At 40.8% G+C, this 144,179-nt stretch overlaps 4 protein-coding genes and 2 pseudogenes across 11 annotated transcripts in view; 4 read left to right on the top strand and 2 right to left on the bottom strand.

Annotated features, from left to right (window-relative positions):
- The first annotated feature begins 43,063 nt into the window (after positions 1 to 43,063).
- Positions 43,064 to 44,079, top strand: LOC129494651 (T-cell-specific guanine nucleotide triphosphate-binding protein 2-like; annotated as a pseudogene).
- Positions 44,080 to 46,613: 2,534 nt separating this feature from the next.
- On the top strand, positions 46,614 to 70,596 carry LOC129495008 (T-cell-specific guanine nucleotide triphosphate-binding protein 2-like). 6 transcript variants are annotated; one of them, XM_055302279.1, is made up of 4 exons: positions 46,614 to 46,831; positions 60,003 to 60,126; positions 61,871 to 61,996; positions 64,069 to 70,596. In XM_055302279.1, exons 2-4 carry the CDS (start codon positions 60,060 to 60,062, stop codon positions 65,412 to 65,414), a joined length of 1,539 nt encoding a protein of 512 aa, XP_055158254.1. In that variant the 5' UTR covers positions 46,614 to 46,831; positions 60,003 to 60,059; the 3' UTR covers positions 65,415 to 70,596. The 6 variants fall into 6 exon arrangements, with proteins under 6 accessions (XP_055158254.1, XP_055158257.1, XP_055158256.1 ...); XM_055302282.1 differs by lacking the exon at positions 60,003 to 60,126 and having other exon boundaries at positions 61,871 to 62,001; XM_055302281.1 differs by lacking the exon at positions 60,003 to 60,126.
- An 18,073-nt stretch (positions 70,597 to 88,669) lies between these two features.
- On the bottom strand, positions 88,670 to 101,768 carry LOC129495009 (T-cell-specific guanine nucleotide triphosphate-binding protein 2-like). Of its 3 annotated transcripts, XM_055302287.1 has the most exons (3): positions 101,530 to 101,768; positions 92,508 to 92,612; positions 88,670 to 92,221 (listed from the first exon to the last, which is right to left on the bottom strand). In XM_055302287.1, the coding sequence occupies exons 2-3, from the start codon at positions 92,512 to 92,514 to the stop codon at positions 90,942 to 90,944; spliced, it is 1,287 nt and encodes a 428-aa protein (XP_055158262.1). In that variant the 5' UTR covers positions 92,515 to 92,612; positions 101,530 to 101,768; the 3' UTR covers positions 88,670 to 90,941. The 3 variants fall into 3 exon arrangements, with proteins under 3 accessions (XP_055158262.1, XP_055158261.1, XP_055158263.1); XM_055302286.1 differs by lacking the exons at positions 92,508 to 92,612; positions 101,530 to 101,768 and adding an exon at positions 101,396 to 101,501; XM_055302288.1 differs by lacking the exon at positions 92,508 to 92,612 and having other exon boundaries at positions 88,671 to 92,221.
- A 3,593-nt stretch (positions 101,769 to 105,361) lies between these two features.
- LOC129494652 (nuclear pore-associated protein 1-like) lies at positions 105,362 to 109,963 on the top strand. The gene is made up of 2 exons (XM_055301544.1): positions 105,362 to 108,044; positions 109,485 to 109,963. The coding sequence occupies exons 1-2, from the start codon at positions 105,362 to 105,364 to the stop codon at positions 109,961 to 109,963; spliced, it is 3,162 nt and encodes a 1,053-aa protein (XP_055157519.1).
- A 12,966-nt stretch (positions 109,964 to 122,929) lies between these two features.
- On the bottom strand, positions 122,930 to 124,222 carry LOC129494653 (creatine kinase B-type-like; annotated as a pseudogene).
- Positions 124,223 to 133,425: 9,203 nt separating this feature from the next.
- The window catches only part of LOC129495010 (T-cell-specific guanine nucleotide triphosphate-binding protein 2-like), a 16,644-nt gene continuing 5,890 nt past the window's right edge, over positions 133,426 to 144,179 (top strand). Inside the window, exon 1 of the mRNA XM_055302289.1 lies at positions 133,426 to 133,599. The gene's annotated coding sequence lies outside the window, so the exon portion shown is untranslated. The remainder of the gene's footprint in view (positions 133,600 to 144,179) is intronic.

Here is a 144,179-nt window from a genome sequence, read left to right on the forward strand (position 1 = left end):
GTCATAACATATGGATTCTTACACATTTCACAAAAGGAAGAGAATGTGTTACCAAACAGTATCAGATTTCCCATCATTTAGATATTATCTGTATTTCTATCACTACTGGATTTTGAGAAGGATCTCATACCCACAAAAGCCCCACAAAAGCAAGTGTTGACACTGTGCTTCTAGTATCATCAACTGGAGAATATTGTGCGCTCTGTGGCAACACCATCAGGGTCCCAAGGATAAGGGGGTGAGGAAAATAAAAGAAAAGTAAAGAGATGGGGACAGGAGGGACATGGTGGATGATGTCCAAGCAGTGCCAGCTTTATTCAAGGTTCTACAACATTTTATAGCATGAGCAAAACAAAGCTAAGAAGGTATCTATTTTTAGCATGTTTGTGAAACCCTCCAAAGTTTCCCTTTCTCAGCATGCAAGACAGACCCACTGGTGCCAGAAGACCTTGGTAAATAGATAAGCTTGTTGCTCCAGATGTGCATAATTGAAAGGAATATTAGATATGGTTAACAGACCAGCAAGGACAGCACAGACCCTTATTTACATTTATGACCAGGCCAGAATAAGTTGTATCTATTGTGTTATGTGGGCGATCACATACAAGTGAGCTCTGAGAACCATTGCTCAAGCCCTTTCTCAAGTGTCAACCAACTATCCATCCTTCAGGCTCCCGAGCCTTTCGAGTGAATGAGGGATGCAAGTCCGGGCCCGGTTGGGTTCAGTTACTCCAGCTAGTCCGTGGCTGTCCACAGGAGAATCTGAGATTTAGGCTGTCTGGTTGCAAAACGGGCATCCTTCTTTGTGGAGTCTGTTTCCTATCTTCACTAGGTCTGGGTAGACCTTCTTTTGAGACCACCACATTTGCCTTTATTTCATAAACCAGCATGTGACTGTGACCTTCAGAGCCTCCTTATTCTTTTTTGTATAATTTTTATTGGAGTTTGATTTGCCAACATATAGTATAACACTCAGTGCTCATCCTGTCAAGTGCCTCCCTGAGTGTCCATCACCCAGTCACCCCATCCTCCCAACCACCTCCCCTTCCACTACCTCTTGTTCGTTTCCCAGAGTTAGGAGTCTCTCATGTTCTTTCACCTTCTCTGATATTTCCTACTCATTTTGTCTCCTTTCCCCTTTAATCCCTTTCACTATTTTTTTATATTCCCTGAATGTATGAAATCATATAATGTTTGTCTTTCTCTGATTGACTTACTTCACTTAGCATAATACCCTCCAGTTCTATTCACATTAATCAAATGTGGGTATTATCATCTCAAATGGCTGGGTAATATTCCATTGCATATACAGACCACATCTTCTTTATCCATTCATCTTTCGATGGACACCGAGGCTCCTTCCACAGTTTGGCTATTGTGGACATTGCTGCTAGAAACATTGGGGTGCAGGTGTCTCTGTTATGCACAGCATCTGTATCTTTGGGGCAAATCCCCAGCAATGCAATTGCTGGATCATAGGGTAGCTCAATTTTTAACTCTTTAGGGATCACCACACAGTTTTTCAGAGTGGCTGTATCAGTTCACATTCCCACCAACAGTGCAAGAGGGTTCCCCTTTCTCCACATTCTCTTCAACATTTGTTGTTTCCTGTCTTGTTAATTTTCCCCATTTTCACTGGTGTGAGGTGGTATCTCATTGTGGTTTTGACTTGTATCTCCCTGATGGCAAGTGATGAGAAGCATTTTTTCATGTGCTTGTTGGCCATGTGTATGTCTTCTTGGATGAAATTTCTGTTCCTATCTTCTGTCCATTTCATAACTGGATTGTTTGTTTCTTAGCTGTTGAGTTTAATAAGTTCTTTATAGATCTTGGATACTAGCCCTTTATCTTATGCGTCATTTGCAAATATCTTCTCCCATTCTGTAGGTTGTCTTTTAGTTTTGTTGACTGTTTCTTTGGCTGTGCAGAAGCTTTTATCTTGATGAAGTCCCAAGAATTCATTTTTGCTTTTGTTTCCCTTGCCTTCCTAGATGTTTCTTGCAAGAAGTTGCTGTGCCCAAGTTCAAAAAGGGTGTTGTCTGTGTTCTTCTCTAGGATTTTGATGGATTCCTGTCTCACATTTAGATCTTTCATTCATTTTGAGTTGATCTTTGTGTAGCTGTAAGAGAATGGTCCAGTTTCATTCTTCTTCACGTGGCTGTCCAATTTTCCCAGCACCATCTATTGAAGAGACTGTCCTTTTTCCAATGATAGTCTTTCCTGCTTTTTCGAGTATTAGTTGACCATAGAGCTGAGGGCCCATTTCTGGGTTCTCTATTGTGTTCCATTGATCTATGTGTCTGCTTTTGTGCCAGTACCACACTGTCTTGATGACCACAGCTTTGTAGTACAACCTGAAATCCGGCCTTGTGATGCTCCCGGCTTTAGTTTTTTTATTTTTTCTTCAATATTCCCTAAGCTATTTAGGGTCTTTTCTGAGTCCAGACAAATCTTAAGATGATTTGTTCCAACTCTCTGAAGAAAGTCCATGGTATTTTGATAGGGATTGCATTGAATGTGTAAATTGCCCTGGGTAGCATAGATATTTTCATAATATTAATTTTTCCAATCCATGAGCATGGAATATTTTTCCATCTCTTTGTGTCTTCCTCAATTTCTTTCAGAACTGTTATGTAGTTTTTAGGGTATAGATCCTTTCCCTCTTTGGTTAGGTTCATTCCTAGGCATCTTATGCTTTTGGGTGCAATTGTAAATGGGATTGACTCCTTCATTTCTCTTTCTTCAGTCTCATTGTTAGTGTATGGAAATGCCACTGACTTCTGGGCATTGATTTTGTATCCTGCCACACTGCTGAATTGCTGTATGAGTTCTAGCAATCTTGGGGTGGAGGCTTTTGGGTTTTCTATGTACAGTATCATGCCATCTGCGAAGAGGGAGAGTTTGACTTCTTCTTTGCCAATTTGAATGCCATTTATTTATTTATTTGTGTTGTCTGATTGCTGAGACTAGGACTTCTAGTACTACGTTGAAGAGCAGTGGTAAGAGTGGACATCTCTGTCATGTTCCTTATCTTAGGGGAAAAGCTCCCAGTGTTTCCCCATTGAGAATGATATTTGCTGTGGGCTTTTCGTAGATGGCTTTTAAGATGCTGAGGAATGTTCCCTCTATCCCTACACTCTGAAGAGTTTTGATCAGGAATGGAGGCTGTACTATGTCAAATGCTTTCTCTGCATCTATTGAGAGGATCATATGATTCTTGTTTTTTCTCTCATTGATATGATCTATCACGTTGATTGCTTTACAAGTGTTGAACCAACCTTGCATCCTGGGGATAAATCCCACTTGGTCATGCTGAATAATCTTCTTAATGTACTTAATGTTGGATCCTATTGGCTAGTATCTTGTTGAGAATTTTTGCATCTGTGTTCATCAGGGATATTGGGCTATAATTCTCCTTTATGGTGGGGGTCTTTGGTTTTGGAATTAAGGTGATGCTGGTTTCATAAAATGGGTTTGGAAGTAGTCCATCCCTTTCTATCTTTCAGAACAGCTTTAATGGAATTGGTATTGTTTCTTTCTTAAACGTTTGAGAGAATTCCCCTGGGAAGCCATCTGACCCTGGACTCTTGTGTCTTGGGAGTTTTGGATGACTGCTTCAATTTCCTCCCTGGTTATTGGCCTGTTTAGGTTTTCTATTTCTTCCTGCTCCAGTTTTGGTAATTTGTGGTTTTCCAGAAATGTGTCCATTTCTTCTAGATTGCTTGATTTATTGGCATATAGCTGCTCATAATATGTTTTTAAAATAGTTTGTATTTCCTTAGTATTGGTTGTGATCTCTCCTTTTTCTTTTTTTATCTCTCCTTTTTCATTCGTGATTTTATTAATTTCAGTATTTTCTCTTTTGTTTTTCATAAGGCTGGCTAATTCGTTTATCTATCTTATTGATTCTTTCAAAGAACCAACTCTTGGTTTTGTTGATCTGTTCCCCAGTTCTTCTGGTCTTTATTACATTGAGTTCTGCTCAGACCTTTATTAACTCTCTTCTTATGCTTGGTGTAGGTTTTATTTGCTGTTCTTTCTCCCATTCCCTTAGGTATAAGGTTAGCTTGTGTATTTGAGTTTTTCCAGTTTTTTTGAGGGATGCTTGTATTGTGATGTATTTCCCTCTCAAGACTGCTTTTGCTGTATCCCAGAGATTTTGAATGGTTTTATCTTCATTTTCATTAGTTTCCAGTTATCTTTTAAATTTTTCTCTAATTTCCTGGTTGACTCTTTCATCTTTTAGCAGGATGCTCTTTAACCTCCATGTGTTTAAATTTCTTCCAAATTTCTTCTTGGGATTGAGTTCTAATTTCAAAGCTATATCTGAATATATGCAGGGGACAATCCCAATCTTTTGGTATCAGTTAAGGCCTGATTTGTGACCCAGTATGTGGTCTATTCTGGAGAATGTTCCATGTGCACTTGAGAAGAATGTGTATTTAGTTGAATTTGGATGTAAAGTTCTGTAAATATCTGTGAAATCCATCTGGTCCAGTGTATCATTTAAAGCCCTTGTTTCTTTGGAGATGTTGTGCTTAGAACATCTGTCATTTGCAGAAAGTGCCGTGTTGAAGTTTCCCAGTATTAGTGTATTATTATCTAAGTATGTCTTTACTTTAGTTATTAATTGATTGATATACTTGGCAGCTCCCACATTAGGGGCATAAATATTCATGATTGTTAAGTCCTCTTGTTGGATAGATCCTTTAAGTGTGATATAGTGTCCCTCTTCATCTCTTACTACAGTCTTTGGGGATAAATTTTAATTTATCTGATATGAGGATTGTGACTTGGTCCTCTTTTGAGGACCATTGGAATGGTAAATTGTTCTCCACCCTTTCATTTTCAGGCTGTAGGTATCCTTAAGTCTCAAATGGGTCTCTTGTAGACAGCAAATACATGGGTCTTGCATTTTTTCCAGTCTGAAACCCTGCATCTTCTGATGGGATCATTTAGCCCTTTCATGGTCAGAGTTACTATTGAAAGACATGAATTTAGTGTCATCATAATACCTATTCAGTCCCTGTTTTTGTGGATTGTTTCTTTGGGCTTCCTCTTTCTTTTACAGAGTCCCCCTTAATATCTCTTGCAGAACTGGTTTGGTGGTCATGTATTCTTTCAGTTTCTGCCTATCTTGGAAGGTCTTTATCTCTCCTTCTATTCTGCATGACAGCCTGCTAAATAAAGGATTCTTGGCTGCATGTTCTTCTCATTTAGGACCCTGAATATATCCTGCCAGCCCTTTCTGGCCTGCCAAGTCTCTGTGGAGAGGTCTGATGAACCCTAATACTCCTCCCCATAAAAAAGTCAGGGATTTCTTGTCTCTTGCTGCTTTAAGGATTTTCTCTTTATCTTTGGAATTTGCAAGTTTCACTATTAAATGTTGAGGTGTTGAATGTTTTTTATTGAGTTTGGGGGGGACCTCTCTATCTCCTGGATCCAAATGCCTGTTTCCCTCCCCAAATTAGGGAGCTCTCAGGTATGATTTGTTCAAATATGCTTTCTGGGCCTCTGGCCCTCTCAGAGCCCTCTGGAACCCCAATATATGTATATTTTTTCCTTCTGAGGCTATCATTGTTTCCCTTAACCTTTTCTCATGGTCTTTTAATTGTTTTTCTCTTTTTTCCTAATCTTCCTTCCTTGCCATCAACTTGTCTTCTATGTCACTCACTCTTTCTTCTACCTCATAACCCTCATAGTTATGACCTCCAGTTTGGATTGCATCTCATTTAATTGGTTTTTAATTTCAGCCTGATTAGATCTAAATTCTGTAGTCATGAATTCTCTTGATTCCTTTATTCTTTTTTCCAGAGCCACCAGTAGCTTTATAATTGTGCTTCTGAATTTGCTTTCTGAGATAGAATTGTAATCCAAATACTGTAACTCTGTGCCAGAGAGTACTGCTTCTGATTCTTTCTTTTGTGGTGAGTTCTTGTTTCTAGTCATTTTGCCCAGTGCAGAGTGGCTGTGTGAGTGAGCTGAGTGAAAAATTTTACCATGACCTAAGTAAATTTCACCCTAGGTGATTCTGCCGAGGTTAGAGCCCAAAAATTGAATACAAAGATCAGAATAAAATAAAACAAAAGGATCACTAAAGTGAAAAACAAATTTTCAAACAAAGTAGCAAAAAATAAAAGGCCAAAAATCCCAAAGAAAAGAGAAAAAGAAAAAAAGGAGAGAAGAAAAAAAAGTGGGGGACTAGGAGCTGGTGGTGGTGAAGAAGTTGTAGTGGAGGGAGAATGTAGTCTACCTAAGGGATTTTTAGAGGGTGATCCTCTTGGTTCTGAGTATATTAAGTTCTGTATGTTAGAAGATGCTCAGTCCCAAATTAATATAAACCAGAAATACTTGTAGAAGGGCCCAACATTGACCACCAAAGCATAAATAAGATAAAAGAGGGGGACAGAATGGGAATGAGGAATCTCAGAATCAACCAACACTGTATACCACTTGGTTCTGGGTGCATGCTGGTCATGTTTTAGAAGGTATTAACTTCTGCTATTGTAGAACAAAATGAGGCAGAGAAAAGAAGAAACACAATACAAGAAAAGCATATCTTATATATCTCCCAAAATTAAGTTGAGTATGTTGAGGGGAATCTAGAAGTGTAAAATATATCTAGGACCTGTAATTGTAGAAATATGAAAGTCAAAAAGGAAGACTCTTAAAAATGAAGAAGTGGCAAAATATTGTAGTTAAGGTTGGCAAAGAAAAAAATTGGAAATTTACAGTCTGATATAAAAATGTGTTGTACTTGAAAAAGGAAGGAAAAAAATCGGAGGAGTACTCTCTGTCTTTATATACTGTAAATCCCTCAAATTCCCCTGGAGCTTTTCAGAACTGCTGGTTCAAGAACTTGCTCTTCCTTTGTTCTTCCAGCTGGTCTTCTGGGGGAGGGGCCTGCTGTGCTGTCTCTCAAGTGTGTGTACCAGGGAGAGATTCCCTGTTTCCTCCTGGGTTCCAGGCTAAGTGGGATTTGTTTACCCCATGAGGCCTCTGTTCCCTGGTAGCCCCGCCTCTCCAAGGCACAAGGTGAAACAAGGAGGAACAACACCACTGGCAGCGACCAGGTCTTCAGCTCTGGAGTCAGCTGCCCGCAGTATCTAACGCAGTCTCCGAGTCTGCACTGGCCTAGATGCTCCCGGGGTAGCTCTCCTGCGCTGATCCGCACAGCTTGTAGGGTGCCCAGCAGCAGGAAAGTCCTTGCTGTCCTGTGGTCTCCTGACCTCTGCCTGTCCCAAGGAGAGTGTAGGATTGTGGGCTGTGTCCCCTGGGTGCCCTAGGATCCCGGGCCTTGTGCTGCTGGAATCACACTCCCGAGGCCGTGGCTCCCGAAGTCAGCAGGGCACAGACCCCTCCTTCTGGGACCACCCGCCTAACCGACTGGCTTCTCCAGGATGCCCACTGAGTGCACTCTCCAGCCCTTTACCAAGAAAGGCCCACAGTTTGTGGCACTCTTTTCCCCGGGGCACACTTCCTCTATTAGTGACTCTGGGAAACTGGAGGCTCCACTGCCCCTCCTGGGATTCTGCTGGATTTCCCTGCTAAACGCCTTTCTGTCCAGGAAGAGTCCCATGTGGATTTTTTAAACTTCTTGCTTCTCAGGGGCTGGGCTTTCCTGTCCTGGAGGCTTTCACTACCCGGCTTTAGCCTAGCTCCTCGTGGGGACCCTCCCCCGCTCGATCCTTTTTAATTTTTTTCCGCCGTCCTACCTTGTTAGAAGCGAAAACCTTTCTCTCTGTAGCGTTCCAAATGTTCTCTCTTTAAATCTCAGGTTGAATTTGTAGGTTTTCAGGATGGTTTGAAAGTTATCTAGGTAAGTTGGTGGGGCCCGGTGGGTTGAGGACCCCTACTCCTCTCCCATCTTGCCTGCTTGTTCAACACCTCCTTATTAAGGAAGATGATAGCAATGGAGATGTTTCCTCCTCTAGTATTCTCAGAGGCCAGTGGGACGAAGCAGACAATAGAGAATGGGCAAAACATATAGAATGACATTACCCAAAGCAAACTCTGCCGTACAGGGGAAGATGTGCTTTTCAGGGAAATGCTGTCCCCAGACTAATAGAAAGTGCAGTGTAGGTAATATGATCAATGGTATTGTAGTAGCATTGTATGGTAACAGAAGGTATTTATGCTGGTGAGCACAGCATATTATACATTTGCCAACTCATTATTCATTGCACATCTGAAGCTACTGTAAATTGTGCATCAACTATCTTTCAATAAAAAAAAAAGGTATCCTAGGACTTCTAATTAAGTTGCAATGAAGGGATGACTTCTCCCCGCACCTTTAGCAGCATGAAATTGGGTTTCCATGCACCCTCCTTTGTGCTCATCCACTCCTTCCTCCTTCCATGGAGGATGTTTAGAGGACAACAGCCACTGGTTCTCATTATCTTTTGGGAAGAACTTTGAATCAAGGACTTGAGTTCATGGGACTTTGTGTCTGTCTTCTTTCTCCTTCACCCAAACCAACAAGTCTTGATCTCAAGAAGACTTTTGCAATTATAGACTGGGAAGCAGTGGATAGTAAGTTCTTTTTGATTCTCACATGAATTTACCATCTACAGCCTACTCAGTATCTAAAATTTCTTCAATGACCTATTTCTGCATAACAAACTACTCCAGAATTTAGTGGTTTACAACAAGGAATAGGTCACTACATCTTATAATTTCATGGGTCCAGAACTCAAACAGGGCTAAGCTGCTTCATGCAGCATCAATGGCAGTCATCAGGCATTCAGTTGCAAATGTTTGTCACTTTGCCTGGCATGACTGGAAGGCTAAATGCAGCAAGTACTGCCAACTGAAGAATCTACAAGTGGCCTCTCTTAAATCTCCAGCATGGCAGAGCAGGGCTTCTAGCATGACTGTGCAAGAGATCCAGGTTGAGGCCTCAAGACTTTAATGCTTCAACCTCAGAAGTCCCAGAACATCATTGACAGCTCAAGCCACTAAGATGAGATCAGATTCAAGGTGGTAAAAGGAGTGGAAGTGAGATTCAAAGAGCTTGCTGCCATGTCAGTTGGACCTGTTTTGGATAGAGTAGTGTCTTTGCTTCTTCTCAGAGATCCCAATAGAGTAGATGGGATCTAATGCAGGTAATAAACTGTGCTTTTCTGGTGAATTAAAAAATATATTCCACAATCATACAATGCAGATGTCAAGATATATCTGATTACAGAAGAAAAGGATTTGCATTCAGTGTTTTAAAATGAATAAGGTATAACCACATCTCTTATTTTGAATTATATAGCTTGCAGTTGAAGCTAAGATTTAAGGAATTTCCTGATTACACAGTTAATAGTAACAGTGATTACAATAAGCTCAAGTGGTTACTCAATGATCTTACCACAAAATTTGGGAGAAGATGCAAATTTCTCTCACACTTCACTTATTACTTTAAATAAACTACTAAAATTTACCCAAAACTTGAATTAATGCAAAAAGATACTATCATGCTTTTTCAATATCTTGCTAGAGTCATCTGAATTCGGAAAATAATTTGCACACTTAATTAGTGCTCAGACATTTTATGATTCAGTAAAACTGATGAGAGACAATAAACATTGGTAAGGAATACATTTACTTTACATCCAATAAAATCTGTAGTAATCAAAAGAGTATTGTAACCAACTATAGAAATGATCCCTGAAAGTACAAAGAGAATTGTAGTGACAGAAAAATAGACACATAAATCAACAGAACAGAATAGAAAAATCAGAAGTAAGCCCACCATTATATGTACAATTAATCTGAGGGAATGCAGGAAAGGATATTAAATGGAGGAATAGCATTGGGAAAATTGGACAGCAACATTCAAAAGAAATAAATTGGACCATTTTCTCACACTACATACCAAAAAACTCAAAATGGAATAAAGATCTGTGAGACCTGAAACCATACTAATCTTAGGAAAGAACACAGACAGTAATGTTTCTGACATGGGCCATAATAATTTCTAGATAGGGAAGAATATTTTCCTATAGCGAAAATAAGCTATTGGGACTACATGAAAATAAAAAGCTGCAGAACAAAGAAAATGTGTGTCCAACAAATGTGTGTCCAACACACACATTAAAAGATGTTCAACATCACTCACCACTCACTGCAGGGAAAAGCAAATCAAAACTACAATGAGATATCACTGCACACCTCTCAGAATGGCTAAAATCAATAGCAAAGAAACAAAAAGATTTGGCAAGGATGTAGAGAAAAAAGAGCATTCTTACATTGTTGGTGAGAATCAAAGTGGTGCAGCCACCATAAAAAAATGGTATGGAGGTTCCTTAAAAAAGTTTTCAAAAGACCTACCCACCATCCAGCAACTGCACTACTACCTAAAGAATACAGAAACACTAATTCAATGGGATACATGTATCCCTGTGTTTATGGTAGCATTATTTACAGTAAGAAATTATGAAAGCAGTCCAAGTGTCCATTGATAGATGACTGAACAATGAAGATGTGGTACATATACAATGGAATATTCTCAGCCATCAAGAGAGTTAAACCTCCAACATGCCATTGGAAATGACATGAATTTGAAATGACATTAAGATTATAATGCTAACCAAAATAAGTCATTTGGAGAAAGACAAATACCATATGATTTCACTCATATGTGGAATTTAAGAAATAAAATAGATGAGTAAAGGGAAAAAAGAGACAGAAATGAACTAAGAAATAGACTGTTAACTATAGAGAAAAAAAACTGATAATTACTGAGGGGAGGTGAGTGGGGGGATGGGTGAAAGAGGTGATGGGATTAAGGAGGGCACTTGTGATGAGCACTGGGTGATGTATAGAGGTGTTGAATCACTATATTGTACACTTGAAACTAATATAACAGTGTAGGTTTACTATACAGTAGTAGTAGTAGTAACAATAATAGAAGACAAGATGGTCCTTGGCCCATATTTAATCAGAATTATACTTAGTTTAATAAAGATGGGGCATGGATACTATTCTGATACAAGAAGAACTTGGGCTGAGTGACATCTGTCCATTATACCCTGATAGACACTGCACTGAGTATACAAATTAGTTAACTCAAGGTCTCTTATTTCATTGAGCTATAACTTAGTAGAGCAATTTTAATTCTCAAAGGGATTGTGTCAGTTTATTCCTCCAATATTCTCTTAAAATGAATATTTTATGCTTGCAATCTTTATATTTAACTGATTAGATTGGAGTGTTTTAAAGATTATGGATTATTAATTTCATACAAAGTAACACTATTTCTTCTGTGTGCAGGAACCTTGATCTTATTCAAACTTTATTTTCCCATGAAATATCAGATAATTTAACATGGTGCCTCCCACCCAACCTAAAAAGTCTATTCAATCCTATTGCTACACATCCCTACTTTCAAGTGTGCAGGTCTTCCTGCCTCCTTCTCCTGAAATTCCATTTCTCCCCTCCACTATGGGGAGACACTGGTAGGGAGTCTCCCTATCCTCCACTCCTCTCCTGTCCTTAACACTAACAGGTTTCAGGGAGGGAGCACCTTCTGGTGGCATGTGGGGAGTGCAGTTGAAGAAACTTGTGTTGAGTGCTTATGATGTGCCTGCTGTTGCCAAAGGCTCTGGGATAGAGATAGAAACAAGATAGTTACAAATCTGAGTCCATCTTCTCAGATGTGTGAAGCAGGTTGAATCACTATTGTTTCATTATTGACTTTAATTTGTATTCTGAGTCCACATTCCATAGAGGAATTCTGGGTAATCTCAGCATATTCAGACTTTTCCCTTTCTTAACCTCAGGATTGGGTCTAAGTCTTGTTTAATGTCGTGATATTGGCCACTCTGATCCCAGGTGTTGTTACCTGTCCACACCTGCATCTGCCAACATGTGCATTGTTGTGTCAAACATAAACCCAGACCACACAGGAGATAGGCCACCACCCCTAATTTCAGAATGAAAGTCCCTACCTCAGCTACTAATGTACTTCCCTGGAGGGCACATTGGCAATTAGGCTGTCATCTCAAGACATTCTGGAATCTTGAGAAACAAGACAATCCTAGGCTACTTCCATGCTGCACTGTATCTTCCTTTCATGCCATGGCATACTCCCAAATTCCCAAAACTGTGTTGAAAATCATTATTTTCCCTTTCAAGCTGGACTTGGAAGGATTTTTCAGAGTAGGACACCAGCCTTTTTTCATGGAGTCACCCATGTCTCTGCTCTCAGAAGATTAGTCAGATGCTCAGAATTGCCCACTTGGTTAGTTTCACTATCATGTCATAGAAAGGGTTTTGATGCTGGGGAACAAGCCAGAGCTCCAGGGTCCTGTCTGGGTTACCATGAAAGGATTTCATGGAGGAAATGAGGTCTAAGTGAGGCTTGAAGGATGAGTTGGAATGAGCTGGGCAAATGGAAGAGGGAAGCCTCCTCCAAGTTAAAAGGAGATCATGAATAAAGCTACAAAGGAATGAAGCAGCTAAGTACACCTGGGAACTGCAAGTAGACCTGCTGCTGGAACTAAAAAGGCAAGCTCAGAAGTGGTAGGAAATAAGGGACAGGATTGGATGGGATCCACTGATTCTTGAATAATCCATTGAGCTAAAGGCACTTTGCCATTGGGGGCACTAAGGAAGGGAGTGGAGCTTATACGGAGACCACAAAATTTATCATCCAAAGGATGACACTGTGGAAAGAGAAACCTGGGACTGTCCTAGCCCTTCCAGAATGTTTGGTCACCCTCCCTAGATGAGGGTTAATTAAACCAGTCTGTGAGTGGTATGGGGATGAGTTGTATGGATGTGAGGAAACAGGCAACTGCAACAGTCCAGGTGAGAGACAATGAACAGGGGAGGGATATACATGTGATACAGCAACATGTTGATCTGAGAGGACTGGGATATTTTGGGGTGTTTTAAGAATGAGAAAGACGGATAAATCAATCTTTGTCCTGGTCCCTTGATCAATGGATTATCTATAATAGGGCTGGTGGGGAAGGAGGTTTAGGATCTGTGAGTATATGGTTCAGTGATGAGTAGTTTAGCCTTAAACCATAGGATAACCACCCCTAATTCAAGTATATGTCTGTAAAGTGTATGAAAGGAACAACCTGGATGATGAGCATTGTTTTGTGATTATGTAAGAACTGTCCAGAATTCATTAGGATCAGACCTTTGCCATTTCCTGTGCTGATGGCATTAGCATATACTGGCTTTGCTGTTATTTTCAATATGCTCTTATGCAGACTATCTCTTTCCTCTCCAGATCCACTCTCTGCCCTTCTCAACCCTGTTAGGCATTCTAAATACCTAACCTAATGGACTGTTTTCTGTGAGCCTCTCACCCTCTAGATGCTGTTGAAATTTGGCAGATGGACAGCACTGGCAGGGGGTTGAAGGAAAGAAGAATGAAGACAAGGTTTGACCTTCTCTGGGCTGCTAGGTTTTTTCCCTCTAGTGCAGCTACTGCTGTCAGACAGCCTGCTGTGTTTAGCTGCCATTGCCAAGGGCCAACAACCTGCCCCTCTACCTGCTCTTTCAGGCCTTATAGGAATCACTCTCCTACTGTCGCTTGCTGAGATGTCAATACTTTCTCTTGGTGTTCTCCCTGCACTCTACCCATACCTTTGAAAGCACTCTCCTTATTACATTCTCCTAATTTAACTCAGCTTGAGGTTCCAGGGTATCAATTAAAATTGCTTTCAAGGAACTAAGTAACACTCCTAGAAATAGAATAAAATGCTAGGTTAAAGCTCTTCATTTCTTTCTTTTTTTTAAATTCAATTAGCCAACGCATACTACATCAATAGTTTCAGATGTAATGTTCAATAATTTATCCGTTGTGTATGACACCCAGTGCTCATCACATCATGTGCCCTCCTTAATGCCCATCACCTCATCTCCCCACCAGCCTCCACTTCAACAACCCTCAGTTTGTTTCCTATAGTTAAGAGTTTCTCGGGATCCCTGGGTGGCGCAGCAGTTTGGCGCCTGCCTTTGGCCCAGGGCGCGATCCTGGAGACCCAGGATCGAGTCCCACGTCGGGCTCCCGGTGCATGGAGCCTGCTTATCCCTCTGCCTGTGTCCCTGCCTCTGTCTCTCTCTCTGTGACTATCATAAATAAATAAATTTAAAAAAATTAAAAAATAAAAAAAAATTTAAAAAAGAGTTTCTCATGGTTTTTCTCCCTCTCTGATGGATTCCCATTCAGTCTGAGAAAAAGATAACCTATTTGGAAGAAGACTCCAAGGTGATCTGACTTCCACTTGAGAACAAGCCTGGACTACTCCCAAGTCAGTTTTCACAGGAGGAAAGGATTTGGATGTTGTTTGTTTCCTTGGCATATAACTCAAGGAAACATCTTTGCTTCATCCACCTGAAGCAGAGAATGGCATGATCACCCATGAACTGGATATAGCTAGGGCAGCTGAGGAATGCATCATAACTGAACAAGTCATGAAAACCAATCTCCAGTTCACTATTTTTGGAGACTGTACAGATCCAGGGACTTCATCATGGCTTCTGTACTCCCCCACAGTTATCCCCAAACTCTGGACCACCTGCTAGAGAGGTTCATCACCCATACTAAAGAGACAACAGTAGGTGTTCAGATGGTACTCTAAACCATCTTTATCCTGGATGCCAATGGTGTCCTGAAAGCACTATAAAGCTATTCTTTCCTGCAGGGAGGCTGCCTTGTCATTCATGATCTTCTCACAGGTGTGGACAGGTTTCCCAGGAGACCATGGTATCAGATGTTGGATAGGTCCCTCTGCAAGTTTTTCCTATGTTCAGAGACATCATGCAATAAGGGATCAAACCAATCTAGAGACCCTTAGAATATGATAGGTTCACATGCCTACTGCTTCTGGGGTGAATTCCAGATTTTCTCCTGCTCATTCTGTAGGAGTGATTTCATTCTTTTGAGATGGCACTTGTGCCAATTGTCCAGCTTGGTCCAGATGATGGAGAACCTCTTTCCCTGGCCCCGGATGGTTTTGGCAAGCTTCACAAGTTTTGTGCTGAACTTGTGCAGTGGTGATGAAGATAGTCATACTGGCTAAATTGCATCTCCTCCATATTTTTCTTCAGGCTTTTGGTGGTAGCCCCTGTGCCTGGCAGGTCCTACAGCATCATGTTGGGACAGTAGGAAGAAGAATAGCAGGTTGAAATCTAGGTGTACTTACCATCCTGGTAGGAGCTGAGGCCTCTTTCTCATGTCCAGTTCCCTGAAGTGCATTGATGAAGGAGGGCATGCTGTTTACAGAGTCCCAGTCATTGCACTTCTCATAGGGGCACTGGACACTGTCTCTAGGGTCCTCCTAACCACAGAGACCACCTCCAGTAACTTCCTTCCCCCTTGGCCTTTTTAATGTTCATGGCACCCACCTCACATAAAATACTCTAGCTCATATTGTATTGCACAGAAGAGATGGAGGATGTAGGTATTTGGGGTTTGAAGAGATAGGGCTGGATACATCACACTGCTGACTAGTAGATTAACCTGAAGAAGAAGGAAGAGCAAAGGAGTTAGGAGGGTTGGGTGCACAGAGCAACAGAAGAATCATCAGACTTGGCATCAAGCCTGGGTCATCAGATCCAAATCCAAGCTGCTAATAAAGATGTTTTCTTTACAAAGTGAGCAAAACCCTCATTCAGGAATATGCACACTCTTGAGGGTTAGAGGACACCTTTGAGGACTACTCTGCAGCTGTGGTACAACTGGTCAGTACCAAAGCAAGTTATGGACATGAGTGGACTTGAGCTACAAAGCATCATGAGTTCACTCAGGAGCCAAAAACCTAAACATCCCTCCTCCATGAGGGATGCTTATAGGGCATGTCCACTCTCTATATCATTCATTCCTTAGGACTTACATGTCTTCTCTGCATTTGTCTTTAGAATCAAGAAAAATTTATTTTGGGGGGCAAATACCTAGTAGTGCAATTGCTGGATCTATTTTTATTTTTTTTATTTTTTTTAAATTAATTTTTATTGGTGTTCAATTTACCAACATACAGAATAACACCCAGTGCTCATCCCATCAAGTGTCCCCCTCAGTGCCCATCACCCATTCACTCCCACCCCCCGCCCTCCTCCCCCTCCACCACCCCTAGTTCATTTCCCAGAGTTAGAAGTCTTTATGTTCTGTCTCCCTTAATGATATTTCTCACACATTTTTCTCCCTTCCCTTATACTCCCTTTCACTATTATTCATATTCCCCAAATGAATGAGAACATACACTGTTTGTCTGTCTCCGATTGACTTACTTCACTCAGCATAATACCCTCCAGTTCCATCCACGTTGAAGCAAATGGTGGGTATTTGTCGTTTCTAATGGCTGAGGAATATTCCATTGTATACATAGACCACAGCTTTATCCATTCATCCTTCGATGGACACCGAGGCTCCCTCCACAGTTTGGCTATTGTGGACATGGCTGCTATAAATATCGGGGTGCAGGTGCCCCGGCGTTTCATTGCATCTGAATCTTCGGGGAAAATCCCTAACAGTGCAATTGCTGGGTTGTAGGGCAGGTCTATTTTTAATTCTTTGAGGAACCTCCACACAGTTTTCCAGAGTGGCTGCACCAGTTCACATTCCCACCAACAGTGTAAGAGGGTTCCCTTTTCTCCGCATCCTCTCCAACATTTGTTGTTTCCTGCCTTGTTAATTTTCCCCATTCTCACTGGTGTGAGGTGGTATCTCATTGTGGTTTTGATTTGTATTTCCCTGATGGCAAGTGATGCAGAGCATTTTCTCATGTGCATGTTGGCCATGTCTATGTCTTCCTCTGTGAGATTTCTCTTCATGTCTTTTGCCCATTTCATGATTGGATTGTTTGTTTCTTTGGTGTTGAGTTTAATAAGTTCTTTATAGATTTTGGAAACTAGCCCTTTATCTGATATGTTATTTGCAAATATCTTCTCCCATTCTGTAGGTTGTCTTTGAGTTTTGTTGACTGTATCCTTTGCTGTGCAAAAGCTTCTTATCTTGATGAAGTCCCAATAGTTCATTTTTGCTTTTGTTTCTTTTGCTTTCGTGGATGTACCTTGCAAGAAGTTACTGTGGCCAAGTTCAAAAAGGGTGTTGCCTGTGTTCTCCTCTAGGATTTTGATGGAATCTTGTCTCATATTTAGATCTTTCACCCATTTTGAGCTTATCTTTGTGTATGGTGAAAGGGAGTGGTCTAGCTTCATTCTTCTGCATGTGGATGTCCAATTTTCCCAGCACCATTTATTGAAGAGACTGTCTTTCTTCCAGCGGATAGTCTTTCCTCTATGGTTTTCTTTTTTAAAATTCCCCTGGCTATTCGGGGTCTTTTCTGATTCCACACAAATCTTAAAATAATTTGTTCTAACTCTCTGAAGGAAGTCCATGGTATTTTGATAGGGATTGCATTAAACGTGTAAATTGCCCTGGGTAACATTGACATTTTCACAATATTAATTCTGCCAATCCATGAGCATGGAATATTTTTCCATCTCTTTGTGTCTTCCTCAATTTCTTTCAGAAGTGTTCTATAGTTTTTAGGGTATAGATCCTTTACCTCTTTGGTTAGGTTTATTCCTAGGTATGTTACGCTTTTGGGTGCGATTGTAAATGGGATTGACTCCTGAATTTCTCTTTCTTCAGTCTCATTGTTAGTGTATAGAAATCCCACTGACTTCTGGGCATTGATTTTGTATCCTGCCGTGCTACCAAATTGCTGTATGAGTTCTAGCAATCTTGGGGTGGAGGCTTTTGGGTTTTCTATGTAGAGTATCATGTCATCGGCGAAGAGGGAGAGTTTGACTTCTTCTTTGCCAATTTGAATGCCTTTAATGTGTTTTTGTTGTCTGATTGCTGAGGCTAGGACTTCCAATACTATGTTGAATAGCAGTGGTGAGAGTGGACATCCCTGTCTTGTTCCTGATCTTAGGGGAAAGGCTCCCAGTGCTTCCCCATTGAGAATGATATTTGCTGTGGGCTTTTCGTAGATGGCTCTTAAGATGTCGAGGATTGTTCCCTCTATCCCTATACTCTGAAGAGTTTTGATCAGGAATGGATGCTGTATTTTGTCAAATGCTTTCTCTGCATCTAATGAGAAGATCATATGGTTCTTGGTTTTTCTCTTGCTGATATGATGAATCACATTGATTGTTTTACGAGTGTTGAACCAGCCTTATGTCCCAGGGATAAATCCTACTTGGTCATGGTGAATAATTTTCTTAATGTGTTGTTGGATCCTATTGGCTAGTATCTTGTTGAGAATTTTTGCATCCATGTTCATCAGGGATATTGGTCTGTAATTCTCCTTTTTGGTGGGGTCTTTGTCTGGTTTTGGAATTAAGGTGATGCTGGCCTCATAGAACGAGTTTGGAAGTACTCCATCTCCTTCTATCTTTCCAAACAGCTTTAGTAGAATAGGTATGGTTTCTTCTTTAAACGTTTGATAGAATTCCCCTGGGAAGCCATCTGGCCCTGGACTCTTGTGTCTTGGGAGGTTTTTGATGACTGCTTCAATTTCCTCCCTGGTTATTGGCCTGTTTAGGTTTTCTACTTCTTCCTGTTCCAGTTTTGGTAGTTTGTGGCTTTCCAGGAATGCGTCCATTTCTTCTAGATTGCCTAATTTATTGGCATAGAACTGTTCATAATATGTTTTTAAAATCGTTTGTATTTCCTTGGTGTTGGTAGTGATCTCTCTTTTCTCATTCATGATGTTATTAATTTGAGTCTTCTCTCTCTTCTTTTTAATAAGGCTGGCTAATGGTTTATCTATCTTATTAATTCTTTCAAAGAACCAACTCCTGGTTCTGTTGATCTGTTCCATAGTTCTTCTGGTTTCGATTTCGTTGAGTTCTGCTCGAATTTTAATTAACTCTCTTCTTCTGCTGGGCGTCGGGTCCATCTGCTGTTTTTTCTCTAGCTCCTTTATGTGTAAGGTTAGCTTTTGTATTTGCGTTCTTTCCAGTTTTTGAATGGATGCTTGTATTGCGATGTATTTCCCCCTTCGGACTGCTTTTGCTGCATCCCAAAGATTTTGAACAGTTGTATCTTCATTCTCATTAGTTTCCATGAATCTTTTTAATTCTTCCTTAATTTCCTGGTTGACCCTTTCATCTTTTAGCAGGATGGTCCTTAACCTCCACGTGTTTGAGGTCCTTCCAAACTTCTTGTTGTGATTTAGTTCTAATTTCAAGACATTATGGTCTGAGAATATGCAGGGGACGATCCCAATCTTTTGGTATCAGTTCAGACCCAATTTATGACCCAGTATGTGGTCTATTCTGGAGAAAGTTCCATGTGCACTTGAGAAGAATGTGTATTCAGTTGCGTTTGGATGTGAACTTCGGTAGATATCTGTGAAATCTATCTGGTCCAGTGTATCATTTAAAGCTCTCGTTTCTTTGGAGATGTTGTGCTTAGAAGACCTATCGTGGGTAGAAAGAGCTAGATTGAAGTCACCAAGTATAAGTGTATTATTATCTAAGTATTTCTTCACTTTGGTTATTAATTGGTTTAAGTATTTGGCAGCTCCCACATTCGGGGCATATATATTGAGGATTGTTAAGTCCTCTTGTTGGATAGATCCTTTAAGTATGATATAGTGTCCCTCTTCATCTCTCACTACAGTCTTCGGGGTAAATTTTAGTTTACCTGATATAAGGATGGCTACCCCTGCTTTCTTTTGAGGACCATTTGAATGGTAAATGGTTCTCCAACCTTTTATTTTCAGGTTGTAGGTGTCCTTCTGTCTAAAATGAGTCTCTTGTAGAAAGCAAATAGATGGGTCCTGCTTTTTTATCCAGTCTGAAACCCTGCGTCTTTTGATGGGGTCATTGAGCCCGTTCACGTCCAGAGTTACTATTGACAGATGTGAGTTTAGGGTCATCATGATATCTATTCAGTCCTTGTTTTTTTGGTTTGTTCCACTGAACTTCTTCTTAAAGGCGAATTTTAAGAGTCCCCCTTAAAATTTCTTGCAAAGCTGGTTTGGAGGTCACATATTTTTTCAGTTCCTCCCTGTCTTGGAAGCTCTTTATCTCTCCTTCCATTTTGAATGAGAGCCTTGCTGGATAAAGTATTCTTGGTTGCATGTTCTTCTCATTTAGGACCCTGAATATATCCTGCCAGCCCTTTCTGGCCTGCCACGTCTCTGTGGAGAGGTCTGCTGTTACCCTAATATTCCTCCCCATGAAAGTCAGGGACTTCTTGTCTCTTGCTGCTTTAAGGATCTTCTCTTTATCTTTGGAATTTGCAAGCTTCACTATTAAATGTCGAGGTGTTGAACGGTTTTTATTGATTTTAGGGGGGATCTCTATATCTCCTGGATCTGAATGCCTGTTTCTCTTCCCAGATTAGGAAAGTTTTCAGCTAGGATTTGTTCAAATACATATTCTGGCCCTCTGGCCCTTTTGGCGCCCTCGGGAACCCCAATTAAACGTAGGTTTTTCTTCCTCAGGCTGTCGTTTATTTCCCTTAATCTGTCTTCATGGTCTTTTAATTGTCTGTCTCTTTTTTCCTCAGTTTCCCTCTTTGCCATCAACTTGTCTTCTATGTCACTCACTCGTTCTTCCACCTCATTAACCCTCATCGTTAGGACTTCTAGTTTGGATTGCATCTCATTCAATTGATTTTTAATTTCTGCCTGATTGGATCTAAATTCTGCAGTCATGAAGTCTCTTGAGTCCTTTATGCTTTTTTCTAGAGCCACCAGTAGCTGTAGAATAATGCTTCTGAATTGGCTTTCTGACACTGAATTGTAATCCAGATTTTGTAACTCTGGGAGAGAGGACTGTTTCTGATTCTTTCTTTTGAGGTGAGGTTTTCCTTCTAGTCATTTTGCTCAGTGCAGAGTGGCCAAAAACAAGTTGTATTGGGAAAAGGAGAAAAAGAGAGAGAAAGAAGGAAAGAAAAGAGAAAAAGAAAAAAGAAAAAAGGAAAGAGAAGAAAAAGAGAAAGAAAAAGAAAGAAGCAGGAAAAAAGGGTGGGGGAAGCAATCATAAATCAAAAAGAAGAAAAAAAAAAACCCCATGGGGTAGTATCTTCTGAATCTGTAGACTTTAAGTCCCTTGACGTCCCCTGCAACTGGTCCGTCTAGCTGGTCTTCTGGGGGAGGGGCCTGCTGTGCTGATTTTCAGGTGTTAGCACTTGGGGGAGCTGCTCTGCCCCTCCCTACTGCAGGGCTCAGCGGGGGTTGTTTACCCCGTGAGGCCCCAGGAGGAACAGCCGCAGTTGCTATGGCAGCTCTGGAAGCCTGGATTCAGCCTCCGCAGGAACTACGGGCTCGGGCTCTCGGCTCTCCGTCCGCAGGGCCTGGAGGCTCCGGGAGGGGCCTCTGATGTGCTCAGCTCGGGGCAGGAGCGTCCTTGCTGTCCTGGGCCCTCCCGGCCTCTGCCTGTCCCGGGGGAGGCCGGATCCTGGGCTGTGTCCCGCGCCCTGTGCTCCGGGGCCTGCGCTGGTGGATTCGCGCTCCCGCCCCGCAGCCCCCTCCGCGAGCCGCCGCCCGAGCCCCTCCGAGCTGCTCCGGCCTCGCCGTGCGCGCTGCAGCCCTTAGGGAGCTCGGCGCACTCTCCCGGGGCGCAGGTGTCTGTTAGCGTCCCAGGGAGCCCGAGGGCATCCCCGCCCTCCTGGGTCCTGCTCTAACTCCCTGCGAGCCCCTTTCCCCCGGGAAGGTTGGTGTAGCTCCTGCTTTTCCGGGACGGGGCTCTCCTGTCCTGGGGACACTCGCCCCGGCCACAGCCTGGCTCCTCCGGGGCCCCTCCCCCTCGGAGGCCTTTTGTTTCTTTATTTCTTTTCCCCCGTCTTCCTACCTTGATAGAAGCGCGAACTCTCCTCACTGTAGCATTCCAGCTGGTCTCTCTTTAAATCTCAGGCCGAATTCGTAGATTTTCAGGATGATTAGAAGGTTATCTAGGTAATTTGGTGGGGACAGGTGACTCGGGGACCCTACTCTTCTGCCATCTTGCCCCTCCTCCCTCGGGATGCTGATTTGTGCACTTTCCAGAATCCCAGCAGGGAGAGCTTTTGCCTTATCCTGTGTGTATCTGCTCTGCCCTTCCCAGAGGAAGTGGAGTCCTTACAGATGCTCTGGCATCTGGAGTGTTAGCCTGGTCGAATGCACACCCACTCCTCTTCTCCTGGAGGAAAGCAGAGGGTTGCTGCATTCGAGTCCTTTGCAGGGACCTCACATGGAAAGTGGTCATCTGATCAGGCCATGGTTCCTGGCTTATGGCAAACCGAGCTGAGCCCCTTCCCAGTCTTGCTGACCTAAACCTGTTTCCCCTCTCCAATTCTTGGGAACTCTTCCAGCTCAGGCACCCCTGTTCTTTCTTTGCCTCCAGGGATCTTGAGTCTTCACTGTTCCACCTGGGATTCTGCCCTGCTTCACCATCTTTCAGGCAGGGAAGTCTCTCACTGGAGCAGATTTCTAAAGGTCTTGATTTTGAGCTCTAGGGCTGTATCACTTTCTGGTAGCCAGCTTACAAAGGTTCACTCCTCCTGCCGTTTATCTTTGGATATATCCCCTCCATTTCTCTTCTCTGCACTCATACATTGCAAAAAGTGGTCACTTTTCAATTTGTATTGTTCCATCTATTCTTTTCTTATGTCTCAAGCTGAGTTAATAGGTTTTCAGGATGATTTGATAGTTATCTAGCTAAATTAAGGGAACCAGATGAAAGGAGGACCCCCTACTTTTCTGCCATTTTTCCTCTTCACATGCCTTTTCTTGAGTACTCTTGTTAGAAAGCCCTGGATGTCCTACATAACTGATCATGAGTCACTCTGCTTCTCCCTTCCTGTGTTTTAATTACCATCCTTATGTTTTAAATTCACCAGTGAAGAGTGAACCCTCAAATCCTAGGCATCCCACCTTCAGCCTCAATAAAGACAGAACTCCAAGTCCTTATCTCTCTCCTCAAACTTGCTATGTGGCTTCATGCATGTCACGTGCCCTCAGCACCTGTAAGTAAATCAAAATCCCAGATGATTTTTGCTGAGATGTGTCTTGCAATCATAATAAGAAGCACAAAGGCCTGTTCAGCCAGAGAGTTGGTTCTGGCTGGGGCAATGTCTATGCTGGCTAGCACAAGTATTAGGGACCAGATGACTGCCCCAGTCTTTTCCAGATACAACTGTTATCAATAGGCTGAGCCTAACACAAAAGAATGGGTTAAAGTCCCAGAAAGAATTGCTGCAACTCATGTGAAATTCTTGGTATAAAAATGCACATTCAGGTCTTGGAACTTTTAATCAAATAATTCCACTCGATTCCTTTTCCTATGATCCTAGCTCCCAGCTGCTATTTGGTACTTTTTTTTTTTTTTTGATGCAAGAAGCACGCTATGGCTTTTGTATACCCTTATCTTACTGCTGACTAATAAATTAACTTTTCTTCCTAAAATCTGTGACCAGAAGAGCTGAATCCAGCTCATTCATACCCCTGAGGAAAGTGAGTAGGAGCTAGAACAGAATATGAGGGCACCAAGGTGTGTGTGGGTGTCAGCACAACCCTACTCTTTTCTAAACCATTTCTTGTGACCATATCTTGTCCAACTATGAACTTTGTAGCTACATGCTCACTTGTGCACCTGTGTTGGAGAGGGCGGTAAGGCCTCACAGTCCTAGATCCCTGCCCCTCACTGCCTGCTCATCTGGTCTAACCTTGAATCCTGGTGCTATTCATACATTCTTGCAGCACCTGACTACATCTTAGCCCTGGTACTCTTCCAATGCAGTACTATACCCATATGCCCCCCCTCCCCACTAGGCCATAGGGGGAGTCGGTTATTTTATGAGAAGTTGAAGTGTCCTAGAGGAGTAGTCAGTGATCAGTGTTGGTGTGTATAAGCCTCCAGGACATTGAGGCTCAGAGCACTGACCCAGAAGTTAAGTTCCCATTAGGGTCAGCCTGGGATGCAAGTGGCCCTCCATTCTCCCTTCTTTGTAGATCCTAGTCAAGTTATACATCTGGCTTCCCTCTCTGAACAGGAATTGAAAGTCTCCTTTAAGAAGGGACATAGGCTTTTATAGTGGGAGCCCAGGGAGCAGGTTAAACTAGAGAGGGCAGTAGTGCTTAGAAGGAGAACTAGGCCTGACAGCAGATCTTCCGAAGTCTTCTGAATGACAGCAGCAATAAGAGCAATAAGAGATGCATTTCACATAAGAAGTACACACTTGACATACATGCACACATAACACACATACACGTACTCATCTAAAACTAAATTTCACCACACAGTTGGTTTTTGTTTCACTGTCAACAGTTATGATCAGTTAACTTTTTAAAAATGCTAGTCACAACTCATAAAACTGGTACACAGGTGAGGGCATGGACAAGATGGAGTTCACCGAGGCCGAGAGCAACATGAACGACCTGGTGTCCGAGTACCAGCAGTACCAGGACCCACGGCTGACGAACAGGGGGAGTTCCAGGAGGAGGAGGGCAAGGACGAGGCCTAAGAACTTCTCAAATAAATTGTGCACCTTTAGTGACCTTCTGTTGTCCTCAATCAAGCATGCTTTCTATTTGTATACGTGGTGCTCCGCTTTGTCTCTGTCAGAAATTCACACTGTTGATGTAATAATGTGGAACTCCTAAAAATTACAGTATTGTCTAAGATATCTATACTAATAAAAAAGCATGTGTCCAAAAAAAATATTTTACCACCTAAGACATAGGATGAAGACACTTGTTAGTGGATTTCCTATGTAAGGTTATATATAGTTCACATGTCACCTAATTATCCTGAGCAGCAACCAGAGAGACTCACAGAGAAGTGGAACTCACCTTATACCAGATGTAGAGCCTAAAGCATCATGGACTTTTGTCAGCTCAAAACCTAATGTAGGTCAAAGCCTCAGGTGTGTTCCCCATCTGATTATGACAATCAGGGAAAGGCAAAGGTAAAATCAGTATCCTGATTTATTCTAGGGAAGTGATTCTCACACACTGCTGGGGGGCAGGCCAGCCCTGCCCTTGGAACCCCTGGGGGGTTCCAAGTGGGAGCTTTCTGTTACCCACTACAAAGGCCCCATCACTGCCAGGGTACCTGAGTCTCAGAAGTATTTCCTCTTTTACTACTGAGAGCTGTAATTGTGTGTGTGTGTCTGTGTGTCTATGTGTGTGTGTGTGTGTGTGTGCTTCTCTGCATCCACAGCTAGTTGTCAAGTTAATGCGTGAACTTGCATTTTGCCTTGCAGTTGTCAGGCTCTCTTGTCCTCTGCTTCCTTCCTGAATGATTCTTGGTCTTTCTCCTATCATAGCAGTGACTGTCTCTATATGTCAGACAGACAATATTTCTCTGATGTCCTCAAAATATGGCAGGAGAGAGAGATTCAGGCCTGAGTACACACAAAAGAATATAAGCAGGCAAAAATCTGAAAAGAACTAAGATCTTGCGGTGCTTGGGTGGCTCAGCAGTTGAGTGTCTGCCTTTGGCTCAGGGCCTGATCCAGATTCCTGGGATCAAGTCCCACATCGGGCTCCTTGCATGGAGCCTGCTTCTCCTCCCTCTGCCTGTGTCTCTGCCTCTCTCTCTCTGAGTCTCATGAATGAATAAATAAAATCTTAAAAAAAAGAACTGAGATCTTTTATTTTAGAACTTTTACTTACTTGTGTAATACAATGACCACCTACACACTGAGTAATCATCCCAGAAATAGAACATGTCTAACAATACATACCTTCCTGTGTTCCTATTCACTCCAGTTCTGTCCACAGCTCCTGGGTAACAATTTCAAGAAGTATATGTTTATGATTCTTTTTTAAAATTTGTGGTGGTATCACTTAGATATGCATGCTTAAGAATACATTGTTCAGTTTCCTGGAAACTTAATTTAAGGATATTCTGCAAGTTCTTAATATTTAATGTCAATATTATATCAAAAGATTAATTGCTTTCTATATATCTGTGGTTCAGTCCTTTCAGTGCTGTATATCTCAACTTATTCATCCACTCTCTGTCAAAGCCTATCCTCTCCTTTTTCACTGTTATGAAGACTGCTGCTAGGAGCACATATCCACATGTTTCCTGTGCATTTTTGCAGAGTGACTCTTAGACATAGTGTTAGGAGTGGCAATGCTGAGTCCTGAGGTACATGAATGTGCCATTTTATGATTCAGCCATATTATTTCTTCAAAGTGATTGTATTGATTTGCATTCCCAGCAGCCACATTTCAGAGATTCTATCAATGTACATTCTCACCAATGCCTGATTTTGTCCCACTTTTTAAATTTTGCAATTGAACTAATTAATAATGTCATCTTATAGTGCACAGAGATGAATTTATCTTATTACTAGTTAATTTGTGATGATTTCTCTTTTTTTTCTTATATGTGTTTTTTTTTCTATGAACATTCTGTTCATGTCTTTTGCATATATCAGTGCTGGATTTTTCAGTTTTTCTTAGTGATTTCTGTAATTTTTTAAATACTTTCCTTCCATTGATCATTATTTGACTACATTTATGCAAAAATCTCCAGATTTGTGGAGATTTTTAGTTTCTTTTTGCATTTGTTTTCATGAAGAAAAGTTTTTCCTTTTAATGTAGTCAAAGATATTACATTGTTCAGTTTGTGTCATACAGCTGTCATCTAAGTATCTTTATATGGATATTATCTCATTTAAGAAATCTTTCTCTAGGAGAAAAAGGAGGAGTTAAAATGACAGAAGTGTAGTGACTCTAATTTCATCTGGTCCCTGGAATTCAGCTTGATAGTTATCAAATAATTCTGAACACTTGTGAAGTTAACCAGAGATCTGAGAAAAGAATTGCTGAAATTGTACAACTAGAAAAGCAGCCATTTTTTGCAAGGTAGGAGATATGGAGATATGAATCAGGGAAATACATCAGAAGATAAACAGCAGGATTTATAAACTGAAGAGTCTGGCTTAAGGAAGCTACCAGAAAGTATTATAAGCAACAGAAGCACAAAATTGGAACTATTGAAGTCTGCTCAGGTGGGAGACATCGCTACCTGAAAGGCTCAGGTAGCAAAGCAAGGGCAGAATCCCAGGTGGTCTCAGGAGAGAGCATGGTCTCAAGATCCCCAGGGCTACAAGAAGAACAGGGGCACCTAAGTGTGAGAGTTCCCAAGCATCAGAGCAGGGAAGCCTGCTGCAAATTGTGAGTTTAGGAGACAGCTTTCTACTCCGTATTGCCATAAACTGTGAATTGCTGCTTGGTCAGGCAACCACTGCCTAAGCAAGGGTCCAGCAAAGGGCAGAAGCCCAGAGAGACCCCTTTTCCTCTCCTAAGGGGAAAAGTGGGGATCTGTGCTTCAGGAGTCCATAAAGTTTGGAGATTCAAATTGGGTTTGCATGCTTGAGATAAAAACACTCAGTCACAGGCTGGATGAACATAGAGTTCTGATGGAAACCAGGGAGACCACAGTGATTGCTTTTCTTTGAGGGATGTCTAAAGAGTAGAGCATGTGAACTTTCAGCTCTGGGTGATCGAGGTGACACTGTTTTTATCTCCCTCATCAGTGCTGAAAGCCTTCATGTAGCAATACAGGCCCACACTGTGCAATCCAGAACAGCTTGCACTGATTCCAGTCCTCTGGCAAGGGCAGTGCATTCCACTGGGCAAAAACACCTGAGAATGAGTCCAAAAGCCCCTCCCCTAGAAAACCAGCAGGAACATGCCGCTAATACCAAGTTTACCAATCATACAGAACTGTAAAACATAAACTCTAGGGTAAAACAATATACAGCGCTTATCATTTTTTCTTATTATTCTTTAGTCTTCAGTTTTATGTCTTTTCCTTTTCATCTATTTTCTTATTTTATAAGAAATTCCTTTTCAAAGTCTTTTTTGAGTTTTTATTTTTACATTTACATGTTTTGTTTTTTCATTTTTGGTTTCCTTTCATTGTATTCAATTATATATATGTATAATTATATATAATTACATATATATGTAAATATATATACATATATATCTTTCCTATTTGTGGATTTAGTTTCTTTGAACAAATAGACCAAAATACACTCAGGATCTAGTTTATTTTGTATTCTGTTCTCCTCCTTGTTTGATTTTTGTTTCTCTCTCTCTCTCTTAGGATTCTATTCTCTTCTGATTTGCTTGTGTATATATTTCTCATGTTGTGGTTGCTATTTTTGTATTTTCCCTCTTTCATATACAGTTGTCTGGAATAATGACAAGATAGAAAAACTCACTGCCCAAAAAAAGAACAAGAAGCAGTACACACTGCCAGGGATTTAATCAATATGGCTATAAATAAGATGTCAGAATTAGAATTCAAAACAATGATTATAAAGATAGTAGCTGGGCTTGAAAAAAGCATAGAAGGCACTAGAGAATCCCTTACTAGAGGGAAAAAAAGAACTAAAATATAAACTGGACAAAATAAAAAAGCTATTACTGAGATGCAATAAAAAATGAAGGCGCTAACTGCCAGGATAAATGAGACAGAAAGAGAGTCAGTGATATAGAAGACAAAATGATGAAGACTAAAGAAGCTGAGAAAAAGAAGAGATAAACAACTACTGAATCATGAAGGGAGGACTTGAGAGATCAATGATATCATGAAGTGAAACAATATTAGAATAATTGGGGTCCCAGAGGAAGAGGATTAAAAAACATAAGGGCAGAAGATTTATCTGAAGCAATTATAGCTTCCCCTTAATCTGGAGAAGGAAACTTGCCCTCAAGTCTAGGAGGCACAGAGAACCTCCCTCAAAATTAAAAAAAAATAGATAAACACCTTGATATATAATAGTGAAGCTTGCAATTTTCAGAGGTAAAGAGGAAATCATGAAAGCAGCTTGGAACAAGAGGTCCTTAACCTACAAGGTTATAAACATAAGCAAACTTGTCCACAGAGACATGGAGGGCCAGAAAGGATTGGCATGATATATTCAATGTGTTAAATGAGAAAAATATGCCACCAAGAATAATTTATCCATCCAAGCTGTCATTTAGAAAAAAAAAAAGGAAGAGATAAAGGGCTTTTAAGGACAAACAGAAACTAAAAGAACGTTTAATCACTGAACCACTCTGCAAGAAATATTAAAGAGGATGCTATAAGTGAAAATAGAGCCCCAAAGTAACAAACACCAGAAAGGAACAGAGACAATCTACAGAAGCAGCTACTTTTCAGATAACACAATAGCACCAAATTTCATTAATTACTCTGATTATAAATTAACTAAATGTTCCAATCAAGAGACACTTGGTATCAGATTGCATAAAATAACCCCAAAAAACAAGAACCATAGATACCCTGTCTATAAGAAACTCATTTTAGATTTAAAGAAACCTCCAGATAAAAGTGAGGGGGGATAGAACCATTTATCATGCTAATGGACTTCAAAAGAAAGCTGGAGAAACCATCTTTATATCAGATAAAATAAATTTTAAACCAAAGACTGTAGTAAGAGATGTAAAAGGACACCATATCATAATAAAAGGGTCTATCCAACAAGAAGATCTAACAATTGTAAATATTTATGTCCCTAATGTGGGAATAGCCAATTATATAGACCAATTAAAAACAAAATTAAAGAAACACATGATAATAATGCAATAAAAGTAGAGAACTTAATACCCCACTTCCAGCAATGGAAAGGTCATCTAAACAGAAGATCAAAAAGGAAACAAGGGCTTGGAATGACACACTGGACCAGATGGACTTCATAGATAAATTCAGAGCATTTCATCCTAAAGTAACAGAATACACATTCTTTTTGAGAACATACGGAAATTCTCCACAATTGATCACATACTGGGTCACAAATTAGATCTCAACTGATACCAAAAGATTGAGATTATTCCCTGCATGTTTTCAGACCACAATGTTTTAAAACTTGAACTCAGTCAGAAGAGGAAATGTGAAAGAACACAAATACATGGAGGTTAAAAAGCATCCTACTAAAGAATTAGTGGGTCAACCAGAAAATTAAAGAAGAATTTTTAAGAATTCTTAGAGACAAATGAAAAAGGAAACTCAATTCTTCAGAACCTTTGGATTGGAGTACATCTAAAGGAGCAGGAAAAAGACAGCAGATAAGGCCTAAATTCAGCAAGAAAAGAGAAAAAAAAAGGTTAGAGCAGAAATCAATGAAATACAAATCAAAGGAACAGTAGAAAAGATCAACAAAAGTAGGAGCTGATTCTTTGAAAGGTTAAGATTTGCAAGCCCCTAGCCAGACTTGTCAAAAAGAAAAGAGAAAGGACCTAAATCAATAAAATCATAAATAAAAGAATAAGATCACAACTAATACCAAAGATATACAAATATTTCAAGAGCATATTATAAGCAACTGTATGCCAAAAAATTAGGCAGTTTGGAAAAATGGATGCATTCCTAGAAATATATAAACTACCAAAACAGAAATAGGAAGAAAGAGAAAAGCTGAACAAACTCCTAAGCATCAAGGAAATTGAAGCAGTAAACAAAAATCTCCCAACAAACAAGAGTACAAGATTAGATAGCCTCCCTGAGGAATTCTACCAAACACTTAAAGAAAAATTAAGACCTATTCCTCTGAAGCTGTTTCAAAAAACAGAAATGGAAGGAAAACTTCCAAACTCATTATATGAGGCCAGATATACCTGTATCTCAAAACCAGACAGAGACCCCCACAAAGAAGGAGAATTATAGACCAATATCTCCGATGAACATGGAAGCAAATGCTGTCACCATACTAGTCAAAAGGATGCAACAGTACATTTAAGGATTAAATTTTAAAAATAAATAAATAAATAAATAAATAAATTTAATTGATTAAATAAATCAATAAATTGATTAAAGAAATCCACTTGGTCTTGGATTAATTCCTGGGCTATAAGGGTGGTTCAACATCTGCAAATCAATCAATGTGATACATCATATTAATAAAAGAAAGGACAAAAACCATCTGATAACTCTCTAGGTGCAGAAATCAATTAACAAAATACAGCATCCTTTCTTTTCTTTTTTTTTTTTGCATTAATTCACTTTTTATTACTACTGTGAATCTAAAGGAAAATGTCTTTAAATTTTTATAATTCAGCCTTTCACTTAAGTTATCTTAAGTTGTTGGAATTATTTTAACATATTAATGTTATGCCATTCTTTTTTTTATTTTTTATAAATTAATTTTTATTGGTGTTCAATTTACCAACATACAGAATAACACCCAGTGCTCATCCCGTCAAGTGTCCCCCTCCGTGCCTGTCACCCATTCACCCCCACCCCCCGCCCTCCTCCCCTTCCACCACCCCTAGTTCATTTCCCAGAGTTAGGAGTCTTTATGTTCTGTGTCCCTTTCTGATATCTCCCACACATTTCTTCTCCCTTCCCTTATATTCCCCTTCACTATTATTCATATTCCCCAAATGAGTGAGAACATACACTGTTTGTCCTTCTCCGATTGACTTACTTCACTCAGCATAATACCTTCCAGTTCCATCCACGTTGAAGCAAATGGTGGGTATTTGTCGTTTCTAATGGCTGAGGAATATTCCATTGTATACATAAACCACATCTTCTTTATCCATTCATCTTTCGATGGGCACCGAGGCTCCTTCCACAGTTTGGCTATCGCGGACATGGCTGCTAGAAACATCGGGGTGCAGGTGCCCCGGCGTTTCATTGCATCTGAATCTTCGGGGTAAATCCCTAACAGTGCAATTGCTGGGTCGTAGGGCAGGTCTATTTTTAATTCTTTGAGGAACCTCCACACAGTTTTCCAGAGTGGCTGCACCAGTTCACATTCCCACCAACAGTGTAAGAGGGTTCCCTTTTCTCCGCATCCTCTCCAACATTTGTGGTTTCCTGCCTTATTAATTTTCCCCATTCTCACTGGTGTGAGGTGGTATCTCATTGTGGTTTTGATTTGTATTTCCCTGATGGCAAGTGATGCAGAGCATTTTCTCATGTGCATGTTGGCCATGTCTATGTCTTCCTCTGTGAGATTTCTGTTCATGTCTTTTGCCCATTTCATGATTGGATTGTTTGTTTCTTTGGTGTTAAGTTTAATAAGTTCTTTATAGATTTTGGAAACTAGCCCTTTATCTGATATGTTATTTGCAAATATCTTCTCCCATTCTGGAGGTTGTCTTTGAGTTTTGTTGACTGTATCCTTTGCTGTGCAAAAGCTTCTTATCTTGATGAAGTCCCAATAGTTCATTTTTGCTTTTGTTTCTTTTGTTTTCGTGGATGTATCTTGCAAGAAGTTACTGTGGCCAAGTTCAAAAAGGGTGTTGCCTGTGTTCTCCTCTAGGATTTTGATGGAGTCTTGTCTCACATTTAAATCTTTCATCCATTTTGAGTTTATCTTTGTGTATGGTGCAAGAGAGTGGTCTAGTTACATTCTTCTGCATGTGGATGACCAATTTTCCCAGCACCATTTATTGAAGAGACTGTCTTTCTTCCAGTGGATCGTCTTTCCTCCTTTGTCGAATATTAGTTGACCATAAAGTTCAGGGTCCATTTCTGGATTCTCTATTCTGTTCCATTGGTCTATGTGTCTGTTTTTGTGCCAGTACCACACTGTCTTGATGACTGCAGCTTTGTAGTACAACCTGAAATCTGGCATTGTGATGCCCCCAGCTATGGTTTTCTTTTTTAAAATTCCCCTGGCTATTCGGGGTCTTTTCTGATTCCACACAAATCTTAAAATAATTTGTTCTAAGTCTCTGAAGAAAGTCCATGGTATTTTGATAGGGATTGCATTGAACGTGTAAATTGCCCTGGGTAACATTGACATTTTCACAATATTAATTCTGCCAATCCATGAGCATGGAATATTTTTCCATCTCTTTGTGTCTTCCTCAATTTCTTTCAGAAGTGTTCTATAGTTTTTAGGGTATAGATCCTTTACCTCTTTGGTTAGGTTTATTCCTAGGCATCTTATGCTTTTGGGTGCAATTGTAAATGGGATTGACTCCTTAATTTCTCTTTCTTCAGTCTCATTGTTAGTGTATAGGAATGCCATTGATTTCTGGGCATTGATTTTGTATCCTGCCACGCTACCAAATTGCTGTATGAGTTCTAGCAATCTTGGGGTGGAGGCTTTTGGGTTTTCTATGTAGAGTATCATGTCATCGGCGAAGAGGGAGAGTTTGACTTCTTCTTTGCCAATTTGAATGCCTTTAATGTCTTTTTGTTGTCTGATTGCTGAGGCTAGGACTTCCAATACTATGTTGAATAGCAGTGGTGAGAGTGGACATCCCTGTCTGGTTCCTGATCTTAGGGGAAAGGCTCCCAGTGCTTCCCCATTGAGAATGATATTTGCTGTGGGCTTTTCGTAGATGGCTTTTAAGATATCGAGGAAAGTTCCCTCTATCCCTACACTCTGAAGAGTTTTGATCAGGAATGGATGCTGTATTTTGTCAAATGCTTTCTCTGCATCTAAGGAGAGGATCATATGGTTCTTGGTTTTTCTCTTGCTGATATGATGAATCACATTGATTGTTTTACGAGTGTTGAACCAGCCTTATGTCCCAGGGATAAATCCTACTTGGTCATGGTGAATAATTTTCTTAATGTGTTGTTGGATCCTATTGGCTAGTATCTTGTTGAGAATTTTTGCATCCATGTTCATCAGGGATATTGGTCTGTAATTCTCCTTTTTGGTGGGGTCTTTGTCTGGTTTTGGAATTAAGGTGATGCTGGCCTCATGGAACGAGTTTGGAAGTACTCCATCTCTTTCTATCTTTTCAAACAGCTTTAGTAGAATAGGTATGATTTCTTCTTTAAACGTTTGATAGAATTCCCCTGGGAAGCCATCTGGCCCTGGACTCTTGTGTCTTGGGAGGTTTTTGATGACTGCTTCAATTTCCTCCCTGGTTATTGGCCTGTTCAGGTTTTCTATTTCTTCCTGCTCCAGTTTTGGTAGTTTGTGGCTTTCCAGGAATGCGTCCATTTCTTCTAGATTGCCTAATTTATTGGCGTAGAGCTGTTCATAATATGTTTTTAAAATCGTTTGTATTTCCTTGGTGTTGGTAGTGATCTCTCCTTTCTCATTCATGATTTTATTAATTTGAGTCTTCTCTCTCTTCTTTTTAATAAGGTTGGCTAATGGTTTATCTATCTTATTAATTCTTTCAAAGAACCAACTCCTGGTTCTATTGATCTGTTCCACAGTTCTTCTGGTCTCAATTTCATTGAGTTCTGCTCGAATTTTAATTAACTCTCTTCTTCTGCTGGGCGTCGGGTCGATTTGCTGCTTCTTCTATAGCTCCTTTATGTGTAAGGTTAGCTTTTGTATTTGAGTTCTTTCCAGTTTTTGAATGGATGCTTGTATTGCGATGTATTTCCCCCTCAGGACTGCTTTTGCTGCATCCCAAAGAGTTTGAACAGTTGTATCTTCATTCTCATTAGTTTCCAAGAATCTTTTTAATTCTTCCTTAATTTCCTGGTTGACCCTTTTATCTTTTAGCAGGATGGTCCTTAACCTCCACGTGTTTGAGGTCCTTCCAAACTTCTTCTTGTGATTGAGTTCTAATTTCAAGGCGTTATGGTCTGAGAATATGCAGGGGACGATCCCAATGTTTTGGTATCGGTTCAGACCCGATTTGTGACCCAGTATGTGGTCTATTCTGGAAAAAGTTCCATGTGTACTTGAGAAGAATGTGTATTCAGTTCAGTTTGGATGTAAAGTTCTGTAGATATCTGTGAAATCTATCTGGTCCAGTGTATCATTTAAAGCTCTCGTTTCTTTGGAGATGTTGTGCTTAGAAGACCTATCGAGGGTAGAAAGAGCTAGATTGAAGTCAACAAGTATAAGTGTATTGTTATCTAAATATTTCTTCACTTTGGTTAATAATTGGTTTAAGTATTTGGCAGCTCCCACATTCAGGGCATATATATTGAGGATTGTTAAGTCCTCTTGTTGGATAGATCCTTTAAGTATGATATAGTGTCCCTCTTCGTCTCTCACTACTGTCTTCGGAGTGAATTTTAGTTTATCTGATATAAGGATGGCTACCCCTGCTTTCTTTTGAGAACCATTTGAATGGTAAATGGTTCTCCAACCTTTTATTTTCAGGTTGTAGGTGTCCTTCTGTCTAAAATGAGTCTCTTGTAGAGACTTGTAGATGGGTCCTGCTTTTTTATCCAGTCTGAAACCCTGCGCCTTTTGATGGGGTCATTAAGCCCATTCACGTTCAGAGTTACTATTGACAGATATGAGTTTAGTGTCATCATGGTATCTATTCAGTCCTTGTTTTTGTGGATTGTTCCACTGAACTTCTTCTTAAAGGGGAATTTTAAGAGTCCCCCTTAAAATTTCTTGCAGAGCTGGTTTGGAGGTCACATATTCTTTCAGTTCCTGCCTGTCTTGGAAGCTCTTTATCTCTCCTTCCATTTTGAATGAGAGCCTTGCTGGATAAAGTATTCTTGGTTGCATGTTCTTCTCATTGAGGACCCTGAATATATCCTGCCAGCCCTTTCTGGCCTGCCACGTCTCTTGTGGAGAGGTCTGCTGTTACCCTAATATTCCTCCCCATGAAAGTCAGGGACTTCTTGTCTCTTGCTGCTTTAAGGATCTTCTCTTTATCTTTGGAATTTGCAAGCTTCACTATTAAATGTCGAGGTGTTGAACGGTTTTTATTAATTTTAGGGGGGGATCTCTCTATTTCCTGGATTTGAATGCCTGTTTCCCTTCCCAGATTGGGAAAGTTTTCAGCTAGGATTTGTTCAAATACATATTCTGGCCCTCTGTCCCTTTTGGCGCCCTCGGGAACCCCAATTAAACGTAGGTTTTTCTTCCTTAGACTGTCATTTATTTGCCTTAATCTGTCTTCATGGTCCTTTAATTGTTTGTCTCTTTTTTCCTCAGTTTCCCTCTTTGCCATTAACTTGTCTTCTATGTCACTCACTCGTTCTTCCACCTCGTTAACCCTCGTCGTTAGGACTTCTAGTTTGGATTGCATCTCATTCAGTTGATTTTTAATTTCTGCCTGATTGGATCTAAATTCTGCAGTCATGAAGTCTCGTGAGTCCTTAATGCTTTTTTCTAGAGCCACCAGTAGCTGTATAATAGTGCTTCTGAATTGGCTTTCTGACATTGAATTGTAATCCAGATTTTGTAGCTCTGTGGGAGAGAGGGCTGTTTCTGATTCTTTTTTTGAGGTGAGGTTTTCCTTCTAGTCATTTTGCTCAGTGCGGAGTGGCCAAAAACAAGTTGTATTGGGAAAAGGAGAGAAAGAGAGAGAAGGAAAGAAAAGAGAAAAAGAAAAAAGAAAAAGAAAAGAAAAAGGAAAGAAGAGAAGAAAAAGGGAAAGAAAAAGAAAGAAAGGTGAAAAAAATAAGGGGGTGGGGGAAGCAATCAGAAATCAAAAAGAAAAGAAAAAAGAAAAGAAAAGAAAAAAAACACGGGGGAGTATTTCTGTAGACCTTAAGTCCCGTGACTTCCCCTGGAACTGGTCCGTCCAGGTGGTCTTCTGGGGGAGGGGCCTGCTGCACTGATTTTCAGGTGTTAGCACTTGGGGGAGCTGCTCTGCCCCTGCCTGCTGCAGGGCTCAGCGGGGGTTGTTTACCCCGTGAGGCCTCAGGAGGAACAGTTGCAGTTGCTATGGCAACTCTGGAAGCCTGGATTCAGCCTCCACAGGAACTATGGGGCTCGGGGCTCTCGGTTCTCCGTCTGCAGGGCCTGGAGGCTCCGGGGCGGGGCCGCTGATCTGCTCAGTTCGGGGCAGGAGCGTCCTCGCTGTCCTGGGCCCTCCCGGCCTCTGCCTGTCCCGGGGGAGGCCGGATCCTGGGCTGTGTCCCGGCGCCCTGTGCTCCGGGGCCTGCGTTGTTGGATTCGCGCTCCCGCCCCGCAGCTCCCTCCCTGGAGCCGCTCCCGAGCCCCTCCGAGCTGCTCCGGTGCGTGCTGCAGCCCTTAGGGAGCTCGGAGAATTACCCTGCGCTCGCAGGTGTCTGTTAGTGTCCCCGGGAGCCCGAGGGCATCCCCGCTCTCCTGGGTCCTGCTCCAACTCCCTGCGAGCCCCTTTCCGCCCGCCCGGGAAGGTTGGTGCAGCTCCTGCTCCTCCTGGACGGGGCTTTCCTGTCCTGGGGACACTGGCCCCGGCCTCAGCCCGGCTCCTCCGGGGCCCCTCCCCCTCGGAGGCCTTTTGTTTCTTTATTTCTTTTTCCCCGTCTTCCTACCTGGATAGAAGCGTGAACTCCTCTCACTGTAGCATTCCAGCTGGTCTCTCTTTACATCTCAGGCCGAATTCGTAGATTTTCAGGATGGTTTGAAGGTTATCTAGGTAATTTGTTGGGGACAGGTGATTTGGGGACCCTACTCTTCCGCCATCTTGCCCCTCCTCCCTACAGCATCCTTTCTTGATCAAAAACACCTTCTGCCATGCGGGATTGAGAGAATATACCTCAATATCATAAAAGCGATATACAAAAAGCCCACAACAAATATCATTCTCACTGGGGAAATTGAGACAAAGCCAATCCATAAGAGGCTCTTAACTGTAGGAAACAAACTGAGGGTTGCTGGAGGGGGGGTTGGTGGAGGGATGGGATAACTGGGTAATGGGCATTAAGGTGGGCACTTGATAAAAAGAGCCCTGGGTGTTATATGCAATTGATGAATCACTAAACTCTACCTCTGAAAGTCAAGAGAGAGAGAGAGAGAGAGAGAGAGAGAGAGAGAGAGAAATCTTTCTCTAAGAACAGTCAGAGGATCTCCTACAGTTTCCATTTGAGATTTAGGTCTTTAATCTATCTGGAGTAATGTAAGCAGAGATTCAGTAACTTCTGTCCATATGGAGAGCCAGTTAGCTCCCTTTACTAGATGGTGCCTTCCAGACCCCCTGACATTCCATGGACTTCTCCCATGCCACAGAATTCCACACATACCTTAATCCTATATAGGGCTCTGTGTCCCTTTCTGTGGGTCAGATGGTCTATTCCTGTGCCAGCATCCAAATATCTTATATACTATAACATGGAAATAAATATTATCTGATACAGCAGATCTCCCTATGTTCTTCCTCTTGAGAAACTTTGGTATTTTACCCCCTGATTTTCCACATAAATCTTAGAATCCAGGCTCCTTCCTCCCCTCTGAACTCCCACCCTGCTGTCTTGCCAGATTTTCCCCAGAGCTCTTGCTGTTATTTTAAGTTGTTCATGGGATGTGACCCCGTGAATTACCAGTGTCATACATGACCAAGGGTGAAAAGGTCACAGCCAGCAACAGGGCTTCTAAAAATGAAAGAAACAAAAACACAGAGAAATGTTATAGTTCTCCTTTCTGAAGGGAAATGTTTCTCTTATTCACCGGAAGCTTTGGAAACTTGCTCATAGCCTTCCTCCCTGTCCACAGGACTACCATGGGAGTCTTAGCTAGATGACCTCTCAGGGGTCATCAGAGACCTGCCTCCCACCCCTGGTGTCTCTTTGCCCTCCTTTCACTCCCTGAGCCACCTGAAGTCAAAACACTTTTATGTCTCTTTTCCTGGAAGTGCTTTTTCTGTGGAGAAACAGTGGTTTCACTTTCATGTCCTGTAGATGTAAGCCCACAACTATCAGCAAAGTCTTCCTGTTGAGGCTTTCATTCTTCCTGTTGTTTTCACACTCTATCCAGGCAAGACAGAGGCTCTCCAGCCCCTTGCTTAGTGCAGTAATTTCAGGAGTGCCCAGTGCCTGCATTTCCTAGGGAGGACAGCTCTATGGAGTGTTCCTGTGCCTGGGACTCCAAGGAGCTCTTCACTAATCTCAGCATTTTCGACTGTGTAAGCAAAAACATTCATGGGCTCTGACATCAGAAACCTCTTTTCTTTCTGGAGCTGTTGAGTGAGCCAAATGTGTACTTGCAATATTAGGATGCTGGCTTGTGCTTGGAGGGTTGAGTGACAGGGGTAGCTGGTGGAGAGGTAAGATTTCATCCAGCTGCTCACTCAATTCTCTTTGAAGAAGAGAAAAACATTGTGAAGGTATCTCTATAGTAGAAGAAAATTTGGAATTAGCAGAATATTTACTGGGTGTCTCCAGTTGGAAGCTACACCATGTATTAATGCAATCTCTACCTCATTGCCATAGATCTATTTAAAAACATGATGAGTATTGATAATTGTTAGCAATGCAAAGTAATTGTTTTGTTGGGCATTTTTTCCCATCTGTTCAGGGTATAACAAAATACCCAGGTGACTTATGAACAGAAACATATTTCTCATACTTCTGGAGGTTGGGAAGACCTAGTTCAAGGCATTGGTAGAGTCAGTGTTGGTGAGAACTCACTTCTGAGGTGTACATTTCTTCTTGTTGCTTCACATGGCAAAAGGAGCAAATTAGCTATCTGCATCTCTTAAATGGCACTAATCCATTCATGATGGCTCTCTGCCTTCATGACTAAGGCAATGACACCAATTCTATCTACTAACACCAGAAATTGAGCTTTCTCTTCATCTGTGAATTTTTCAGAGGACATAAACATTCAGTCCATAGTAGTTATATATATAACATCTATCCATGGAGGTTCAGTGACTTCCCATCCTCATCTTAGAATAGAGCATTCTTGCTGTTGTGGAATTTTCTGGTTCCATACAAATTTTGGGAATATTTGTTCCATTGCTGCACAAAATGTTGATGGTGTTTGTTAGGGATTGCATTGAATGCATAGAAGGTTCTGGGTAGAATAGACATTTTAATGATATTTGTTCTTCCAATTCATGAGCTTGGAGTATTTTTCCATTTGTTTGTGTCTTCTTCAATTTCTTTCATGAGTGTTCTGTAGTTTTTAGAATACAGAGTCTTTTGTAAGGTAAGAAGATCCTTACCTCTTTGGTTAGGTTTCTTCCTAGATATCTTACGGTTTTTGGTGGAATTGTAAATGGGATAGATTTCTTGATTTCTCTTTCTTCTGTCTTATTGTTATTTCACAACAGCCAAAGGTGTGTTGAAAAATACACCTAAAACTTGTGGCATCACAATTCCGGTCTTCAAGCTATATTACAGAGGTGTAATCATATCAAGAAAGTATGGTACTGGCATCAAAACAGTTGCAGAGATCCAATGAATAGAACAGAGAACCCAGAAATGGACCCTCAACTTTCTGATCAACTAATCTTCAACAAAGCAGGAAAAGAATATCCAATGGAAAAAAGACACTATCTTCAATGGTGTTGGGAAAATTTGATAGGCACATATAGAGGAATGAGACTGGACTGCTGTCTCACACCATATACAAAAAATGAACTCAAAATGGACAAAAGATATATATGTGGACCAGCATCCATCTAAATCCTAGAGGAGAACACAGGCAGCAACCTCTTTGACCTTGGCTGCAGCAACTTCCTGCTAGACACATCTTCAAAGGCAAGGGAAACAAAAGTAAAAATGAACTATTGGAACTTCATCAAGACACAAAGCTTATGCAAAGCAAAGGAAACAGTCAACAAAACTAAAAAGCAACCTCCAGAATGGGAGAAGATATTTTTAAATGTCTCATCAGATAAAGGGCTTGTATTCAAAATCTGTAAAGAACTTACTGGGGACGCCAGGGTGGCTCAGCGGTTGAGCATCTGCCTTTGGCTCAGGGCATGATCCTGGTCCAGGAATCGAGTCCCGCATCGGGATCCCTGCGGGGAGCCTGCTTCTCCCTCTGTCTATCTCTCTGCTGCTTTCTGTGTGTCTCTCATGAATAAATAAATAATATCTTAAAAAAAAAAGAACTTACCAAACTCAGTACCCAAAGAATAATCTAGTCAAGAAATGGGCAGAAGACATGAACAGACATTTCTTCAAAGAAGGCATATAAATATGTGGAGGCTGAGAAAATTAAAGCCATTCCACCTTGAGTTCAGCGTTAGCACAACTCAAGAAGAAGAGAGCATCTCAGGCCCCTGTGAATAACAGCTGAAATTTGCCTTGCTTCAGTTACAGGAAAAAACAGCTTATAGCTTAATGCCCTGGAAAGCCCCATATTAGAATGAGAACAGAGCTCAAGCCAGTGGCAGGAAGCCCCATATCAGAATGAGAACAGAGCTCAATGCCATTGAAAGCCCCAAATCAGAACTTGAGAAATTCCTCCACCCCTTCTGGAGGTCCCCTAGACCAGCCCATAAAACTAAGCTGGAACCCACCTCGGGGTCCAAGTTCCTGCTCCGCTGTGTTGGGTACACTTGGACCCAATCTTGAGCTTGTAAATAAAACCTCGTGTGTTTGCATCGGTGTGGGCTCCTTGGTGGTTTCTCGGATTCGCAATCTTGAGCACAACAAATGGCCAACAGATACATGAGAAAATGCTCAACATCACTCAGCATCAGGGAAATACAAATCAAAATTGCAATGAGATACCACTCTTACCATTCAGAATGGCTAAAATTAACAAGTCAGGGAACAAGAGATGTTGGCAAGGATGTAGAGAAAGGGGAACCCTCTTATAATGCTGATGGAAATGCAAGTTTGTACAGCCACTCTGGAAAACATTATGAAGGTTCCTCAAAAAGTTGAAAATAGAACTACCCTATGACCCAGCAATTGCACTACTAGGTGCAATTGCATAGGTGTTTATGCAAAGGATACAAATATAGTGATTCAAAGGGGTACCTGCACCCTAATGTTTATAGCAGTAATGGCCACAAGAGCCAAACTATGGAAAGAGCAAAGATACCCATGGATAGATGAATAGATAAAGAAGAGGTGGTAAGACATAGATACAAAGAAATATTACTCAGGCACCAAAAAAATAAAATCTAACCATTTGCAAAAATGTGGATGGAACTATAGGGTATTATGCTAAGGGGAAATAAGTCAATCAGAGAAAGACAATTATCATATAATATTATTCATATGTCAAATATCAGAAACAAAACAGGAAAAATGAAATAAGATGAAATCAGAGAGGAAGACAATCCATAAAAGTCTCTTAACTGTAGGAAACAAGCTGAGAGTTGTTGGAGGGGAGGTGGGTGGGGGAATGGGTTAACTGGGTGATGGGCATTAAAGAGGGCACTTGAGGTAATGAGCCCTGGGTGTTATATGCAACTGTTGATTCACAAAATTCTACCCCTGAAGCTAATAATACAGTATATGTTAACTAGATTGCATTTAATTTTTAAAAAATAAAAATAGGGATACCTACGTTGCTCCATTTTAATATTCATTTCAATTTCCTTGAATCTTTGGGATTCTCCATTTAACGAGTAATATCATCTTCCTGGGTACTTCATTAGTAATCAATTAAATAAAATCCTCAAGGCATAATCATATTATACTTATTTGAGAGTTATGATTGAAAAGTAATTCTGTAGGACATGTGATTGTGATGAATATTTAGTATGCCGCTGCTGGCAAAAGCCCACTGGTAGTTCTTGAGACAACTTTATGTCTATAAGTATTTTTAAAATCATAGTCTCCTCACTCATAGTGGATAAGAATTCTCATCTATAAGATACTAATGATGACCTTAATTGTCATGATATAATCAGATACCTATGTTTCAAAAGCATGCAGAAATGAATAGGGAAAATTAGAGCTCTTATCTACTTCCTCTTGCATTTTTTGTCATATGCTCTAAATCCCACCCAAATTCTCCCATCAGATGAGGAAAATGGACATTAAGCTGCCATGAGGCAATTTTTACCTCATGAGAGGATTATGTGCTTGGCTATCCCTCTTATAGAACACACACCCTGGGGGACTTTTCTCTGCCTCCAGCCTCTCCCACAAGACAAGTCTTGCTCCTATTTGCTTCAGGGATGGGAGTTAAGCTATGTCTGCAATTCTTCTGTGCTCCCCAATGTGCTGGCCTGACTGATTTTTCTTGCAGAAGGGAAATGGTTTGAGCTCTGTATTGAGATTTCAGGAAAATGCATTGTCTGTATTCATTTCTCATTGCTGTGTAATAAATCAACACAAATTTAGTGGCTTAAGACAACTCCAGAGGGTATTTGTCTAAAACGAATCTTAATGGAGTTATAATGAAGGTGTCAGCAAGATTGGTTACTTCTGGAGGCTCCAAAAGGCAATCTATTTCTCTGTCTTTTCCAGCTTATAGCAAGTAACCGAATTCCTTAGCTTCTGGTCCTTCTTATATCTTACATGTTTCTGGATCTTCACTCCAGCCTCTGACACTTTCATTTTATTTCTTCTATATTTAGCCTTGCCTTCTTTATATAAGGTCCCCTGTGACTATATCACTACATTAATTAGTATGGCAAGGAGGATCATCTCTCCAGAAACCCTTGCTAGAATTCAAGTAGTCCTTCAAGAGACCAAGAGGTGGCTAACATAAATCAGGAATCACCTGTGGATGCAGAAGTACTCCCCTGGATGTGACTGTGACTGGGTAATCTGGCACTGGGAATTCCAATTTCATTATGGACTGTGGGATCTTAGTCATGATGAGGATGTTTCTGCGAGCGTAGGAGTTGTGGAGACCACCATGAAGAAAAAATTCTATCAACATTCAAAATATCCCAATGTGATCTGGGAACTGCCTGGAACTAGTGCCCCCAATTTCCTTCCACACATGTATCTTGAAATGGTGGGATTTGCTAACTAAGACTACTTCACAATCATTCTACCTCACAGTTTAACTTCAGTGATTACATGCTGGCCCCCAAAATCGAGAAGCTAGACAAGAAGTTTTACTCTATTAGAACCTAGGTGGACAGTGATTCATATAATGAAGAGAAAAAGCAAGCTCGGGTCATTAAAAATAGAGAGAGTTCTTCAATAGATATGAGAGAACTGCCTGGCTAATCTCAGCAACATCAGAATGCCTGAGCCAGGAACCTTAGTCTCCACCTTTGACCTGGATGACTTTGATTTCCCAAGACTGGAGGAAACCCTGCTGAAGGAGCTCCCTGTGCTATACTTTTGAGATCCTGTTGCCCAATTTGTCTGGTGTTTCCACTGAAATGAAGAGAGCTTTCTTCAAGGAAACTATCTGTCTGGATGCTCTGAAATCTTCCCTGGATCCCCTGAAGTCAGCATTGGCCTTTTTCTTCTTTATGTTGTGCTTCAGTGACTTTGATTTGCCCCAGGAGGAGAGGTCCTTGAAACTTTACCAAAGCCATTTCTCTTTGGATGCAAAATCAGTCAAAAAGATTGCTGAGAAGCTGGGCATATCTGTGGAGGAGACTGAATTTCACCAAGTAGTTGAATTTCTGCTTGCTTGTGAAGGATAACAGCATAGCAGCCAAGGCCTTGAATTCCAGTTTTTGAAAATCTACTTTCCACATTTGAAATTTAACTGCACAGGCCATTGATGTTAAAATTTTCTTGCATACGATTTTAGAGTTTTGGTTTACAACTATGCCACAGTGATGAGTTGAATTGCCTAACAGAACAACAAATGATGTTACATTTTTAAAAAGATTTTATTTATTTATTTATTTATTTATTCATGAGAGACACACACACATGCACAGAGGCAGAGACACAGGCAGAGGGAGAAGCAGGCTCCATTCGGACTCGATCCCAGGGAGCCACTGAGCCAAAAATAGGTGCTAAACTGCTGAGCCACCCAGGGATCCCCTATATGGTGTTATGTTTTGTCAGTGGTAGGGTCCTGTTCCACACTGATACTCCACTGCTATGCAAAGGAGATTTGACCATGGTCTCTCCCTGCACTCCCTGGTCTATATTGCTTAAAACGTGACAGAAATGCATCCCATACTTTTCCTATTCTCATGTATTATGAGGTAGTGTACATTTGCTTGATTTACTTAGATAATAAACATTAGGCAACAATCAAGATAATTGTTATCCATTAGCTTTTTATGAAGGATTTTCCCCAGTCATCATATCAATATCCTATCACCAAACTAAGTGAAATCCACTAGTATGGAAACATGTCCAAGTAAATAATCTATTGTGTAAGAGGACACTAACAGGGAGGTCACTATAGAAGGGAGTTGCAAGAGGAATAGGTTAATGTTCTATGATGTATTTCCAGATATTACAGGGCAACAGAGGGAAGGGAACAAAGTCAGGGTTTATGTTTCTAAGACTTTACTGACACTAAATGGGCAAGAGACCTGTGAACAGGGAACAATGAGGGGCAGGAGATATGAGAGAGTGAAGGTAAATTAGGAAGGAGACTGGAAAGCAAAGATGAATTCATTAGGCAAAATGGAAGAATAGTGTTTTTGTTTCCACATAAATTTCTACATCAGATTTGTGAAATGAGACTTGGCAAACATGAATATCTCCCTCAAGGCTCAACAACAGTTATACCTGCTGTTACTGTAATTGAGATTTTCCCACTACTTTTCTCCATCACTGGTATAGGGTGGATGCTTTATGTTGTAACAGGTGTACATGGGGATGCTGTCTCTCAGATGCTCCATTACTCTGAAAGTAAAGGGTGCAGAGATATAGAGAAGGACACTACTGGCCCACAATCCCCTGAGCATTCCTTGCTCATCCCCTGCTCAGGGGTGGTCTCCTGTAGGGCAGAATGTTGTCAGTAAGGTAGACAGTGAATGACTGTGCTACCTCATGTATAACAGATGTTTGAAGTATTCAAGAGAAGGAGTTCTTGACTCTCTTGTAAGGGACATTGAACTTAAATATTTTGTTTCTTAGATATTGATATGCATCCCTAGTGCTGAATTTACCCTCTCAGAGTCCTACTTATTCAGTTTCCACCCTGACTGGGTATAATGTCTTTTACTTCCTGCCCTGACCACCCAGAGTTAGTGAAGACTCCCCAGGTTTCAGGGCTCAGTCCTTGAAAGACCACCCTCAGTTCAGTCACCAGCTGCACTTGAAGCAGTTCCCAGGTCACCCGGACCTCCAACTGTCTACAAATTAGGGGGCCCTTATAACCCCCTCAGGCTTGCTAATTGATTAGAATGATTCACACGAGTCAGGAAACTTAAACTTATATTTACACATACAGTTTTATTTAAAAGAATACACATAGGGTGAGGTCTGGGAGGGAGTACACAGCATCCATGCCTCTCTCCATGGAGCCAGAGTGTGCACCCTCCTGGAATATCAATGTAAACATCAACCAAGAAGCCCACTGACCCTCGGTATTCAGAGTTTTTGATTGAGTCTTCATTGCAAAGACATGATTGATCAAATCTTTGGCTCCTTGATGGAGCTCGTCCCCACCAGCCTTCTCCCCAGAGGTCCAGCTGGCCCAAAGTCCCCATCCTCTAAACATGGTTGGTCTTCCTGGTGGCCAGCCACTGACCTGAAGCTACCTAGGATCTTACCTGGAATCACTTCATTAGCATAACAAAGTCAGCTCCTTTCACTCAGGAAATTCCCAGGGTTTCTGAAGCTGTGCCAGGAACCAGGGACAAGGACTAGATACACTCTTTATTAGACTTCACCCCCAGGGAGTTTGGACTGTCCAAGGTTAACAGGGGGAACATGAGAGTCGTTTTCCAGGACTCAGCCTGTGTTCTCTGATTCCAGATTCAGCTTCTGCCTGGCCTGGAGCCTGGGGCCTGGTTAGAGTGTCCTCTTGGGGGTCGCTGAGAAGCCCCCTGCCTGGGATCCTGTGCCCTCCTCTCACTCATGTTGCCAAAACACACAAAATCACTGTCCATGGTGCCTTTCAGTTTCACTTCCTGGCAATGCCTGTGTTTCTCAGAAAAGGAGTCCTCAGAACTTTCCTTTTACTTTCTGTTCCTGGAAATGCAGGGCTCTACAATGTGCTGGCTGCCTCTTTACTATTGACCAAATTCCTGTGAGGGTGGAACAGAGGCCAGAGATTATTTAAATCCTGCCAGCTCCTCAAACACAGTTTAGACATTGCAAGTGACAGCTCTTTAATCTCTGCAGAGTGACCAAACCAGCACACAGGACCTGTTCCAGTGCAAGGCCAGTCTGTGCAGAGGAGTGTTTCTGCCCTGGGCTGCAGGGAGCACTTCATCCAGGCTCTGCATTTCCTGCCCTGCCAGGGGACACATTCAGAGCTCAACCCTGACACCAGAAGTCTCTTTTCTTTCAGGAGCTGGTAAGCAAGAGGCTACTTTGGATTGTGTGGAAATGTAAAAATAGAATCATAGATCTGTAGGTCTAAGGGTGGGAGAGACTGGATGCTCCATTTTTTTTGGGGGTGCTGTGGACTTGGTAGACTGAGGGCAGGATGTCTGGTGGGTGAAGCAGTTAACTATTTGGGACATTTTCAGAGAGCAGCTTCAGAACACACTTTATTCATGAGAACTGCAGAAGGATCACGTGAATGTCAGGGCTCTCAGTGCATAGGGCCTTTTCCCTAAGAGCTTCTGGATCAGACACTTCCCATCTCTTGCCTAAATACCTTTCCCTGGGGAGATGATGCATATTAATCTGTTGAAAAACAAAATTGAAATCCATAAATTTTAATGAGCTAATCAGCTTTATTAAATGATTCATGAATTAGGCAGCATCTTATCTAGCAAATAGAAAGGAGATCCACGGGACCCCTGGGTGGCTCAGTGGCTGAGAGTCTGCCTTTGGCTCAGGGCATGATCCCAGTGTCCTGGGATCAAGTCCTACATCAGGCTTCCTGCGTGGAGCCTGCTTCTCCCTCTGCTTATGTCCCTGCTTCTCTCTCTGTGTGTGTCTTTCATGAATAAATAAATAAATAAATAAAATCTTTAAAAAAAAAAGAAAGAAAAGAAAGGAGTTCCATTGAGCTGTAGGAAAGGAAATATTTTTAAGCTAAGAGAAGTAGAGAAAAAGAAAGAAGTCATTAACAATTCCTTTGCCACTGTGAGGGCATCAGCCTTGCAGCAGAGCTTCAAGCTAACTGGAAAACACACACAAAGAACATACTGATAACCAGTGCTAGGTGACACTAGGATAAAGATGAGCTGTGGGTATACAACTGTCTCAGAAGAGGAGGTGTGAAGCCTCTAGGGCAAAAGTAATTTTTCCGGGATAATGGGCCTGACAAGTCAGACATTGCTGGTAGACTGTTTCCACAATTTTATAGAAGTCCCCCCTCCAATGTCTAGCCATAGTTTGAGTCATTTTAAATGCATATGATGGGTGAAGGAATGAAAAAACAACAACAAAAAGGAGCTTGCTAGTGAGCCAAGAAAAACAAACATTATATGGTCTCATTCATTTAGGGAATATAAAAAATAGTGAAAGGGAATAAAGGGGAAAGGAGAAAAAATAAGTGGGAAATATCAGAGAGGGAGACAGAACATGAGAGACTCCTAACTCTGGGAAACAAACAAGGGGTGGTGGAAGGGGAGGTGGAAGGGGGGTGTGGGTGACTGGGTGACGGGCACTGAGGGGGGCACTTGATGGGAGGAGCACTGCGTGTTATGCTATATGTTAGCAAATTGAACTCCAATAAAAAGTGGGATTTATAAAACAAAAAAAAAAAAAAAAGAAAAACAAAGCAGCTGTTTTGGGTTTCCCAAAAAGCCCTGACTGTTCAACTTACAGCCATTGTTTATCTATCTTATTTTCTCTGGTTCAGAAGCAGAGTGTTGCCATGATAGCCTGACATCAGAATGGCAAAAATCTCTGAGGCAATGAGGGACATTTTTGCAGCAGCAGAATGGATTTTGTCCACATGTGCCACAGTCTTTATAGATTCTTTTGGGGGCTGCCTTTGCATAAAAGTCAGCTGGGGCATTTTCCTGGTAGTCTGAAGTAGGTCTTTGAGTGTGAGCCTCAGTTTTGATGACAGCAATTGCAGAAGGTAGGAGAGTAATTACAAGTGATAACATTATACTAGGACATATCAAATTTCCAGGAATTTTACATAATTTCTAGAACACTTATATACCTATACAAATACAACATAAAACACTGGATTTTTTTTTTCTAGAAAGATCCCCACTTACTACCAAAAGTAGATTAAATGCTAAAAACAAAGAAAATTTGTCCTTTTTAATAAATAGGAAACCAAATGCTAATTTTGCACCAGCTTACCTTTGTATTAAAATTTATTCATTCCAATGTCAGTCCTGACTATGTATAAACTTCTTTTCCAAAAGTTTCTTTTACACAATCTTTTTAACAAAAAAAGAAAGAAAGAAAGAAAGAAAGAGAGAGAGAGAGAGAGAAAGAGAAAGAAAGAAAGAAAGAAAGAAAGAAAGAAAGAAAGAAAGAAAGAAAGAAAGAAAGAAAGAAAGAAAGGTGCATCTGGTCCAGATACCTTAAAAAAAAAAAAAAACAAACTTTTCTTTCATTCAGAGAAGTTTCCTTTTTTAATTTTTGTAGCTACAACAAAATATATTAGAGTTCTCAACCCTTAGAAACTTTAATTTTTATTGAAAACAAAGTGGTAAGCATGAGTTAACTGTGCCTTACACCAGCATTTTTTAGATTGGCAAATTTAGAAATACACTTTGTAATTTCAACAAACGTGCTTTTTCTATAGTACAACTTTTCAATAAAGAACTCAAAAAAAGTGTACCAATGGATGTACATTTAACTTTAATTAAGACGTCAAAATTAGAGAAAACTAATTTTAGTAATCAATGTTTCATTATTTATCTTATTTGGAAATGATCTAAATATTTAGTGAATTTAACTTAAATCATTACTTACTCTAACTCAGCAAAATGTTAAGGTTTAGCTTAGATTTCAGAAAGATTTTGGAGACTATATAGAAGTTTATCCAATTTCTTTTACTTAAGTAAGCTCCATGTCTAACATGAGGCTTAACCTCATGACTGCAAGATTAAGAGTTGCATGGCCTAAGAAGTGAACCATACAAGGGCCCCTACAAGTTGACCTAAATTTTTAAAAAATTAATTTACACATTCATTCAATGTTTTTGTTCTTAACTATTATGTTTAGATTACTCATAAAATGAGTACTCATAAGTCATGAGACATCAAAGTCAATTATTCTGCCAAGGTATTTTTATTTTTTATTAAATAGTTTTTAATTTTAATGCCAGTATAGTTGATATAGACTGTTATATGAGTTTCGGGTATACAATATGGTGATTCAACAGTTCTATACATTACTCAGTGCTCCTCATAGTAAGTGTACTTTTTAATCCCCAACACCTTTTTCATCCATCCTCCACCTACTTCCCACCTGGTTACCAACAGTTTGTTCTCCATAGTTAACAGTCTGTTTCTTGATTGGTCTGTCTCTTTTTCCCCCTTTGCTCATTAGTTTTCTTTCTTTTTTTTTAATAAATTAATTTTTATTGGTGTTCAATTTACCAACATACAGAATAACACCCAGTGCTCATCCCGTCAAGTGTCCCCCTCAGTGCCCATCACCCATTCACCCCCACCCCCCGCCCTCCTCCCCTTCCACCACCCCTAGTTCGTTTCCCAGACTTAGGAGTCTTTATGTTCTGTCTCCCTTTCTGATATTTCCCACACATTTCTTCTCCCTTCCCTTATATTCCCTTTCACTATTATTCATATTCCCCAAATGAATGAGAACATACACTGTTTGTCCGTCTCCAAATGACTTACTTCACTCAGCATAATACCCTCCAGTTCCATCCACGTTGAAGCAAATGGTGGGTATTTGTCATTTCTAATGACTGAGTAATATTCCATTGTATACATAGACCACATCTTCTTTATCCATTCATCTTTCGATGGACACCGAGGCTCCTTCCACAGTTTGGCTGTTGTGGACATGGCTGCTAGAAACATCGCGGTGCAGGTGTCCCGGCGTTTCATTGCATCTGAATCTTTGGGGTAAATCCCTAACAGTGCAATTGCTGGGTCGCAGGGCAGGTCTATTTTTAACTCTTTGAGGAACCTCCACACAGTTTTCCAGAGTGGCTGCACCAGTTCACATTCCCACCAACAGTGCAGGAGGGTTCCCTTTTCTCCGCATCCTCTCCAACATTTGTGGTTTCCTGCCTTGTTAATTATCCCCATTCTCACTGGTGTGAGGTGGTTTCTCATGGTGGTTTTGATTTGTATTTCCCTGATGGCAAGTGATGCAGAGCATTTTCTCATGTGCATGTTGGCCCTGTCTATGTCTTCCTCTGAGAGATTTCTCTTCATGTCTTTTGCCCATTTCATGATTGGATTGTTTGTTTCTTTGCTGTTGAGTTTAATAAGTTCTTTATAGATTTTGGAAACTAGCCCTTTACTTGATATGTTATTTGCAAATATCTTCTCCCATTCTGCCGGTTGTCTTTGAGTTTTGTTGACTGTATCCTTTGCTGTGCAAAAGCTTCTTATCTTGATGAAGTCCCAATAGTTCATTTTTGCTTTTGTTTCTTTTGCTTTCATGGATGTATCTTGCAAGAAGTTACTGTGGCCAAGTTCAAAAAGGGTGTTGCCTGTGTTCTCCTCTAGGATTTTGATGGAATCTTGTCTCACATTTAGATCTTTCATCCATTTTGAGTTGATCTTTGTGTATGGTGCAAGAGAGGGGTCTAGTTTCATTCTTCTGCATGTGGATGTCCAATTTTCCCAGCACCATTTACTGAAGAGACTGTCTTTCTTCCAGTGGATAGTCTTTCCTCCTTTATCGAATATCAGTTGACCATAAAGTTCAGGGTCCACTTCTGGGTTCTCTATTCTGTTCCATTGATCTATGTGTCTGTTTTTGTGCCAGTACCACACTGTCTTGATGACCACAGCTTTGTAGTACAACCTGAAATCTGGCATTGTGATGCCCCCAGATATGGTTTTCTTTTTTAAAATTCCCCTGGCTTTTTAAAATTCGGGGTCTTTACTGATTCTACACAAATCTTAAAATAATTTGTTCTAACTCTCTAAAGAAAGTCCATGGTATTTTGATAGGGATTGCATTAAACGTGGAAATTGCCCTGGGTAACATTGACATTTTCACAATATTAATTCTGCCAATCCATGAGCATGGAATATTTTTCCATCTCTTTGTGTCTTCCTCAATTTCTTTCAGAAGTGTTCTATAGTTTTTAGGGTATAGATCCTTTACCTCTTTGGTTAGGTTTATTCCTAGGTATCTTATGCTTTTGGGTGCGATTGTAAATGGGATTGACTCCTTCATTTCTCTTTCTTCAGTCTCATTGTTAGTGTATAGAAATGCCACTGATTTCTGGGCATTGATTTTGTATCCTGCCACACTACTAAATTGCTGTATGAGTTCTAGCAATCTTGGGGTGGAGGCTTTTGGGTTTTCTATGTAGAGTATCATGTCATCGGGGAAGAGGGAGAGTTTGACTTCTTCTTTGCCAATTTGAATGCCTTTAATGTCTTTTTGTTGTCTGATTGCTGAGGCTAGGACTTCCAATACTATGTTGAATAGCAGTGGTGAGAGTGGACATCCCTGTCTTGTTCCTGATCTTAGGAGAAAGGCTCCCAGTGCTTCCCCATTGAGAATGATATTTGCTGTGGGCTTTTCGTAGATGGCTTTTAAGATGTGGAGGATTGTTCCCTCTATCCCTATACTCTGAAGAGTTTTGATCAGGAATGGATGCTGTATTTTGTCAAATGCTTTCTCTGCATCTAATGAGAGGATCATATGGTTCTTGGTTTTTCTCTTGCTGATATGATGAATCACATTGATTGTTTTACGAGTGTTGTACCAGCCTTGTGTCCCGGGGATAAATCGTACTTGGTCATGGTGAATAATTTTCTTAATGTGTTGTTGGATCCTATTGGCTAGTATCTTGTTGAGAATTTTTGCATCCATGTTCATCAGGGATATTGGTCTGTAATTCTCCTTTTTGGTGGGGTCTTTGTCTGGTTTTGGAATTAAGGTGATGCTGGCCTCATAGAATGAATTTGGAAGTACTCCATCTCTTTCTATCTTTCCAAACAGCTTTAGTAGAATAGGTATGGTTTCTTCTTTAAACGTTTGATAGAATTCCCCAGGGAAGCCGTCTGGCCCTGGAGTTTTGTGTCTTGGGAGGTTTTTGATGACTGCTTCAATTTCCTCCCTGGTTATCGGCCTGTTCAGGTTTTCTATTTCTTCCTGCTCCAGTTTTGATAATTTGTGGCTTTCCAGGAATGCGTCCATTTCTTCTAGATTGCCTAATTTATTGGCGTAGAGCTGTTCATAATATGTTTTTAAAATCGTTTGTATTTCCTTGGTGTTGGTAGTGATCTCTCCTTTCTCATTCATGATTTTATTAATTTGAGTCTTCTCTCTCTTCTTTTTAATAAGGTTGGCTAATGGTTTATCTATCTTATTAATTCTTTCAAAGAACCAACTCCTGGTTCAATTGATCTGTTCCACAGTTCTGGTCTCAATTTCGTTGAGTTCTGCTCGAATTTTAATTAACTCTCTTCTTCTGCTGGGCATCGGGTCCATTTGCTGTTTTTTCTCTAGCTCCTTTATGTGTAAGGTTAGCTTTTGTATTTGAGTTCTTTCCAGTTTTTGAATGGACACTTGTTTGCGATGTATTTCCCCCTTCGGACTGCTTTTGCTGCATTCCAAAGATTTTGAACAGTTGTGTCTTGATTCTCATTAGTTTCCATGAATCTTTTTAATTCTTCCTTAATTTACTGGTTGACCCTTTCATCTTTTAGCCGGATGGTCCTTAGCCTCCACGTGTTTGTGGTCCTTCCAAACTTCGTCTTGTGATTGAGTTCTAATTTCAAGGTGTTATGGTCTGAAAATATGCAGGGGACGATCCCAATCTTTTGGTATCAGTACAGACCCGATTTGTGACCCAGTATGTGGTCTATTCTGGAGAAAGTTCCATGTGCACTTGAGAAGAATGTGTATTCAGTTGAGTGTGGATGTAAAGTTCTGTACATATCTGTGAAATCCATCTGGTCCAGTGTATCATTTTAAGCTCTCGTTTCTTTGGCGATGTTGTGCTTAGAAGACCTATCGAGGGTAGAAAGAGCTAGATTGAAGTCACCAAGTATAAGTGTATTATTATCTAAGTATTTCTTCACTTTGGTTAATAATTCGTTTAAGTATTTGGCAGCTCCCACATTCGGGGCATATATATTGAGGATTGTTAAGTCCTCTTGCTGGATAGATCCTTTAAGTATGATATAGTGTCCCTCTTCGTCTCTCACTACTGTCTTCGGGGTAAATTTTAGTTTACCTGATATAAGGATGGCTACCCCTGGTTTCTTTTGAGAACCATTTGAATGGTAAATGGTTCTCCAACCTTTTATTTTCAGGCTGTAGGTGTCCTTCTGTCTAAAATGAGTCTCTTAAAAAAAATAAAATAAATTGAGTCTCTTGTAGACAGCAAATAGATGGGTCCTGCTTTTTTATCCAGTCTGAAACCCTGCGTCTTTTGATGGGGTCATTAAGCCCGTTCACGTTCAGAGTTACTATTGACAGATATGAGTTTAGTGTCATCATGATATCTATTTAGTCCTTGTTTTTGTGGATTGTTCCACTGAACTTCTTCTTAAAGGGGAATTTTAAGAGTCTCCCTTAAAATTTCTTGCAGAGCTGGTTTGGAGGTCACATATTCTTTCAGTTCCTGCCTGTCTTGGAAGCTCTTTATCTCTCCTTCCATTCTGAATGAGAGCCTTGCTGGATAAAGTATTCTTGGTTGCATGTTCTTCTCATTGAGGACCCTGAATATATCCTGCCAGCCCTTTCTGGCCTGCCACGTCTCTGTGGAGAGGTCTGCTGTTACCCTAATATTCCTCCCCATGAAAGTCAGGGACTTCTTGTCTCTTGCTGCTTTAAGGATCTTCTCTTTATCTTTGGAATTTGCAAGCTTCACTATTAGATGTCGAGGTGTTGAACGGTTTTTATTGATTTTAGGGGGGGATCTCTCTATTTCCTGGATCTGAATGCCTGTTTCCCTTCCCAGATTGGGAAGGTTTTCAGCTAGGATTTGTTCAAATACATATTCTGGCCCTCTGTCCCTTTTGGCGCCCTCGGGAACCCCAATTAAACGTAGGTTTTTCTTCCTTAGGCTGTCATTTATTTCCCTTAATCTGTCTTCATGGTCTTTTAATTGTCTGTCTCTTTTTTCCTCAGTTTCCCTCTTTGCCATTAACTTGTCTTCTATGTCACTCACTCGTTCTTCCACCTCGTTAACCCTCGTCGTTAGGACTTCTAGTTTGGATTGCATCTCATTCAATTGATTTTTAATTTCTGCCTGATTGGATCTAAATTCTGCAGTCATGAAGTCTCGTGAGTCCTTAATGCTTTTTTTCTAGAGCCACCAGTAGCTGTATAATAGTGTTTCTGAATTGGCTTTCTGACATTGAATTGTAATCCAGATTTTGTAACTCTGTGGGAGAGAGGACTGTTTCTGATTCTTTCTTTTGAGGTGAGGTTTTCCTTCTAGTCATTTTGCTCAGTGCAGAGTGGTCAAAAACAAGTTGTACTTGATAGAAGCGCGAACTCTTCTCACTGTAGCATTCCAGCTGGTCTCTCTTTAAATCTCAGGCTGAATTCGTAGATTTTCAGGATGATTTGAAGGTTATCTAGGTAATTTGGTGGGGACAGGTGATTTTGGGAACCCTACTCTTCCGCCATCTTGCCCCTCCTCTCACTCATTAGTTTTCTTTCTTAAATTCTACATATGAGTAAAATCATATGGTATTTGTTTATGTTTGACTGACATATTTCACTTAGCATTAATACTCTCAAGCTCTATACATGTCATTGCAAAAGGCAAAATTCCATCTTCTTTTTTTAGAGATTTTATTTATTTATTTGAGAGCATGACCTGGGGGAAGGGAAAAGGGAGAGGGAGAATCAGACTCCCTGCTAAGCAGGGATCCCAAGGTCAGGCTTGATCCCAGGACCTGCAGATCATGACCTGAGCCAAAGGCAGACACTTAACCAACTGAGGCACCCAGGTACCCCAAGATTTCATTCTTTTTATGGCTAAAAACCATTCTATTACATATATATCACATTTTCTTTATCCACTCATCTATCAATGGACACTCAGGCAGCTTCCATAATTTGGCTATTGAAATAATGCTGCAATAAACAGAGAGGTGCTCGTATCCCTTTGAATTAGTGTTTTTGTATTTTTTTGGGTAAAGACCCAGTAGACCAATTACTGAATGGTAGGGTAGTTCTATTTTTAACTTTTTGAGGATCCTCCATACTTTTCTTCCACAATGGCTGCACCAGTTTGCATTCCCACCAAGTGTTTACCAAGCTTCCTTTCCCTCCACATCCTTGCCAACACTTCTTGTTTCCTGTGTTGTTCATTTTAGCCATTCTGACATGTGTGTGAGGTGGTATCTCATTGTACTTTTGATTAGCATTTCCCTGATGATGAATGATGTTGAGCACCTTTTCATGTGTGTGTTGGCTTTTTGGATGTCTTTTTTTGGTGAAATGTCTGTACATGTCTTCTGTCCATTTTTAAATTGAGTTATTTGTTTTTTTGGGTGTCGAGTTGTATTAATTCTGCATATATTTTGTATAGTAATTCCTTTTTTAAAAAGGGCTTTTCTCAAAAACATTTTATTTATTTAAGGAGAAAGTATGGGGATGGGATAGAGAGAGGCAGAGTGAGAAGACAATCTCAAGCTGACTCTGCTGTGCAGGAGCACAATGCAGAACTTGATCTCATAACCCTGAGATCATGACCTGAACCAAAATCAGGAGTCAGCTGCTTAACCAACTGAGCCATCCAGGTGCCACTTGTATACTAATTCTTTAGCTGATATATCTTTTACAAATATATTCTCTCAATTCATTAGGTTGCTTTCTAGTTTTGTTGTTTCCTTTGCTGTGCAGAGGTTTTTTACTTTCATGTAATCCCAATAGTTATTTTTGTTTTTATTTTCCTTGTTTCAGATCTATCTAGAAAATTGTTGCTATGGCCAATTTCATTTACTGCCTATGCTCTCTTCTAGGATTTTTACGGTTCTAGGTTTCCCATTTATGTCTTTAATCCATTCTGAATTTATTCCTGTGTATGATATAAGAAAGTGGTTCAGTTTGATTTTTTCATATGTAGCTGTTCAGTTTCCCAACACCTTTTGTTGAAGAGACTATCTTTTTCCAATGGATATCCTTTCCTGCTTTGGCAATGATTAATTGACCATATAATTGTGCATACATTCCTGGGATTTCTATTTGATTCCACTGAACCATATGTCTATTTTTATGCCAATAGCTTTCTATATTTTTGTTTTTTATTTAAATTTCAGTTAGTTAATATGCAGTGTACTATTAGTTTCAGGGGTACAGTTTAGTGATTCAACACTTACATACAATACCTGGTGCTCATCACAAGCATACTATTTTGATCAATACGACTTTGTAATATAACTTGATGTCAGGAAATGTGATGTCTCTAGTTTTGTTTTTATTTCTTAAGATTTCTTTGGCTATATGGGTCTTTTTTGTTTGTCTCTATACAGATTTTAAAATTGTTTGTTCTGGTTCTGTGAAAATTGCTGCTGGTATTTTGATAGTTTTTGCACTGAATCTGTAGCTCTCTTGGGTAGTATAGATGTTTTATAATGTTCACTCTTCTCACCCATGAGCAAGGAAAGTGTTTCCATTTCTTTTCATTGCCTTATATTTCTTTTGTCAAAGTTTAATAGTTTTCAGAGTACAGGTCTTTCACCTCTTTGGTTAAGTTTATTCCTAGATATTTTACAGTTTCTGTTGCAATTGTAAATGCAATTGTTTTCTTAATTTCTCTTTCTGCGGCTTCTTTATTTTATTTATTTATTTTTTAAAGATTTTATTTATTTATTCATGAGGACACAGAGAGAGAGGGAGAGACACAGGCAGATGGAGAAGCAGGCTCCCTGCAGGGAACCCGACCTGGGCTCAAGCCCTGGGCTGAAAGCAGGCACTAAACCACTAAGCCACTTGGGCTGCCCCCTATGGGCATCTTTATTAGTGTGTAGGAATGCAATATTTCTGCATATTAATTTTGTATCCAGCAAATTTAATGAATCCATTTATCTGTTCTAATTTTTTTTTGGTGGAGTCTTTAGGGTTTTCTATATGTAGTATCATATCATCTGCAAATAGTGAATAAGTTTTACTTCTCCTTACCAATTAGATGGCTTTTATGTCTTTATGTTGTCTGCTATTTCTAGGACTTCCAGTATTGTGTTGCATGTGTGTTGAGAGGGGACATCCTTGTCTTTTTTCTGACCGTATGGGAAATGTCTCAGTTTTTTCCCATTGCGTATGATGTTCCCTGTGGGTATTTATTTATTTATTTATTTTATTGGAGTTAAATTTGCCAACATATAGTATAAAATCCAGTGCTCATCCCATCGAGTGCCCCCCTCAGTGCCCATCACCCAGTCATCCCATCTCCCCTCCCACCTCCCCTTCCTCCCCTCCCCTTTATTAGTGTGTAGGAATGCAATATTTCTGCATATTAATTTTGTATCCAGCAAATTTAATGAATCCATTTATCTGTTCTAATTTTTTTTTGGTGGAGTCTTTAGGGTTTTCTATATGTAGTATCATATCATCTGCAAATAGTGAATAAGTTTTGTTCACTGCAAATAGTGAAAAGCCCTTGTTCCTTTTCCAGAGTTAGGAGTCTCCTCGTGTTTTGTCACCCTCTCTGATTTTTCCCACTCATGTTCTCTCCTTTCCCCTATGATCCCTTTCACTATTTTTTATATTCTCTGTATGAGTGAAACCATATGATGATTGTCCTCCAATTGACTTACGTCACTCAGCATAATACCCTCCAGTTCTATCCACTGTGGGTTTTTCATAACAGACTTTTATTTTCCCATTAGTATGTTCCCATTAGTACTACTTAGGGTTTTTATTACAAATAGATGTTCTACATTGTCAAATGGTCAAATGCTTTTTGAATCTATAGAAATAACACATGGTTTTTTATCTTCTCTCTTATTGATAGAATGTATCACATTGATTGTTCTGTGAATATTGAACCACTATGCATCTCACGAATAAATCCCACTATATTGTTCTCCCAAGCTATTAAAATTTTTTTGTAACAGAGAAATCATCAACTTATTTATTTGACTTTAAGTAAACAAAGGTAGAATAAATATGTTATTTTTAATGCTTATAAACTCTAAAGACATTTTTATTTTTATTAAACCAACAGTCTTAAATTAGCTCTAATACTGAATATTTTTCCAAATCACATGAGCTTGAACAACATTTAATGTAATGTCCATTTTTCTGAGAGTTTTAGAACATTCAATCCTTACAAGTGCCTGCCTCAAACCAACCAAATAGAGCCCTTTTACAATAAAACACTCCATATATATATGGACACACAACTGCAGAGTCCTTGTCATTAGTAATTTTTGTGGAAAAGATTTTAAGATTTTGTTTAACTTATTAAGAATTAATCTTCAAGAGGCTGTGCTAGAGTTTGGGTGCATTTTAGCAGTTGGTGGAGTATTATTAGCAATTAGCAGTATTATAGAAAGGCTTCTTTCCCTTTTTTTCCCCTCTTAGTCTCAGGCAATTATGGGTGTGTTTCTATTTCAAAGACATGATAATGTGTATTACTTTAGGGGGGCAGAGAAAGAATGCAAGTTCCTCCAGGAAAGATTTGGTTTTCTAAGACCAATAACTCACAAGTCCTTTGAAATAAACGGAAAGTTTTCAGGTTGGCAAAAGAATAGGTGAACTTTGAATTGCCTCTAGAGCTGACTTGTATTTACGGTTTCTGTCAAGGCAATTCAGGTAGAAGATAACTTAGAATGAGTATTCAAATAAAGGAGGATAGTGGAAAGCATTAACAATTATATCAGTTTTATGGTCTTTTGTATTGGGTACTTCATTTCTTTTTTCTTTTTTTAATAAATTAATTTTTATTGGTGTTCAATTTACCAACATACAGAATAGCACCCAGTGCTCATCCCATCAAGTGTCCCCCTCAGTGCCCGTCACCCATTCACCCCCACCCCCCGCCCTCCTCCCCCTCCACCACCCCTAGTTCATTTCCCAGAGTTAGAAGTCTTTATGTTCTGTCTCCCTTTTGAATATTTCCCACACATTTCTTCTCCCTTCCCTTATATTCCCTTTCACTATTATTCATATTCCCCAAATGAATGAGAACATACACTGTTTGTCCTTCTCCGATTGACTTACTTCACTCAGCATAATACCCTCCAGTTCCATCCACGTTGAAGCAAATGGTGGGTATTTGTCGTTTCTAATGTCTGAGTAATATTCCATTGTATACATTCATTTCTTTTTTTATCAGCTTTTAGTAGTGACACTTTCAATGAAGCTATTTTGGAATTTTGAAGCTTTTGCTTTTAAGTGCACTTCTCAAGTTATCTTTTTTTAATGTATATACATATATTTTTTTTAATAAAATCTTTTTTTTTTTTTTTTTACGATAGTCATACAGAGAGAGAGAGAGAGAGGCAGAGACACAGGCAGAGGGAGAAGCAGGCTCCATGCACCGGGAGCCCGACGTGGGATTCGATCCAGGGTCTCCAGGATCGCGCCCTGGGCCAAAGGCAGGTGCCAAACCGCTGCGCCACCCAGGGATCCCTAATGTATATTTTTTTATTGGAGTTCGATTTACCAACATATAGTAAAACACCCAGTGCTCATCCCCCCTTAGTGCCTGTCACCCAGTCATTCCATGCCCCTGCTTACCTCCCCTTCCACTCCCCCTTGTTTGTTTCCCAGAGTTAGGAGTCTCTCATCTTATCTAATTGGAGTGTTCCTCATAAAGACAGCTATAATTCTAGGTTGCAATTCCCCTGAGAGCTGGAAGCAGTTTAGTAGGACCCTTGCCATAAATGGTGTTTAGCCCACATTTCTATCCAGCCATATCTAGTTACAAATAGGGAGTGGCTCACAATTTCCTCTGGCCTTACTTTATGGCTACCAATCTGAAAGTCTCCAACCCAATCTGTTAGGGACACAAACAGGATTATAGATTTTTATAGCTTCCAGAACCATAATTATTAGATATAAAATAAGCAATGTGCTAAAGTGTAGAAAAATTAACTCTGGATTTTAAAGATCCCCTTTATTTATTTTTATTTGCTTATTTATGTATTTATTTATTAGTTTTCTTTAAATTAAAGCTTTACTTTATGTACACATTAACAGAAACCAACAGCACTGAGGTAGTAGAACTGTGGATATAAGCAAGAACCAAAGAACTAGAGGCTGGGACAAGGATTGAACCGGGAGGCCTCCAAGAATGGGGACTGCAGTATGACGCCACACACATAAAGAACTGTCACTGCCACCAACAGTTCCCAACGTGGAATCTGAGTTCAGAACCAAGGGCTAAATTTAGAAGTTACTGCAGACTGTTCAATAGAGTGTCCTGTACACATCACCACCAATGTCCATCATGGATGAAACCAGCAGGTTCCATTAATGAAGACTGCAGACAGGAAATGGGGAACAGCCTAAGGCAGCAAAGAGCAGTAAATATAGACTGTGGCCTGGAAATGAGGAAGGGATACCAATGTGGACTTGTAGAATGAGCCAAAGACTAAAGACTGGTGCTCTGTCAGAGCCTCTGTGTTGGTGACACAGTGACTCATTAACCCTGAGGTGGAAAGGCAATTTGATCAGGAGTTGTAATGCAAAAAAAAAGCAGAACTCAAAGCAAGATGGACTAGCATAGCCCTTGGCAATGTTGAGAAAGACAGTGAACTAAAAAGGACTCATGGAGCCCTACACCTGTGTTTCTTGTTGTCCTCAAATACAGGTCAGAAGTTTACCTAGGATCTAGACACTGACACCAAATCTGTAAAAAAATAAAATTCAACCAAGTATATTCTAGAGGCTTAATGGTTTTATTAAATGGTTTATGAATTAGGCAGCTTCCCACCTATCAAATAGAAAGGAACTCCATCAAACTCCAGAAAAGGAAAAGTTTGGAAGTATAGAGAGAAAGCAGAAAAGAACCCATTGTTTTAGCCAATGTTGTCCTCCTAAGGGGAAAGAAGGGAATTTGTCAACATAGTTTTAGTTCTGACCAGGAAACAGCCATGTTGACTGCTGAAAGATCACATCCTTGGAGGTTGAAACTACTGTTAGGTACTAAGTCTTAGTTTACTGACTTGGGGCTTTAACCTAAGTGGCTCCATGATGGCCCTTTTTAGCACATCTCTCCATAGAACTGAAAGTTTTGTGTGTTGGGTCTTTGAGAGGATGAGATGAGAATTGTATGTATATATATGCACATCTAAGGATCACTGACATGGATTTCTCACATTCCCTCTCATTTCTATGCCAGCTGCAGAGGACACACTGCAAGAGGAATATAAGCTCCCAGGGATCGCATTAAAAGTACTCTGCCACTGCTTCCCTTGCATTGCTGTTTCATTAGAAAATAATAACAGAACTTCACAGGGAACATCAGGTGAGGTATGGAAACTTAACAATAGGGCATGGCTTTTGTGTGGTTGAAATTTGCTCATCACAGAATTTTGTTTTCCACATCTATTTGCCCTCTCAATCCTGTCATTTGGTTTCCTCTGCTGTATTTGTTCTGTTCCTCAGGACCTGTCTCAGAGATTTCATCGCTTTGCTGTGTATTTTTCCCCACATCTTCTGAGAATGCACAGACATGGAACCATATCTGATAGGACTGAAGTCTCACCTTGTTGGCTCCTTCCTAAGGCCCTGATTGTGTATGCCTCTTTCACACTGAGGCTTGCTCATTCTGCTTTGAGTGGTACCTGCTCTCCAAAGGGGTGATATTGTTTGCCCTTCACACAGCCAAATGTTGGCCCTGCACATGCCACCACATCCTCAAGATTTCCATTCTACTGCATGTGAAGAATATTCCTGCTGAGCAGTCAGAAGTGCTTTTTTCAAAAGTTGCTTCATAGCAATCTTGAAATGTAGATTCCCACCATTCTCTCTTCTAAGGAGAATGTTTGCACTCCCCATTCATATGTATACCAGTCCAGACCTTGTACACTTGCTCTGAATATTTCTTCCCAAATTTGTTTTTGCCATCCTCTCCTGAATTGTAGCCTATGGAATAAAGGGGAAAGGAGAAAAAATAAGTGGGAAATATCAGAAAGGGAGACAGAACATGAAAGACTCCTGACTCTGGGAAACGAATTAGGGGTGGTGGAAGGGGAGGTGGGCGGGGGGTGGGGGTGACTGGGTGGCGGGCACTGAGGTGGGCACTTGATGGGATGAGCACTGGGTGTTATTCTGTATGTTGACAAATTGAACACCAATAAAAAATAAATTTATTAAAAAAAATTGTAGCCTATGGCTACCAGGAAGCTCCTGGAGGATGTGCCTGACCCCTCACTTTTAGTCTAAGGACACTTCTCTAGCCTATATGCTGCCTAGACATCAGTGCTAACTTGAGGTAACTTGTTTCTTGGTTTAAAAACTCTGCACCCAATCTCTGCAGAGGATAGTATACAAATACTTCACATTACATTTAGTCCTGAGCATATGATTTCTTCTGGTGCCCCATCTCAAGGTACAAGTCTCCAGTGATCAAATAGGTCCAGGATTCCAGAACCAGCTCAGTCTGACTGATAGCAGGAAAAATGACAGAAGGACTTCCTTATCGTGGCTGGCTTCTTACAACATCCCATTCAGCTACTGCTTCAGTCTTTGCTCATAAGACATTTTCCACCAGTGGCACTTCATATACCAGTCAGTCCTCTAGGTGGTTTATCTCTCCTACTGGTTTCTGTTCCCTATTATATGCAGGCTTGATGGGTGATCTCAGACAGTTGGGGTGGTTCATAAAAAGTCCTAGGTGGATAGTCCAACATGCTTTTTTAGAATACGGAAGTCCATTTCACCTACTGTGACTACTCCAGGAAAAATAGAAAGAGTCCTTTCAACACCTTGTTTCATGAGCCAGCGCACTTTCTAGGTAAAAGAAAACACATTTGCAATCATTAAGCGTTTCTATCTTTTCATAAAGATACACAGTATCTTTCTGAGAAGGAAAGAAGCCACTCATCTTTATTTAGCTACCTCATATAAGACCCAAAGTCTATGACATGAGGTTGGAAGTTAACAGAAGGGGATTTTCTGGAGGGTCTCACACCACAGGTGGGAAGGGATATGGCGGTGAATATCAGTGCTGTCTTTTAGATTTTCTACCATAAAGAAGTATTATTTTCATAATATTACAAATAAAAAACACTAAAACAAGATAAAGAAAGGATAATATGGGCAGGAAAGTTTCAGTAGAAGAATCAGGCTCTGAAATTTGTCTGGAAGAATGAAAAGCATCTTAAACAAGAAGGGCTTTCCAACATAAGGGAAGTGCCTGAACAAGGGCAAACTGCATCCAGGTCAGAAGTCCACACAATGCCTGGACAGAAAGAGAAGGGCTCCTGTATACAATGTTGTGGCCAGGACTGATGTTATATCTGTCCCTAATGGCACAGTCAAGCCACCACTTGTTGTACTAACTCTTTTTCCTTCCCTCTTCTCTCCTCCCCATAGTGCCTTTTACTATTCCAGCCATGGGTCAGTCCCCTCCTTCCACACCCTCGAATAGAAATGGTGGTGATTTGGCCTCCAGCTTTGACAAGTTTTTTAAGGAATTCAAGCTGGATAGCAAAATTGTCTCTCAGGAGACCATCAGCACAATTCAATCACATCTGGAGAAAGGGGATCTTCAGAGTGCATTTTCTGCAATCAATGATGCATTGAGAGATATTGACAATGCCCCACTGAACATTGCTGTGACCGGGGAATCTGGGACAGGAAAGTCCAGCTTCATCAATGCTCTGCGGGGCGTGGGGCATGACGAAGAAGGGGCTGCCCCCACTGGGCCAGTGGAGACAACTTTTCTCAGAAAGGCCTATAAACACCCAAAGTTTCCCAATGTGACATTTTGGGATCTGCCTGGCATAGGGACCACTAACTTTCAGCCTCAGGACTATCTGGAGAAAATGGTATTTAGGGAGTATGACTTCTTTATTATCATCTGTGCTACACGCTTCAAAATCAATGATGTGCAACTGGCTACAGCAATTAAAAAAATGAAGAAGAATTTCTACTTTGTCCGATCTAAAGTGGATAGTGATTTATATAATCTAAAAAGAATTAAACCCAGAGAATTCAATAAGGATGAAATCCTGCAAAAGATCCGCAATGACTGTGTGAAACATCTGATGGAGGCCAATATGAGTGATGCTCAGGTCTTCTTAGTCTCCAGCTTTGAGTTATCTGACTATGATTTCCAAAGCCTGGAGACCACCCTTCTGAGGGAGCTCCCTTTCCACAAGCGCCACATCTTCATGCAATACCTGCCGATTGTTACCGAGGCCACCATTGACAGGAAGAGGGATTGCCTGAGACAAAAGGTCTGGCTGGAGGCCATTAAAGCTGGAGCATCCGCCTCCATCCCTTTGGTGGGCTACATCGTTGATGACGATGTGGAAACTTTAAAGGATACTTTAACTCTCTACAGGTCTTACTTTGGATTGGATGATATATCCCTGAAAACCATAGCCAAGGACTTGAATGTGTCCGTGGAGAAACTCAAGGCAAACCTAATGTTTCCCCATTTGCTATCAGTTGAAAAGCACGATGAACCATTAGGGGAAAAACTGTTGAAATATGTGGAAAAATTCTGCTCTGTTAGTGGAGGACCCATTGCTGCTGGTATTTACTTTAGGAAGATTTACTATTTGAAAAATTATTTCCTTGACACCGTGGTGAGTGATGCAAAAGTTCTCCTTAAAAAGGAAGAGATTTTTAAGGACCCTGTGGACTCTGAGCAAACCTATCTACATACGAATGTTGGAAATGAAAATGGGAAAAGCGACACATCCAGCTCCTGAATTATTCTCAGTGCTGGCATGGCAGTGGTCCCTGGAAAAATGCCTTAGGGCTTCCTTCAAACATCTTCACCCACTGCCCTCAAGGTGTATCACAGACATTTCCATAATTCACTCTTGAATAAACCTTGAACTTAGTGACTATTATTTGACAGTGAGAATAATGAGCTCTAAAGAATCCTTCCTTCATATGATCCTTCCTGGGAAAATGAAAGAGAGGACTCTGGAATTTTCTGCTACTGGAGAGAATAACTCTGTGTGATGGTTGTTTCATAACCCAGCACTGGTATTTCTACTGACATAGTAGTAAAAAATGGCTATGCACATAGTGGGTTCTGAAAAATGGATTTTTATATAAATGGGTACATAATACATCTTTGGTGTTCTGACACTCTGTAATGAATCCATACATTCTTTTTCTTAAAGTCTTTATTTAAATTCCAGTTAGGGAGCAGACAGTGTAATATTAATTTCAAGTATATAATATAGTGGTTCAACACATCCATGTAATACCCAGTGATCATCACAAGTGCACTCCTTAATTTCTATCTCCTGTTTAACCCTTCTTTTCAGTCACTTCCCTTCTGGTAACCATTAGTTTCTTCTCTATAGTTAAGTGTCTCTTTCTTGATTTGCCTTTCTCTGTCTTTTTTTTTTCCCGCTTTGCTCATTGTTTTGTTTCTTAAATTCCACACATGAATGAAATAATATATATCTTCACTGACTGACATTTCACTTAACATAATCTTCATCCATGTTATTATAAATGGCAAGATTTCATTCTTCTTTATGGCTGAGTAATATTTCATTATATCTATATCCATGTCTTTATCAATATCTATATATCATATCTTAATCCATTGATCAGTCAGTGGACACATGGGCTGTTTCCATTGTTTGGCTATTGTAGATAATGCTGCTATAAACATTGGGGTCATATGTCTTTTAATTAGTATTTTTATAATTTTGGGGTATATACCTAGTAGAACAATTGCCGGATCATTGGGTGCTTCTATTTTTAACTTTTTGAGGAACCTCTATACTGTTTTTCAGAGTGGTTGCGCCAGTTTGCATTTCTACAAATGGTTCAAGGGGATTCCCCTTTTTCCACATCCTCACCAACACCTGCCATTTTATTGTGTTATTGATTTTAACCATTCTGTTGGGTACAGGTTGATATATCATTGCAGATCTGATTTGTATTTCCTTGATACTGTGTGATGTTGAACATCTTTTCATGGATCTGTTAGCTATCTGGATATATTTTTTGGAAAAATGCCTACTCATGTCTTCTGCCCATGATTAATAAGATTATTTGCTATTTGGATGTTGAGTTTTATATTCTTTATACATTTTGGATACTACCCCTTTATCAGATATGTCATTTGCAAATATATTGTCCCAGTTCAGAGGTTGCGTTTTAGTTTTGTTGATTGTTTCCTTCACTTTGCAGAAGCTTTTTGTTTTGATGAAGTCCCAATAGTTTATTTTTGCTCCCTTGCCTCAGGAGACTCTTCTAGAAAGAAGTTGCCAAAGCCAAAGTCAGAGAAGTTACTACCTGTGTCCTCTTCTAGGATTTTTATGGTGTCAGGTCTCACATTTTAATCCATTTTCCATTTATTTTTGTGTATGGTGTAAAGAAATGGTGCAGCTTCAGGAAATGTCTCTGGTGTGTGCTTCATGTTGTGTTTTGGCTGCTTTGTCCTTCAGGCCAATTATCTGTAGAGGCTCTCCCTGCCTGCAGTAGGCAATGTTTGGTCCTTATCCTAAATGTCGTGAGTTTTAACTAGGCATATTCTGGTCTTCTTGTGAAATGAGACCTAGCACCACCTCCATGAGAACTGATGCCCTGCAGAACCCTGGTCAGTGGGAGACCTCAGGTAGGCAGGGGTTTGTGCTGGTCTTCTGGTGGAGGAGCCTGTCACACTGGGGCTGATGGAAGCCTGACTAATAAGGGCACTTCCATTGGAGCTCAGGAGTGTGGGGCTTGGTATATGCAAGTCAAGCAGCCAGTGTTGGCACTGTGCTGTTTCCTGTTGGTGGCTCTACATTTATGCTGAGGGGTGAGAGAGAGAATTGATAATGGCCACTTCCTTTGTTCCCAGGGAAGTGTCTCCATGATGTAGATTCTCAGGGAGTGGTCTGACCAGATTGAATCATTTCCCCACTGTGTACCCCAGGTGCTATTTAGATCACTGTTTCCAAGCTGTCTGTCCTGGAGTTGTTTCCCTGTATTGTCTCTAGGAACAGTGCAGTGCCTTCTGGGCTCTAACCTAGTGAAGCCCACTGACTTTTAAGACTCCGGGCTTTAAGCCCCACTGATTTCAAGAACTCATGACATTCAGATACTCTTATTTCCCAAGCCAGTCGCTTTGGGGAAATATTCTCCTTGTACCTTATCCTGTGCACTCCACTCTCTTGTCCTTCTCTATAATCATGCCTCCTACCCCTCCTAAGCACCTGCAATCCCTTTCTCCCCCAAACCACACAGTTCTGCACTTCCTATCTTCTTTGATGTAACCTCTTCTCTCCTTTAGTCATGGGGTTTAGTTCTGCAGTCTTTGTGGTCTATTTATGGGGTATTTAGGATGATTTGATTACTATCTAGTTGCATTCACAGGACAAAGTGAGCCTAGGGTCCTCCTACTCTGCCACCATTTTCCTCTCCAAAACATTTGCTTTCATTCATGAATGTATAAATTCTGATTGTTAATAGATCATCAGTTATGTTGACATATCTTCCTTATCCTTTCTAGGGTTATCATTGTATTTAATAAACATAAAAGATAGTGAGATGAACATGTGTCACAGAAAATGAAAGAGAAACATAAGCTAAGGAAAATATTTATCTGGGATATTTGTGAGAGAGAATTATATAAGATAGGAACATAGTTAAAGGATTTGCATATTGTGTGTCTAGACACCCCTTGCTTGCTAGCAGTATATTTTGTGCCTAAACTTGAGAAGTTAAGGAAAAAGGAACAAGAGGATTGTGACAACAATATGGAAATTTTAAAAAAATTTTCAAAAGGTCCTTAAACATATCCAATCCCTTGTCTAATAAGGGAAATGCAAATTAGAAATGATATCTACCCTAAGATATCGCTTATGCCCTGTGAGATTGGGGGAAACTGCAAAGTTGGTGAAACTGTAGAAAAATAGTTTTTGTCATACAATGCTGGTAGTTGCACAAATGACATAATCTATAATGGTGAATTACACCATCTCTAGGGAAATTACAAACACATTTACACTTTGCCCACTGATCATACTTTGAAGAATCTGGGCCATAAAAACTGAGAGTAGATTGGTGGTTGGCAGGGCTGTGGGGAAAATGTGTAATGCTATTGAAAGAGTATTAGCTTTCAGTTATAAGATGAATGTAACTATAGTTAACATACTGTGTTTTATACTTGAAATTTGCTAAAAGTATAGATACTAATTATTCTCACCACACACACATAAAATATAAATATGTAGATGGCGGTTGTATTGGTTAACTTGACTGTGGTAATCATTTCACCAAATATATAAATATATCACATCATCACATTGTGCACTTGAAATACATATGATTTTTTCTATCATTTTTATCTAAATAAAGCTGAGGGGAGAATTAAAAAACTGGAAAAATTACAAAGAGATACACATTTAAAGTTATTCATTGCAGCACTATTTGAAATGGTAAAGCACAAAGTTGAAATGTTCTTTAATAGGAAATGTTGTAGCCACAAAATAGATCACTTGACAACTATACAAAAGAGTGAGTAATACCATGTATATTGCTATGCTCTCATATCCAGGATATATTGTTTATTGTTCAATGTAAAAAGATGGAGAATTACATGTATAGTATGTTAGTGATGATCTAAGACAGTTCAAAATATAAATATATATTTGCACATATTCTTCAATTAAACATGAGAAAACTTTAGAATAAAAGTCAATTATCTATAGGGGAAGTAATGGTAATGGGTGGAGAGGCAGTGTAAGAACTAGATTTCATTTAATGCAACTTATTTTACATTGGAACTATGCAAATGTTTTACATAGATATATAACTGTATAATTAGATAAACATCCAACATAGAAATACAAATCAAATCAAATTAATCTAAGCTAATGGGTGGTCTAAAAAAGCAGATTTTTAAAAATATGATTGATGATAATCTTAAAAATTCCTGTATAATTAGAATTAAGTTGGCAGAGGAGTAGGGGGACTCTAATTTGTCACATGCCTTGAATACAGCTACATAGTTATCAAATCATTCTGAATACCTGAGAAATCAATCAGAGATATGACCTACATGTAGAAGAACAACCACCTTTTGGAAGCTAGGAGGTATGGAGACTTGAACCTGGGGTGATATAACTGAGGATATGGCAGAGGGGAGGGAACCTGCTTAAGGAGGCAAAGTATTATAAGCAGAGGATTGCAAAATCAGAATGTTTAAAAGTCCACTACAATGAGGGATGTCCCTGGCTTAAAGGTGCTCGGGTGGTGAATCAGGGCAGAATCATAGGTATGACAGTGTGGTCTCAGGATTCCCAGAGTTATAAGAAGAATGGGGGATTTGCCTGAGTGGAGCAGAGTTCCCAGGCATCAGAGTGGGGAAGCTGTGCCAGCTTTCTGCTCTATGTTGACACAAACTGCAAACTGCTTCATGGTTGTGCCATCGCTTTTCTGCAAGGGGCCTAGCAAAAAGCAGAAGTGTGGTGAGATCCACTCTCTCCCCCAGGAGGAATAGAATGGGTTCTAGGCACAGTAGTCCATAAAATTTGGAGTTTTGAAACTCAGTCGTGCACCTGAGATAAAAATATTTGGTCACAGCCTGGATGAACAGAGCTCTGATGGAAACCAGGGAGACAAGAGTGACTGCTTTTCTGTGAGGGTTGACTGAAGAGTAGAAGGTGTGAACTTTCAGCTCTGGGGATAGAGAGTGGGGCACTGCCATATCCATCCCACAGATCAACGTTGAAAGACTTCAGGGAGCAAACAAGCTCTACATATTGGAATCCAGAGCCACTTACACTAAACATGGCCTCTGCACAAGGGAGATGCATATGCAGCAGGACAAGTCCACTTGAGAATCAGTGCAACAGGCCCCTCCCCAAGAAGGCCTGCACAAACAACTGGCTCGCACCAAGTTTGCTGATCATAGAAGGCCGCAAAGCTTCAGCTCTTGGGGAAAACAGTATATAGCATTCCTTCTATTTTAGTTCTTTAATTATTTAGTATTATTTCTTCAATTATTTTATTTTTTACTGTTTTAAATTTTATTTTTATATACACATTTTGTATATTTTTAAATTTTTTGTGTTCTTTCATTGTATTTTATTATATATATAATATATATACATGTTTTTCTTTCTTATTTTGGAATCTAGTTTCTTTTTTTTAAATTTTTTAAAAAATTTATTTATGATAGTCACAGAGAGAGAAAGAGAGAGAGGCAGAGACATAGGCAGAGGGAGAAGCAGGCTCCATGCACCGGGAGCCTGATGTGGGATTCGATCTCGGGTCTCCAGGATCGCGCCCTGGGCCAAAGGCAGGTGCCAAACCGCTGCGCCACCCAGGGATCCCCGGGAACCTAGTTTCTTTTAACTAGCAGACCAAACCATACCCAGAATCTGGTGTTTATTTTGTCATATTCTGTTTTTTGCTTTTTTTTATTCTGTTGTCAGTGTTGTTATTTTCGTTTTTTTTCTCTTTCGTCTTTACTTTTTGGATAAAATAAAGAGATAGAGAAATTCACCCCAAAAGAAAGAACAGAAAGCAGTACTCACTGAAAGGGATTTAATCAATATGGATATAAGTAAAATATCTGAACTAGGATTTAAAACAATGATTATAAAGATAATAGTTGGGTTGAAGAAAGTATATAAGATACTAGAGAAACTCTATTGTAAAAGTAAAAGAACTATAATTTAAAAATGCAATTACTGGGATGCAGTCCCAAGTGGAGGCCGTAAAAGCAAGGATGAATGAAACAGAAGAGTGAATCAGTGATACAGAAAATTAAATGATGGAAAATAAGGAAGCTAAAAAGGAGAAAGATCACAAAGGGAGACTTAACTCAGTGATTCCATAAAGTGAAATATCAGTACCATAGGGGTCGCAGAAGATGAGGAGTGGGAGAAAGGAGCAGAAGATTTATCTGAACAAATTATAGCTAAGAATTTCACTAATCTGAGGAAGGGAACAGCTGTTGAAGTCTAGGATGCATAAGAAATCCTATCAGAATCAATAAAAATAGGTCAGCACCTCAACATATTCTAGTGAGGCTTGCAATATTCAAAGATAAAGAGAAAATCTTGAAAGCAGCTTAGGACAAGAGATCTTTAATCTACAAGCATAGAAATAAAAGCCTGGCAGAAGACCTGTCCACAGAGACCTGGCAGGCCAGAAAGAACTGGCATGATATATCCAAGGTACTAGATAAGAAAAATATGCATCCAAGAATACTTTATCCAGCAAGGCTGTCATTCAGACTAGAAGGAGAGATAGTTTCCAGAAAATACAAAAACTAAAGGAATTTGTAATCACTAAGACAGCCCTGCAAGAAATATTAAAAGGGATCCTTTGGGTGGAGGGAGATCCCAAAAGTAAGAAAAACCAGAAAGGAACAGAGACCATTGACATTAACAGTAGCTTTACAGGTAATAAAGTGGCACTAAATTCATAACTTTCAATGATTACACTGAATGTAAATGGACTAAATGCTCCAATCAAAAGACATAAGGTATCAGAAGAGATAAAAAAAAAAAAAAAGAAGACCCATCAATATGCTGCTTACCAGAGGCACATTTTAGACCAAAAGATACCTTCAGATTGAAAGTGAGGGGATGGAGAACCACCTATCATACTAATGGACATCAAGAGGAAGCTAGAGTAGCCATTCTTATATCAGACAAACTAGATTTTAAGTTGAAGGCCGCAATAAGAGATGAAGAAGAACACTGTATCATAAAAAGTTTTGTCCAACGAGATCTAACAATTATAAATATTCATCCCCCTAACTTAGGAGCTTCCAAATATATAAACAAATTAATAACAAAATTAAATATCCTCATTGATAATACAGTAATAGTAGGGGGCTTTAATACCTACTAATATATATCAAAAGAAAGCTAGGATAGAAATTATTATTTCAGGCAAATTAAAATTTATCTTATTTATTTTTAAAAAATATATATTTATTCATGAGAGACACAGAGAGAGAGAGAGAGAGAGAGAGAGAGAGAGAGAGAGAGAGGCAGAGACACAGGCAGAGGGAGAAGCAGGCTCCATGCAGGGATCCCAATGTGGGACTAGATCCCAGGTCTCCAGGATCACACCCTGGGCTGAAGGTGGTGCTAAACTGCCTAGCCATCTGGGCTGCCCTCAGGCAAATTAAATTTTAAACCAAAGACTGTAATAAGAAATGAAGAGGGACACTATATCATACTTAAAGGATTTATTCAACATGAAGATGTAACTATTGTATTTATTTATGCTCCCAAATTGGGAATAGCCAATTATGTAAACCAAGTAATAACAAAATTAAAGAGACACATTGATAATAATACAATAATAATAAGGGACTTTAACACCCCACTCATAGCAACCAACAGATTATCAAAGCAGAAGATCAGCAAGGAAGCAAGAGCTTTGAATGATACACTGGAACAAATGCACCTCACAGATATATACAGAGCATTCCATCCTAATACAACAGAATACATATTCTTCCTGTGTGCACATGGAGCATTCTCCAGAATAGACTACATACTGGGTCACAAATCAGGTCTCAACTAATACAAAAAGTTTGAGGCATACCATGCATATTTTTAGACCACAATGCTATAAAACTTGAAGTCAACCACAAGAAAAGTTTTAGAAAGGCCACAAATACACAGGGGTTAAAGAACATCCTACTAAAGAATGAACAGGAAATTAAGGGAGAATTTTAAAAATGCATGGAAACAAATGAAAATGAAAGCAAGAGAGATTGAAACCTTTAAGATGCAGCAAAGGGAGTCCTCTTTAAAAATTTTTTTAACTTGTTAATGATACACACAGACAGAGGCAGAGGGAGAAGCAGGCTCCCTGCAGGGAGCCTGTTGTGGTACTTGATCCCAGGACCCCAGGATTGTGACCAGAGCCAAAGGCAGATGCTCAACCACTGAGCCACCCAGGTGCCCCAGCAAAGGAGGTCCTAAAAGAGAAGTACATAGCAATACAGGCCTTCCTCAAAGAAACAAGAAAAGTCCCAAATACACAACCTAACTTTACACCTAAAGGAGCAGGAAAAAGAATAGCAAGTAAAGCCTAAATCCAGCAGGAGAAGAGAAATAGTAAGGATTAGAGCAGAACTCAGTGATATTCAATTTCCTTGGTGTTGGTAGTCATCTCTCCTTTCTCATTCATGATTTTATTAATTTGAGTCTTCTCTCTCTTCTTTTTAATAAGGTTGGCTAATGGTTTATCTATCTTATTAATTCTTTCAAAGAACCAACTCCTGGTTCTATTGATCTGTTCCACAGTTCTGGTCTCAATTTCGTTGAGTTCTGCTCGAAACTTAATTAACTCTCTTCTTCTGCTGGGCATCGGGTCCATTTGCTGTTTTTTCTCTAGCTCCTTTATGTGTAAGGTTAGCTTTTGTATTTGAGTTCTTTCCAGTTTTTGAATGGATGCTTGTATTGTGATGTATTTCCCCCTCAGGACTGCTTTTGCTGCATCCCAAAGATTTTGAACGGTTGTATCTTCATTCTCATTAGTTTCCATGAATCTTTTTAATTCTTCCTTAATTTCCTGGTTGACCCTTTCATCTTTTAGCAGGATGGTCCGTTAAGGACCACGTGTTTGAGGTCCTTCCAAACTTCTTGTTGTGATTTAGTTCTAAGGGAGAAGAAATGGGTTAGAAATATCAGAAAGAGAGACAGAACATAAAGACTCCTAACTCTGGGAAATGAACTAGGGGTGGTGGAAGGGGAGGAGGGCGGGGGGGGGGGTGGGTGTGACTGGGTGACGGGCACTGAGCGGGGCACTTGATGGGATGAACACTGGGTGTTATTCTGTATGTTGGCAAATTGAACACCAACAAAAAATAAATTATTTATTTATTATTTTATGATAGTCACACACACACACAGAGAGAGAGAGAGGCAGAGACACAGGCAGAGGGAGAAGCAGGCTCCATGCACCGGGAGCCTGACGTGGGACTCGATCCGGGGTCTTCCAGAATCACGCCTTGCGCCACCCAGGGATCCCTAAATTTATTATTTAAAAAAAGAAAACAAATATCATTCTCAATGGGGAAAGACTGAGAGCTTTTCCCCTAAAGTCAGGAACACAATAGGGGTGCCTACTCCGACCTCTGTGAGCACCAACATAGGACTAGAATTCCTAGCCTTCTTAGAAATAAAAGGCATTTAAATCGGCAAAGAAGATGTCAAACTCTCATACTTGGCAGATGACATGATACTTTATGCAGATATCAAAAAAAAAAAAAAAAAAAAACCTCTCCACCCCAAAATTGCTAGACCTAATACAGAAATTCAGCAATGTGTTAGGATAGAAAATCAACAGGCAAAAATTAATTGCATTTTTATACACTAAGAATGAGACAGAAGAGAGAGAAATTAAGGAATCATTTCCTTTTACAATTGCACCAAAATCTATAAGATACCTAGGTATAAACCTAACCAAAGAGGTAAAAGACCTATACTCTAAAACTACAGAACACTTATGAAAGTAATGGAGGAATACACAAAGAAATGGAAAACCATTCCATGCTCTTGGATTGGAAGAAAAAATATTGTGAAAATGTCTTTGCTACCCAGGATAGTCTAAACATTAAATGCAATCCTTATCAAAACACCATCAAAATTTTTCACAGAGCTGGCACAAATAATCCTAATATTTGTAGGGAACCAGAGAAGACCCTGAATAGCCAGAGGAATGTTGAAAAAGAAAACCAAAGCTGAGGGCTTCTCAATGCCTGACTTCAAGCTATATTCCAAAGCTGTGATCATCAAGACAGTGTGGTACTGGTGCAAAAACATAGCTCAATGGAGCAAGATAGAAAACCCAGATATGGAACCTAAACTCTAATCTTCAACAAAGCAGGAAAGAATATCTAATGAAAAAAGTCTCTTCAACAAATGGTGTTGGGAAATTTGGACAGCCACATGCAGATGAATGAGACTGGGTTGCTGTCTTACATCATATACAAAAATAAACTCAAAATGGATAAAACACCTAAGTATGAGACAGGATCCTTAAAGTCCTAGAGCAGAACACAGGCAGTAATCTCTTTAACCTCAGTTACAGCAACTTCTGGCTAGACACGTCTCCAAAGGCAAGAGAAATAAAAGCATAAATGCACTATTAGGACTTCATCCAGATGAAAACCTTTTGCACAGCAAAGGAAATAGCAACTAAAAGGCAACCTACAGAATGGGTGAAGATATTTGCAAATGTCTTATCAGACAAAGAACTAGTATCCAAGATCTATAAAGAACTTATCAAACTCAACACCCATAGAACAAGTAATCAGGTCAAGAAATGGGCAGAAGACATGAATAGACATTTCTCCAAAGAAGATATACAAATGGTCAACAGACACATGAAAAAATGCTCACCGGCACTGAGCATCAGGGAAATACAAATCAAAACTACAATGAGCTACCACATCACATAAATCAGAATGGCTAAAATTAACAAGTCAGGAAACAAAAGATGTTAATGGGGATTAACATTTGTTAATGAAGAAAGGGGAGAAAGGGGAACCCTCACATACTGCTGGTTGGAATGCAAGGTAGTACAGCCACTCTGGAAATCAGTATGGAGGTTCCTCAAGATGTTAACTACCCTACAACCCAGCAATTGCACTCCTGGGTATTAACCCCAAAGATACAAATGTAGTGATCTAAAGGGGCACCTGCACTCCAATGTTTATAGTGGCAAAATCCACAATAGTCAAACGATGGAAAAAGCTAAGATGTCCATTAAGAGATAAATGGATAGGGATCCCTGGGTGGCGCAGCGGTTTGGCGCCTGCCTTTAGCCCAGGGCGCGATCCTGGAGACCCGGGATCGAATCCCACGTCGGGCTCCCGGTGCATGGAGCCTGCTTCTCTCTCTGCCTGTGTCTCTGCCTTTCTCTCTCTCTCTGTGACTATCATAAATACATAAAAATTAAAAAAAAAATAGATAAATGGATAGAAGCAACTATGGGGGCAGGGCAAGATGGCAGAAGAGTAGGGGTCCTCACCTCACCTGGTCCCACAACGTACCTAGATAACTTTCAAAACATCCTGAACAGCTATGAATTTGACTTGAGATTTAAAGAGAGAACAGCCCAAATGCTACAGAGAGAAGGGTTTTCGCTTCTAGCAAGGTAGGAAGGTAGAAAAAGATGAAAAAAGAATCAAATGGGGGAGGGGCTCCGCGAGGGGCCAGGCTAAAGCGGGTCAGTGAAAGCCTCCAGGACAGGAAAGACCTGCCCTGGAGAAGTGAGAACTTTAAAATCTGCACCAGATTTTTCCTGGGCGGAAAAGTGCTCAGCAGGGAAATAAAGCAGAATCTCAGGAGAAGCAGTGAAGCCTCCAGATTCCCAGAGTCACTAATAGAGGAAGTGCGCCCTGGGGAAAGCACACCACAAACTGTGGACCCATCTTGGTAAGGGACTGGAGCGCACACCCAGCAGGGCATTTGGAAGAAGCCAGTCGGTTAGGCGGGCGGCTCCAGACTGAGGTGTCTGTGCCCTGATGCCTTCGGGAGATGTGCCCACCAACAGCGCGATTCCAGTAGCACAGGGCCCCGGATCCCAGGGCACCCAAGCGACAAAGCTGGTGATCCTGGGTTCCCCATGGGACAGGCAGAAGCGAGGAGGGCTGAGAACTCTCCTGCTGCTGGGCACCCCCAAGCCGTGCAGATCAGTGCACCCATGCCTGCCCTGGGAGGCATCTAGGCCAGTGCAAACTGGGAGACTGCATTAGTTAGGAGCAGGGAGCTATTGTTGTTTTTCCTCCTTCTTTCACCTTGTGCCTGAGAGGGGTGGGGCCAGCAGGGAGCAAAGGCCTTACTGGACAAACAGCTCACACTGAGCCCAGCACTGGCAGGGGGTGGAATCTGCACCCAGGTGTGCACACCTGAGAATCAGCACAGCAGACCCCTCCCCCAGAACACTAGCTGGAAGGACAGGGGAAGAGCAAGTTCTTAACCAAGCAGCGAACAAAGCTCCAGGGGAAGTCAAGTGATTTATAGGATACACAACTAGAGGATACCCCTCCTTTAAAAAAAAAAAAATTCTCTTTTTCCATTACACCTCACTTTTATATCAGACTAAAAATTTCCAACATTTTTTCTCTTTTCCCACCTTAACTACAATATTTTACCAGCTCTTCATTTTTAAGTTTCTTCCTTTTTGACTTTCATATTTCTACAATTACATGTCTTAGATATATTTTCCACTTCCGGATTCCCTTCAACAGATTCAATTTAATTTTGGAAGATATACAAGATATGGGTTTTTGTTTTGTGTTTTTTTGTTATCTCTGCCTCATTTTGTTCTACAATGGCAGAGTTTAATACCTCTTAAAACATGACCAACATGCACCCAGAACCAAGTTGAATACCTTGCTGCTTCATTGTATGAGATTATATTGTCTCTTCATTCCCATTCTGCCCCCTTCTTTTATCTTGTTTATGTTTTGGTAGTCAATGTTGGGGCTTTCTACAAGTATTGCTGGTTTATATAAATTTGGGAATGAGCATCTTCTAACATACAGAACTTAAGACACTCAGAACCAAGAGGATCACCCTCTAGGACCCCTCAGGTAGACTACATTCTCCCTCCACTACAACTTCTTGACCACCACCATCTCCCAGTCCCCCTCTTTTCTTTTTGTTTTTTCCTTTTCTCTCTTTGCTTCTTTAACTTTGTTTTTCTTTTCTTCTTTTTTCTTTTTCTTTTTTCTCTTCTTCTTTGGGATTCATGGCTTTTTATTTTTTATTACTTTGTTTTAAAATTTGTTTTTCACTTTAGTGGTCCTTTTGTTTTCTTTTGTTCTGATCTTTTTCATTTTCTGGTCTCTGACCTTGTCAGAACAATCTGGGGTAAAATTTACTTAGGTTGGGGTTGATATTTTTGACTCAGCCCACTCATACAGCTACTCTTCACTGAGTAAAATGACTAGAAAGAATAACTCACCACAAAAGAAAGAATCAGAAACAGTACTCTCTGCCACAGAGTTACAGAATTTGTATTATAATTCGATGTCAGAAAGCCAATTCAGAAGCACAATTATAAAGCTACTGGTGGCTCTGCAAAACAAACAAACAAACAAACAAAAAAGCATAAAGGAATCAAGTGACTTCATGACTGCAGAATTTAGATCTAATCAGGCTGAAATTAAAAAACAATTAAGTAAGATGCAATCCAAACTGGAGGTCTTAACGACAGTGTTAATGAGGTAGAAGAAAGAGTGAGTGACATAGAAGACAAGTTGATGCCGAGGAAGGAAGCTAAGTTAAAAAGAGAAAAAAAATTAAAAGACCATAAGGAAAGGTTAAGGGAAATAAAAATCTAAGAAGGAAAAATCTACATATAATTGGGGTTCCAGAAGGCACCAAGAGGGCCAGAAGGCCAGAAAGCATATTTGGACAAATAATAGCTGAGAACTTCCCTAATTTTGGGAGTGAAACACGCATTCAGATCCAGGAGATAAAGGGGTTCCCTTCCCCCAAAAAATCAATAAAAACAAATCAACACCTCGATACTTAGTATCTTGCAAAACTTGCAAATTTCAGAGATAAAGAGAAAAACTTAAAGAAGCAAGAGATAAGAGATCCCTCTTATATGAAGAGAAATATCAGATTAACAGCAGATGTCTCCACAGACACCTGGCAGGCCAGTAAGGGCTGGCATGATATATTCAGAGTACTAAATGAGAAAAACAAGCAGTGAAGAATACTGTATCCAGCAAAGCTGTCATTCAGAATAGAAGGAAAGGTAAAGAGCTTCCAGGATAGGCAGAAACTGAAAGAATATGTGACCACCAAACCAGCTCTGCAAGACATATTAAGGGGGACTCTGTAAAAGAAAGAGGAAGCCCAAAGAAATAATCTACAAAAACAGGGACTAAATAGGTATTATGATGACACTAAATTCATATCTTTTAGTAGTTACTCTGAATGTGAATGGGCTAAATGAACCCATCAAAAGACACAGGGTTTTGGACTGGATAAAAAATCAAGACCCATCTATTTGTTGTCTGCAAGAGACTCATTTGAGATCTAAGGACACTTCCAGCCAGAAAATGAAGGGGTGTAGAACAATTGTAAATTGAATCATAAATTGTTCTCCACTCAGATGGTCCTCAAAAGAAAGCTGGGGTCACAATCGCCATATCAGATAAATTAAAGTTGATCCCAAAGAGTTTAATAAGAGATGAAGAGAGACACTGTATCATAATTAAAGGATCTATCCAACAAGAAGACCTAACAATCATGAATATTTATGTCCCTAATGTGGGAGCTGCCAAGTATATCAATCAATTAATAACCAAAGTAAAGACATACTTAGATAATAATACACTAATACTGAGAGACTTCAACATGGCACTTTCTGAAAATGACAGATCTCCTAACACAACATCACCAAAGAAACAAGGCCTTTTTTTTTTAAAAAAAAAAAAAGATTTTATTTATTCATTCATGAGAGACACAGAGAGAGAAAGAGAGAGGCAGAGACACAGGCAGAGGGAGAAGCAAGCTCCATGCAGGGAGCCCGACATGGGACTCGATCCCGGGACTCCAGGATCCCGCCCTGGGCCAAAGGCAGGAGCCAAACCACTGAGCCACCCAGGGATCCCCAAAACAAGGGCTTTAAATGATACACTGGACCAGATGGATTTCACAGATATATACTTTGCATCCGAAAGCAATGAATACACATTCTTCTCAAGTGCACATGGAACTTTGTTCAGAATAGACCACATACTGGGTCACAAATCAGGTCTCAATGGACACCAAAAGATTGGGATTGTCCCCTGGATATTTTCAGACCTCAATGCTTTGAAACCAGAGATCAATCTCAAGAAGAAATTTGGAAGGAACTCAAACATGTGGAGGTTAAAGAGCATCCTATTAAAAGATGAATCAGTCAACTAGGAAATTAGAGAAGAATTAAAAAGATTCATGGAAACCAATGAAAATGAGATACAACCATTCAAAATCTTTGGAATACAGCAAAAGCAATCCTAAGAGGGAAATACATCGCAACAAGCCTCCCTGAAAAAAATGGAAAAAACTCAAATACACAAGCTAGCGTCGCACCTAAAGGAACTGGAGAAAGAACATTAAATAAAATGTACACCAAGCAGAAAAAGAGAGGTAATAAAGATTCGAGCAGAACTCGATGAAATAGAGACTAGAAGACCTGTAGAACAGATCAACAAAACCAGGAGTTGGTTCTTTGAAAGAATTAAAAGATAAACCATTTGCCAGCCTTATTAAAAAGAAAAGAGAAAAGACTCAATAAAATCATGAATGAAAGAGGAGAGATCACAACCAATACCAAGGAAATACAAATGATTTAAAAGCACTGGGTGTTATACTATATGTTGGCAAATCGAACTCTAAAAAAAAGATTAATAAAAAAAACATATCATGAGCACTTATACACCAATAAATTAGGCAATCTAGAAGAAATGGATGCATTTCTGGAAAAACCACAAATTACCAATACTGGAACAGGAAGAAATAGAAAACATGAACAGGCCAAAATTGAAGCAGTCATCAAAAACTTCCCAAGAAGAAATAAAACCTATTCTACTAAAGCTGCTCTGAAGGACAGAAAAGGATGGAATACCTCCAAACTCGTTTTATGAGGCCAGCATCACCTTAATTCCAAAACCAGAGAAAGACCCCACCAAAAGGAGAATTATAGACCAATATCTCTGATAAACACAGGCAAAAATTCTTAACAAGATACTAGCCAATAAGATCCAGCAGTACTTTAAAAAGATTATTCACCATGACCACGTGGGATTTGTCCCTAGGATGCAAGGTTGGTTCAACACTGGTAAAACAATCAATGTGATAGATCATAACAACAAGAGAAAAAACAAGAACCATATGATCCACTCAATAGATGCAGAGAAAGCATTTGACAAAATGCAGCATCCATTCCTGATCAAAACTCTTCAAAGTGTAGGGATAGAACGAACATTCTTCAGCATCTTAAAAACATCTACAAAAAGCCCACAGCAAATATCATTCTCATTGGGGAAGCACTGGGAGCCTTTCCCCTAAGATCAGGAACATGACAGGGATGTCCACTGTCACCACTGTTATTCAACATAGTATTAGGAGTCCTAGCCTCAGCAACCAGACAATACAAAAAAAATAAATAAATGGCATTCAAATTGGCAAAGAAGTCAAACCCTCCCTATTCACAGATGACATGATACTGTACATAGAAAACCCAGACTCCACCCCAAGATTGCTAGAACTCATAAAGCAATTCAGCAATGTGTCAGGACACAAAATCAATGTCCAGAAATCAGTGGCATTTCTATACACTAACAATGAGACTGAAGAAGGAGAAATTAGGGAGTCAATTCCATTTACAATTGCACCCAAAAGCAGAAGATACCTAAAAATAAACCTAACCAAAGAGGTAAAGGATCTATACCCTAAAAACTATAGAACACTTCTGAAAGAAATTGAGGAAGACACAAAGAGATGGAAAAATATTCCATTCTCATGGATTGGCAGAATTAATATTGTGAAAATGTCAATGTTACCCAGGGCAATTTACACGTTTAATGCAATCCCTATCAAAATACCATGGACTTTCTTCAGAGAGTTGGAACAAATCATCTTAAGATTTGTCTGGACTCAGAAAAGGCCCCAAATAGAGGATCCCTGGGTGGCGCAGGGGTTTGGCGCCTGCCTTTGGCCCAGGGCACGATCCTGGAGACCCGGGATCGAGTCCCACGTCGGGCTCCCGGTGCATGGAGCCTGCTTCTCCCTCTGCCTGTGTCTCTGCCTCTCTCTCTCTCTCTGTGACTATCATAAAATAAATTTAAAAAAAAGAAAAGACCCCAAATAGCCAGGGGAATATTAAAAAAGAAAACTAGAGCTAGAAGCATCACAAGGCTGAATTTCAAGTTGTACTACAAAGCTATGATCAACAAGACATTATGGTACTGGCCCAAAAACAGACACATAGATCAATGGATCATAGAGAATCCAGAAATGGGCCCTCAACTCTATGGTCAACTAATATTTGAGAAAGCAGGAAATACTATCCACTGGAAAAAGGACAGTATCTTCAATAAATGGTATAGGGAAAAATTGGACAGCCACATGCAGAACAATGAAACTAGACCATTATCTTACACCATACACAAATATCTTTCATATCTAAATATGAGACAAGAATCCATCAAAATCCTAGAGAAGAACACAGGCAACACCCTTTTTGAACTTGGCCACAGCAATTTCTTGCAAGATACACCTATGAAGGCAAGGGAAACAAAAGGAAAAATGAACTCTTGGGACTTCATCAAGATAAAAAGCTTCTGCACAGCCAAAGAAACAGTCAACAAAACTACTTGCAAATGACATATCAGATAAAGGGCTAGTATCCAAGATCTATAATTAACTTATTAAACTCAACAGCAAAGAAACAAAGAATCCAATCATGAAATGGGCAAAAGACATGAAAAGAAATTTCACCAAAAAAGACATACACATGGCCAACAAGCACATGAAAATATGCTCCACATCACTTGCCATCAGGGAAATACAAATCAAAACCACAACCAGATACCACCTCACACCAGTGAAAATGGAGAAAATTAACAAGACAGGAAACAACAAATGTTGTAGAGGATGTGGAGAAAGGGGAACTCTTGCACTGTTGGTGGGAATGTGAACTGGTACGGTCACTGTGGAAAACCGTATGGAGGTTCCTCAAAGAGTTAAAATTGAGCTACCCTATGATCCAGCAATTGCACTACTGGGGATTTACCCCAAAGATACAGATGCAGTGAAAGACTAAGACAACTGCACCCCAATGTTTCTAGCAGCAATGTCTACAATAGCCAAGCTGTGGGAGGAGCTTCGGTGTCCATCAAAAATGAATGGATAAAAAGATTGTTAGAGAGAGAGAGAGAGAGCCAGGAGCATTATATATATATATATATATATATATATATATATATATATATATATATCTTAATGGAATATCATATATATTAATATTATATTATATATATAATGAATATTACTCAGCCATTAGAAATTATGAATACTCACCATTTGCTTTAATGTGGATGGAACAGGAGGGTATTTTGCTGAGTGATGTAAGTCTATTTCGATTACGACAAACATTATATGGTTTCACTCATACAGGGAATATAAAAAATGTGAAAGGGATTATAAGGGAAAGGAGAGAACATGAGTGGGAAATATTAGAGAGGTTGACAGAAAATGAGAGACTCCATATCTGGGAAATGAACAAGGGGTAGTGGAAGGGGAGGTGGGTGGCAGATCGGGTGACTTCATGACAGGCACTGAAGGGGGCACTGGACACAATGAGCACTGGATGTTATACTATATGTTGGCAAATCGAACTCCAATAAAAAAATACCAAATAAAGGAAAAGAATAAATTCTTGTTATTTAGAACAGCAATAGTAGGCATTGAGGTCTTTAACTAAGTGAAAAAGTCAGATAGAGAAAAACAAATATACCGTGTGATCCACTATATTTTGAATCTAAAAAATATAACAAGAAAAAACAAATCAACCTCCTACATATAGAGAACAGATTGATGGTTGCTGTTGAGTGAGGGATAAAATTGGTTAGAGAGGTAAATGGTACAAAAAACAATTATGTAAAAAAAATAATCAAATATGTAAGTTGTGGGGATGTAATGTGCAGTATAGTGAATACAGTATAGCTTATACTGTATTGTATATTTGAAGTTCCTAACAGAATAGAATTTAAAAGCCTTCACTAAAAGAAAAATATTTGCAAATATGTAAGGAAAACTTACACTTGTCATCATTTTGCAATATATACAAATATTGAATCATTTTGTGATACACTTGGAACTAATACCAAGTTGTATGCCAATTATACCCCAATTAAAGACATAAAACAAAGATATCCCCCAAATATCTGGAAATGAGAAGTGTTCTAAGTATGCAAGGATCAAAGGGAGAAGTCACAAAGGAAATTAAAACATATATTGAATAATTAAAAATAAATATGTCACATATCAAAATTTATCATGAAACTAGAGCAGTCATTAAAGTTTGACATTGTCAATATTAGAAAACAAGATATAAAATCAGAAATCTATATTTCCACCTCAAGTCTATAGAGAAAAGAGTAAGTGAAACTGAAAACAAGAAGGAAGGAAATAATAAAGATTATGGCAGATATTAATGAAGTAAAAAATAAACAATGGAGAAAAGCAATGAAACAAGTCAGCTGCCTGAAGTGATCGATAAATTTGATAAACTTCTAGTTAGGCTGAACGAAACAGAGAAGACAAAAATTATCAATATAAAAAATGAAACATGGGGATCCCTGGGTGGCGCAGCGGTTTGGCGCCTGCCTTTGGCCCAGGGCGCGATCCTGGAGACCCGGGATCGAGTCCCACATCAGGCTCCCGGTGCATGGAGCCTGCTTCTCCCTCTGCCTGTGTCTCTGCCTCTCTCTCTCTCTCTCTGTGACTATCATAAATAAATAAATAAATAAATAAATAAATAAATAAATAAATAAATAAATAATGAAACATGGGGCTTCAATACTGTCCCCATGGACATTAAAAGGATAACAATGAATAATAAGAACTCTATCCTCACAAATTCAACAAGTGAGAAAAAAGAGACTAATTACTTAAAAGACAAGAACAACCAAAACTCAAGCAAAAGAGACAAAATAAAAAGTTCTCTATTAATTAAAAATCTTTTAAAAAAACAAAAGAAAGAAGAAAGTAAAAAAAAAGAGAGAGAGAGAGAGAGAGAAAGAGAGGGAGAGAGACAGAGAGAAATTCAGGCCAATATTTTTTCACTAATGAATTCTACCAAACATTTAAAGAAGAAATAGTATTAATTCTATATAAATTTATCCAGAAAAGGAAGGCACAATAGACAAAACAATTATGAAAAAAAGAATAACGTTTGAAGGCTCACATCCTATTCTTACCCTATTCTAAGACTTACCAGAAAATTGACATAATTTGGACATTATGGTATTGAGGAAAGCATAGATATGGCACAACAATGGAACAGAATAGAGAGGACAGAAATTGACCTGAGTATGATTAAACAATTTTGACAACTTGTTAAGGCAATTCAATAGAGAAAGAAATTTCTTTCAAGAATGTTTCCTAAAAAGGTGTATACCAATATAGTGGTGGTGATATTATGGGGGGAGAGGGTGAAGATGAACAAATTAGCCCATATGTTTCCTGGAGAAAAAGTTTGTGATGATAATTTCTCTCTCTCAAGTTAATTTACCTGTGTTTGCCTCCTAATAATTCCAGTGTCTCCGTGAACCCCTTTCACTGTGCCATACTTACTTTATGTAAGTGTTAAACTTCTTCATTTTGGACTTGTATCCCCACAAAGTCCCTGAGTGAGTGAATTAGACCCCATTTTGAGAAAGGGAAATGTTTTGAAGTGATTTACCAAAGGTCAGACAGCTAGAAAGCTGCACAACCACCTTCTTTGCTCACTCTCACACAAATATCCACCTGTGTGTACACGGCATCTCCATTCTGAGTTCAAATAGCCACAGTTATATTTCTGAGCTCGTTTCCTGACTCCTCTGCAGTCATTACAATTATGCAGGAAAAAAGGCATCCCAACAAAGATCACTAGAGTTTACCTCCCACTTTCTCGATGACGTCCCCCAGAAAGTGATTTCATTTGTCCCTTGCTATGCTGACTTAGGACTGCTGCAATAGGAGAGAGAAGCCTGACCTGGGAATTGGACATTTCACCTCACCTGCTCCAACAATGTCCTACTTCAGAGAACCAAAATTTCATCTCACAGCTCCTAAACTGGAGAGAAGTTAGGACAGAGACTATATTACAACATTGACCCAGTCTTCTACAAAATGCCTTCAGACAATGGCATGGACAATCAAGGGAGAGGGGTTTCCCTTCCTCAAAAACATAAACTCTCTGATGATCTGAGTCACTACCACCAAACTTAGGTCAGGAAAGGGAGTTTTGTGTTCAAGAAGTCATGGGGGGAACAAAAAAGTTAAGGCATAGTGAAATCTTATTCAGGGCTACTGCATGACAAAGTTCACTCCAGATGCCTAAAGTGTTGGCCAATTATTCATGGCACCTCCTCGAGGAGCTTTAGAAGGTCCTTCAGACAGAGACTGAGTGAGTTTTGCAGGATTACATAAGAAGGACCCAAAATTGCACACAATCATTGATTGACTGGGCTCATAGGTCTTGAATTATAGACACCTCCCAGCTCTATCTCCTCCTCCCAGACCCCAACACCTCTATCTTCTTAACAGGTCCCTCTTTCACACTTTGCACTTCCAGGGGAATCCTTTAAGCTGTTTATGTATGCCAGCCAGGCACACGAACACTCTTGTTAATGTTGGGATCAGTCTGATGAAACCAAAGTACTAATACTTATTGTACTGCTTCCACCTTCTTCTGAGCTCTTCCTTCCCACAGTGAAAGATTCATTTTCTTGTCTCTTCGGGAAACTCAGGAACTTTTAAATAAACCCCACAGCTGTAAGTATTTGATAACTCTCATCTTATCACAAGTATCTTCCCCAAGGCACCTATAAAGACCCTTTGGATTTGTCTTTTTCTATCTTAAGGCCACCAAATTGGAAGGAAAAGGCCCAAGGATCTTGAAAAAGTCATGACTTCTGGAGGAGAAGAAGATTGTGTAGGAACAGTGCTGGCCACATTGGTTGATGAGATGAAAAAGGTGGAGTATTTGCTCGCTGTCCGTGCTCTTTATTAGGATAGATGGGATTTGGTGGCAAGATGGTAAGCAGTCTGTATCCTGCTGGTGTGAATTCTGCACTGGGAATGCATGTGAGAATCTAAGGAACAAAAATTGTTAAATGCAATGTGGCCATACACAAGGGTCAAGAGCTCCTTTCCTTTGAGTATTTCACATGTATTTTACATGAAGCAGCACAATCACTCACTTTCTCCCTTCTTGCCTCCTTTCTGCCCTCCTGCAGACTTCTACTGAGCAGTGGGGGAACAAGCTGTAGTGGGGAAATTGTGGGCCAGTAGTACCCTCCTCTTTACATCTGTGCTTTTCACTCTCTGGAGTGAGCCTTCAGAATAATAAGGGATCTGAGAGATAGCCTCACTCATGTATATCTGTTATACCATGAAGCATTTATCAATACTATACCAGTAATGGGGAAGGAGTGGGAAAATTTAATTACAGTAATAGCAGGAATAACAATCCATGAGCTTTGAGTCAGATATTGTTTTTGCTGGTCCCATTTCACAAGTTTGATGTGAAAATTTGGGTGAAAGCAAAAGACATTATTCTTCCAACTTGTGTAATTGAATTCATCTTTGCTTTCCAGGCTCATTCTTTTTTTAAATAAAAGTAAACTGTTTATTAAAAGATACAGCAAAGGGGATCCCTGGGTGGCGCAGCGGTTTAGCGCCTGCCTTGGCCCAGGGCGCGATCCTGGAGACCCGGGATCGAATCCCACGTCGGGCTCCCGGTGCATGGAGCCTGCTTCTCCCTCTGCCTGTGTCTCTGCCTCTCTCTCTCTCTCTCTCTCTCTCTCTCTCTCTCTCTCTCCTGTGTGTGTGTGACTATCATAAATAAATAAAAAATAAATAAAAAAATAAAAGATACAGCAAAGGTACAGATACAGAGATACATACAAAGATACAGATATATATATATTTACATAAATATACAGTCTTGCTGTTTTCATGTGCACTATACTTAGCAGCACATTAATCAGGCAGCATTTTTGTTTGTTTGTTTGTTTGTTTGTTTATTTATTTATGATAGGCACACAGTGAGAGAGAGAGAGAGGCAGAGACACAGGCAGAGGGAGAAGCAGGCTCCATACACCGGGAGCCCGACGTGGGATTCGATCCCGGGTCTCCAGGATCGCGCCCTGGGCCAAAGGCAGGCGCCAAACCGCTGCGCCACCCAGGGATCCCTCAGGCAGCATTTTAATGGGGTTGTTTTGACACTTGGCGTTATTACTGTGTCATTTGGACAAGATACAACTATAGCCTCATGGAAATTTCAAGGTGTAAATTCCACTTCTCCAATTTTTAATAGTAGCAAAGAGGGGAAGGAGAAGGGAAATGGAGTACCAAGGCTCAGCATTAGGTTAAACACAAGAATTCCAAAGGGCCACGGTAGCACAGGGAAGGGAAAATGATTAAAATTAAAGACTATCTGACAAACAACCCAAAGAAACCATTGTTTAAGGGCAATGGGCTATGTATCCAAGATGCTCACACATCAGCCTACAATGACCTTTTCCAATCCAGTTCTTGTGTTGAACCTGAGGATCTGCCTCTCTCTGCTCGATCCCTCCACCCAATAAATTTGCTACCACCAAAATCTAGAGCTATAGAGCCTTGAAGCAAAACGGAAAGCTAAATAGTTGTAGCTTGGGCTACCTTCCCATAAGTGCAAGGAGGGCCCAATGTTGGGTAAGGATGTGATAACACTGTTCTCTGCAATTCGATGCTTTTCACTTTGTGGCTTGGTTCCACAAAGTGAATTGTATCGAGTTACTGTCAAATGAGAAGCTGCGGGTTGTTTCATTTGTTGTCTAACCTGGCCCTGCCGTTTAACCTGCCCTCAGAGGGCAAATTGCTGCTGAAAACATTATCATCATCTTTGTTTTCTTCACCATTTTTCTCTACAGGAACCCACTCTCCATAAACACCATCTGCTTCTTTTTTTCGATGTTGAGATCCAGATGACACAGGAAATTCTTCTGTTAATGTTACCTGGCTTTTTGGTGGAGTTGGTTTTGCTGCAGCAATATTCAGATTGAAAAAAATGGGTTTGGGTTCACTGAGTTTAAAGGGATGATGATAAAAAGGAGGTTCTTCCTCTTCATCCGAAACATGAGGCTTATTACATCATCATCTTCTTTACTCTGTGCGATCTGTTTGCATTTCTCAGTTCTTCTATAGTAGCTCCTCCTGATTTTTTAGCAACTTTCTCTTCTATTGTGGGTGGAGGTGCAGGCTTTAGGTTTGGCGGTAAAGGAACACCAGCCTTAGCACACATGGCAGCTGCATTAGCTTTGGCTATTTCAAGTAATTGAGCCTTATACAAATCTGTCAGACGTTTAGGTGATCTGCCTCTTTCAGAAGACCTGGATCGTTTACGACGGATGGGAGATCTGCTGAACCTTCTTCTCAAGGGTGTTCGTGATCCTTTATCTTACTGGTGAGCTACTAAAGCTTCGTCTCCTTACCACAGACCTTGATCTCCGGCGGCTCGGGGTGCGGCTCCAGCGACTCGGGGAAATACTAAAGCTCCTCCTCCCCACAGATCAAGATCTTCTTCGGCAACTGGGAGTGTGACTCCGACTCGGACGACTTGGGGTGCGACTGCGAGCTCTAAGTGTTTTCCGGTTATCCCTAGAACTTGATCTTTTTCTTTCCCTGGACTTCGACCTGTGCTTTGGAGATCTTTTAAGCTTCTCTTTTGATACAGAGCGCCTTCCTCTGGACTTTGACCTTGATCTGCTGCTCCTCCTCCTGCGTCTTGAACGGGACCTTGAACGTGTTTGAGAACGATGAGACTTGGACTTAGATGATCTCTTCCTTGCCCTAGAACGAGATCCAGGCTCATTCTTAATTCACCTTCATTCTCTCATATCTCATGTCCCTCATTGTATCTTGTTCACAAGTCTCTCATCTCATCTAATGTTTGGAAAGCATTAGAAATATAAACCCTAACTTTGTTCCCTTCTCTCTGTTCCCCTATAGTATCTAAAAATATGACATCCTAGAACATTTCCCTAATGCTCTTTCAACTTCCTCCTCCATGCTGTAGTGCCCCATTACATACTAAATTATTCACTTGCACATGTGCCCATAGTCATGAATTGACCTTACTCTGGTGAAGAGGGTATTGATCTGATGATTGGGGAAACTCATTCATGAAAAACCAATGGACAACAGTTATCTTGGTTGTTACCAACATTTATTATCTGAAAATAAATGAAGCAAATGTAAACTGCTTCATAATACATGGAGATTAATAAAAACTATGGGGTGTATATATGTCATGATTTTGTCAAAATAGCCCAGGGAATGAAGAAAGAAGCCATAGTTAAATCCTCTTTGCATAGTAGGGGAGTATCAATATGGAACAATGCATTTTTTCCAGTGGAGAGATATTCTTGCCACTTTAGGGAAGATCTGGCCTTGGTGGTAAGTGGAAAAGGATCCCATCCCCACTTACAGAACACAAGATCTTAGGCCTATTTATTATTGAGTTAGGCATTCATCTCTCTGTCATCTTCTGCGACTTAAGATCTCTAAAGTCTTATGCAAAAGAATTTTAGCATCATCCGCCACTGTATTGATGAATTTCAAATGTAGAAAGTAGATTTTAAAGAACTGGAAGATAGTGGATGGCAGGCCTCCATTTACTGAGCAATAGCATTCAACACACTTCATGGCTTTTTCTGCTATGCTGTCATCCTTCACAAGTAACCAGAAATCCAAGGACTTGGTGAAACTCTTGATCTCCTCCACAGACATGTCCAGCTTCTCTGCAATCCCTTTGACCGACTTCTCATCCAAACCAAAATGGCTCTGGTAAAGGTTCAAGCACTTTTCCTGCTGGGGAAAATCAAAGCCATTAAAGAAGGCCATGAAGGGGATGAAGCTCAAAGCTGATGATTTCAGGGCATCCAGCCAGATCTTTTCCTTGAAGAAAGCTCTCTTCATTTCAATGGAAGTGTCAGATAAATTGGGCAACAGGAGTGCAAAGGTGTGGCGCTTATGAACAGGGAGCTCCTTCAGCAGGGTTTCCTCCAGTCTTGGGAAATCAAAGTCGTCCAGGTCAAAGTTGGAGACCAAGAAGATGCATGGCTCAGGCACTCCAATGTTGCTAAGATTAGCCAGGCAGTTGTCTCGTATCTGCTGAAGCACTCTCTCCCTTTTGAAAGACATGGGTTTGCTTTTCTCTTCATTATATAAATCATTGTCCACCTTGGTTCTAACAAAGTAGAATTTCTTGCCTATCTCCTTGATATTTTGGGCCAGCAAAGCATCATTGAGACTAAACCGGGAGGAAGAAATAATGATGAAGAAGTCATATGTAGCAAATTCCACCATTTCTAGATATTCATGTGGATAGAAATTGGGAGTTCCAGTTCCAGGCAGGTCCCAGAAGGTCACCTTGGGATATTTTGGATGTTGATAGGGAGTTTTCTTCATGGTTGTCTCCACGACTCCAACACTTGCAGAACCCTCCTCTTCACAACTAAGTCCTCGCAGGGCATTGATGAAACTGGACTTCCCAGTGCCAGATTCCCCAATCACAGCCACATCCAGAGGAGCATTCTCTGCTGCCACAAGTGATTCCTCAATTATGTCAGCCACATCTTTTAGCTTGGCCTCCTTAAGGGCTGCTTGAATTCTATCAAGGTTTTCTGAAGCAATGATACCCCCTGTCTTATTGACTAATGTGGTATAGTGAGGGATAAAGTTGATGGCCAGTTGCTGAAAATTCTTTCCTACCAGGAAGTCACATATGAATTGATCCATAGTGGTTAACAGTGGAACATCTGTAGAAAAAGGAAAGTGAATTAGGAAGACAAATGGAGCAGCAGAACAGACACATAGTGTCAGCTGAGGAAACACACTGGTCTCAACAGCCCATTCCCATTCTCTCACACTTACTCGTGTTTCTCTGATTTATTTTTCCTGATGAATTTTGTTTTCATGCTACAGAAGAAACTCCTTGTCTACTCTGATTATTCCTATGTCACAAGAATGAGGACTTATTTAATAGAGAATAACAGTACTCAAAGATATTCACATCTTGAACCTCAGAGCCTGTGAATATGTTACCTTGCATAGCAAAAGGGCACTTTGCTGGTATGATGAAGTTCAGGATCTTCAGATGCCAAGGTTTTCTTGGATTACCCAAATGGGCTCAGTATGGTAACAGGGGACCTTATAAGAAGGAGGCAAGGCCAACAGAAGAAAAGGAGATGGTTAATGGAAGCAGATGTTGGAGTGAAGATCCAGAAAGATGTAATAAGAACCACAAACTAAGGAATTGAGGCAGCTTTCAAACGCTAGAGAAGACAAAGGAATGGAATGTCTCCTGAAGCCTAGGGAAAGAACCAGTCTTGCTGACACATTGATTTGATTTGATTATTTTATTTTTACTTTCATATTTTTATTTTAATTAGAGTTAGTTAACATATAGTGTAATATTAATTTCAGTAGTAGAATTTAGTGACTCATCATTACATATAACACCTAGTACTCATCACAACAAGTGCCCTGCTTAATACCCATCACCCACTGACTCTTTGATTATAGCTCTTTTAAGATTTATTTGAGCACCTCCTCTCTGGAACTATAAGCCAATAGATATGGGTTGTTGTCTGAAGCTGCTAAATTTGTACTGATTTATTACACAGCAATGAGAAACTATTGCAGACAGTCTTACTTTCCTAAAATTTCAATATAGAGCCCAGCACATCTCCCTTCTGCAGGAAGAATCAGTCAGGGCAGCATATTAGAGAGGGCTATAGAATTGCAGACATAGCTTACATCCTATAGGCAAATAGGGGCAGGACTTGTTTTTTGGAAGAGTACAATGGGCAGAGAAAAGCCCATCAGGATATGTTTTCTAGAAGTGGACTAGCGAAGCACATAGTCCTTGTGGTAATAATTGCCCCCTAGCAATTTAATGTCCATTTATGTCACCTCATGGAAAAATTTGGGTGGGATTTAGATCATGTGAAAGGAAGTGGCAGAGGAAGTAGATAAGAGTTCTTATTTTCCCTATTCAAACCTGCACAGTCTTGAAATATAAGTATCTGATTAAATCATGGCAGTTCAAGGAAATCATTACTACGTCACTGATGGGGCCTCCTATCATTCATTATGAGTGAGGAAACTATGATTTAAAAAATATTTATACACATAAGTTTATCTCAGGGACTACCAGCACGATTTTACCAGTAAGGGCATGCTCAATGCTCATCCCCATCTTGCAAGTCGTGCAAGGAAAAATTTCAAAAGAGAGAGAATCATGACTCCCAAAGAAATATGAAATATATGTGTGTTAAAGATTTTATTTATCATCTTACTAATGAAGGAAACAGGCAGATGATATTATTGATTAAATGGAGAATCCCAAAAAGAGAAAATAATCATTCAAGAATATTGAATGCATATTGAAATGGGACAAAAGTGCTGTATTCTAAGGTGAGAGTGGGAAGTCAGTTGAACTTCCATAGACAGTGGCAGCTCCATAGTGTAATGGTTAGCTCTCTGGACTCTGAACCTCCACAGACAGATTTATATATATATGATGACTATGGACTGAATGTTTGTGTCCTCCACTAAATTCGTAGATGACATGTAAGCTCAAACTCTGGTATTAATAGGTGGATTTGTGGATGGTGCATTAGTCATGAGGGCAGAGTGACTGTGATTGGATTAGATTAAGACTGTAGAAACCTAGCTTGCTCATTCTGCCATGTGAGGTGACAGGGGGTGGTCCACCTTGGAAGTGAGCTCTCACCAAACACTGAAACAAAGATGCCTTGATCTGGTTCTTCCTATTCTCCAGAAGTATGAGAAATACATTTCTATTCACAAGCCACTCAGTCTGTGGTATGTTGTTATAGCCTGAACAGGTGGAAAGAAATTCCCAACAAAATAATTATTTTGCATTGCTCCAATTATTAAAACTCATGATATTTAGAAATAGTTCTATGATATGAATGGCTAGATTGCATTTAAACATGACATAGTTTCCAATTGGAGATGCTCAGTAAACATTCTGCTTATTCCAAATTTTCTAACAAATTTCTTATTTTAAAAAAAAGAAAGAAAAAGAGGCATCTTCAGACTATGGTTCTCTCTTTTCTGAAGAGGATTGCATGAGCAGTTGGATGAAATCTTAGCTCTCAACCAGTCAGAACTACATGTCAACTCTCTAAGCACAAAGCCAGTATTTCATCATTGCAAGTATACAGTTTTCTCACTCACCAGCCCTGAAGAGAAAAGATATTTCTGATGTCAGAGATCATGTATATTTCTACTAAAACAACAGAAAATGCTGAGCCTGGTGTAGTGTCCTTGGAGCCAGTGGCACAGGAACAATCCAGGGGCCTATACTCCCTGGGAAATGGAGGCACTGGGTGCTCCTGAAGTTATTGCCCTATGCATGGGACTAGAGAGCCTTTCTCGTGCCTGGGTAAAGTGTGAAAACAACAGGAAGGATGACATCCTCTGACTTGAACCCCTCCCTCAGGAAGACTTGGCTGACAGTTATGGGCTCACATCTACATGAAAGTGAAACCATCATCTCTCCACAGAACAAAAAATTTCAAGAAAAGAGATATAGAAGTCTTTGGGCATCAGGGGGCTCAAGGAATGAGGGGAGGGCAATACCAGGGGCCATGAGAGGCAGATCTCTGATGACTCCTATGAGGTCATTTAGCCAAGACTCTCCATGGGAGCCCTGGAGACGGGGAGGAAGGCTGAGAACAAGATTCCAAAGCTTCCAGTGAATGAGAAAGGCATCTCTATCAGAAAGAAGAAGGATTGTGACATTTCTTTTGCTGTTTCATCTTAGGAAGTCTGTTGATGGCTGCCACATTGTTACCCTTGGGCATGGATGACTCTGGCAAGTCATGGGATCATGTCTTATGAACAACTTAAACTATGAGGAAGAGCTCTGGGGGAATTTGGTAAGCAACAGGGAGGGAGATGCAGAAAGGGAGGAGAGAACCTGCCCTCTAAGATTTATACAGAAGATCAAGAGGAAAATACCAGAGAGTCTACAGAAGAACATAGTAAGATCTGCTGTATCAGATAAGATTTATTTCCATGCTGGCAATAAAGGATAGTTGGATATACAGTTGGATGCTAGCACAAGCATAGACCATCTGACCCACAGAAAGGGACACAGAGCCCTGTATAGGATTCAGACATGTGTGGAGAGGCGCAAGGGATGTCAGGGAGTATAGAAGGTGCCATCTACTAAATGGAGCTGACTAACCGGTTCTCCATATGGACAGAGGTTACTGAATCTCTGCTTACATCACTTACAATAATTAACTACAGATAGATTTAAGGCCTAATTCTCAAAAGGAATCTATAGAAGAAAATACAGCTGTTCTTAGAAAAAGATTCCTTGGAGCCTCTAAGTGGCTTACTGGTTGAGCACCTGCCTTTGGCTCAGGTTGTGATCCTGGGGTCCAGGATTGAGTCCCGCATCAGGCTCCCTGTAGGGAGCCTGCTTCTCTCTCTGCCTATGTCTCTGCCTCTCTCTGTGTGTCTCTCATAAATAAATAAATAAATAAATAAATAAATAAATAAATAAATAAAATTTTCTTTAAAAATAAAAGAAAAAGATTCCTTAAATGAGATGATACCCATATAATGATACCAAGATGACAGTGATATAACACAGATTGACCAATGTGATACCTTTGACTACATTAAAGTGAAGAGCTGAAATTCAAGGCAAAGATGCAAGTTCATACATGAATTTGACAACTAACTGTTGTTGCAGAGGAGCACATACACACACAGACATACACACACAATTACAGCTCTCAGTAGTGAGGTAGGAAATAACCACTGAGACTCAGATACCCTGGTAGCAATGGAGCCTTTGTAGTGGGTGACAGAAAGCTCCCACTCGGGGGGCCCCCCAGAGCTGGGCTGCCCCCCAGCAATCTGTGAGAGAATCACTCTGGGTATCGGTATTGTGCCCTGTTTGGTTGGCTCTGGTCTGCAGTGTTTGAGGACCGGTGGCCTGGAGCCTGATATCCCAGTATGCCCACCTCAGGGTCCAGAGTTAGACTTGCTGCTTCTAATTTAATGTTAGGAAATCAGGAAATATGATAACAAGGACATCATTACATTCTTTCTCTTTAAAGGAAAGGAAAAGCAATTCCTTTTTAGGAATGAATGGCTTAGGAAATCCCTTCTCTCCTAGTCCCACTCAGATGAGTATGAGTCCAGTCAGTGTAACATACAACCTCCAGGCTCTTGTACAGTGGAAAACTCCACTGCCCTGGTTCATCCTCTCCTCCAACTGAGTGAGACACCTGCAGCAGAGACAGGAAAAGAGTCTATTTCTCTCCTCTTTCTTCATCCCACTGCCCCATTACATGGAGGATCATGGTGTAGGGCAACTACAAGAATAGGAAAGGATGTAGGATGTTTGCAATCCAGCTGATGGCTTGGTGTGGTGAATGTCCTTCAGGAAGGGGATCTATGGAAGGTCCATGCTGATGTCTCCATTGGTATCTCAGGGCAGGCATAGTCCAGATTTTCTAGGCTTCTACCACCTCTGTGGTATCAGGAACAGCATGTCCCTTGAAACAGGCTCGCTAAAATAATCCTTGCCTTCCCTCTCCTCAACTTGTCAGCTGTCCTTTCCTGACCCAGGATGGCAATCCAGGATGGCAATGATATATTAACAATCTCTTAGCCACAGAGGATTTCATAACTTGTTATGGGCATTTGCAATCTTGGCAGAATCTTTGTAAAACAGATCTTCTTTTTCGCCCTATCACAGTCACATAGTCCCCTCCCTGGTCCCCTCTCCTGAACACAGACACCCTGGGGAGCTTTCACTGCTGTTTCCACATGAGATTGAGGACATCACAATCACTGAGAGTTTAAGCAGCTGTTGGAGTCACCAAGTCAGTAGGGAGCTGTGCTGAGTTCAGACCCTCACCTGGTTGGGGCAGGTGCATCAACTCCAGGGAGGGTCACAGCTGGGGTCAGGAAGAGAACTCTACCACAGATGTAACCTCTGCAGTCTGATCTCTGTGGGCAGAAGTGAGTTAGCTCTTGAACTGGGCACTTGGGCAACCCAAGGAGCAACTTTCTAGGCAGTGTCTGCACCCATCTGAGGGGCCAGCTTCAAGGGGGCTGAATGTGGACTCCTCACTGGTCAGGGCACTGGCCTCCAAGTAAGATTATCAGGTGTGAGGTGGCTGGTCTCAGAGCATTCCCACCCTCCCCTGGGCCTCTGGGCTAAAGGTGCTCAAATAGCCCTGCATAAGTCACAGGCAAATACTGCAGCACCCCACTCACTAGAATGAAGAAACTGAAACTGGTTCAGGCCTATTTTGTGAACTGGAGTCTTTTCCAGGAATAGAAACTGAAAGTAGCCCTCTCTGTGGTCCTTCCTGCTGGGGCTGGGATCCTGCCACTGGCTTTATTCAGAAATTGCACAGTTCTGAGCTGGAAGGGACTAAAGCAGAAAATACTGTAAGATTGCCTTCTCCTTCCCCGTTCCTCTTCTCCCTCCTGTCTAGGCTCTTCCTAGGCCAACCCCATGCAGTACAACCCCCTTCCTTCCTTCTGGAACAATCTGGGCCTAGAATCAGTTTGGGGGCATCTCAGAAGGAGTGAACTCTGCCTGAGGGCTGGACTCTTCCCCTCATACAACATAGTCACTAGTAGACTAATGTCTATTGGTATACACTTGTCTCATGCTAGCCTGATCAACTACAGCAAAATGTCTGTTTTACCATCAAGTCTACCATCAACAGGTTAAAGAGGTCTTCCCAGATCCCAATTCAAAGAATCCTGTTGGTCATAGTCTAGATCCTGGTAACTGGGTATTCTGGAATTATCATTTTGAACTCCATTGAAAGGTATCTTACTAAGTGCTCACAACCACTGACATTCCTAGAAAACTAGAAGGTGTTGAGTCTTGGATACACATTTCACAGATAAAGAAGGCCTTACCTGATATCTGTCCACCACAGATGCTAGAGACCTCTAAACCAAACTGCTGAGGAAGGTAAGTAGCTGACATCTAGGTATACTGCTTTCATCCAAGATAACAGATCAACTTTTCATACTTTAAATGTGAAACTCTTTCTTCTTCTTTTCCTTTTCTTTACTCTGGCATAGTCTTAGAAATATAATGCCCTCAGCTGTATGTCTAAGCCAGTTGCTCAGAAAGGAGGATAAACTCCAGAAGTTAAAACAGTCTTCTGTTTTAGGCTAAGAGAAAATATAATTGTGTCCCTAAGTTTTGTCAAATAAAATAAGACATCTCATTGGTCAGGTCTCTTAGATTTATATCACTGAGTTAAAAAAAAAGACCAACCAGGGCACATTCATGATTCAGGATTTGCTTTTATTGTCAAGGCTTTTTCCCTGGTTATAAGTAAATTTGCATAACAGTTTGTCAGGAACTTTTCCTTAACTCCTAAGTATATTGCAGAATCCATTGCTAAGAGCATAGCTACGCAACAAAGATCCTTAGACTCTCTGGCCAAAGATTTTCTTGACAGTCAACAATCTCTGATTATCTTTTAGCTGAGCAAGAGCTGTCTATACTGTGATCAAAACCACCTGGTGCATCTGGATTAACACTTCTGAGGAAGTTGAAGTTTTATTTATTTATTTTAGAGAGACAGTGTGTGCATGAACATGAGTGAGCATGGGGAAAGGCAAAGGGAGAGAGATAAAATATCTCAAGCAGACTCCCCACTGAGCATGAAGCCCAACATGGGGCTCAATCTCACAACCCTGAGATCATGATCTGAACTGAAATCAAGAGTCTGATGCTTAACAGACTGAGCCACCCAGGTGCTCCTACATCTGGGGAAGTTGAAAGACAACCAGATAAGATCACTGAGCAGAGGACACCTGGGTGGCTCAGTGGTTGAGCCTCTGCCTTTGGCTCAGGTTGCGATCCCAGGGTCCTGGAATCAAGTCCCAGAAAAAGGCTTCCCACAAATATCAGAAAGGGAAACAGAACATGAGAGACTCCTAACTCTGGGAAATGAACAAGGGGTGGTAGAAAGGGAGGTGGGCGGGGGGTGGTGGTGACTCGATGACGGGCACTGAGGGGGGCACTTGATGGGATGAGCACTGGGTGTTATGCTATATGTTGGCAAATTGAACTCCAATAAAAAAAAAAAAAGGCTTCCCACAGGGAACCTGCTGCTCCCTCTGCCCCTTTGTGTCTCTCATTAATAAAATCTTTTTAAAATATCATTGAGCAAACCACTTGGCTTAAAAAGATTCTGTTAATAGGGTCTTACTTTAAGTAATTCTGATTGTTTGGAATTTGGCAATCATGCTTTTAAAGTGCACTCTAATCGTTACAGAGAATCCTGTTTGTAAAATTATAATAATCTACCAGATACACTGTATGCTCTCAAAGGTTTTATTTTTTTTATTTTTTAAGGGTTTAATTTATTTATTCATTATAGACAGAGAGAGAGAGAGAGAGGCAGGGACACAGGCAGAGGGAGAAGCAGGCTCCATGCCAGGAGCCTGACGCGGAACTCGATCCCGGGTCTCCAGGATCACGCCCTGGGCTGAAGGCGGCGCTAAACCGCTGAGCCACCCAGGGATCCCCCTCAAAGGTTTTATTTTATTTTATTTTTTTATTTACTTATGATAGTCACAGAGAGAGAGAGAGAGGCAGAGACACAGGCAGAGGGAGAAGCAGGCTCCATGCACTGGGAGCCTGACGTGGGATTCGATCCTGGGTCTCCAGGATCCCGCCCTGGGCCAAAGGCAGGCGCCAAACCGCTGCGCCACCCAGGGATCCCTATTTTTTTTTAATTTTTATTTATTTATGATAGTCACACACACAGAGAGAGAGAGAGAGAGAGACAGAGACAGAGACAGAGACACAGAGACAGAGACACAGGCAGAGGGAGAAGCAGGCTCCATGCACCGGGAGCCCGACGTGGGATTCGATCCCGGGTCTCCAGAATCGCGCCCTGGGCCAAAGACAGGCGCCAAACCGCTGCACCACCCAGGGATCCCCCCCCCCTCAAAGGTTTTAAATGCATGTTCACAGATGCTAGCAATCAAGGAAATAATCTCCCTGGGCCTGGAACATCACAAAAAAAAAAAAAATACAGAGCATGGGTGATTAAAAAATTGTGAAACTGAAATCTTTGTGAATATTTCAGAGATTAAGCAAAAACATCATGACATGTGAATACCATGCAAAGGATCATCAAAAGCTGTGAGAATACTGGACAGTAGCTAAAAGTAGCACCAGTGCCTTACATTTTGATCACATCTCTAGGTTAAGCAGAGAGTCTGATTAAAGTAGGGGAATTGTGAAAAAGAAGGACTACTGAGCCACAGGGTCACAGGGAGCCACTTAAGGTAAGTCCTCAACTCAGTAAACCCAGACCTAATAACTAACCTAACTACAGTTTCATTTCCCTACACATGTATAATTTAACCAGCCAAAGTAGGAATTTCCTGATCAGTGATGGGAACAATAGACCCTTTCCCTTCCGCTTACCAGAATAATTTTGACAAAAACAATTATTAACTAATAATTTATTTCCTTTTCCCTTCCCATCTTCCTTTAAAAACATTTCCTTTCCTACAACTTCTCCCAATTTCCTAGATAAGATGCAGCCTAATTCGTGAATCATTTAACAAGGTAAATGGCTCTTTAAAATGTAACCACTAAAATAAATAAATAAATAAATAAATAAATAAATAAATAATAAAATGTAATCACTTGAATCTTCTTTTCTAACAGATCATATATGCATTGTTTACACAGGGAAAAGTATTTAGGCATGAGATGTGGGTGTCTGACCCACAAGGGCTTGGGGAAAAGCCCCTATACACCAACACCCCCTGACGTTCATACTATTCTTCTCAGTTCACAGGAATAAAGTTTGCTTTCCAATCCGTCTATGAACATGTCTCAAATAGTTAACTGCTCTAACCAACTTACAGCCACTCACCAGACATCCTGCCCCTCAGCCTCCAAGGTCCACAGCACCCAAAAAGGAGCATCCAGTCTCTCCCACCCTTAGACCTACAGATCTATGATTCTATTTTTAGATCTCCACACAATCCAGAGTAGCCTCTTGCTTACCAGCTCCTGAAAGAAAAGAGACTTCTGGTGTCAGGGTTGAGCTCTGAATGTGTGCCCTGGCAGGGCAGGAAATGCAGAGCCTGGATGAAGTGCTCCCTGCAGCCCAGGGCAGAAACACTCCTCTGCACAGACTGGCCTCGCACTGGAACAGGTCCTGTGTGCTGGTGTGGTCACTCTGCAGAGATTAAAGAGCTGACCGTCACTTGCAATGTCTAAACTGTGTGTGAGATGCTGGCAGGACTTAAGTAGTCTCTGGCCTCTACTCCATCCTCACAGGAATTTGGCCAATTGTAAAGGAGCAGCCAGCACATTGTAGAGCCCTGCATTTCCAGGAACAGAAAGTGACTCAAAGTTCAGTAGGCTTCTTTGGCGAGAAACACAGCCATGGCCAGGAAGTGAAACTGAAAGGCACCATGGACAGTGATTTTGTGTGTTTTGGCAACATGAGTGAGAGGAGGGCACAGGACCCCAGGCAGGAGGCTTCTCGGTGACCCCCAAGAGGACACTCTAACCAGGCCCCAGGCTCCAGGCCAGGCAGAAACTGAACCTAGAATCAGAGAACACAGGCCCGAGTCCTGGAAAATGACTCTCATGCCTCCCCACCCCCCGCCCCTCCCCGTTAACCACAGACAGTCCAAACTCTCTGGGGAGTGAAGTCTAATTAAGAGTGTATCTAGTCCTTGTCCCTGGTTCCTGGCACAGCTTCAGAAACCCTGGGAATTTCCTGAATGAAAGGAGCTGACTTTGTTGTGCTAAGGAAGTGATTCCAGGTGGGATCCTAGGTAGCTTCAGGTCAGTGGCTGGTCACCAGAAAGACCAACCCTGTGAATGGAGGGTGGGGACTTTGGGTCAGCTGGACCTCTGGGAAGGAGAAGAGGGATGCAGATTGAGTTCAGTCGAATGGCCAATGATTTTTGATCAATCATGTTCACATAATGAAGCCTTAATCAAAACCCTGGACACCAATGCTCAAGCGGGCTTCTTGGTTGATGTTTGCATTGATGTTCCGGGAGGTTGCACGCTCTGGCTCCATGGAGAGAGGCATGGAAGCTGTGTACTCCCTCCCAGACCTCACCCTATGTGTACTCTTTTAAATAAAACCATACTCGTAAGTATAACACTTTTCTGACTCATGTGAATCATTCTAATCAATTAGCAAGCCTGAGGGGGTTATAAGGGCCCCCTAATTTGTAGGCAGTTGGAGGTCCGGGTGACCTGGGAACTGCTTCAAGTGCAGCTGGTGACTGGAGTGAGGGTAGTGTTCTCAAGGACTGAGTCCTAAAACCTGGGGAGTCTTTGTTAACTCTGGGTGGTCAGGGCAGGAAGTAAAAGGCAATATACCCAGTGAGGGTGGAAACTGAGTAGAGAGTAACCCTGTGTCATTGGCAACCATATTCTGGCTTTAATTTTTATTTTTTTCATTCATTTGTTGAAAAGAAAACTGCTATGTAATTTATAGTTCAAGAGTTACAGGACATATACAATAATAATATCCCTCCACAAAACAATGGCCATTCATCAAGTGTCTGCACTAGAGGGACTGTGTCATCCTCACAGGTCCATTTTATGAAGGTATGGGCAAATATGCAAAATGTATTTTCTCCTTTTTAAAGAATGGCAGCATTCCCTACACAATATTCTGAACCCGGGGTTCTTCATTTGTCTGCCTATATGGATAGTATCACGTCACAGCAAATAGTGATAGTTTTGCTTCTTCCTTACCAATCTGTATGCCTTTTATTCCTTTTACTTATTTGATAATCCTAAAATTTGTATGGAGCCACAAAAGATCCCAAATAGCCATACCAGTCTTGAGAAAGAGAAACAAAGCTGGAGGTGTCACAATTCCACATTTCAAGTAATATTTCTACTGTCAGTAATTAAAACAGCATGGTACTGACACAAAAATAGGCAGAAGATCAGTGGAATAGAATTAAAAGCCCAGATAAATACACATGAACATGATCAATTAGTGTACAACAAAGGAGGCAAGAATATGCAAAGAGAAAAAGCAGTTTTTTCAACAAGTGGTTTTAGGAAGACTGGATAGCTTTGTGCAAAAGGACAAAACTGGACCAGTTTTAGACCATACTCAAAAATAAACTTAAAATGGATTAGAGGCCTAAATGTGAGACCTGAAACCATAAAATTCCTAAAGAACATATGCAGCAATCAAATCTCTTGGCTGTCTCCCTCAGCAACATATTTATGTCTCTCCAGGCAGGGCAAACAAAGGCAAAAATAAATTATTGTGACTACAAGGACAAGAGCAAAGGAAAACAAGCCTCTCATGGCAGCAGGGTTGCAGGGCTCGCAGGGCAGCAGGACTTCAGGCCTCGCAGGGCAGCAGGGCAGCAGACGTCTTAGGTTAGCAGGGCGCAGGCCTCACAGGGCAGCAGGGCAGCAGGTGTCTCAGGTCAGTAATGCAGCAGGCCTCACAGGGCAGCAGGGCAGCAGGCGTCTCAGGGCAGCTGGGTTGCAGGCCTTGCATGGCAGCAGGGCAGGGGCCTCACATGGCAACAGGGAAGCAGGGCTGTAGGCATCGAGGGCAGCAGGACAGCAGGCATCTCAGGGAAGCAGCGCTGTAGGCGTCAAAGAGCAAAGGGCAACAAGCCTCTCAGGGCAGCAGGGTTGCAGGGCTCGCAGGGCAGCAGAGCAGGCCTCTTAGGGCAGCAGGGCAGCAGGCCTCGCAGGGCAGCAGGGCAGCAGGCCTCGCAGGGCAGTAGGGCAGCAGGGCACCGGATGACTCAGGGCAGCAGGTCTCTCAGGACAACAGGCCAGCAGGTCACCCACGGCTGCAGGACTCGCAGGGCAGCAGGGCCGCAGGGCAGAGGCCACTCAGGGCAGCAGGGCTGCAGGCCTCGCAAGGCAGCAGGGCAGAAGGCCGTACATAGCAGCAGGGCAGCTGGCTACAGGCGTCGTAGGACAGCAGGGCTACAGGCATCCCAGGGTACAGGGCTGCAGGCCTTGTAGGACAGCCGGGCAGAGGCTTCACATGGCAGCAGTGCTGCAGACATCACAGGGAAGCAGGGCAGGAGGCGTCTCAGGTCAGCCGGGCAGCAGGCCTCGCAAGGCAGCAGGGCAGCATGGCTGCACGCCTCACATGGCAACAGGACAGCAGAGCTGCAGGCCACACAGGGCAGCAGGGCAGCAGGCGTCTCAGGGCAAAATGGCTGCAGGACTCGCAGGGCAGCAGGGCCGCAGGGCCGGCCTCTCAGGGCATCAGGGCTGCAAGCCTCGCAGGGCAGTAGGGCAGCAGGGCTGTAGGCCTCTCAGGTCAGCAAGGCAGTAGGGCTGCTGGCCTCGCAGGGGAGCAGGGGAGCAGGCGTCTTAGGTCAGCAAGGCAGCAGGCCTGGCAGGGCAGCAGGGCCGAGGCCTCACGTGGCAGCAGGGCAGGCCCTCCGCGAAGCAGGCCACCCTCGCCCTCTGAGCCTTGGGAGGCTCCTGAGCTCGCCCCGCAGGGCCTCCCCGGGCAGGGCTGGCCGCCACACCCTGGGGTCTGAGTGCCCCAGGCCTCTGCAGTCCCAAGCCCCGCCCCCCCACCCCCTAGCAGCAACCATGCTGGTGCTCTATGGCCTCAGCCTCTGGAAGGTGGGCCCCGCCCCCGCCGCCGCCCCCCTCCCCCGTCCCCTCCACCCTCCCCTCCACCCCTCCCCCCGCTGCTGGGCGGGGCTGCACAGGCCCGCGTGGGCGGCTTTGTGACCCCTTAGCACGTGGGTGCACCGCTCAGAGGCTCAGTGTGTGCTTGACCTGGAGAGGAGTCAGACGCCTTGGAGACCCTGTCCAAGGCCTTAGGCTCCAACCTCCGACCCTGGCGCACAGCTAGCCCTGAATGGGCCATTTATTTTCCAAGTTTCTTCGCCCTCCCCGCCGCCGGCCCCTGTCCGGCCGGAGTCGCCCCCTGGTCACTCCTGCCTGTGACACCGCCCATGCTGGCCGCGACCACCCTGCCGCTCCTGCACCTGCCGCCTGCTCTGGGCGCAGGCCGTTCCAGCGGGCTCGCAGGCCTGTACCAGCTCGCTGCCACGGGGAGCCCGGGAGGCGGCATCCGCTCCCCCAGGCCGCGGGCCCCCCTCTGGGCCTCCTCCCCGCGGTGAGCTGGAGGAGCCCTCCGGGTGGCCGTGCGCTGCCTGCGCGCAGTTCCCTGGTGCTCCGGCCCTCGAGGACTGCGAGGATCCCTCCTCCCGTGCGCAAGGTCGCTCTCCTGCATTCACTACCTGCGCAGGTAGCCAGGGCTGCGAGTCAGGTACCATGCCCGCCCCTCCCCGCTTCGATCCCACAGGGCATGGAGGAGGAGGTCCCAGAGCACCCCGCAGGACAGAGGGAGGCTCCTGCAGAGGCCAAAGGGCCGGATGGTGGGAGTGGCCGCCCCCACAGCCGCGGGGATACACAGGGGACATGCGAGCGCCCCGAGACCAGTGGCGTTCTCAGCCTCCACCGAGCCAGCCCTGCACCTCTGGACCGACGCCTCAGCCCCTCAGGAGAGAGCTCGTGGCACAGCACCCAGATGTCTCCGGTGTCCTCCTCGGAAGGCCGTGCGGCCACCTCTTCATGCGGTCCCGCGGGAGATGGCCTCGGGAAGGCCGACAGGGATGCGGCGGTGCTCCCGGGCCCACGCCCATGCTGCCCCTTGCCGCAGGAGACATCCGCGGAGGAGGCGGCGACTGAAAACCATCAGCCCGTCCAGAGCGTGCGGGACGCATCGAGGAAGGACCCGCAGGCTGAGGAGCCCTCAGGCGTCTCACCCCGGAGCCGTGGCCCGCCAGCACCTGCCAGCAGCGGGCGAAACAAAAGGAAACTGGGCATGCCCCTCTGTCTGCCATTGCCGCCGCCACTACCGCTGCTGTGGGATCGAGGGGACGTGCCCCCACCCCCTAAGCTTCCTTGCGTTGCTGTTGACAAGGACCTAGGCACCGTGCAGAACACCGAGCGTCCGAGGAACAGGACCTTGAAGCGCAGAACAAAGACCTTGGCCGACTGCCGGGCCGCTCAGCCTGCCCCTGCCTGCCCCCCGCTGGCCTGGGACACCGCAGGCTCCGCGCCCCTGGCCGCTCCCGCTGCCCAGGTCCCTGTGCCTCCCACCGCCGCGGCCGAGCCTTCTGCCGGGCCCCCGATCCTATCTGTCCCTCCGTCTTCCCCAACACAACAGGGTGGCCCGGAAACAGGACACGGAGGTCCTAAATCTCCTCCTCTTGCTGTTCCTGCTGATTCTCTTCCTCCGCTTACTTCCAGTCCCACTGGGGAAACTCCCCCTCGGGGAGGCCCTCTTCCACCAGGCAGCGCTGCAGCACCTGCCTCTGACCGCCCCCCACCTCCTAACACCTCAACCTCCTTACACCCAGCCTCCTGCACAAAAGAATCCCCAGCCCCTATGTGTGTGGACTCTCCCCCGCTCTCCCGGACAACCCCTCGTCCAGGCCACTGCACAGATAGCTCCGTCGGTGTAGTCCAGCCTGGCACCTCTAAGCCGACGTCTTCTACCATCGCAGCAAAGTCATCTACTCTGACCCCCAAGCCTATTTCAAACCCTGGTGTCGTGGACATGGACACTACGCCTCCTTCCCGGGCTGTCATCTTCAGCACGTCCCCGCACTGCAGGATGAGCTGTCCTCCGTTTTCGCGGGGCCGTGGCAGTACGACGCAGAGATGCCCTGCGAAAGTCGCAGCATCCACCAGTCCACCGACATCGGTGGCCCCCGGCCCCACCCCACTTCTTCATCAACTCTTCGGCCTCCAGGTCACCCCTCAGCCCACACATGGGACTCTGGCTGGGAGGCAGCAAACAGCTTTTCTTCCCAGTGCTCCTATCGCCACTGGCTTGCCCAACCTCAGTTCTGGAGCCACCACCACTCCAGTAGGCAGCACCTCTGCAAACCTCAACGCTCACTCTGACCCCGATGCCATGGATACCACATCTCCCTCCCGGGCTGTCGTCTTTCACTCCCACCCTGGGTCCCGGAAGAACCATTTGTCATTTTACAAGGCACTTCCTGGTTCTGGCAACACACCACCTACGAGCAGCACTGCCTTGGGCCACGGCTCTACCAATTTACCTCAAAAGTCAGCCAGCATACAGACCCCCGTTCCGAAGCACTCTAACGCAGGAATTGTGACTGGAGGTCACAGTGGGCAACAGCCTAACAATTCCTACCTGTTAGGGAAAACAGTCGCCCCAACACAGGCTGTCGGCCTGGCCCCTCCTATAACTCACCCACCTGGAGGCAGCACAATGCAGGCAGCTTTCGGGGGCTCTCCTTTTGGCACCACTGTCAACAAGCAGACGGCCTTTGGCAACCAGCCAGGTATTCTCCACACTCCTCACTCTACCACCACTGGCTTTGGAGGTCCGACTGGGAACACTAGCACATCACTCACAGCTACTATGACGGGAACACAGAGCTTTGTGTGGTCTGTAGTCCCCAGTGGCCCACCCCTCACGGCCAGCACTATAGGCCCACAGACCTTTGTGTGGTCTGTAGTCCCCAGTGGCCCACCCCTCACGGTTAACACCACAGGCCCACAGACCTTTGTGTGGTCTGCAGTCCCTGCTACCACTACAGGCCCAGAGACCTTTGTGTGGTCTATAGTCCCCAGTGGCCCACCCCTCACGGTTAACATCACAGGCCCACAGACCTTTGTGGGGCCTGCAGTCCCTGCTACCACTACTTACCCACAGACCTTTGTGGGGCCTGCAGTCCCTGCTACCACTACTTGCCCACAGACCTTTGTGGGGCCTACAGTCCCTGCTACCACTACAGGTCCACAGACCTTTGTGGGGCCTACAGTCCCTGCTACCACTACTTGCCCACAGACCTTTGTGGGGCCTACAGTCCTTGCAACCAACTCTTGCCCACAGACCTTTGTGGGGCCTACAGTCCCTGCAACCACTACTTGCCCACAGACCTTTGTGGGGCCTGCAGTCCCTGCTACCACTACAGGCCAACAGACCTTTGTGGGGCCTACAGTCCCTGCAACCACTACTTGCCCACAGACCTTTGTTGGGCCTACAGTCCCTGCAACCACTACTTGCCCACAGACCTTTGTGGGGCCTACAGTCTCCAGTGGCCCACCCCTCACGGTTAACACCACAGGCACACAGACCTTTGTGGGGCCTACAGTCCCTGCAACCACTACTTGCCCACAGACCTTTGTGGGGCCTGCAGTCCCTGCTACCACTACAGGCCAACAGACCTTTGTTGGGCCTACAGTCCCTGCAACCACTACTTGCCCACAGACCTTTGTGGGGCCTACAGTTCCCAGTGGCCCACCCCTCATGGTTAACACCACAGGCCCACAGACCTTTGTGGGGCCTGCAGTCCCTGCTACCACTACTTGCCCACAGACCTTTGTGGGGCCTGCAGTCCCTGCTACCACTACAGGCCCTCAGACCTTTGTGGGGCCTACAGTCCCTGCTACCACTACAGGCCAACAGACCTTTGTGGGGCCTACAGTCCCCAGTGGCCCACCCCTCACGGTTAACACCACAGGCCCACAGACCTTTGTGGGGCCTGCAGTCCCTGCTACCACTACTTGCCCACAGACCTTTGTGGGGCCTACAGTCCCTGCAACCACTACTTGCCCACAGACCTTTGTGGGGCCTACAGTCCCCAGTGGCCCACCCCTCACGGTTAACACCACAGGCCCACAGACCTTTGTGGGGCCTGCAGTCCCTGCTACCACTACTTGCCCACAGACCTTTGTGGGGCCTACAGTCCCTGCAACCACTACTTGCCCACAGACCTTTGTGGGGCCTACAGTCCCCAGTGGCCCACCCCTCACGGTTAACACCACAGGCCCACAGACCTTTGTGGGGCCTACAGTCCCTGCTACCACTACAGGCCCTAAGACCTTTGTGGGGCCTACAGTCCCTGCTACCACTACAGGCCAACAGACCTTTGTGGGGCCTACAGTCCCTGCTACCACTACTTGCCCACAGACCTTTGTGGGGCCTACAGTCCCTGCTACCACTACTGTCTTAAAGAGCACCAGGGCCTTGCCTGGCCACACGACCTCAGCTGTAGTTGCAAGCACCAGCACCGTGATCTCAGTGCTTCGATGCACTTCTAGTTCTACCTTCCTGCCAGGCACGCGGGGCCCACCTGCCCAGCGTGTGAGTGGTGTGAAGGAAGGGAACAACATCACTCCCAAGACTGGAAGACCTGGAATTCCCGCTTTATGTCAGCATAATGGGGGCCCACCTGATGCAAACACAGATGAAACCCTCATCGTGTCTATGATGGCAGCCCTCTGTATCAGCAACCGCCCTCGGAACCCTGGGGGCCTACCTGTCTCTAAGGCAACTGGTGCTACGGGGAACAGCACCATACCTGCTGTGACTGGACAAAATAGTGGTCCCCCATTCCTACAGAGCACACAGAACCCCCCCAAGCCACAGCACTGGTGGTGCCACGGGGGACACCACCATGCATCTTAGAGAGAACTCTCTACTCTCGGAACACGTGGACCTGCCCCTAGTCAGGGCACCCCTCTGACGTTGGTGAGCCAGCACTGTGTGTGCAAGTTCTTGGTCCACTGTTCTGTGCTCTGGGCGTGGCTAGGCTACCTTCTTAACCTGTCTAGAAACCGCCACCCACTGGTTCCTTCCTTTTGTCATGAATCTCAACATAAACGGAACAGATACTCCTCCACGTATTATATGTAATAGTAAATGGATTTTGCTGTATCAGAGCCTCAGTGGGCTCTTATCTTTCCCGGATTACATAGAGATACTTCTATATCTATAAAACTTTGTTCTTACTAATCTGCCTTTGCTCGTGTGTCTTTTTGTCTCGGCAGTAGAGAAAGAATTAACCGATGTGAGTGTGGTGGGTTGAACCAGACTTTATGCCAAAGTTTCTGCGTCTCAGAGACTGGAATGTGGAAGTAGCCACAGGTTCTGGCTGCACGCACAGACCCCTGAAATGTGCATTTTGAGTGTAAGGGATGGGAATCCAGGAGGAAGGAAGGTCCAAAGGAGGGAGAGATGAGGTGACTCGTCCTTGCCTCTACCCTCTGTGCTTCGCTCTCCTCTCCCCCGACTCTGACCTCAGTAGAGGTTGAATAACCCTTGATGAGTGCAAGGAAACCACCCTGTGATCTTAGTTTTTAAGAATGTTTAAATGTTTTCTTGGGTGCCTTCTTAGTTTAGGCTTAGGCCAATCATTCTTACACATTCCCACTTCACCCAGAGGAGACAGATTTGAGCCCGGAGAAACAAGTGGAAAAAGAGTACATGCATGCCTGCCCTGGAAGTGTTAGGAATGTCAGTTTATTTAGAGTTTATGGTGCCGCTTAAGCGCAGTAGAACAACAGATCCTTTTCAATAAGCAGCCCAGCTCTGATCTAAATCACTAAAATATCAAATCACCTGTGTTATTATTCCTGGTTCTGGCTGACCCTAAACTTTTCTGGATCTCCACTAGACTTAATAGAGGCAAAATTGCTGACTTTGTGGGGCTTACATTCTAGTTGGAGGGGAGAAAAATACATGCGTGTCGACGATCTGGTAGGTTAGTCACTTAGAACCCCTGTGGAAAACCAAGTAGCATACGGAGCATTGAGGCTGTAGGCAGAGAGGAGCGCAGCTTTCAATTTTAACAGTGGACAGGATAAGCCTCACTAGAAAGTGGGATTTGATCAGGCTAGAGGGAGGGAACAAATCAAATATCTGAGGGAAAAGCGTTGTAAATAATTGGAATAATCACTGCAAAGACCCATAAGAAGGGTACCGGATACCCTCAGGGAGCAGTTACAAACTAATGTGGGTGGCTGGCATAGGGTCAGCAAAGGGAGGAAAGAGAAGACGTGGGTTGAATACTCTGCACCATTTACTGGCTGTGCGATGACAAATGGTAGACCAACCTTCAAGAGTCTCCGTGGACTCAGTCTTTCTCCGTGGCCTATTTACGTTGCAAGAGTTTTGGAAGGCTAAAATAAGTAACTTATAACCCATGTTGTTGTTATTCTATAAATAAGGATAGATGCACAGAGGGTAGGTAGGTAGGTAGGTAGGTAGGTAGGTAGGTAAGTAAGTAGATATACAGAGAGAGAGAGGATGGGGATCGGGCATGTACATTTAGGTGCATGCTAATGAGCTCCTTAGGCCACTAGTGCTGCCTTGCCTTCAGCAGGCCTTTCAAAAAGGAGATCCCATGGAACAGGGCTGAGATCAGCCCTGCAAAAGAAAGAACACCAGGGCACAGAGGCTGCTGGACCCCTCCGGGCACCCTGCTCCCCGATCCATTACTCTAAGTTGTGTATTACAGTTCCAGAGGATCAAAGCTCCTGCTCCCTGGCTGCAAAGAACTGCCTACCCTTTGTAGGCAGAACTGCCTCTCAGAAGCAGGGTTGAAATCCAGTTTGCTTCTAATAGTCCTGCACCCTCTCTCAGCCCTGTCTGCTAATGTTACCAGGGACAACTTCTAAAAATTCGTACTTCTTGACTTTTTTTTTTAAGCCTTCAAGCTAAAAGTGATGCCCTGAATAAGGCAAATATTTAACAAACATGTGGTAGAGGTAAAGATGATTTTAAATATCACGTTTTGATGCACTTACACAGTAGAAGCAATTTCTAAAGAGACATTTTATTTTCATGCAAATAATACATGAGCCTAATAGCAACTTGAATGATAGGGAAATGCAGCCCTTCTCCCTCAAGGTCCCCTCTCCAGAGTCAGTTTCTTGCTACTTTGATGTCACCCCCATAATTCTAAACGTTATGCTTATCCTGCTGTATCATGACATACTCATTTTAGACCATGTTTTTACCTCTCTAACATGATGGAGGAAGATAAACTCCACTCCCACTGTTTTCCCTCCCTCTTCCTTTCCAAACATCACATTCAATTCATCTGCTGCTTCCCTGTTGTACCTTCATGTAACTGCGCTGGGTTTATTGGTGAAGGAAGGGGTAGCAAAGGGCTAAAAGCTGTGGTTCTGACCACTTGAATTAGAATCACAACCTACCTTATGGGGTTGCTTATGATAATGCAAATAGTAACGTACTTGCAGCCTTTAGTGTCTAACACACAGGACAGCTCAAGAAATATTAACAATTATTTATTTCTTGTGTTACCTACCTTCACCCTAATCTCGTGATTTTTCTCTATGCATGAGCCTGTGTGCCATGGCTCCTCTGCCTTGCCTTTCCCCTTGCATAACTAACTCACTTGACTCACTTTCTATCAATAACATGTTTGCTTTTGTTTGTGCTGTTAGTGTTCACATGTTTCCATACAATTGTAGCAAAGTGTTCTGTGTTTTATCCACAGCTTGGCTCTAAGGGCTGAAAACCAACAGCCTGTATTGACTAAGTATTGCTTAGTCCAAAATGAAGAGAAAACTAAGCCAAAAGCAAGCAGAAGGGAGATTAATACCAGAACAGAAACAAAGGAATTAAAGACAAAAAAGGTAATAGAAAATATTGATGAAACCAAGAGCTAGTTTTTGAAAAAGGTAAACAAAATAGACAAATCTTATCTAGCTAGAGGGAGAAAAGTGCACCCAAAAGTAAAATTGGAAACAACTGATAAAAAAAAAAAAAGAACAGATTTTATATGCCAACAGATTAGATTACCTAAAGAAGTGGTCAAATTCCTGAAAACATGTGACTACCCTGACTTAGAGAAGAACAAAGTTTAAATAGATAACGATGAAGGAGACTGAATCAGTAATCAAGTATCTCAAAAAAAAAAAAAATCCCAGGACTAGATTGCTTCGCTGAAAAATTCTACCAAACATTGAAAGAAGAAGTAATACCATTTCTTCTTAAACTCTTCCAAAGAATTCAATAGTATAAAACCAGTAGAAGTGTGTTCAATTTTCATCCCCATCCTACATGTCCTGCAGAGACAATTTTCAAAAGAGGAAAAATCTCTTTCAAACAAATATAAAATAAATATGTTAAGGATTTTATTTAGCTTATTACTAATGAAGGAACCAGGTAGATGATATTACTAGTTGAATGGAGAATCCCAAAGAAGAGACATTTTTAGTTCAATAATACTAAAAAGAACATTAAAATGAGGCAAGAGTACTACATTCTAAGATAAGGGTAGTAAGTCAATTGATGTTATCTATATAGATAGATTATTATCTATATGTCTGCTATGGACTGATTGCTTGTGTCCTCCACAGAAATTCATAGATGAAGTACAGCTCAAAATTCTGATATTAGTAGGTGGATTTTTATATGATGCCTTAGTCATGAGAGCAGAGACATCATGAAAGGATTAGTACCCTGGAGATCCCAGAGAGCTAGCTTGCCCTTTTTGCCCTTTGAGGTGACAGGAAGAAGATGTCCAATTGGAAGTGAGCTCTCACCAAACACTGAAACAAAGTAGCCTTGATCTGGTCTTCCTATCTTCCAGAAGTATGAGTATAAATTCATGTTTATAAGCCATGAAAGAAAAGGACTTTCTTCTCCAGAGAGAAAAGAGGTTTTGGATGTCAGAAATCAGGAATGTTTCCACTAATACAGCAGAAAATGCTGAGTGTTAACAAAAAGCTCCTTTGAGCCCCTGGAACAGGAACACTCTGCACAGCTGTCTACCCCGGGAAATGCAGGCATTGGGTGCTCCCAAGGTCACTACCCTAAGCATGGGGCTGGAGAGCCTTTGTTCTGCCTGGGTAAAGTGTGAAAACAATAGGAAGGATGACAGCGTCTAACTTGAGCCCCTCCCTCAGGAAGACTTGGCTGATAGCTGCAGGCCCATATTTACTGAACATGAAAGTGAAACCATTGTTTCATCACAGAACAAGCAGTTCCAGGAAAAGAGACATGGAAGAGTTTTGACTTCAGGTGACTCAGAGAGTGAAAAGGAGGGCAGAGAGACACCAGAAGCCATGGGAGGCAAGTCTCTGATGACCGTGGAGGTCATCTAGCCAAGATTCCTGTGGGAGCCCTGGGGAAAGGGAGGAAGGCTGTGAGCAAGTTTTCAAAGCTTCCAGTGAATGAGAGGAGCATTTCCCATCAGAAAGAAGAAGGACTATAATATTCTTCTATCTTTTTGTTTCTTTCATTTTAGGCACCCTGTTGTTGGCTGCTACGTTTTCAGCCTTGGCATGAATGACCCTGGTGAGTCCTGGGGTCACATATCATGAACAACTTATACTACAAGGAGGGGCTTTGAGGAATTTGGCAAGATAGCAGGGAGGGAGACACAGTAAGGGAGGAAGGAGCCTGGATTTTAAGATTTATATGGAAGATCAAGAGGAAAATACCAAAGCTCCTTAGAAGGAGAACATAGGAGGATTTGCTGTATCAGATAAGATTTATTTCAATGTTATAGTATCTAAGACAGTTGGATGCTGGCATAGGGGTAGACCAACAGACCCACAAAAAGGGACACAGACTCCTGTATAGGATTCAGGCATGTGTGGACTTCTGAGGCATGGGAGAAGCACATGGGATGTCAGTGGGTATGGAAGGCACCATCTGGTAAATGGAGCTGACAAAATGGTTCTCCCTATGGACAAAGGTTACTGAATCTCTACTTACATCACTTCTGATCATCAACCCCAGATGGATTTAAGACCTAAATCTCAAATAGAAACAGTAGAAGAAAATATAGCTGTTCTTATAGAAATATTTATGAAATAGAATGATACCTGTATAAAAATGCCAAGATTACAGCTGTATAAAACTGACCAGTATGATACCTTTGACTATATTAAAGTGAAAAGTTTCTCTCCTTAAAAATAAATCCAAAGATAAAGTTTAAAAATCTCTGTAAATCTGGAGAATATATTTGTACAAATGTAGTTTCTAAGGATCAATGTAATGAAGGTATTTTAATCCCAGAAATCATTAAGAAAAACTGGTACAATCTAGCATGGACATGGATAAAAGGCATGAACAGAACTTTATTTTTTTTAAAAAAAAGAAATGTATTTGGGCAAAAAAATAGAGAAAAATACTGCAGATTAACTAGAAATGAGAGAAATGCACATCTGTGCCCTATAAGATGATATCATTAATTAGTTTCATTGCAAAATTTAAACAATTGGTCGGGGCACCTGGGTGACTCGGTCAGTTAAGCATCTGTCTTTGGCTCCAGTCATAATCCTGAAGTCCTAGGATAAAGCCTCATATCAGGCTCCCTGCTCAGCAGGGAGTCTGCTTCTCCCTCTTCTCCTGCCCCTTCCACCCCACTTGAGTTCTATCTTTCTTTCTCTCTCTCTCTCAAATAAATACATAGAAATCTTAAAGAAAATAAAGTTGGACAAAACTGGGTATTGGTGACAATGTATATTGATAGAATCCCTGAAACATGGCTGCTAGGAATGTAAATCAATACAACCACGTTGAAGCAACAATATGGCTGATTCTTATAAAATTGCACATTCATGCACCTCACGACTCAACATTTCTACTTCTAAAAGTATAGCTACAAATATGTGATATGTATGTATATATACAATGGGATATTATTCAGCTATCAAAAGAAGACAAAATCTTATATTTGCAACAATGTGGATGAAACTAGAGGATGTTATGCGAAGTGAAAGAAGTCAATCAAAGAAAAACAATTATATGATTTCACTTATATGTAGAATTGAAGAAACAGAACAGATGAACATAGATAGACGAAGGGAGGGAAAAATTAAAAGTTGAAATCAGAGAGGAAGACAAACCACAAGAGACTCTTAACTCTAAGAAACAGACTGAAGGTTGCTGGAGGGCAGCTGGGTGTCAAGATGTGGTAACTCAGTGATGGGCATTAAGGAGGGCACTTGATGTAATGAGCACTGAGTGTTATATGCAACTGATGAATCACTAAACTCTACCTCTGAAACTAATAATACACTATGTTAATTAATTGAATTTAAATAAAATAAAAATTTTAAAAGAAAGTTCTGTTGTCTACAAATCAATATAGATTCTAATAAAAATATTAATATTAAAATTTTATCGAATTTATTGATCATTTCAAGTAGGTGACTTTTCATTTCATTGCTTTTCTTCAATGTTTTTGTTTTTTACTTCATTAATTTCTGTTTTAATCTTTATTATGTCCTTCCTTAGATCGTTTGCATTTTCACTTTTTTCTCTCCAAAGGTGAATACATAGGTTTCTGATTTTATCTTTCTTCTTTTCCAATCTTGACACAACACTATAAACTTTCCTTTAAGCACTGCTCTGGTCTCATTATAAATTTTGATATGCAACATATTTATTTTCAGTTAGTCAAAAAATGTTTTAATTTCCTTTGTGAATTCCCCCTTTGTTCCTTCCATATTTAGAACTCTTTTAATTCAAATATTTGCAGATATCTTTGTTTCAGTTTTTTAAAACTGAGGTATAATTGACATATAACTTTATATTAGCTCCAGGGGTACAGCATAATAATTTGATATTTGTAGTTTATCAAATATTGCAAAATAATCACCATGACAAGTCTAGTTGTTATCCCTCCTCCAAAATAGTTACAAGTTTTTTTTTCTTTGAAGAGGACTTTATGATCTTAGCAACATTCAAATATGCAATACAATATTATTAACTATAGTTCCTGTACTGTACACTGTATCTCCAACTTATTTATTTTATAAATGTTGTTTGTACCTTTTGCCTCCTTAACAAATTTTGCCCCTCACTCAGCAGTAACCACAGCTCTGTTCTCTGTACCTAGGAACTTGGTTCCATGTTTTGTTTTGGTTTCCTTTTTTTTAAATTTTTATTTATTTATGATAGTCACACAGAGAGAGGGAGAGAGAGAAAGAGAGAGGTAGAGACATAGGCAGAGGGAGAAGCAGGCTCCATGCACCAGGAGCCCGACGTGGGATTCGATCCCGGGTCTCCAGGATCGAGCCCTGGGCCAAAGGCAGGCGCCAAACCGCTGGGCCACCCAGGGATCCCTTGGTTTCTTGTTTAGATTCCACATATAGAGAGATAATGTGGCATTTGTCTTCTCAATCTGACTTATTTCACTTATCTAAGGACCTCAAGATCTATCCATATTCTTGCAAACACCAATATTTTAGTCTTTTCCATAAGTGAAAAAGATCCCATTATACATATGCATATTATATCACAATTATATCATACACACACTTATTATATACCACAAATATACTTATTTTTCTTGTCCATTAATCCATTGATGAACACTTAGATTGTTTTCATACCTTAGCTATTATAAATAATGAAGCAATGGACATGAGGGTGCATATATCTCTTAAGATTAGTGTTCTTCATTATTATTGGTTAAATACACAGAAGGAGATTACTGGATCATCTGATAATTCTATTTGTAGTTTTTTGAGAAAGCTGTATATGTTTTCCATAGTGACTGCATCAATTCACATTCTCACCAACAGTGCACAAGAGTTCTGTTCTCTCTGCATCTATGCCAATGCTTATTATTTCTAATTGTTTTAATAATAGCCCTTCTAACAGATGTGAGGTACTATTTTATTGTGCTTTTGATTCACATATTTATATATCCCTGATGAATAGTGATGCTGAGGATTTTTTTGTGTACCTGTAGGCCATGTGTATAAGTCTTCTTTGGAAAAATATCTCTTCAGATCCTCTGTGCATCTTACATATATATATTATATATTTGTTATTGCTTGAGCTGTATGAGATTTTTAAAAATATATTTTGGGTGTTAACTTTATCACATATGATTTATGAATATTTTCACCCATACAGTAAGTTGCTTTTTCATTTTGTTGATTTTTTTTTTTTTTTGCTGTGCAGGTGCTTTTTAGCTTGATATAATCCTATGTATTTATTGTTCTTTTTGTTGCCTTGTTTTTGGATTCAAATACAAAAAAATCATGGTCAAGATTGACATCAAAGGGCTTACCACACATTTTCTTCTGGAGATTTTATGGTGTGAAGTCTTTTGTGTGTGTGTGTGTGTGTGTGTGTGTGTGTGTTAAATCTTGAAGTTCAAGTCCATTTGGAGTTAGTTTTGTGAATGGTAAAAGATAATAGTCTACTTCCATTCATTTGCATGTGGCTGTCCTGTTTAGCCAACACCATCTATTAAAGAGATCATCCTTACCCCATTGTATATTTTTGAATCATCTATCATAAATCAATTGACCATATGTTCTTGGGTTATTTCTGAATAATGTATTCTGTTCCATAGGTCTACATGTCTGTCGTTATGCCAGCACCATACTGTGTTGATTACTATAGCTTTGTAATACAGTTTGAAATATGAAAGTGTAATGCCTTGTCAAGATTGTTTTGACTATTCAGGTTCTTTTTTGGTTCCCTACAAATCTTAGAATCATTTGTTCTGGTTCCGTGAAAAATGCAGGGATTGAATCGAACCTGTACATTGCTTTAGGTAGTATGGACATTTTAACATTATCAATTCATTTTAACAATATCAATTCTTCCACTCCATGAACACAGATTATCTTATGTTTGTGTCTTCTTCTTCTTCTTACATCGGCGTCTTAGAGTTTTCAGTGCACGTGTCTTCTACCTTCTTGGTTAAATGTATTGCTAGGTAATTTATTATTTTCTTTTTCCTTCAAATGCAACTAAATACCTTTTTCTATTGTTACATATGTATATTTTTATTGAGGTATTACTAACATAGAGTGTTATATTAGTTTCAGGAGAACTATATAATAAGGCAACAATTCTATACATTACTCAGCACAGTTCACCATAAGTGTCCTTCTATCCTCTTTATCTATTTTACAATCACTATACTCACCTTCCCTCTGGTAACCAAAAGTTTTCTTTTTTCTGTGTTTAAGAGTCTCCCTTTCTGGACTCTTAACCACAGAGACAAATGGGTTTATGGAGGGAGGTGGGGGGGATGGGCTAGATATGTGATGGGTATTAAGAAGGCCACTTGTTATGATAAGCCTTGGGTGTTGTATGTAAGTTATGAATCACTTAATTCTATTCCAGAAACCAATAATGCATTGTATGTTAACTACCCAAAATTTAAAACAAAAGAGATCTTTTTTAATCTTCTTTTTTTGTTTGTTTAATTCTACATATGAGTAAAAATGTATGGTATTTGTCTTTCTCTGACTTATTTTATTTAGCCTTTTACCCTTTAGATCTATCCATGTTGATTCAAATGTCAAGACTGTACCCTTGTTAGTGGCTGAGTAATATTGCAGTGTGCGTGTGTATGTATTTTCTTTATCACTTCATTCCTCTAAGGATGGTATTTTATTTTTTTGATACAGTTTAATTGGGATTATGTTCTTAATTTGTATTTCAGCTAATTCATTTTTGTATACTAAAATGCAGCAGATTCTTGTATGATCATTTTGTCTCCTGAAACTATTAAATCTGTTATTAGTTCTACTCATTTTGCTGGAATCCTTAGGGTTTACTTCTTTCTTTGTGATTTGGTTGCCATATATAGCTTCTTCTAGCCTGATTGCTATGGCCAGAACTGCCAGTACTATTTTGAATAAAACTGGTGTGAGTAAGCATCCTTATCATGTCCCTGATTTCGGAGGAAAAGATTTCTGATTTTCGTTGTTGAGCATAATGTAAGCTGTGGCTTGTGCTATATGGCTTTTACTGTGTTGAGTTCCCCTCATTCTATGCACAATGTCTTGAGTATTTTTATCCTGAGAAGACATTACACTTTGTCAAATACTTTTTTTGCTTAAACTGAGATGACCACAAGTTTATAAAACTTTATTCTGTTTATGTGGCATATTATACACATTAATTTGTTTATGATTATGCTTAAATCCAGGGATAAATCCCACTTGATCCTGATGTATGAACCTTTTGAAGTGCTGGGTTTTTTTTTTAAACTTATATATTTATTTTAAAAAACTGATTTCTTTTTGTATATTCTTTTATTGGAGTTCAATTTGCCAACATAGTATAACACTCAGTGCTGATCCTGTCAAGTGCTCCCCTTCTTGCCTGTCACCCAGTAACCCCATTCCTCTGCCCACCTCCCCTTCCACTACCCCTTGTTCATTTCCCAGAGTTAGGAGTCTCTCATGTTTTGTCACCCTCTCTGATTTTTCCCACTCATTTCTCTCCTTTCCCCTACCATCCTGTTCATTGTTTTTGATATTCGCTGTTTGAGTGAAACCATAAGCTGATTCTCATTCTCTGATTGACTTACTTCACTCAGCATAATACCCTCCAGTTCCATCCATGTTGAAGCAAATGGTGGGTATTTGTCATTTCTAATGGCTGAGTAATATTCCATTGTGTGTGTATATATATATATATGTCATCTTCTTTAATCATTCATTTTGAATGGACACCGACGCTCCTTCCACAGTTTGGTTATTGTGCACATTGATACTATAAACATTGGGGTGCAGGTGTCTCAGGTTTTCACTCATCTGTATCTTTGGAGACAATCCCCAGTAGTGCAATTGCTGGGTCAAATGGCAGGTCTATTTTTAACTCTTTGAGGAACCTCCACACAGTTTTCCAGAGTGGCTGCACCAGTTCACATTCCCACCAACAGTGTAAGAGGGTTCCCTTTTCTCCGCATCCTCTCCAACATTTGTGGTTTCCTGCCTTGTTAATTTTCCCCATTCTCACTGGTGTGAGGTGGTATCTCATTGTGGTCTTGATTTGTATTTCCCTGATGGCAAGTGATGCAGAGCATTTTCTCATGTGCATGTTGGCCATGTCTGTGTCTTCCTCTGTGAGATTTCTCTTCATGTCTTTTGCCCATTTCATGATTGGATTGTTTGTTTCTTAGGTGCTGAGTTTAAGAAGTTCTTTATAGATCTTGGAAACTAGCCCTTATCTGATACGTCATTTGCAAATATCTTCTCCCATTCTGTAGGTTGTCTTTGAGTTTTGTTGACTGTATCCTTTGCTATGCAAAAGCTTCTTATCCTGATGAAGTCCCAATAGTTCATTTTTGCTTTTCTTTCTTTTGCCTTCATGGATGTACCTTGCAAGAAGTTACTGTGGCCGAGTTCAAAAAGGGTGTTGCCTGTGTTCTCCTCTAGGATTTTGATGGAATCTTGTCTCACATTTAGATCTTTCATCCATTTTGAGTTTATCTTTGTGTCTGGTGCAAGAGAGTGGTCTAGTTACATTCTTCTGCATGTGGATGTCCAATTTTCCCAGCACCATTTATGGAAGAGACTGTCTTTCTTCCAGTGGATCGTCTTTCCTCCTATATCGAATATTAGTTGACCATAAAGTTGAGGGTCCACTTCTGGATTCTCTATTCTGTTCCATTGATCTATGTGTCTGTTTTTGTGCCAATACAACACTGTCTTGAAGACCGCAGCTTGTAGTACAACCTGAAATCTGGCATTGTGATGCCCCCAGCTATGGTTTTCTTTTTTAAAATTCCCCTGGCTATTCGGGGTCTTTTCTGATTCCACACAAATCTTAAAATAATTTGTTCTAACTCTCTGAAGAAAGTCCATGGTATTTTGATAGGGATTGCATTAAATGTGTAAATTGCCCTGGGTAACATTGACATTTTCACAATATTAGTTCTGCCAATCCATGAGCATGGAATATTTTTCCATCTCTTTGTGTCTTCCTCAATTTCTTTCAGAAGTGTTCTATAGTTTTTAGGGTATAGATCCTTTACCTCTTTGGTTAGGTTTATTCCTAGGTATCTTATGCTTTTGGGTGCAATTGTAAATGGGATTGACTCCTTCATTTCTCTTTCTTCAGTCTCATTGTTAGTGTATAGAAATGCCACTGACTTCTGGGCATTGATTTTGTATCCTGCCACGCTGCCAAACTGCTGTATGAGTTCTAGCAATCTTGGGGTGGAGTCTTTTGGGTTTCCTATGTAGAGTATCATGTCATCGGCGAAGAGGGAGAGTTTGACTTCTTCTTTGCCAATTTGAATGCCTTTAATGTCTTTTTGTTGTCTTATTGCTGAGGCTAGGACTTCCAGTACTATGTTGAATAGCAGTGGTGAGAGTGGACATCCCTGTCTTGTTCCTTATCTTAGAGGAAAGGCTCCCAGTGCTTCGCCATTGTGAATGATATTTGCTGTGGGCTTTTCGTAGATGGCTTTTAAGATATCGAGGAATGCCCTCTATCCCTACGCTATGAAGAGTTTGAACAGGAATGGATGCTGTATTTTGTCAAATCCTTTCTCTGTATCTATTGAGAGCATCAATGATTCTTGTTTTTTCTCTTGTTGATATGATCTATCACATTGATTGCTTTATGGGTGTTGAACGAGCCTTGCATCCCGGGGATAAATCCCACTTGGTCATGGTGAATAATCTTTTTTTTTTTTTCAGGCCAAAATCCTAGTTTATTTCAGCATCAGCAACATCTTAGTCATCACAAAAATAAACTCTATCAAGGGTGACAGAAGTCTCTACAGCGAGGCTAAGGGCTCACCCACTAAGTGGCGAACATCAGAGGGGTGCATGGCGGGCAGTGCCCAGGGAGTAAGTTAGGAGGCAGTGGGGCTGGTGGTCGTGGCAGATGCGGGCTGGGGCTTCACTTCTGGGCAGGCACGAGGTCATCAATGGCCTGGCCCTGCTCCAGCCGCTGCTCCATCTCAATAAGCAGCTTCACACCATCCACCACCATCTGTACCAGCTCCACCTCTGAGAAGCCCAGGCGGTCTGCGTTGGAGACATCAAAGACGCCACCCACAGCAGCTGTGTCCACACCACCTGTGCCTCGTTTCTGAAGCCGCAGCTGCTTGAGCACCTCCAGGAACTTCTCATGCTTGCCCAGGTGGGGCAGCTTGATGTGCACACCTGCCCGCAGGCCTGTGCCCAGGTTGGATGGGCAGGTGAGGATGTAGCCCAGGTGAGGGTTCCACGTGAATGCGTAATTCTTTGACTTGAAAAGTGTTTCAATCTGGGGGAGGCCGTTGCAAACCCGAGTGAACGCCTCCTTCATGTTGCCCCCTTTCTGCATGGAGATGACCTGCAGGTGGTCTTCCTCGTTGATCCACACCAGGAGGGTCTTCTTGTCACTGTGCCAGATGCCGCGGGCGTCCAGCCAGTCGCGGGCCATGCTCGAGGCCAGGAGCAGGGGCGACACGGGCTTATCGAAGAGGAAGTGGTCGTGGATGAGCTGCTGCTGCTCTGCCTCGGTCATGCTCTTGAGCGCGTAGTACCCGCCCGCCGGGTCGCGGGCCAGGCTCGACAGAGCTTCCACGGCGAGCAGCTCGAGGGCACGGCGCTCCCCGCGGCCGCAGTGCGGGGGGAGGAAGGAGCAGCGGACGCCGCGGCCCGTGCGCACCCGCGAGCTCAGCACATAGTTGGGGTCCGGGTCGTTGCCGCCCTGCAGGTTGTCGGGGTTGAGGTCGGTCTTGTGCTCGTCGCTGGGCTGTAGCCACCGTGCCGGTCCTCGATGATGGGGTCAAAGAGCTCCTTGAATACGTCATAGGACTCTTCGTCGCCTGCTACCATCTCACGGTCATGATACAGGGGTGGCCTGGGGTGTCCATGCCGGTCTGCATGACGTCCAGCGGGAAGCCGCTCGCGTGCTCTGGGCACGCAGCTCCGCTAGAGCTCGGGGTCCGCACCCTGGCCCTGTGGTTGTGGAGGCCGCTGAGGTCGGGGAACTCCTCCTTGGCGGGAAGCGGAGCCTCGACGCGGTGTGGCTGTTGGAGGGAGGCGCGGTGGCGGCGGCGGGCGGCAGGCGGGTGGCCCGGCAGGGAAGGGGCAGTCGGTCCGGCGGCAGCTCCGGCCCGGCGCAGGCGAACAGCCCATGGAGAATGATCTTAATGTGCTGGATCCTATTGGCGAGTATCTTGTCGAGAATTCTTGCATCCATGTTCATCAGGGATATTGGTCTGTAATTCTCCTTTTTGGTGGGGTCTTTGTCTGGTTTTGGAACTAAGGTGATGCTGGCCTCATAGAACGAGTTTGGAAGTACTCCATCTCTTTCTATCTTTCCAAACACCTTTAGTGGAATAGGTATGGTTTCTTCTTTAAATGTTTGATAGAATTCCCCTGGGAAGCCATCTGGCCCTGGACTCTTGTGTCTTGGGAGGTTTTTGATGACTGCTTCAATTTCCTCCCTGGTTATCGGCCTGTTCAGGTTTTCTATTTCTTCCTGTTCCAGTTTTGGTAGTTTGTGGCTTTCCAGGAATGCGTCCATTTCTTCTAGATTGCCTAATTTATTGGCGTAGAGCTGTTCATAATATATTCTTAAAATCATTTGTATTTCCTTGGTGTTGGTAGTGATCTCTCCTTTCTCATTCATGATTTTATTAATTTGAGTTTTTTTTTCTTTTTCATAGGGCTGGCTAATGGTTTATCTATCTTATTAATTTTTTCAAAGAACCAACTCCTGGTGTTGTTGATTTGTTCCACCGTTCGTCTGGTCTCTATTTCATTGATTTCTGCTTGGATCTTTATTATCTTTATACTTCTGCTTGGTGTAGGTTTTATTTGCTGTTATTTCCCCAATTCCTTTAGGTCCAAGGTTAGTTTGTGTATTTGAGTTTTTTCCAGTTTTTTGAAGGATGCTTGTATTGCGATGTATTTCCGTCTTAGGACTGCTTTTGCTTTTGCTGTATCTCAAAGATTTTGAACAGTTGTATTTTCATTTTCTTTTTTTATTTTTTTTTTATTTATGATAGTCACACACAGAGAGAGAGAGAGGCAAAGACATAGGCAGAGGAAAAAGTAGGCTCCATGCACCAGGAGCCCAACGTGGGATTCGATCCCGGGTCTCCAGGATGGCGCACTGGGCCAAAGGCAGGCGCCAAACCGCTGCGCCACCCAGGGATCCCTGTATCTTTATTTTCATTAGCTTCCATGAATATTTTTAATTTTTCTGTCATTTCCTGATTGATCCACTCATCTTTTAGTAAGATGCTCTTTAACCTCCACGGGTTTGAGTTTCTTCCAAATTTCTTCTTGTGATTGAGTTCAAAGCATTGTGGCCTGAAAATACACAAAAGAGAATCCCAATCTTTTGGTATCAAATGAGACCTGATTTGTGACCCAGTATGTTGTTTATTCTGAACAAAGTTCCATGTGCACTTGAGAAGAATGTGTATTCAGTTGTGTTTGGATCCAAAGTTCTGTATTTTTATCTGTGAAATCCATCTGATCCAGTGTATCATTTAACCCTTGTTTCTTTGTTGATGTTGTGCTTAGAAGATATGTCATTTGCAGAAAGTGTCGTGTTGAAGTCTCCTACTATTAGTGTATTATTATCTAAGTATGTCTTTACTTTGCTTATTAATTGATTGATATACTTGTCATCCCCCACATAAATATTCATGATTGTTACGTGTTCTTGTTGGATAGTTCCCTTAAGTATGATATAGTTTCCCTCTTCATCTCTTACTACAGTCTTGAGGATAAGCTTTAATTTATATGACATGAGGATTGCTACTCCAACTTTCCCTTGAGGACTGTTTGAAAGGTAAATGATTTTCCAACCTTTCATTTTGAGGCTGTAGGTGTCCTTCTGTCTAAAATGAGTCTCTTGTAGACAGCAAATAGATGGATCTTGCTTTTTTATCCAGTCTGAAACACTCCGTCTTTTGATGGGATCATTTAGCCCATTCATGTTCAGAGTAATTATTGTAAGATACGAATTTAGTGTCATTGTAATATCTATTCAGTCCCTGTTTTGTGGATTATTTCTTTGGGATTCCTCTTTTACAGGGTCCCCCCCCCTTTTTTTAATGTTTGCCCCAGTTTTATTGATGTAATTGACATAGAACACTGTGTATGTTGAAGATAAACAGCATAATGACTTTATATTCCTACATTGTGACATGATTACCAGAAGAAGTTTGATTAATCACCATCATCTCTTATAGATACAAAAACAAAGTAAATAAAAAAGAAAGCAAATTATTTTCCTTGTGATGAGAACGCTCAAGATTTACTCTTTTGACACTTCTCAGATACACAATAAGGCAGTAGTAACAGTATTCGCCATATTGTACTGTAAATCACTATTACTTCTTTCTCTTAAACTGAAAGTTTGTACCTTTACACTATTCCCTCAACCCCCATTCTGGTTACTTCAATCTGATCTCTTTCTTTGAATTAGTTTTATCTTCTTCGGTTCTGTTTTGTTTTATTTATTTTTTTAATTTCTTTTTATTGGAGTTCAATTTGTCAACATATAGCATAACACCCAGTGCTCATCCCATCAAGTGCCCCCCTCAGTGCCCGTCACCCAGTCACCCCAACCCCCCACCCACCTCCCTTTCCACCACCCCTTGTTCGTTTCCCAGAGTTAGGAGTATCTCATGTTCTGTCATAGGGTTCCCTTTAATATTTCTTGCACAGCTAGTTTGGTGGTCACATGTTCTTTCAGTTTCTGCCGATTGGTATGCTGTTGAATTTGGTTTTCTAGCATTTTGTTTGGAAAATTAGTACCTATACTAATTAAAGTCATTGGCCTTTAATTTTATTTTTCTTCTATTGTTGCTGTTTGGCTTTAGTCCAGAGGTATTTCTGGCATTTTACAATGAATTTGGACATGTTTCCTGTTATTTTGTTTTTTATAAGAATTTAAGAAAAAATTAGTATTAGTTCTTTAAAAAATTAGTATTAGTTCTTAACACATAGAGAATTATTCTTTATTGAGAGACTTGATTATTGACTTAATCTTTTTATCATTATCTGTCTGTTTAGGATTTTTTTTATTCCACAGTCTTGATAGTTGTATTTTTCCAGTAATTTATGCATTTCTTCTAACATAGCCCATCTTTAGGCATATAAAATCCTTCAGATTTTTGTTTATCAGTTGTTTCCAATTTATTTCTTTGTGCCTCATCTTTTGTTCTCAGTCTAGCTTAAGATTTGTTAATTTTTTGAAAACTAGCTATTACTTTATTAACTATTTTCTACTGTTTTTGTTGTGTTCGTTTCTTTCTGTTCTGAGGTTTATTTTCTTCCTTCTGCTTACTTTTGGCTAATGTTTCCTTCTTTTTCTATTTTTTGGTGTATAAGTTAGATGTGTTTTGAGATATTTCTTTTTTCTTAATGTAGGAAGTTAACACTCTTAACACCTCTCTTTGAACTTTTTTTTCTGTGACTTACACATTTTGGTATGTTGTGTGTTCATTGTTCAAGATATTTTTCATTTTGCTTTTGAGTTCTTTTTGGCCCATTGGTTGTTTAGAAGCATGTTGTTTAATATGCAGATATTTGTGAATTTTATTTTCTCTGGGTTTCATTAATCACTTGAGGGAAACAGAAAAATCCTCTCATCAAGGCACAGAAAGATGTTGGATAAAAAAGCAAGACTCATCTATACACTATCTAGAAGAGACTCATTTCATACCTAAATATATATATGCAGATTGAAAGTGAAGGATGGAGAAGCATTTATCATAAACACAGTTACATAAAGAAATCTGGTGCAGCAATACTTATATCAGATAAAATAGACTTTATTTTTTTAATTTAAATTCAATTTGCCAACATATAGTATAATACCCAGTTCATCCCATCAAGTGCCCTCCTTAGTGCCCATCATCCAGTTATCCCATCCCCTGATGCACCTCCCCTTTCACAACCCTGTGTTTGTTTCCAAGAACTAGGAGTCTCAGGAGTCCCTCATGGTTTGTCTCCCTCTCTAATTTTTCCCACTCAGTTCCCTTCCTTTCCTTTATAATATATGGTATGAGAGAATCCATAAAATAGACTTTAAAATAAAGACTGTAAGAAGAAACAAAGAAGAACATTATATAACCATAAACAAAAAAATTCAACAAGGAGATATAACAATTATAAATATCTATGTACTTAACATGGCAGCATCCAAATACATAGAGGAGCTGGAAACAAACATAAAGGAAGTAATCAATAATAATAAAATAATAGTAGGGACTTTAACACCCCATTTACATCAATAGACATATCATCAAAACAGAATATAAACAAGGAAACCATGGCTTTGAATGACACATTGGAATGGATAATTTAACCAATATATTCAAAACATTCCATCTTAAAACATCACAATATACATTGTTTTCAAATGCACATGGAATATTCTCCAGAATAGATTACATGTTAGACCACAAATCAAACCTCCACAAATTTTAAAAGATTGAAATCATACCATACACCTTTTTGGACCACATTGCTACGAAACTAGAAATCAACAAGAAAAAATGTGGAAAGAGCACACATACAGAGAGGGCAAATAACATGAAGTGGTCAGCTAAGAAATCAAAGAAATCAAAGATACATGAAGACAAATGAAAGTGAATACACAATGGTTGAAAGTCTTTGGAATGCAGCAAAAACAGTTCTAAGACTTAAATTTATATAAGAACTGGTCTACCTCAAGAAGGAAGAAAGATCTCAAAAAATGACACAAATGGAAAGATATTTCATGCTCATGCATTAGAAGAACAAGCACTATTAAAAATGTTCATACAATGCATAATATTAATAAAATATCTATTAAAATAACAACGACATTTTTCACAAAGGGAACAAGCAATCAAAACTATGTATGGAGCCACAAAAGACCCCAGATAGCCAAGCAATGCTAGAAAAACAAAGCTGGAGGTATCACAATTCCAGATTTCAAGTTATATTACAAAGGGTTAGTAATTAAAACTGTGGTCTTGGGGGCACCTAAATGGCTCAGTTGGTTAAGTGTCCCACTCTTGATTCAGATGCAGGTCATGATCTCATGGTTATTAGATTGAGCCCTGCATTGGACTCTGTGCTTAACGTGGAGCCAGCTTGAGATTCTCTCTCTCCCTCTCCCTCTGCCCCTCCCCTTACTCATGTGTGCACTATAAAATAAATAAATATAAATAAATAAAAACAATATGGTACTGGCACAAAAATATACAAAAGATCAATGTAACAGAATTGAAAGCCCAGAAATAAACCCATGCTTATATGATCCATTAATGTACAACAAAGGAAGCAAGAATATGCAAAGGAATAAAAGCAGTTTATTCAACAAGTGTTTCTAGGAAAGCTGGACAGCTACATGTAAAAGAATGAATCTGGATCACTTTTTACAATATATATGAAAATAAACTCAAAATGAGTTTTAAAAACCTAAACATGAGACTTGAAAGCATGAAACTCCTAAAAAGAATGCAGTTATCTCTTGGATATCTCCCTCAGCAACATAGTTGTGAATATGTCTCTACAAGCAGAACCAACAAAAGCAAAAACTACTGTGACTACAACAAAATTAAAAGGTTTAGCACAAGAAAGGAAACTATAAATAAAATGTAAGGAAACCTAGTAAATGGGAGAAGATATTTGCAAATAATATATTTGATAAGGGATTAATATAGAGAATATATAAAGAACTTACACGACTCAACACCAAAGAAAAAAATCTGATTTAAAAATTGGCAGAGGACCTGATTAGACATTACTCCTGTCCAAAAGCAACAACAAAACAACAAACCAAAAGCATACAAATGATTAGCAGCTATGAAAAGATGATCAACATCACTAATTATCAGGGAAACGCAAATCAAAACCACAATGAGATATTTCACACCAGTCAGAATGGCTAGCATTAAAAAGATAAAAAAATAACAAGGTTTTGGTGAGGATGTGGAAGGAAGGAAACAATTGCTGCAACCATTGTGGAGATTCCTCAAAAGATTAAGAATAGATAAACCATATAATCTAGTAATTCCACTACTCAGCATTTACCCAAAGAAAAAAACACTAATTCAAAATGATATCTGTGCTTCTATGTTTATTGCAGCATTATTTACAACAGTCAAGATACGGAAGCAATGCAAGTGTGCATTGATAGATTAATAGATACAGAAGGTATGGTATATAAATATGTGCAAGAGAATATTATTCAGCCATAAAAAAGCTTGTCATTTGTGACAATATGGATGGCTTAGGAGATATTATACAAAGTTGAATAAGTCAGAAAGAAAAAGCTAAAAAACTATATAATTGTACTTATATGCAGAATCTAAACAAACAACAATAAAACAGACTTAAATACAGAGAACAAACTGGTAGTTGCCAGAAGGGAGGTAAATGGGGGGAAAGACAAAATAGATAAAGGAAGATTAAGAGGTACAGACTTCCAGTTATAAAATAACTAAGTCATAAAGATGAATAGTACAAAATATGAGATGTAGTCAATAATATTGTAACAATGTTGTACGGTGACAGATGGTGACTGCACTTAACTGTGGAGAACTTTGAGTAATGTATAGAGTTGTTGAATCAATGTGTTGTGCACTCAAAACTAAGATAAAGTTTTATGTTGATTATTCTTCAATCAAAAACCCGTGTATAGGGGGATAAACTCCAGGCTGGAGGAGGGAGTTGCTATTTGCAGGGATCACAAGAGTTTACTAGGCTGATGGTCACTCCCATTTCTTTTTCCTCTTTTCTTAAAATGATAGTTTTATTGAGCTATAGTTCACATAGACTTTATTTCTTGATCTACTTGTCAGTAAAACAGATGTTTGTTTGAAAATACATTAGTAAAAATAATTTTAATGGGAGGAGTTTGGTGACGACTGGGTGGCTCAGCAGTTGAGCTTCTGCCTTCAGGTCAGGGCGTGATCCCAGAGTGCTGGGATCAAGTCCCACATCAGGATCCCTGCATGGAGCCTACTTCTCCCTCTGCCTCTCTCTGTGTCTCTCATGAATAAATAAATAAAATCTTAAAGAAAATGGGAGGAGTTTGGTGTGTGCTTATCTAGAACAATTACCAGATAGCAAATGAAGAGCCCACGGTGCAGAACACTGTGTAGAAAATGCTGCCATTTTGTACAAGGTGAAAATAGTTGTGCATCTTTGCTCATAGGTTCATTAAATAGACCTGCTAAGATGACATGATCCCTCTGGTACAGACACTTGATGAATGGTCCTTGCATGTAAAGGGAATTATTATTGTATATGTATATAGCCCTTGAATTATAAACTATATAGAGGATTTCTATTCAACAAATAATAAAAGAAAAATTAAAGCCAAAATATCACTACAAATTATATAGGTCTACTCCTTATTCAGTTTCCACCCTGACCGGGTATATTTTACTTCCTGCCGTGACCACCAGAGTTAGCAAGGACTCCACAGGTTTCAGGGCTCAGTCCTCGAGAAGACTACCCTCACTTCAGTCACCAGCCGCACTTGGGGGAATTCCCAGGTCATCTGGACCCCAACTGTCTACAAATTAGAAGGGTCTTATAACCCCCCCTCAGGCTTGCTAATTGATTAGAATGATTCACATGAGTCAGGAAAATTTTATACTTACAAATACAGTTTTATTTAAAAAGAAGACACAAAGGCTGAGGTATGGGAGGGAATAAACAGCTTCCATGCCTTTCTTCATTGAGCCAGTGTGTGCACCCTCCCAGAACATCAATGCAAACATCAACCAAGAAGCCCGCTGATCCTTGGTGTTCAGAGTTTTGATGGGAGTTTCATTACATAGACATCATTAGCCACTTGATTGAACTCATTCCCCACTCTCCTTTGCCTTCCCAGAGGTCCAAGTGGCCCAAAGTCCCACCGTCTGTTCACATGGTTGGTCTTTTTGTTGGCCAGCCACTAATCTGAAGTTACCTAGGATCCTGCCAGCAATCACTTCATTGTTATATGGATAGCTATCTCTCTGTGATTTGTCCTGCATAACCAACCGGGACTTGCAAGCAAAATAAGAAATGTTGTTTGTGAAACTCACGCTATGTAAATAATCATGGGAACCTTGTTATTTAAAATAGATTATTTTTCCTCCAGGACAGAACTGACCATTCTGTTCTGGACACCAAGAGCTACAAATCTTGTCTTACATGCCCTCCTACTGTAGGCTGGCCAGGCCACGTGGAATGAAATCCAGGAGAGGAGATAAGCACACATACTCCAGGCTCCTTGAAAATATAGAAACATAGTCATCAGAGAGGGAGAAAAAAGCATTAGAGACTATTAACTATAGGAAACAAACTGAAGGTTGCTGGAGGGAAGGTGGGTAGGGGAATGGATTAATTGGGTAATGGGCATTAAGGAGGGCACATGATAGGATGAGCACTGGGTGTTATACACAACTGATAAATTATTGAACACTAAATCTGAAACTAATGATGTACTCCATGTTGGTTAATTGAATTTAAATAATAAAAAAAGAAAATATAGGAACAAAATGACATGGAAATGCAGCTCCCTATAAACTGCACCTAGGCAAACAAATGTTTAATTTCAAACACTGTCATTTGCCCTATAAATATGGCCCTTATAGGGACAGTCAGTTGGAAGTCTCACCTGAGGGAGCACATTCTGCCAAGCCCCTCAATCAGAACTCTAACATGGCTGTTTCCATGGGGCTTCCCCAGATGTATCCAATTTGATGTAACTTTGCCGCATTCCTATTTACTGCCTACTATTACCTCAATCTATGTGTAGATTCCTTTCCTCTTCTGTTTCTATTAGGTTTCTATAATAAAAGTAAAGTTTTCTTTTTTATTTTTCAAAACCAAAATATGGTTGCTGTGAATCTTTTGTTCAAGAATAAGCATAACAAAGTAAACTCGGGAAATTCCCATAGTTTCTGAAGCTCTGTGCCGGGAACCAGGGTCAAAGACGAGATACACTCTTTATTCGATTTCACTCTCCATAGAATTTGGGCTGTTCAAGGTTAACAGGGGGGCCATGAGTGTTGTTTTTCCAAAACTCAGGTCTGTGTTCTCTGATTCTGGATTCAATTTCTGTCTGGAGCATGGGGCCTGGTTGGAGTGTCCTTTTGGGGTCACTGAGAAGCCTCCTGCTGGGGTCCCTGTGTCCAACTCTTACTCATGATGCCCAAAGCATACAAAATAAATAGCCATGGTGTCTTTCAGTTTCACTTCCTGGCAATGGCTGTGTTTCTCGCCAAAGAAGCCTACTGAACTTTTATTTCACTTTCTGTTCCTGGAAATGCAGGGCTCTACAATGTGCTGGCTGCCTCTTTACTATTGGCCAAATTCCTCTGAGGGTGAAGGAAAGGCCAGACATTATTTAAATCCTGCCAGCTCCTCAATTTAAACATTTCAAGTCACAGTCAGCTTTTTAATCTGCAGAGGGACCATCGCACCACACAGGACCTGTTCCAGTGCAAGGCCAGTCTTCGCAGAGTTTTTCTGCCCTGGGCTGCAGGGAGCACTTCATCCAGGCTCTGCATTTCCTGGCCTGCCAGGGGACACATTCAGAGCTCAACTCCTTTTTTTCAGGAGCTGGTAAGCAATAAACCACTTTGGATTGAGTATAGGTCTAAAAATAGAATTACAGATCTGTAGGTCTAAGGTTGGGAGAGCCTGGATGCTCCATTTTGGGTGCTGTGGACTTAAAAGTCTGAGGCACAGAATGTCTAAGGAAATGTTTTTAAAGGAAGAGAAGGTGGGTGGCTTCAGCCAAGTAGAGCACTTAACTATTTGGGACATCTTCATAGGGCAGTTAACAAATTTTATTCCTGTGAGCTGCAGAAGGATCATGTGAATGTCAGGGGTGTCAGTGCATAGGGGCTTTCCCTAAGAGCTTCTGCCATCCAACATCCCCCATCTTGTACCAAAATACTTTTCCCTGGGGAGACAATGCATATGATCTGTTAAAAAATAAAATTCAAATCAATAAATTTTAAACAATGATTGGCTTTATTAAATGATTCACAAATTAGGCAGCATCTTATCTAGCAAATACAAAGGATTCCACTGAGCTGTAAGAGAGGAAATATTTATAAAGGAAGAGAAGACGGGAAAAAGAAAAATTATTAGCAAAGAATCCATTGTTTTAGTCAGAATTGCTCTCCTAAGTTTAAGGGCAACGGTCTATTAGCAAATTCCCTAGTGCTAACCTAGGTTCACTGGTTAAAATATGCATTGCTGGGGGAGTGAATCTATAGTTAGGTCAAGTATTAGATTTTGGTTTATTAAGTCAAGGCCTTAACTTAAGTGGCTCCTATGGCCCTGTCACCCTGTGACCCTGTGCTACTTCATTTTCACAGTTCCCCTATTTTGATCAGACTCTGCTTAACTTAGATGGGTGATCAAAATGTAAGGCATTGGTGCCACTTTCACCTACTGTTTAGTGTTGCAGCTTTTGTTGATCCTTTGCGTGGTATTCACATGTCATGATGTTTTTGCTTAATTTCTGTAGTATTCACAGATGATAACTTCAGGTTCACAATTTTGGGATCTGCTATCCTCTGCCTAATTTTTCTGGTGTTTCAGTCTCAGGAAGATTACTTGTTTTGAAGTTTGATATTAGTGAACATGCATTAAAAATTTTTAAGAGCATACAGTATACCAGGCAAATTATTATTATTTTTATAAACAGGATAATTTTCAATGGTTGGAGTGCACATTGAAGCCATGGTACCCAAGACCCAAGCACTCAAAATCAAATAAGTCAAAGAAAGACCCCATTGAAGAAGTCATCTTTTTAAGCCAAGTGGCTTATCTTATGTAGTTGTGTTTCAACTTCCCCAGATGTATTAATCTGGATGCACCTGGAGGTGTTGGTCACAGTATAGACAACTCTTGCTAGGCTAAAAGATAATCAGGGGATATCTTATTGTCAAGAGAATCTTTGGCCAGAGAGTCTAAGGATCTTTGTGGGGCAGCTCCTGCCTTAACAATGCATTCTGCAATATCTTTAGGAATTAAGGGAAGTTTCTGGATCAAATTATTGTGTAAATTTACTGTTAACTAGAGAAGCCTGGCTCCGCCAAAGGAAACAAATCCTATGTCATGAATATCTCCTGATTGGCCTTTTTTAACTCAATGATATAAATCCAGGGGAGTCAACCAATGAGATGTCTTTATTTGCTTGAAAAAAATTATGAACATAATTAAATTTTCTTTTAGCTTAAAGTAAAAGGTTGTTTTAAATTCTGGAGTTTACTCCCCCTTCTGAGCAATGGGCTGGGACATATAGCTAAGGGTATTATTTTTCTAGGACTCTGCCAGAGTAAAGGAGAGAAAAAGATGGAAAAAGAGTTTCACTTTTTTGTTAGTCTGAAGACTTGATCTATTGTCTTGGATGAAAGCAGTCAACCTCAATCAATGTCAGCTACTTATCTTCCTATTCAATTGATTTAGAGATTTCTAGTATCTGTACAACAGGTGTAAGATAAAGCCTTCCTTAGCAATGAAATATGTACTCAAGATTCAACACCTTCTAGTTTTCTAGGAATGTCAGTGGTTGGGAGCACTTGGTACAATTCCTTTCAATGGAGTTCAAAATGACAATTCCAGAATACCCAGTCACCATGCTCTAGACTATGGCCAACAGGACCCTTTGAATTGGGATCTGGGAGACATCTTTAAGCTGCTGATAATAGGCTTAATGGTAAAACATGAGAGACTTTGCCATAGTTGGTCATACTAGCATGATACAAGGGATCAGCAGAAAGTTGTATACCAATAGACATTGGTTTGCCAGTGATTATGTTGTGTGAGGTGAGTTTACATATCTGAAGGGGGTACTGCAAACAGCAAGTCCAAAGGCAACACTTTAGGGCAAGGAAGTATAGTTTAAAGTTTTTAAGTATAAGGATCCAGTTATTTCTTTTAATCTTGCCTGATAGATTGAGGGTGATAAGGCCAGTGATGATTCTAAGAAGTTTGCAAGGTTGTTAAAGCTGGTATGATTTGTCCAATGAAATGACTGCCTCAATCACTGAAGATTGTAGAAGCGAAATTGCAAGTGGGAAACACATTTTCTAACAGATTCCGTGTCACTGTGAGGTCATCAGCCTTCCAGCAGGAGAAATCTTCAACATATGTGAAAAACATACATACAACATCAAGAATATATAAAAACAATCCTCAAGTGCTCAAGGTCCAGAGAGAATAGGTGTGAGGCCTCTGATGGCAAAGCATTTTCTTCTGATTCAGAAGCAGAGGGTTGCCATGTTACTTTAGCATCAGAATGGCAAACATCTCACAATGAAGAGACATTTTTGCAGCAGCAGAATGGATTTTGTCCACATGTGCCACAATCTTTATAGATTCTTTTGCTAGCTGCCTTTGCATGAGAGTCAACTGGGGCATTTCCTGATACTCTGGGGTAGTCTTTTTTTGTGGCCTCAGTTTTGATGATAGCAATTTCAGAAGGTAAAAGAATAATTACAAGTGGTATCATTAGACTAGGACATATTAAATTTCCAGTAATTTCACATGTGTTTTGTTTTCTAGGAGTATAATCTAAACAGTAAGGGAACTTTTACAATATTTTTTAATATTTTATTTATTTATTCACAAGAAACACAGAGAAAGAGGCAGAGACACAGGCAGAGGGAGAAGCAAGCTCCATGAAGGGAGCCCAACGCGGGACTCAACCCCAAGGACTCCAGGATCACGCCCTGGGCTGAAGGCAGGCACTAAACCCCTGAGCCACCCAGGGATCCCCGAAACTTTTACAATCTATTACCAAAACTAGATCAAATTTAAAAACAAAGACTTTGTCCTCTCAACAGATAGAAAACCAAATTCTAATTTTGCACCAGCTTACTTTTGTATTAGAACATATTCTTTCCACAAATTCAACTCCAATAAACAGAAATAAAAAAAAGAACATATTCTTTCCAATGTGAGCCATTCCTGATTGTGAAAAAAATTCCTTTCCTAAGATTTCTTTTTTACAGTCTTTCTACAACTTGTTCTTCCTTTTTTTCTTTCCAAAAGCACATGTTCTATTTTTCTTCATTCCGGGATGTTTCCTTTTTAAATTTTTAGTTGCTTTAACCACAAACATTAACTAGAGTTCTTAACCCTTAGAAACTTTAATTTCTAGGGAAAGTAAGTAGTAAGCACTGGTTAATCGTGTTATACCAGTATTCTTTAGATTGCAAATTCATAAATACATTTCATCATTTCTGGTAACATGAGCTTTTTTATACTACAATCTTTTGATACAAATGCCAAAAAAGTTATTAGTAGACCTACATTTATCTCTAATTTTCCTGTAATAGAGAACCCAAAATTAGAGAAACGAATGTTTAGTAATTAATGTTTTGTTATTTTATTTCACCTGGAAATGACCTAGATATTTAATGAATTTAACTTAAACTGTTACCTAATCTAACTCAGTGATTATCTTTTTGATAATCAAAAGATTTGGGGAAAGGGGGGAAAAGGGAGAGAGAAACTAACCATAGAGACTATTGGCTATAGAGAACAAACTGAGGGTTGATAGAGGGAAATGAGTCGGGGGTGGGCTAAATGGGTGATGGATGTGAAGAAGAGAACTTCAATTTTTTTATGTAGGCTTAATGCCCAGAATGGGGCCCAGTATGGGGCTTGAACTCATGACACTGTTGATCAAGACCTGAGTTGATATTAGGAGTCAGATGCTTAATCTACTGCGCCATCCTAGAGCTCCAAGGAAGGCACTTCTTATCATGATTAATGAGTGTTATATGTAAGACATGAATCATCAGTTTCTACTCCTGTTTTTTAATTTGTCTCTCTCATTTTTTTCTTTTCTCCATTTGCTCATTTGTTTTACTTCTTATATTCCACATATGAATGAAATCATATGTTGTTGTTGTTTTTTTTACTGATTGGCTTATATGACTTAGCATTATACTGTCTTGCCCCATCATGTCTTTGCAAAAGGGAATATCTCATTAAGTTCATGGTTGAATAATATTCCATTGAGTAGATAGATATAGATATAGATGATATAGATTTAGATAGATATAGATACAGATATAGATATAGATATAGAATCTTTTTAATCCATCTCTAGATGGATACTTGGGGAGCTTCCATAATTTGGCTTTTGTAAGTAATGCTGCAATAAACACAGGGGTGCATGTATTCCTTTGAAATAGTATTTTTTTTATTTGTTGAGTAAATAGCCACTAGTGTCATAGTTGGATGGTAATACAGTTCTATTTTTAACTTTTTGGGAATCTTCCATACTGTTTTCTACAGTGGCTGCACAAGTTTGCATTCCCACCAACAGTACACCAGGAGTCTTTTTCCTATACATCCTCTCCAACACTTTTGTTCCTTGTGTTTTTAATTTTAGCCATTCTGAAATATCCGTGAGATGATATCTTATTGTGGTTTTAATTTACATTTCCTGATGATAAGTGATGATGAGGATTTTTTTATGTGTCTGTTGGTCATCTGGATGTTTTTAGAGAAATGACTGTACATGTCTTCTGCCTATATTTTAGTTGGATTTTTAGGGGGGTTTTGTGTTTTTTAAGATTTGTTTATTTATTTTGAGGGAAGGAGGGGCAGACAGAGAGAATCTTTTAAGCAGACTCCCCACTCAGCACAGAGCCTGACATGAGGCTTGATTTCACAACCCATGAAATCATAACCTGAGCAGAAACCAAGAGTTGGATATTCAACTGACTGAGTCACTCAGGTACCCTTGTTTTTAGTTTTAAGCTATATCAGTTACTTATGTATTTTGGATATTTGCTCTTTATTACATATGTCATTTGTATCTGATCTCATTCGGTAGATTGTCTTTTAATTTTGTTGATAGTTTACTGTGCATAAGCTTTTCATTTTGATGTGCTTCCAAAAGTTTATTTTTGCTTTTGTTTCCCTTGCTTCAGGAGACCTATCTAGAAAAATGTTGTTATGACCAATGTCAGAGATATTACTGCCTGGATTCTCTTTTAGGATTTTTATGGTTTCAGGTTTCACATTTAGGTCTTTCATCCATTTTGAGTATATTTTTTTGTGTACAGTGTAAAACAGTGGTCCAGTTTCATTTCTTGGCATGAAGTTGTCCAGTTTTCCCAACACCATTTGTTGAAGAGACTGTCTCTTGCCCATTGTATATTCTTTTCTTCTTTGTTGACTATTACTTGACCATATAATTGTGAGTTTATTTCTGGGTTTTTTATACTGTTCCATTCATCTCTGTGTCTATTTTTATGCCAATACCATACAGTTTTGATTACTACAGGTTTGTAATATAGCTTCAAGTCTGGGATTGTGATACCTCCAGTTGTTTTCCTTTCTCAAGAATGCTTTGGCAATTTTGTCTTTTGTGTTTCCATACAAATTTTATATTATTCATTCCCTTTCTGTGAAAAATGCTTTTGACATGTTTATAAAGCTTGTATTGAATCTGTAGATTTCTTTGGATAGTAGAGACATTTTAAACAATATTTGTTCTAACCCATCAATATGCAGTGTCTTTCCATTTCTTTCCATTGCCTTGAATTTCTTTTATCATTATTTTATGGTTTTCAGAGTACAGCTCTTTCACCTCTTTAGTTGTTTATCCCTAGATATTTTATTGTTTTTGCTGCAATTAATGTTTGTTTTCCTAATTTCCCTTTATGCTACTCATTAAAAGTGTAGTGTAATGCAACAGATTTCTGTACATTGGTTTTGTATTCTATAACTTTATTGAATTCATTTATCAGTTCTAAGATAACTGATCTTTTTGGTGGAATCTTTTGGGCTCTCAGTATATATTATCAGTTCATCTGTAAAGAGTGTAATTTATACTTATTTCTTACCAATTTGGATGCCTTTGATTTCTTTATGTTGTCTAATTGCTGTGGCTAGGACTTCCAGCACTATGTTGAATTAAAGTGATGAAAGTGAACATCCTTGTCTTCTTCCTGACCTTAGGGAAAATGCTCTCATTTTTTTTCTTCAAAGAGTATGTTCACCGAGGGCTTTTCATATATGGCTTTTTTTTCGGGGTGTGTTCCCTCTAGATCTCTTTTGTTGAGGTTTTTAAATCATAAATGGATATCATATTTTGTCAAATACTTTTTATGCATTTATTAAAATGATCACATGATTTTTATCTTTTCTTTATTGATGTGATATGTCACATTGATTGTTTTGTGACTATTGATCCAACTTTGCATCCTGGGAGTAAATCCCACTTGATCATTCTCCTAATCTATTTTTTAAAAACATTTTGTAACAGAGATAACATCAGCATATTTACTTGACTTCAGCTAAACACACGTAGAATAAAAATGTTACTTTTAATGCTTATAATTCTAAACATGTGTTTATTTTATTTAAATATTTTATTTATTTATTTGAGAGAGAGAAAGAGATAGATGAGTGAGGGCAGGGTCAGAGGGAGAGGGATAAAGCAGACTCCCCACTGAGCAGGGAGCTTGATATGGGGCTTGATTGCATGATCTGAGCTGAAGGAAGATGCTTAAACTACTGAGCCATGCAGATGCCCAACACATGTTTATTTTAATTAAATCAACAGCCTTAAATTAGCTTTAATACTGAATATTTTTCCAAATCACATGAACTTGAAAAATGTTGAGGTTAATTCCCTTCTTTCTGAGAGTTTTAAAATGCTCAATCCTTAGAAGTTCTTGCTTTCAATGCAACTAATTAGAGATCTTTTACAACAAAATTTTCCAGAGGTAGAAATATCACACACACAGACAAAAATATATCACATATTATATATATATATATATATATATATATATATATATATATATACACACACACACACTAACACAGAAAGACCTTATGGTTACCAATATTTGTGGAGAAAGTTTTTAATCTTCAAATTAAACATAAGGACTCTGTGCCAGAGTTTAGGCACAACATGCATCATTTGGCAGTTTGTGTTATAAAGCACAGCTTTCCCTTTTTCCTTGCCTATGTTCCACTGATTGTATGTTTATATTTCAAAGACATGATAAGATGTATAGCTTTAGGGGGCAGAGAAAGAATGCGGCCTCCTTTATGAAAGATTTAGGTTTCCTAAGACCAATAATTCATAAACCCTTTGAGATGAACAGGGGAAGTTTGGGGGCTGGAAAAGGAATAGGTGAACTTTGACCTGTCTCTGGAGTTGACTTTTATGTTTTCTGTAAAGGCAGGTCAGACAAAGGATAACTTAGAATGAGTATTCATATAAAGGAGGATAGTGGAAAGCTGTAAAAATTACATCAGTTTTATAGTCTTTTATATTGGATACTTTTGTTGTACATTTATATTTCTCTCTCTTTTTTTTACCAGCTTTTTGCAATGACACATCCAATGGAGCTATTTTGGAATTTTGAAGCCTTTGCTTTTAAGTGTACTTCTTTTTAAAAATTTTTATTTTTTAATTTAAATTCAATTAATTAACTTATACTGTATTATTGATTTCAGAGGTAGAGGTCAGTGATTCATCAGTCTTCTATAATACTCAGTGCTCATTACCTTACATGCCCTCCTTAATGCCCATCACCAAGTTACCCCATCCCCTCACCTACCTCCCCTCCAGCAACCCTCAATTGGTTTCCCATGATTAAGAGTCTCTTATGGTTTCTCTCCCTCTCTGATTTCATTTTGTTTTATTTTTTCCTCACTTCCTCTATGATCCTATTTTGTTTATTAAACTCCACATATGATGAGATAATATAATTGTCTCTCTCTGCTTGACTTATTTTGCTTAGCATAATAGCCTCTAGTTCCATCAACATCATTGCAAATGGCAAGATTTCATTTTTTTGATGACTGAGTAGTATTCCATTGTATATATGTACCACATCTTCTTTATCCATTCATCTGTCGATGGACATCTGGGCTCTTTCCACAGTTTGACTCTTGTGGACATTGCTGCTAGAAGCACTGGGATGTAGGTGCCCCTTCAGATCACTACATTTGTATCTTTGAGGTAAATACCCAGTAATGCAATTGCTGAGTCATAGGGTAGCTCTATTTTCAACTCTTTGCAGAATCTGAATACTGTTAAAGATAGTTAAATACCTAATTGGAATGTTCCTCATAATGGCCATTGTAATTCTAGGTTGTAATTCTCCTGAGTGCTGAAACAGTTTGGTAGGACCCTAGCCATAATTGGTATTTACACATATCTGTCCAATCATGTCTAGTTACAAATAGGGGAGAATTCACGCATTTTTATCTGACCTTATTTTGTGGTTCCCAACCTGAAAGTTATTAAGCCAGGTTATTTGGGAAACAAAATAGACTTGTAGATTTTTACAGCTTTGAGAACCATATTTTATTTAAGCTTTTATTTAAATTCCAGCTGGTTAAAATACAGTATAATTTTAGTTTCAAATATAGAATTTAGTGATTCAACACTTACATACAATGCCTGGTGTTCATCACAAGTGTCTCCCTTAATACCCATCACCTATTTAATTCATCGTCCTACCCACTTCCCCTCTGGTCATCATTAGTTTGTTCTCTATAGTTAAGGGTCTGTTTCTTAGTTTGCCTCTCATTTTTTATCCCTATGATCATTTGTTTTATTTCTTTAAAAACACATGTAAGTGAAATCCTATGGTAATTGTCTTTTTCAGATTGACTTATATTGTTTAGCATAATACTCTCTAGCTCCATCCATACCATTGCAAATGGCAAGATTTCATTCTCTTTATGGCTAAGTAATATACTATTGTGTGTGTATGTGTATGTGTATGTGTATGTGTGTGTGTATCTCAATATCAATCACATATTCTTTTTCTATTCATCAGTCAATGGACATCTGGGCTCTTCCCATAACTTGGCTATTGTATATAAGGTTGCTATGAACATCAAGGTGCAGTATTTTTGTATGCTTTGAGTAATTACCTATTAGTGCAATTGCTGGATCATAGGATAGTTCTATTTTTACCTTTTTGAGTACCCTTCATACTGTTTTCCAGAATGGCTGCCCCAGTCTGTATTCTCACCAAGAGGGTAAGAGGCATATTTTAGATATAAAATAAGCAACGTGCTAGGGGGTAGAGCACTTTACTCTGGATTTTAAGGATCTCATTTACTTATTTGTCTATTAATGTATCCATTTGTTTATTTACTATTTTTCTTTTTCACCTTTACCTCATGTACATATTAACAGAAACCCACAGTAATGAGGTAATGGAACTGTGGACAGCAGCAGTTGCAAAAGAACTAGGGACTGGGGCAAAGATTGAACCAGCAGATCTTGAAGAATGGGGATGGCACCTGATTCCACACACATGGAGAACTGTCGCTGCCACCAACAGTTCCCACCTTGGAATCTGACTTCTGAATCAAGGGCTAGGTTTAGAAGTTACTTTGGACTGTTTTATAGAGTGCCCCCTACACATCACCACCAGTGTCCATCCTGGACAAAACCAGCAGGTTTGATTAATGAAGACTGCAGACAGGAAATGGGGAACAGCCTAAGACAGCAAAGAGCAGTAAATATAGACTGTGGACTGGAACTGGGGAAAGGATTCCAATGTGGACTTGTGGATTGAGCCAAGGGCTAAGGACTGGTGCTGTGTCACAGCCTCTGTGTCAGTGACAGAGTGATCCATTAACCCTGGGTTGGAAAGACAATTCAATTAGGAACTCTAATACAAAAAAAATAGCAGAACTCAAAGTAAGATTGACTTAAAATGGCCTTGGAAATGTTGAGAAAGATAGTGAACTCCATAGGATTCATAGGGTGCTATGTTTGTATTTTTTTTGTCCACAAAAAGAGACAGAAGTTAGCATAGAATCTAGACATTGCCATGAAATCTATTAAAAAATAAAAGCCAAGTGAATTCTTAAAGACCTAATTGACTTTATTAAATAATTTTTGAATTGTATAGTATCCCATCTAAGAAAATAAAAAGGAGCTCCATTGAGCTGTAGAAATGGAAAGGTTTTTAAGTGAAAAGAGAAAGCAGAAAAACAATTAATAACAAAGAACCCATTGTTTTAGGCAAGGTTGAACTCCTAAGGAGAGAGAAGGGGAACTTGTAGTACAGTTTTAGTGCTGATCAGGAATATGCCATGTTGACTGCTGAGAGATTACATCGCTGAGGGTTGAAACTGCTCTTAGATATTAAGTCTTGGTTTATTGAGTTGGGGCTTTAACT

This window comes from Nyctereutes procyonoides, unplaced genomic scaffold (genome assembly GCF_905146905.1).
Source record: "Nyctereutes procyonoides isolate TBG_1078 unplaced genomic scaffold, NYPRO_anot_genome, whole genome shotgun sequence".
NCBI classification, from domain to species: domain Eukaryota; kingdom Metazoa; phylum Chordata; class Mammalia; order Carnivora; family Canidae; genus Nyctereutes; species Nyctereutes procyonoides.

Bases quoted from the DNA above. Each gene is read 5' to 3' on its own strand.
- LOC129495008 (XM_055302279.1), top strand. From the start codon at position 60,060: ATGCACCGGGAGCCCGACGTGGGATTCGATCCAGGGTCTCCAGGATCG. The intron at 60,127-61,870 runs GTGCCAAACCGC...TTTCTATGCCAG, and splicing joins GCGCCCTGGGCCAAAGGCAG to CTGCAGAGGACACACTGCAA. The intron at 61,997-64,068 runs GTGAGGTATGGA...TCCTCCCCATAG, and splicing joins AACTTCACAGGGAACATCAG to TGCCTTTTACTATTCCAGCC.
- LOC129495009 (XM_055302286.1), bottom strand. From the start codon at position 101,447: ATGCTCCTTTTTGGGTGCTGTGGACCTTGGAGGCTGAGGGGCAGGATG. The intron at 92,222-101,395 runs GTGAGTGGCTGT...CTTTTTCTACAG, and splicing joins GCTGAGGGGCAGGATGTCTG to ATGTTCCACTGTTAACCACT.
- LOC129494652 (XM_055301544.1), top strand. From the start codon at position 105,362: ATGGGCCATTTATTTTCCAAGTTTCTTCGCCCTCCCCGCCGCCGGCCC. The intron at 108,045-109,484 runs GCCCACAGACCT...TGGGGCCTACAG, and splicing joins CCTCACGGTTAACACCACAG to TCCCTGCTACCACTACTGTC.